We start from the raw sequence: 144179 nt of genomic DNA, 5'->3' as shown, positions 1-144179 counted from the left end.
CCAATGACTGAATTCTGGGAGTCAGCTGAGTTCTCTAGTGTTGAGAAGGACAAATACAAGAGTAATATTGGCAATTGGTTATATCAAGAAGGCCTGAAATTGAAGAGACTTTATCTACCAGACTAAATAATGCTACTAAGAGATATGGCCAAAGATAGCTGTAATGCATTGCCTCACAGATATCATTGGACAATACAGATTTGTCGGGTTAACTGGACATGTCCATAATTCTTTTCAAAAGTGATTCTTATTCCAGGAACAATATGTCATAATGAACATTATGAGAGGAATGTGTCAATTCTACTTTTAGGTGATTTATATGTGGGCAATTGTCCAAATTATAGGCTGCTGAAGAATTGGGAATTGGCAAATGTGGCATTTTGAGAATCTCATGGAGTTGTGCAGCAGCTTCCCCCTGCCCACCCAACAACTTTTGCACATTGAAATAGCTGTGTTAAGGTTACGGGTTTGCTACATAACATATTGTTAGACATTTTAACAAAACTAATCAGACATTGTAAAATGCATTCATTACTTTTTCAATTTGCAGTAGTTTCAATCACAGCCTTATTTTTGTGTGTAAGAAGAATTAGAAGTTCTCCTTCATCTGATTGTATGCCATTGTAGTTTAATAGGTCCCGATGTATAATCTTTAACATCCGGTTCCATCACCATCTTCCTCTTGAGACATTTGCACTTTTTGATAGTGAACTCTTTAAAAACTGCCAACTTTCAATATGACTATAGCTAAGTGATGATTGCATTGGCACATTTAGAATTACATTTTCATGCACTTGTTGTCACCAATGCCTCAGGAAAGATCAGCTATCAACACTGATTTATGACAATCCTTAACACCAGTGGAAACAGTCTCGCATCTGATTTAGCAACTGAAACCTTATTTGGGATTTTAAGACAGCTCTTCTTTCCCTTGTGATAGGTTTCTTCCAGGGCATTAGTTGCCACAGTAAACTAAGTATGCAATGGTGTTTTCTATTCTCAAAGCAGTGAATGCTGGAAATGCTTAGCAGGTCTGGTAATATCTGAGGAGAGAGAAACAGTTAATGTTACAAATTGAATATGAGCCTTCTTCAAAATACCAGACATATTTGGCTCAAAATGTTCAGTCTGCTTCTCTCTGCACAGACGCTGCTGGATCTGCTGACTACTTTCAGTGCTATTTTCCTTTCAGATTTCTTACATCTGCAGTATTTTGCTTTTATTTTGGATTCTGTTCTTCTTTGGAGAATGCATTAAAAAAGGCTGGTGATTAGTGCCAACAAAAGGTTACTCATGATTGATACAAGGTGAAAGGTATAACAAAGCTTACATCTTTAACTTCCATTTTAGCTCTGTCTGTCCAACCGGAATGAGACAGGTGTGTGATTGCTATTGAGGTAGGTTCCTGACGTACTCCTCCCTGACATAATTTCAACTGCCTACTTTTCGGAAATGATCAAGATGTTCTAACTATAATAATAGCACAGTCCTACAAAACAGCTGAGATTCTGATGCCATTTTTACTAAAGATTAAGGTTGGTCTTGTCAATAGTTTTAAACAGTAAACAGATCCAGTGTTTGGCAAGAGAGGCCCAGAGAATGCATCATTTTTCTTGTCTCTTTAGGGACCAAGGAAATGTTCCCAGATCCAGGATATCATCATCATCCTGTGACCGTGATGAATTCCCAGCTCTCCTCTTAAGCAGTTTGCCAACGGTTGGGGAACATGCCTTCTGGTCTGTGATTGAAGCTGTCTGCACCCTACAATCACTCGCCAAAGTCCACTTACACCAAAGTGCTAACCCATCCTTTTAAATTAGGTCCAGCCAGTTGACTCAGTCAGCTTACTCAGTGAAGTGTAATGATCAGGAAAGACCCAAGTTCAGTTGTTTTTGTCTGTGCTGCCTTAGTTCATCTTTGCTGCATTAATGATGTCTCCTGAACTGTTTCCCTTTGTGACCCCATTTCGAGGGCTTGAAAAATGTGGATTTAGTGTTGGGAGTGGGTGGGTGAGGAGGACAAACCCCAGGAGAGACCTGGTTGCGGAAGAGAAGTTCTGTGAGAGTGTGGGGGAAAGGAGTGGAACTCGTCAGCAGCTATTGCTGCATCAGGGCTTGCAAAGCTGAAACTTTAGCTTGCAACTCCATTTTGGGAGCCTGACCCCAGCCTTTGGGAAGCCCTGGCTCAAAGGGTTCTGTTCCCATCTAAGCCAGGTCCATGCACCAGTCTGAAAGCTTTTGTTTGAATTTTACTGGGAAAAGGCCTTTCAGAGGTAAATTCATACAATTTTCCTGATCAGTTTAGTTCTTGTTTATCCATTCCAATTTGATGTTGACAAGTCTGGGCATTCAAGAGTCTTAAAGTCATTTGCCAGCCCTCCCTATCCCTCTAAACCCTCCCTATTTATATACTCATCCAAATGCCTTTTGAATGTTGTAATTATACCTGCCTCCACCACTTGCTCTGTGCCTTGTTCCATACATGCACCACACTCTGCGTGAAAAAATTACTTCTCAGGTCCTCTTCAAATCTCTCCCCTCTCACCTTAAACCTATGCCCTCTAGCGTTGGACTTCCCCACACTAGGAAAAAGACCTAGCTATCTACGCTACACCAAATTTGGAGGTGTAGTGGACAGCGAAGAAGGTTACCTCAGATTACAACATGATCTCGATCAGATGGGCCAATGGGCTGAGGAGAGGCAGATGAAGTTTAATTTGGATAAATGCGAGGTGCTGCATTTTGGGGAAGCAAATCTTCACAGCACTTTTACACTTAATGGTAATGTCCTAGGGAGTGTTGCTGAACAAAGAGATCTTGGAGTAAAAGGTTCATAGTTCCTTGAAAGTAGAGTCGCAGTTCAATAGGAAAGTGAAGAAGGTATTTGGTATGCTTCCTTTATTGGTCAGAGCATTGAGTACAGGAATTGGGAAATCATGTTTTGGCTGTACACGACATTGCTTAGGCCACTTTTGGAATATTGTGTGCAGTTCTGGTCTCCCTCCTATAGGAAGAATGTTGTGAAACTTGAAAGAGTTCAGAAAAGATTTATAAAGATGTTGCCAGGGTTGGAGGGTTTGAGATTTTGGGAGGGGCTGAATAGGTTGTGGCTGTTTTCCCTGGAGCCTCGGAGGCTGAGGGGTGACCTTATAGTAGTTTATAAAATCATGAGAGGCATGATCAAGATAAACAGACAAAGTCTTTTCTCTGGGTGGGGGAGTCCAGAATAAGACGGCAAAGGTTTAGGGTGAGAGGGGAAAGATAGAAAAAGGACCTAAGGGGCAATTTTTTCACACAGAGGGTGGAGCATGTTTGGAATGAGCTGCTAGATGAAGTGGTGGTGTCTGGTACAATAACAGCACTTAAAAGTCATCTGGATGGGTAAGTGAATAGGAAGGTTTTGGAGGGATATGGACCAGGTGCTGGAAAATGGGACTAGATTAGGTTAGAATATCTGGCCAGCATGGACAAGTTGGACTGAAGGCTGTGTTTCCGTGCTGTATCTCTCTATGATTCTATGACATTAAAAGGTACCTTTGGTAGAAAGTGTTTCCTAATTTCTTGGAAAGCAAAATGTTAGATTGGCAATTCATGTTCTCTCTCTCTCTCTATATATGGCAGTTGTTCTCTGACCAATTTTCAAAATGTCTGAGTTCTTATCTCCCCAACATCAGATCGTCTCATTGGTTCGAAAACAATAAATTCAAACTCGATTCGGTTTTCGTATCATAGTTTAAATTGATTGGTTAAATTTGAATTGTTGTCAAAACAGCAAACCAAAACTCAGGTGTCCATTTCACAGCCAAATGTTACATATTTTCAAAATTTCCAGTACACCATGGGACTGCCAGCTAGTCATATACACAGGGGCTTACAAGCTTGCAATTCAAAATAGCATTCTCTGTCTCAAAGGTACAGTACACGTCTTCAACTTCATAACAATTTATTTGAGTGATAAATCTGCACTGTTATTCAAGCTTTGAATGTGGTTTATTGTGACTCTTAAATGCTGAAGCAGTGAAGTTTCAATATGGACCTTAAAGACCTAACACTGATTACCATTCAGATGTGTTTCATCTATCCAGAAATATTAGTAAAAGTTTGAAACGCACTGCCTACAAGGATGGAATAGGGTAACAGTCCTGAAGAAGGGTTACACCCAAAACATAGACTACTACACCTCCTGATGCTGCCTGGCTTGTTGTGTTCTCCCAGCCTTCTGCCTGTCTACGTAGGGTAATGGGACTGACTGCATTGATTTATAGAGAGGTAGCATTGATTTGATGGGCCAAATGGCTGTCATAATTCTTTGAGCTGAAACAGGTCTGAAGGAAAACATGAGACACTGAAAGGTAAAGGGATTTCTCGTTGAAATGTTTGCCACGTGTATTTACCTTGTAATGTTTTAATAAAAGTCAAGTATCATTTACTGATGAGTGCATAATGCTCCCTTTATTATTCTGTTGGCGATTTGCTGTCTTATGCCTTGTGCACTTTCCACAATTTTTCAGTTATTCCTTTATCACATTCAGATATCACATTTTAACCTTTTAAACTGCTGCTTGAAAGCAGGTTCAAAAGACAAAGACAAAATGTTGCAAAAGCCACCTTGCTATTTCTTTCATTTGAAGTTAATATCAAAAGGGACAGGAAAGCACTGGAGGGTATTTTAATGTAAATCATTTCAATTGTGACTTCAAACTTGTTTCACCACCCGGTGTACAACTAGCAGTGACTGGTGACAGTTCCTGTAATTTAAGCAAAAGCTATTAAATATGTAAGAAAAATCAATGGTGAGAAAAAAAACCTTTCAACATATTAAAATTCTGGCACTAAACATCCTTCAACCCACCTCCAACCAATCCTTCTCCCTTCATTTGATGGCATTAACCCAAAAGACACATGAATAGATGTTTATGAGTAATGAGCGTTCCCACTCCAATTTACACAAGAATTAAGAACAAGGTTAATTCCACAGAAGTTTATTCTTCCCTCAGTACTTTCAGATTTGACTAGGATTTGCATTTTATGGCAGTTTCCTGAGCGCTGGAAATCACCGAATCACACAATTGGTCTAGTGCAGAAGGAGGTCATTCAGCCCATCACACCTACACTAGATCTATTACTTATTGCCAATCTCCTCCTTTTTCCCCACATTCTTGCACTCTATTTCTATCCAAATAACCATCCAATACCCTCTTGATTGTGTCAATTGAACCTGCCTCCAGCATATTTGCAGGCAGTGCATTCCAGACATTAACTGACTGAAAATATTTTTCTTACATCACCTTTACTTTGTTTGCACATTGCTTTAATGCACATCACTAATATCTCAAAGTATTTTACAGGCAGTGCATTATTTATGAAGTTTAGACAATGTTCTCTTGTAGAAACTGCAGCAGCTAATTTGTACACTGCAAAACTTGCATTAACAGCAATGTGATAATGACTGGCTAATCTGTTTTTGTGATGTTGATTGAGGGATAAATATTAGCCTGATCATTGGGGATAACTGCCCCACTCTTCTTCAAAATAGTTCCATGATATTTTTGCACCTGTCTAAAAAAAATAGACATCTTGTCGTCAAGGAGATGTCCCAATGAGTGGGCAGCAGAGCCTCAGTACTGCACTGAGTGATAGAAATAGAATTGGAGAGACTGACTGCTCTCTAAATATGCTTTACATGATTGTAGAAAGCTAAGGTTCACCCCATAATTCAACTTCAATCAGTCAATAGCATGACCTTCTCTGTAGTAGGACCAATGCAAGTGTCAAAAGGCATGTGTTTTAATGGATTTGCCGTCATGCATTCTTGCAAATGCTCAAGAGACTCATACTTCAGTCTGTCACAAATATATTGATTTATATCAGATGCTGGTCTGTTCCACTGTTGTCTGCTTTAGTATTGGGAAATGTCTCCTGCTCTAGTACATTAAGAAAACTAGGTACAAAGGGAAAAGATGCTCAATTAACTTGTGAGAAAATTATAGCTTGCCTGTAATAACTTTTTCCATTTTCATGAAAAATCTTTTTTATTTGTTCATGGGATGTGGGCATCACTAGCTAGACAAGCATTTTTTGTCCATCCCTAATTACCCTAGTGGGCAATTCAGAGTGAGCTACATTGCTGTGGGTCTGGAGTCTTATGTAGACTGGACCAGGTAAGGATGGCAGATTTCCTTTCCTAAAGGACATTATTGAACCAACTGGGATTTTATAGTGAACATTAAATAATTACCTTAGGCTAGCTTTGTTTTTTAATTGAAGTCCTATCTCACTATCTGCTTTGGTCAGATTATTAAACCCATGTTGGCAGAACATTTGCATGAGGATTTCGATTATTAATCAAGTGACATTACCAATTCACCACTGCCATCCCTGGAATGGGAAATTAATTCAACTTGAGTCAGGCAACCCTGAATTAGACAGCAAAAAAAAAATCCAAATGGTCCAAGCAGATATTGAAAAATGCCAGAACAGAAATGGAAACTGATCAGTTCGTTAGATGAGGAAATGCACAATGGTGGAACACATTGTGAAAAGGAGTTTGAGAAGATTTCTTAGTACTGCTTCCCTGTTTGATCAACCTAACTGTATTTATCACTTATGCAATATCTGGCAAGGAGTTCTTCCAGAGAAGATAAACTCAAATGCGGCTTTAATATTTTTGCTTTCAAGGTTGGTGTCATAACCGTGCCTTTACAGATTAAAAAATGCAAGAACCATCTGTGAGAAGGAATTAGTCATTACATTAGAAACCCAACATCCATCCTCACCACCCCCACCCCTCACCCGTAACCTACCTCATAGATACCATCTCCAACCCAATTTGTGACATTTAGTTTTAGAGTGTTCACTCTATAGCCTGTGTCTGGTGATGTCCCTGAAAAAGTGATTTCAGGAATATTGTTTAGATGTCAATCAGACAAATCATCCATCATAGAGCTTGGATGGGTAATTTGGCAATACCCATTGTTTGGACGCTGTGTGAGCTGTGTCATATCCATGCAAGATGGCGTCCTGGCACGCACAGCTAATACCCACTAATGTATGCAGAGCAGGCAGGTTGAGAGTCAACTTTGCTTGTAACTCTGTGTCACCAGCAATGCTACTTTGAAGGTCAATGTTCCAGGAAGTGCCCTCCTCTTGCAAGGTTCATCACATGTTAAGTGGCAGGAAGCAATTCCCCACCACCGTTATATAACAATATCAGCAAAGATCCATTGGTTAATTGCTGGTCGATTTCCTCTGGTTGTCTTGTCAATTCTGTAAGTGTTGATCTCCAAATTGCAGAATAATACAGGAAGTGATGTGGCTGGTGCAGGATGTTTTTTGAGTTTCCAGGTTTTTCTGAGAGAGGATAGAAAATTAATTCATCCTGAAACTGAGGCAGAGCCTGAAAAACCCTCATAGCCTGTTAGAGGACAGATCGCTGGACAACCTGTGAGCTCCTTTGCACACTCAAATCCACAGTCATGCTGAAAGCAACGTGTGTTTGTATGAGAATAGTCTTAAATTTCACTCTAACACTCAGATATTGGGGGAATCTGCTGGAACAGCAATGGAAATTAAAATGTTCAGCATCAGATGATGCATCACAGTTGGATCAACAAAGGTGTGAATAGAGTTGGCCACCACGGTGGGTGGCACGGTGGCTCAGTGGTTAGCACTGCTGCCTCACAGCACCAGAGACCTGGGTTCAATTCCCGCCTCAGGCGACTGTGGCGTTTGCACATTCTCCCAGTGTCTGCGTGAGTTTCCTCCGGGTGCTCCGGTTTCCTCCCACAATCCAAAAATGTGCAGGTTAGGTGAATTGGCCATGCTAAATTGCCCGTAGTGTTGTGTGGAGGGGTAAACGTAGGGGAATGGGTCTGGGTGGGTTGCGCTTTGGCGGGTCGGTGTGGACTTGTTGGGCCGAAGGGCCTGTTTCCACACTGTAAGTAATCTAATTTGTACTGGCAAAGGAGGGCTGCAAACATGACTGGATCAGGTTTGTGTCAAACCCCTTCATTGCCCATGACCTAGAACACTCAAGTACTTTATTGTTACTATCAGCAGGGTTCTTTGTTGAAGAGCTCAATTGAGTGTAGTTTAATATTGCTGTGTGTGACATCATCCCCCAGCAAACTAGCATCAATGCTAACCTTGCCCCCTTGCCCAGAGCCAGGCCATCCAGGCAGGTTGACTCTGATCAGTGAGGGCATTGACTTGAGAAATGAACAAGGGCATAGCTGTCATCTATTTTCAAAGTTTATGTTTAAAGTTTAAACAAAACTGACCAGTTCATTGTCAGTCATTGTTAACTGGAGCATTCTCTGGGGAAACACTCCCACCAATCAGAGTCCACTTGAGAAACAATCAGCATCCTCTTCTTGTACAGTATAAATATTGGTTTTCTCCTTAAATTGGTATTAGTTTTAGTGTCAAAAAGATGTACAGCACAGAAACAAACCCTTCAGTCCAAATTGTCCATGCTGACCAGATATCCTAAATTAATCTAGTCCCATTTGCCAGCACTTATATTCTTGCAACTTGTCCTAATGAGTGCAAAATGTAAAGCCTTGACAAAATGTGTTTTTATTTTTCAGTTGTACTCATGCTCTGTCCTACCAAATAACCAAAATAAAAAGTATTGCATTTCTTCAGAGAATGGAACAATTCTGGCAAATTGAAAATTGAAAATTGTTTTGCCAAAATAAATTAAACATTTCATTAAGGGATTTATGTATCATCTTAACTCCTATCTTTTGTTTTTTACTGATCAGCAATGTAGAAGCCATGTAGAATAAACTGATGGAAAACACATTAAATGAAATGCTACGGAAATGTGAGGCAACAATTTATGATCCATTTAATTTAGTTGCGGTTTGACAATTCCAGGGCTGCTAATAGAAATAAACAATTGCTTTGAGCTGTCTTCCAACACTGCAATTCGACTGCTGGATGCATTGCGTATATTACATATTGTTTGTTTCAGCGAAAACCAGTTCATTGACTTAACATTGCCTTTGTCATTTAGGAATTATATTTAGTTTTGCATGCAAAGGCTGAGGCTGAAGTTAGATAAGCAATTAAAGAAAAAGGAAATAGACGTTTTCAGTGACAGATTTAGGTGGAATAGGTTTGAGTGAAATGCAAACACTAGAGTAGGTTTTTCAACCACAAGGCCTTTGCCCCTGTATGTTCAAATAATTCTATGCATTTTCCAAAAGCCAGGTGCTGTTATATGAAAAATGCACAAACCTGTCCTGTCATTTGCATACTTGCATACTACACTCCATATATAAAACGAATTCTGAATTGAATGCTTGGGATAGGGAGAGTGCTAAGGCCGAAAGCAAGGGAGTTCCTCTGTTGCAGTCACTTCCACAAAACATCAGATACTCATAAAATGTCCTTTCCATCACTTTCTGTGCCAGAGAGAAAAAAAAGAGAAAATTAGGAAAGAAAATGAATAAATGTGGAGTTAAGGATGTACTAAGATGTGAATAACCAAGAAATATAAATAAGTGTAAAGGGCAGTCTGGTCCATTCTGTGGGGAGTTTGTGGATTATGGGAATGTAACACACAAATATCCAAAAATGCCAAAAGTACCCAAACAATTCCTCCCAACTACTAGGTCCCCTAGGAGGGACAGAGAAAGAAATAAATAAAGAAAACTGAAGTCAGTTTATGGAAAATGTTGGGAAATTCTTTTCTGACTGCTTGAATTCCAAGTTGACTGTGCCAGCATTTCAAAAACTACAGAAGACAAATGCTTGTCTGTTATACCAGTACAATTGGATTCTTGTCAGTGTCTCACTTCAACCAGTGGTATCATGTTGTTTAACCTTTTAGTATCAGTTGGGCTCTGTCGTAACTGAAGAGTCTGATGAGGGATTGGTGTGGATGTAGACAGAAATGGCATTGAATGTTGTCCCTCTAGGATTGGACGTCTGCAGCCATACCAGGTCTAGCCTTCCTCTGGCAAGGTGGCAATGGTAAAATAACTGGACGAGTAAGCCAGGTTAATCCTCTGGGCACTTGGGTTTGAATCTAACCATGGCAGATGGTGAAATTTGAATTCAACAAAAATAATTTGGAATGAAAAACTAGACCAATGGTGATCATGTAACCACTGTCAATTATCCTAAAAACTACTCACGTTCATTAGTCTCCTTCAGAGAGGCCAATATGCCATCCTTATCTGATCTGGCCTACATGTGATTCTTTGCAAAGTTATGACTCTTCATTGCCCTTTGAATAAGTAGGGATGGGCAATAAATGCTGGCCTTGCCAGTGATTTCCCCCATCTCATCATTTGCACAAAAAAAGTCATGAGTTTTGTGTAAATGGTCCTCAAAACACATTGAATCAAATTTCAGTTTTGCATAGTTGGCTGCAGTTATTTTCCCAAGAGAGATGGTTTGCAATAAATACATTCGTAATGGTTTTTTTTGTGAAGTGTCCTTGATCATTTGTACAGACCATTTTGATGATGTTTTCCCCTTGACAGCTCCCCAATGAAGGTCTGCTCAGGGATTTGAAAGTCACCAATGCAGGGGATATGCCAAAATTGAATTTTCTAGGGAGTGATCTCCGTTCTATTGAGCACAGCACAATGAAGGACTTTGTTGTTTATGATTTTGTCCTGCCCTCCTCATAGAATAAATCAACTGTGGTAAACATCAGGTTAGTCTCTACCATTGATGTTTATTACAATGACTTCACATTGTCTTCTGTTTTGTCCATTGCAACAAAAGCTTTGTGTCATGCAAAAGAACTTTGAATAAGCTTGGAAATTAAATTTCCCTCAAAATGCAGAAGCTATTGACCCAAAGACATTATTATAGTCAGTCCAAATTTTATATTATTGGTAGTCACATTTTTAATATTGTAATTCTAAAATTGAATTTGACATGCGGAAGATAAATTTTAATTCAGTACATGGCAAGGACTAAGAAATTATCGTTCAGAATCTGCCATGCTTGTGGTCAGGCTGTTCCTCTGATGTAACATATTGTAGGTGGCAGATCTGATAAGCTCTTTATTACTGTATCGTTTTCAAAGATCTGGAGAGAGGTTTGGGGAGGTGAAATGGACGTGGTAGCAGTATAATAAGTGAACTCAGAAGAGATATTTCTAAAATACTCAAAGGAAGGATCAGAACACAGACTTGTTTAAACAGAAAATGAAACGATCCAAAAATAGGAATAAAAAATAGTTTGACTGGCTTGTTGCTATCTTGTACATTAATTCCACCAACATACTTCCTTACTTTTCCCTCAATTGTCCAGGAATGCCAACATCTTGAAGACTGATTATTTGAATCAGTCATTTATTCGGTAAGTTTCTTAGGCTTTTGTTCAAAATGCCCCAATGGATTTCCCTCCCGATTCATAATTTGTTAGTCCCGATTATTAATTCTCACTGACCCTAACCCACCACTCAAAACAGAAACTGGACTGGAGGACACCTGAAACCAGGACAATGGTGCAGGCTATAATCCAACACCAAGTCCATCAGCTCAGAATAGAAACCTCACCTTTTCAGCAGGTGATCAGGAAAGCAGCAGAACACTGATCTCACTGGAGTCCGACTGGAGTTTTAGCGTGATGCCTCAGCAACACCCAGTCTTCATAAAAGATGGCTTCTGGCCACTCCCAAAACCATTGACAAGGCACAAGTCAGGAGTGTGATGGAATACTCCTCACTTGCTTGGATGAGTGCAGCTCCAACAACACTCAAGAAGCTTGACACCATCCAGGACAAAGCAGCATACTTGATTGACACCACACCCACAAACATCCACTCCCTCCACCACACATGCACATCAGTAGCAGTGTGCACCATCTACAAGATGCACTGCAAAAAATCACTAAGATTCTTGAGACAGCACCTTCCCCAAATACATGACCACTTCCAACTAGAAAGACAATTTACAGATACATGAGAGCAAATTCCTGCAAGTTCTATCCAAGCACTCACTGTCCTGCCTTGGAAATATATCGCCATTTCTTCAGTGTCATTGGGTCAAAATTTTAGAACTCCCTGTCTTTTGTGGGTCAACTTACAGCACATGCGATTCAAGACAACAATTCACTAGCACCTTCTCGAGAGCAACTTGAGACAGGCAATAAATACTAGACCAGCCAGGGATGTCCTTGTCCCGTGAGTAAATTATTAAAAAATCCAACTGAATGGACAGCTGATCCAACTTACAATACATTTGCACTATCACTCAATGTCAAAATGACCCTGAATGTTATTTAATGACACTCATCAGGATTGTACTTTAACAATTTATCTGAAAATTGGTGTGCAATATTTTTCTTCATGGTCAAGCAAACTTATGGAAAAACAGGTTTTGGTAATTTAAGTAAAATGCTTTGTTCTCATTTGTATGTAAATTCATAATTTGAAATTCAGAGGAATGGTCACGTGCACAGCTTCTATCTGAGAATCTGTTCAGTGATGCACGATTATATGGAATATCAAAGCAAAAGGAAGGAAATTTCTTTGTAGCTTTTGTTAACTAGAAGTTAAATCACATTTCATGCTTTTGAACTTTTTTCCAATGTCAATTTGTTTCATCCAATGTGTATTTTGTTTGTCTGATGCATCCAGTAGAATATTTCCTTCTGTGCACTGCATCAAACAAGATAATCATTCTATTGTCAATGTTTGTAACCAGCTATAGTTTTGATTAAAATTGCTGCCATGGTCACATTTCAGGAATCTAAACCTGTTTGGAAAATGGTTGCCCACAATGGTTTAATATATTCCAGGACATTTCATCACATGATCTGCCTTCCATTGCCAAGCCTCCATGATTACTTGACCAATCTTTATATTGAGAATATCTTCCATTGTGTTGTGTGGCACTATCACCATGCCAAATGGAATAGGCTTCAAATAAATCAAGCAACTCAGCACTGGGCAAGCATGGCATGACATGCATCATCAGCAGCAGATTTGGACTCCCACACAATCTACAGCCTCATGGCTCGGTATTTCTTCCACTCAAACATTACCATCAAGCCAGGGGATCGACCCTGGTCACTGGAGAGTGCAGGAGGGCATGCCAGGAGCAGCACCAGGCATACCTAAAAGTGAGATGTCACCTGGTGAAACTACAACACAGAATGATTTGTGTCGAAAAATGTGGCGCTGGAAAAGCACAGTAGGTCAGGCAGCATCTGAGGAGAAGGTGAATCAATGTTTCATGCATAAGCCTTTCATCAGGAATGTGGGTATGGGAAGGGACTGAGCGATAAGTAGGAGGGTGTGGGTTTAGCTGGGTTGAAGGTAGCTGGGAAGGTGATAGGTGAATGCTGGTGGGGGGGGTGATGGTGATGGGTCAGAGGGGAGGGTGGAGTGGATATGTGGGAAGGAAGATAGACATGTAGGACAGTTCAAGAGGACAGTGCAAAGTTGGAAGATCGAATCTGGGATGAGGTGGGGGAAGGGGAGATGAGGAAACTGGTGATATCGATGTTGGTGCTATGTGGTCGGAGGGTGCTAAGGCGGAAGATAAGGCGTTCTTCCTCCAGGCGTCGGATGACTAGGATTTGGCGATGGAGGAGGCCCAGGACTTGTATGTCCTTAGCAGATTGTGAGGGGGAGTTTAAGTGGACAGTCACAGAGCGGTGGGGTTGTTTGGTGCTTCTGTCCCAGAGATGTTCCCTGAAACATTCTGCGAGGAGCAATTCCACTCCAGGACATCCCAGATGCCCTCCTATTTCAAAGACCGCAATTTCCCCTCCACATGCTCAACAGTGTCCTCCAGCACATCTCCTCCACTTCTCGCACCTCCTCCGTTGAACCCCAACAAGGATAGAACTTTCCCAGTCCTCATCTTCCACCCCACTAATTTCTGGATACAATGCATTATCTTCCACCATTTCTACCACTTGGAGACAGGACACCAACTCGCGGAATGTTTCAGGGAACATCTCTGAGACACATGCACCACACAACCCCACCGCTATGTGGCTGACCACTTCAACTCTGCCCCCCACTTCATCAAGGACATGCAACTCCTGGGCCTCCTCTACTGCCAAATCCAAACCATTCAACACCTGGAAGAAGAACGCCTCATCTTCCGCCTTGGGACCCTCCAACCACATGGCATCAATGTCGATTTCACCAGTTTCCTAATCTCCCCTCCCCCAAACTTACCCAGAACCAACGCTCCAACTTGGCGCTGTCCTCTTGAACTGTCCATCTTCCTCACCAAATATCCGCTCCACCCTCCCCTCCGACCTATTACCCTCACCCCACACCTCCATCGACCTATCACCTTCCCAGCTAATCCTCGGTGCTTTTCCAGTGCTACATTTTCCAACTCTGATCTGCAGCCCTCACTTTCTCCTAGAATGATTGTGTACCATATGACATCAGCAGTAAGTGATAGACAGAGCTAAGCAATTCTATAAGCAGCAGCAGGGTATAAGATGCTGAGTTCTGATACATTTGGTAGTACATGGCGATGGACAACTAAACAATTCACTGGGGTAGGAGGTTTCACAACTATCCCGATCCTTAAAGATGGGAGAGACCAGCACACCACTCCCCCGACACTGATGCTCAGTAGCAGCAGAGTGTCCAACCTACAAGATGCATTGTAGAAATTCACCAAGACTCATTTGTCAGTGCTTTCCAAATCCATGACCACTTCCATCTATAGAAGGACATGAGCAGTAAACGTATGAAATCACTAGTACCTAAATTTTCTCCTCCAAGCCACATGATATCCTGACTTGCCGTTCTTTGATCCTAGAACTCCTTCTCTGGCAGCATTTTGGATGTACCTACACCAAAAGGACCTCTGTGGCGCAAACTCACCAGCTTCTGATGGGCAATAAATGCTGGCTCATCTAGCTGCACCCACATCCCATGAATGGGATTAAAAAAAAGTCCAGCCTCACAGAGAACTGATCACCCAACTCAAATGAGAAGTCAATGTACTCTTCATGAATGATTCCTGATATCACTTCAAAACTGTTTTAAACATGCTTCAGTTTTTAAATGACTGATAAGTCTATGAGTGAAAAGTTCTTGTTTTTAAAAAGCACACAATTTTTTAATGTTGGAATGATTTTTCTCCAGCATTGTCTCAGAATAAAGGGGCACCAAAACAGACAGAAATGAGGAAGAATTTCTTCTCTTCAAGGGTTGTGAGTTTTTGGTACTTCTTGCTGCGGACAGCTGAAGGTATAGAGTCCTTCTGTACATGTCAGGCTGAGATGGATATATTCTTAATCAGTAGGAGAATCAACAGTTATGGGAAAAGAAAAGGGAAGTTGATGTAGGAATATCAGCTCAGCCATGGTCCAGAAACCATAGTGACCTGGGGATCGACCTTCAATTCCTGGGAACTTCAGGACAATTCTGGAATGTTGGAAACTGCACAGCAATTCAGGGAAGGCCAACCTTTACTATTGGCTTGAGATGATCTCCTGGCCAAACTTCATGAGTGGAGTTGTATTCATTGCTTTTTGAAGGCTGTGCAATCTATTGTGTCACCAAGAAGTTGTCAGTACATTCAGCTTCTTTACAAATGCGAAAAGGGTTGAAAGCAATGTTTTAAAAATTCACTATTTGAGATGTTTTTAAATTTATTTTTTCCTTGGTTGAGGCTACACTTTATCCAGTGCAAAACCAAACCAGGCTTGACATCATCAACTCCATGCCTCATTGTTCCGTTTGTGTTGATGTGAAACCAAAATTAACAAATATGTAGCTTCATAAGGCATACACTAATTAACATTGCAGAATCCCATTTAAGATTACAAAAAGATATCTGATTTGTAAAATCCTGACAGCGTGGAAGAAGGTCATTCAGCTCATTATCAACTCTCCAAAGGGCATCTCCCCAAAACCCACAGCCCTGCATTTCCCATGATTAATCCACCTCACCTGCATGTTATGGGCAATTTATCATGGCCGATTCACCTAACCTGCACATCTCCCGACTGTGGGAGGAAACCAAATCACCCAGAGGAAGCCCACACACTCACAGCAAGAATGTGCAATCTCCACACACAGTCACCCGAGGCTGGAATTGAACATGGGTCCCTTGCATTGTGAGGCAGTAGTGCTCACCACTGAGCCACAATGAACCAAAATATATGTTTCAAATTTAATAAATAAATAAATTATATTTAGCTGCATCTCATCGCTATTCTCAGAAAAGTGTTTTGCATTCAATGAATCCCTTTTTGTGCTTACTATCCTTCATCAGTTCTCTGTTTGGCAACATCATCCTGAATTTATACTTCCTATTATTGTGTTCAAATCCATGGCCCCCTCTCTGGAAAATCCATGTTTGAACCTTTCCAGGAAGGTTTTCTACGGAACCAAAATAGCTCGAACGAAAATCACAAATGACATGCCTTATGATCATGAACATGACCACAGTAAATAATTTCCTCACAATCTGTTTCACAGCCTTTGACACAGTCAACGATTCCAACTTTCAGTGTTCAGCTCCATGGGGCTGACCTTACTTGGTTTCACTCATGTCCAGTCAATCGCAGACTTCTTCACGTAATCACATAACTTCTTCTGCAGAACTTTCTCTGTTTGCGTTACAACTACCAAATGAACATCAATTCTATTGGACTAAATAAGAAATTATGGAAAAAAAGATTACGACTGCATTAATTCAAGCAGAATGTTATTTTCACAAGGATCATGTAGTCATAAACGTGGCTTGTTAAACATTGTTCAACTGACATCTTATATGCAAAAGCAGTTGAATATCTTTTTGAAGTGGAAGGGAGAATAAGATGCAACAAAATATTATTAGTCAAAATTTAATTTTAATATGATATTTTGTGTTGGTCACACAGACGCTATGTAACAGCAATGACTTTACAATATTAATTGGGTAATACAGAAGTAACTTGTTTCTGTTTTGAAAGATAATCTGACTGGGTAAAATGGTTTAAAAGAGGGAAGTTCGACATTCATGCAATTGGCCAAGTAGCAAACTATTGCATTTGTCTTCCAGCTCTTTGTACTACCTAAAGTTAAAAGCAGAGAAGGTTCATGAGGATTTGGAAGCATGTATCGAATATGAGTAACTGAAGTGGGATGCTGTCACGCATGAAACAGGAATATATTTTGCAGCTTCTCTGTGTACGTTAAAAACACTTTATGTGTCACCTCCTGCCAAGCAGTGTGCACATTCTTCACAGGGGAGGGTACCCTTCAGGGCCAAAGAAGGAAAATCGTTGCCGCAATTTGTCGAAAAGCACCAGCAACTTTTCATCAGTTGATAGAATTGACTTTCTCCTTTTTGTTGCCATTTCATCTCTTCAGCTAAAGCAAGTCTGCCCTTTTAAAAAGCATCTTTAGGATGTGCATTCGGCCATTCTTTCCTTTCCCTGAAGATAACAAAGTCCTAGCACTGGGCCTAATTGAGACAGGGAGTTCAACTGAGTTAATGCTGGGAAATAATATCCATTGTTTAAATGCTTTTTTCCATCTTCAGTCCAGGCCTGAATTTATTGGATATTTTCCTCTATTCATCAATAATAGTAAAAATCTTTTTATGAATATAAAACACTGTGACTTCTTTATACTCACAAAGTAAATGGAGGAAGATATACTTTAATATTCCTTCCGTTCCCACTCTTGTGGTGATACGACCTTTTTTGAACCTGTTGCTAGGCAATTCATAAGAATAGTTTTGATTGATTCTGTTGCTGATGATTTTTTTTCCCATTATCCCTCTGTGCAAAACCCATTAACAGCACTCAGCAAAATCTGATAAATCAGAATAAACAAACAGTATGTTCTACCGCACCATAGGCAAAATATATTAGTGTCAACCACGCACCTGTAAGTCTCCATTTAGATTCACATGCATGTTCATGGTTTTTTTTGTTAGTTCATTATTTTGCTTTGTGAAGTGATGCACTCTCCTTTCTTCCTTATCTCAGGTAGTATTGCATTGATTACTGTCATCTAGATTTTCGATAAATGACGCTTGTCCTGTCTGGGCTTTGGACCCAGCCCTATTTTTGATCAATTGTCTGACACATGTGGAAGTGCATCATTTGCTTAAAAGATTCCAATTTAAGCTACTGAATGACCTTATTGGAATATTTTTATTTGCTTGATGGAGTTGAACACTTAGTAGGGACACACCCAACTTAACCAAAGTGATCTTTTGCCCAGAATGCAAAGACATTGCTGTATTTAAACACAACTCTTACCAGGGAAACATCCTCCTGCTGTTCAACTCAAATAACATCTTACCTGACGTAGCCTTGCCTTGTGGGGTTACTGGCAGGGTGAAGCCCATTTTCGACTGACTACCCTTCCAGGTTCCATTAGTAAGCCAGTCAGATGGTCAATGGTTTTTGATAAGGTGCTTCAGTTACAAGAGTGGATTAGAATTGGTTCAGAAGAATCACATCAGGCTCAAATCATTAACTCTGTTTTTCTCTCCATAGATGCTGCCATAACTGCTGAGCACTTTTTGTGTATGTTAAAGATTAAGTAGAGTTTATATGCAACAAATACGAAGAAAACAATCATTAGTCAACATTGGATTTGGGCCTCTCATATTCCTCCTGAATAACAAAATATTCATTCTCCTTGGAACAAAATGTATATATTCTTCCAAATGTATATTCTAATTGCAAAGTGTTAACTAATAGCATTAAATTATCCCATTTAATGACCATGAAAAGATAAAATAGAGATGGGTAGGGAGCCGTTGCTCAGGATTCCGCACCTCCGTACTCGCGGGTTCGAGTGGCTGTCGGAGGGGAGGGCCGTGGCGGCAAGGGTGACCAGGGTCGGGGATGTGCTGGGTGCCGGGGGCCTCGGCTGGACGCTACTGCAGGACATAGCGAGCAGGGCAGCGGTAGACGTCCGGTACGTGGCCACCGCCATCCGACGCCTTAAAACGGCAGTGCTCGGACCCGACGTAGTGCACCAGTTGGAGGACGCTCAGGTGTGCGGTGGGATCCCGTCCGCGCTCACCCCAGCCCGGACGGAATTTCACATTGGTCCCAGGGTCCCGTACTTCCCGCGGGAGCCTGTGCCCCACAACCTGAGCCGCCTCCGGAATTTTAATTTTGTCTCGTTCAAGAATGTGACAAGAAGGGTCCTGTATAGACTGCTGCTGCACACCGTCCACCTCTTCTCCCTCATCCACCATCCGGACACGCCTTGGCGTGCCCATTTGCCACCGGGCAGTGGGGATCCCCAGTGGAGGGCTGTCTACGTGGGAGTCCTCCCCCTTTCTCTCGGGGATCTGGGGTGGAGGGTGTTGCACGCAGCAGTCCCCTGCAACCGCAGGTTGCGGTGGTTCACGGACTCCCAGCCCAACTGCTTGTTCTGTGGCACTGTGGAGTCCGTGGACCACGTGTATATTAGGTGTGGGCGTTTGCACTCCCTTTTTGATTTCCTGAAAAACCTCCTCCTCTGCTTTTGGTTGCACTTCAGTCCCACGCTCCTGATCTTTGGGCATCCGGTACGGAGGAAGGAGAGCGGGTCTGAAGACCTCCTCATGGGTCTGCTCCTGGGCCTGTCCAAACTGGCCATCAACAGGTCCAGGCAGCGGGCCGTGGAGGGGGTCGTTAGGGCTGACTGCCTGCCCCTCTTCCGCGGTTACATTAGAGCCCAGGTGTCCTTGGAGAAGGAGCACGCGGTGTCGACCAACACCCTGGAATTGTTCAGGAAGAGGTGGGTGCCGCAGGGAGTGGAGTGCATCATTTCTCCCTCTAACTCTATTTTGATTTAGTCCCTATCCTTCCCTTCACTGTTTTGATCACACAACACTGCCCTTTGATGTGAAGGTTGTCACTGGCCACCCGGGTGTTTTCCTATCTTCCTGGTGGTGGAATTGGAATAAAGATTCGTGTACTTTGTGTCTTTCACTGTGTCTCACACCTGCACACACACACCATGGGTGCTGGGGAAAAAATAAGCACTACCGCACTCAGGTGGTAGTGTGGGGGTTAATAAAAGAAAAAAAGGAAAAAAAAAGAAAAAAATAAACAAGAAAAAAAATAAAATAGAGATGGACTTTTCATTGTTACTGTTTTCAATGGCATCTTTCGATCCTTTTTTAAAATAATGTAGTTTGGTGTACAAACCTGAGGTATGCGCTGAAAATGTGTTGCTGGAAAAGCGCAGCAGGTCAGGCAGCATCCAGGGAACAGGAGAATCGACGTTTTGGGCATAAGCCCTTCTTCTGGGGATACCTGAGGTATCCCCAGAGTAAGACATGTGGACCATTCAGAAATATCTGATTTTAAAGAAGGTGAAAATATATTTTCAGTAATTGTACCACAACTTTTATTGACTCAAATTCTAAATAGAACGTATTTTGGGGATTTGAATTTTTTTCATTTCTCTATAAATACAATGTCTTGTTTTATTTAATCCATTCCTAAGTGGGAGATAGTGGGGATTGCAGACGCTGGAAAGTTAGATTTGACAAAATGTGGAGCTGGAAAAAGCATAGCAGATCAAACATCATCAGTCCTGATGAAAGGTCCTGCTTGGAACATCGACTCACCTGCTCCCTGATGCTGCTTGGGTGCTGTGCTTCTTCTAGCTCCACGTTTTATCACCTCTTAATTCATTCCTAATGCTTGTAGCTGGTACTATTGTCAAACATGTAAATAGCTTGGGTATAGGAGTTGGGAGGTCATCTTGCGGCTGTACAGGACATTGGTTAGGCCACTTTTGGAATATTGCAGGCAATTCTGGTCTCCATTCTATAGAAAGGATGTTGTGAAACTTGAAAGGGTTCAGAAAACATTTACAAGGATGTTGCCAGGGTTGGAGGATTTGAGCTACAGGGAGAGTCTGAATAGGCTGGGGCTGTTTTCCCTGGAGCGTCGGAGGCTGAGAGGTGACCTTATTGAGGTTTATAAAATCATGAGGGGCATGGATAGGGTAAATAGACAAAGTAGTTTCTTTGGGCTGGGGGAGTCCAGAACTAAGGGGCAAAGATTTAAGGTAAGAGGGGAAAGATTTAAAAGGGACCTAAGGGGTATCTTTTTCACGTAGAGTGTGGTGCATGTATGGAATGAGCTGCTAGAGGAAGTGGTGGAGGCTGGTACAGCTACAACATTTAAAGGCATCTGGATGGGTATATGAATAGCAAGGGTTTAGAGGGATATGGGCAAGTGCTGGCAAATGGGACTAGATTGGATTAGGATATCTGGTTGGCCTGGACAAGTTGGACGGAAGTGTCTGTTTCCATCTGTACATCTCTATGACTCTATGACTTTGACAGGTCGTGTAAGAACATTGTAATTAAGTATCTTGAATGAGATCCCCAGGAACCAGATGAACCTGCAACCCTGTCTACTCCTGCTATTATAACTCTTCACTAAAGAGCCATCACAATTTTGCCAACCAGCTGTGGTCTATAAGAAAACAACGTCAGACTAGATTATTTTCTAATCAACCTGTTAAGAGATGTTATTACACACATTTGGAACAGGTGGGACATGAACAGCTCAGAGGTAGCGACACTACTGCTACAGAACCCTTAATAATGTCAGAGCTAGCTTGCCAAACTGACATAATTCAAATCATTTGGATTAATTCTGAGCTCATCTGTTTACCCCACATTAGTCACTAAGTGAACAAATTATTGAATAACATCTGTTGAATAAGTTGGTTAACAAGATAAATAACAAGTTCCAAAGGCAGTTCAATGTATCAGTTAACTTAAGCAAATCCAAATTTCAGCTTCTTTACTTACAGTGGAAATGAGTGCTCAAGGCTACTGCAAGTATGTAAGATTTCTTTAGGAGTAACTATAGATACTTGGCAAGTTCACAAGAATGACTAAGAAAAGTACAGTATATTTGCTGATGGTTAGCAATGCCTCCAAACATCCACAATCTTGTCCCTACCAGCAATATTCCAAAGTTAAACTTCTTTCCTTGGGATGGCAGTGTTGATTTCTGGGATATTTAGGTGAACATTCAAGAAAATCCAACTCTACATAACACAAGATTAACAGTATTTACCAATGATACATGGATTAACTTACAGTCCTTAAATTCAGACCACTTGTAGAGTTAAACACTTATGCCATCTGATTCTATACTGATAAAACTGTACAATTAGACTTAATGTGTTCTTGCTATCAGTCCAGAATATACATTCTCCTTGAAGAGGTAGCCTTCTACATCATGAAAACGTTATTCAATCTGGGTGATGTGTACAAGGATTCACCTCTTATCATGTTAATCACTTCTGATAGATACATACCAGTTCAGAACACATGAAATAGGAGCAAGGGTAGGCCATTTGAACACTCTAACCTGCTTTGCCATTCAATAAACTCATGGCTGATCTGATTGTGGCTTCAGCTCCACTTTCCTGCCCTACCTCTAATAAGCTTTGACTCCATAGTTAATTAACAATTGATTGCTGCTTTAAAAATATTAAAAGAGATCCAAGATGGCGGCGACCCGGCAAGCCTGAGTCTGTAGTACTTCACCCAAAACCCGGGCAAAGTGGGCTACCCGCCTCCACCACACCTTCCAAACCATTCAAAATAACTTTTACCTAATTCATTTGGTCATTCTGCATCAAACTTGAGTAGTTTGGTGAAGTGCTAAGATGACTAAAGGAAAGAATGCCCGAAGCTCGCAGCAGACAGGAACCCCTCCCCCAACCCCTCCAGCAGCAGCAGAGACGTCCGTGGCCACCTCGGGGGACTTACCTGTGGTGGCGAGCCTGTAATTAACAAGCTGCAGGAGAACATTGATGTTTTCATAGAGGAATCTAGGTCCAGGTGGGAATCGCTTTTGGTCGCGCTGCAAAAGCACGACCGAGATATTGAAAATCTCAAACATCGTATTGGAGGGGCAAAGCTAAAGGCCGTGACCTCGGAAGCTGTTGCAGAGTCGGCCGTGGCCTGGGTCTGGACTCTCAAACAACGAGGCCGGGCCTTAGAAGAACACATCAACGACCTTGAGAATCGGGGTCGCCAAAAAAAATTCATTTGCTGGGCCTTCTCGAATGGGAAGAGGAAGGCCAACTTGCAGTCTTTTTGGAGCAGTAACTCCCTCAGATGTTGAAACTGGAGTCTGGGTCAGGCCAGGTGTGGGTAAAGTGGGCTCACCGGGTTGCAATACGCAGGCCCGAGTCGGACCAGCGCCCCCTGCCTGGTCCTGTTTCAGCTTCAGTGTTACAGAGAGAAGCAAATGCTCCTGGAAGCTTCCAGAACCCTCGGGAAGGATCCTTAAGCCATGACATATAAGGGATCTAGGATTATGCTGTTCCAGGATTTCTCCCCAGCTTTGGTCCACAAGAGGAGGGCTTTCGATGAAACGAAGAAGTGTCTTAGGGACTTAAACATTCAGTATTCCTTGCGTTACCCAGCGACGCTGCCACGAAGGATCCGTCTATACCTTTGGATCGCCGGAGAAGGCCAAAGATGTTTCGGATTCTCTTAAATAGACTGTAAGTATTAATCCATGTGGTTAATGATGCTGTTTTGCATCCCCCCCCCCCCCCCCCCACTCCCCGGTCTACCTTTTTTTTATCTTCTTATTTCCTTTATTGCTTAATATCGTCTCCGGGGTGTAGGGAGGGGGGCTTACTTGTTCTCCAAATGCGATTTCCTTTTTATTTATATAGGCCGGGCGGTCTCGTTGATTCGGGTGGGGGAGGGTGTTTGCTTTGTCCTACCTCATTTCTTTCTTACAGTGGGGTTTTCTTTTTCTGTTATTATACTTAGTTATTACGCTGAGATTGTAACTTTATAGTTTTATATGCTTATACTTGGTATTATCTTTACTAAATGTATCTAGGTGTTTGTGTGGGTGAGGGGGGGGGAACTCACTTTCAACTTTAGCTTTATAGTACACTTGAATTTCTTTATTTTACTATGTGGTGCCTGGGTTGAGGGTGGGGCGCTGGTTGGGAGAGGATACGATGGGTTTACTGACAGGAAGTGATGCCCCCTGGGAGCAAGGGGGAAAATCTCCTTTTAAGTGTGTTTTATATTTTTCTTATTTAGAAATAGTTTTTCACTACATTAGCGTGAGTGCATTAAAGAATTTCTATTTTTGTGAATTTTCTACGGTCTATGCTCGGGGTGCTTTGGGGAAGGTTCTTCCTCCCGGGGGGGGGTCTCGGACTTGCCTGGACGATCATGGTTAGTCATTCGATTAAGTGGTGCACCTGGAATGTCAAGGGGAGTAATTCACCAATCAAAAGGAAGAAAATACTATCAAACCTCAAAAAAGAAAGGGTTGACATAGCTCTCTTACAGGAGACACATTTATCAGATAAAGAGCACTTGAAATTACAGCAGGGAGGATTTGCTCAGGCCTTCTTTTCACCTTTTAGTTCAAAAAGTAGGGGAGTAGTCATTCTCATTCAGAAGAACCTTCCTTTCAAAATCTTAAGTCAGATAAAGGATGAATCTGGTCGGTATATACTGATCAAAGCCCTTATAAATGGAGAAGAGTATGGGATTTTGAATCTTTATTATCCTCTAGCACACTCTTTCAAATTTATAATGGAAGCATTCTCCAAACTGATGGCTTTCGGGGCTCGTTACACAATTATAGGAGGAGATTTTAATTGTATTATGGACCCAGAGGTAGACAGGATACCCAAGAGTACTACGATATATCTCTTAGATCCAGACAATTGGCAGGTTTGAATAAGGAGCTAGGATTTGTAGATGTGTGGAGGTGCCTTCATCTGCAAGGTAGAGATTTTTCTTTTGTTCTAATTCACGTAAGTGTCACACTAGAATTGATATGTTTTTTGCTCCCTCTACCTTTCTGAATTCCATACTATCCTGCAAAATAGGTAGTATAATAATCTTTGATCATGCTGCAGTGTATAGGGAAATCAAGACTAAGGACAATGAAATGACCCCCCCGACATTGGCGTATGGATTCTTTCTTAATGAAGGGTAGTAAATTCGTAAATATTTTTCTCAAGAATTCAAAACCTTTTTGGAAATTAATTCAGGTACGGCCAGTAACCCGTCGGTGATGTGGGAGACCATTAAGGCCTAAGCGGGGGGTCTGATCATTTCATACTCGGCGACCCAGAAAAAAACAAAAGGGAGAACAACAGCGTCTACTCGAGGCTCGCTTGAAGGCAGCTGAGATGGCTTATGTTGATAGACCCTTTGTTGCTAAATTACAAAGGATTACAGCCCTTAGGACAGTCCTGAATACTGCAGTTACCCAAATAGCAAAGAGGGAAATATTATTTGCAAAGCAAAGATTACATGAATATGGCGATAAGGGTGGTAGATACCTAACGTATCTTGCAAGGAAAAAAAAGGCCCCTCAAGCTATCATGTCCATTAGGGAAAGTGCTGATACTTTGACTCATGATCATAAAAGGATCAACACAATCTTCAGAAAGTTTTACTCTGATTTGTGTAAATCGCAGGATTGTGAAAACAGAGCTAAGAAGATGGAGTCCTTTTTTAAAAGCCTGGCCTTTCCGGAACAGGTATCGGTCCTGAATGCTCCCCTAACAACCCAGGAAGTACTTGACACAATCAGGCAGCTTCAGAGTGATAAAGCACCTGACCCAGATGGATTCCAGGCTGAATTCTACAAAGCGTTTACAGGAGTATTAGCTGGTCCACTTATAGACATGTGTAATTACTCATATGGTCAGGGCTGCCTCCCCCCTTCGTTGAGAGAGGTGAATATCTCTCCCATTCTCAAAAAAGGAAAGGCCCTAGAAGATTGTGCATCATACAGATCAATATCTTTGTTAAATGTAGATTTTAAAATTATTTCTAAAACATTAGCATTGAGGTTGGAGAAGGTGTTATCACACATCATTAAAGAGGACCAGACGGGGTTTACCAAGGGCCGTAGATCATCTAATAACATTAGAAGGGTTCTGAATGTGATTCAGGTCTGTCATCAGGAAAGAATACCAGGAATAGTAGTCTCGTTGGACACAGAGAAGGCATTTGACCGGGTTGAATGGTCACACCTGTTTTACAAGGTAAAAACAATGACTGCAGATGCTGGAAACCAGATTCTCGATTAGTGGTGCTGGAAGAGCACAGCAGTTCAGGCAGTATCCAAGGAGCTGCTCCTTGGATGCTGCCTGAACTGCTGTGCTCTTCCAGCACCACTAATCCAGATACCTGTTTTACACTCTGGAAAAGTTCGGTGTCGGAAAGATATTCGCTAAATGAGTTTCAATATTGTGTAATGACCCCAAAGTAGCCATGATTACTAAAGGTTTAGGCTTGGATAGCTTCAGTGTAGGTAGGGGTTGTCCTCTCTCACCGTTGTTATTTACACTAATAATTGAGCAACTAGTAGATACTATACGGGCTGATTCTAATATAATGGCTCTGAGGGTTGGTTCAGGTAAACATAAAATTACCCTTTATGCAGATGACGTTCTCCTTTTTCTTAGTCATCCTTTGATGTCCGTGCCCTGCCTGATCCAAGTAATTAATTTATTTAGTGCATTCTCAGCATACAAAATTAATTTCACAAAATCGGAGGCCATGCCGATGGGCGGTCTCGCTAGTATGTCCCACTTATCGGATGGATCTTGCTTTCCCTTTTGGTGGTCTCTGGAGGGTTTTTTATATTTAGGTATTTTTATCACCCCAATATTTGGCCAGGTGTATAAAGTCAATTTTGTACATCAATTGGAGAGGATAAGGCAGGACCTTCAAATTTGGGGGGAGTCTTCCAATATCTTGGTTAGGCAGAATAGCTCTAATTAAAATGAATATCTTACCCCGTCTCCTATACCCTATGAGAATGCTCCCTGTGATGCTACCAAGGCCGGCATTGTGCAAACTATATGGTTGGCTTGGTTCTTTCATCTGGAATCAAAGACGGCCCCTTATTAGGTTAAAGAAGCTGCAGCTTCCACAAGCAAGGGGAGGGCTGGATTTTCCAGACTTTAGAAAGTATCAGCTGAGTTCTCTATTAAGTTACATAGCTGATTGGGTCTCCCGCAATCAATCTGGATGGACATCGAGGCCTCTCAAGCAAAGTGTCCCCTTATTAATCTCCCATTTTTAGATAAAATGAAAGTTATTATGGACCATTGTAAAAACCTTATTGTATTAAACACAATTAAAGCCTGGAAGATAATGCGGCAAAACGAGGGCAACTCACAAAAAACCTCCCCTTACACTCCTGTCGTGGGAGCATGGGGTTTTCAACCAGGGCTCACAGATGCCACAATTAAATCCTGGAGGTCCGGGGTATTTCCTGCTTAAGGGAGCTGTACGATGGGAAGGTTATGATGTCTTTTGAACAGCTACACCAGAAATTTGGACTGCCGAATGGGGACCTCTTTCAGTACTTCCAAATTCGAGATTTCATACAGAAGAAGACTACGTTATTAGATTGCTCTTATAAATCAGATAGGGAACGAAGAGTTTTGTGGCCAATGGGTTTACCCTCGGTCAGCACTCTCTATCATTTACTACACAACAAAGTATCGGAAGACATGGAAAGAATGTTTAAAACATGGAATCAGGAATTGGGGTTGGAAATCTCTTCAGAAATGTAGGACGACATCTGGGAAAATGCCAGAAAGATCTCTATCTGTAGTAGAACCCAAGCTATTCAATTAAAGATACTCCATAGGACTCATATAGCACTGGAATGATTGGCAAAATATAAGGCAGGAGCATCTCCAATGTGTCCTAAATGTAAAATAGAGGTCGGCACTCTCACACACTGCTTATGGACATGTCACAAGATCCACAAATACTGGGTCAGAGTAGTAAATGCTCTAACAGAAATCTTGGGAGCAGAAATTAGGGTGGGTCCAGTATCCCTTCTCCTGGGCTTTTCGAGCCTACCTTCCCTGGATGTGCACGGGAGGAAATTATTCTCCATTCTCTCCTTTTGTGCAAGGAAAAATCTTAATAAACTGGGTAGCTGAGGGCCCTCCAGGACTTTCGAATTGGTATAGATTGGTCATGGAATGTATTCCCCTTGACTTCCTTACAAATATGGTGCACCAAAAAATAGAATTATTTAATAAAATATGGCAGCCCTTTCTGAACTATATAGATACAGATATTTTGGCCATTTTGTCAAGGGCTATTATCTAGTTGTGGTAACGGTTCTGGCTGGTCCGGGGGCCCCCGGGGGGAGGAATCCCATACGAATACGGGTTTTATTATGACTTGATGTTAATTCATTCTAAGCATGTACCTCATTATTTAATTACTATGTTATCTTTTTTTTCCTTTTGAGTAACGCAAGATATTTTATTATATGTTCTGGTTAGTTATAGGTTTGATTAGTAGTGTTTTTTTTAATCTTTTCTCTTTGTTTGCTATGTTTTGGCTATTATTTATTTAATATTTAATTGGATATTAATGTTAGTATTTGTGTGTATTATTTTATAAGTTTGTAAATAATATGTTATTAAAAATTTTTTTTCTTCAATAAAAATATCTATCAAAAAAAATTAAATAACCCTGCCCCCACTGCTCTCTTGAGAAGAGAGTTCCAAAGACTTTTCAGAGATGTAATGTTTCCTTAAATCTGTTCCAGAAGGGAAGCCCCATATTTTAAAACTGTGCTTCTCCAAGTCTTGGTCTCTCCCTAAAGAGGAAATATCCTCCCAGCATCCGTAGACTTCAGTAAGGCATTCGACAAGGTTCCCCATGGGAAACTGGTTAGCAAGGTTAGATCTCATGGAATAGAGGGAGAACTTGCCATTTGGATAAAGAACTGGCTCAAAGTAGAAGACAGAGGGTGGTGGTGGAGGGTAGTTTTTCAGACTGGAGACCTGTGACCCAGTGGAGTGTCACAAGGATCGGTGCTGGGTCCACTATTTTTCATCAATTATATAAATGATTTGGATGTGAGCATAAGAGGTATAGTTAGTAAGTTTGCTGATGACACCAAAATTGGAGGTGTAGTGGACAGCAAAGAAAGTTACCTCAGATTACAACGGGATCTTGATCAGATGGGCCAATGGGCTGAGAAGTGGCAGATGGAGTTTAATTTAAATAAATGTCAGGTGCTGCATTTTGGGAAAGCAAATCTTAGCAGGACTTATAGACTTAATGGTAAGGTCCTAGGGAGTGTTGCTGAACAAAGAGACCTTGGAGTGCAGGTTCATAGCTCCTTGAAAGTGGAGTTGCAGGTAGATAGGATAGTGAAGAAGGTGTTTAGTATGCTTTCCTTTATTGGTCAAAGTATTGAGTACAGGATTAAGGAGGTCATGTTGCAGCTGTACAGGACATTGGTTAGGCCACTTTTGGAATATTGCGTGCAATTCTGGTCTCCTTCCTATCAGAAAGATGTTGTGAAACTGGAAAGGGATCAGAAAAGATTTACAAGGATGTTGCCAGGGTTGGAGGATTTGAGCTATGGGGATAGATTGAACAGGGTGGGGCAGTTTTCCCCAGAGCATCGGAGGCTGAGGGGTGACCTTATAGAGGTTTACAAAATTATGAGGGGCATGGATAGGATAAATAGACAAAGTCTTTTCCCTGGGGGTGGGGAGTCCAGAACTAGAGGGCATAGGTTTAGGGTGAGAGGGAAAAGATATAAACGAGATCTAAGGGGCAACTATTTCACTCAGAGAGTGGTACGTGTATGGAATGAGCTGCCAGAGGAAGTGGTGTTGGCTAGTATAATTGCAACATTTAAAAGGCATCTGGATAGGTATATGGATAGGAAGGGTTTGGAGTGATATTGGCCAGGTGCTGGCAGGTGGGACTGGATTGGGTTGAGATATCTGGTCAGCATGGGCAAGTTGGACTGAAGGGTCTCTTTCCATGCTGTACATCTCTGTGACTCTATGAGTGACCAAGAATTATGTAAAGTAAAACCTAACTACTTTATTTCTTAAAGTATAACTGAGAATAATTAACTAACAACTATTTACAATTCCTTCCTCTAACCCATCTTTTACCTTCCCTTCTATAATACTAGTCTGATAAAACTCCCAATTAAAATTTACAGGAAAATCTTAATTTTAAAACCAGCCAGCGGTCGAATCTTCTCTTTATCTTCATCTGTAGATTGGCTCTCTAGGTCAGTGTTGAACTTTTTCTCTCTGCAAACCCCTTCTTTAGACAGGTACCTCTCAGAAAGTTCTGACTAGCAGTCTGCAGCTGTTGGTCTGCTGTCAGTTCTCCTCCCAACTATTCAACTTCCCCTGCTCTTGTACCCCAAAACATCAGATTGTGTCATTGGCTTTTAAAATTGTCAATATACTCAATTCAACCTTGATTGGAATTTGGTATTTTCCGGGGTATAATTTAAACTGATTGGCCTAATTCAAATTTGTTTTGTTGTTTCCAGGCAACCAGCTACCCCAGTAGCTGGAGCACATGTTACATTGTGTCTTATTGAGAAGACTTGGTGCTGTCACTGCTAGCTTTTACTCACTTAAAAGGTATAGTTCACCCACATCTTCATAACACCTCCCCCAATTAAGAAAAAAGTGAACCATCATCATGAAAAGATGGTTTCTTTTTTCTTCTCTATTTTTTAAACCATTACCCTAACATACAGATAACTTTAATATAAGTTCACCTTAACGTCCTCCCATATACATATATATATATATAAAACATTAAATAAAAACTCTATCAGTTACGCATCGGCAATTACATAAGACTTCAACAAAATCGTCTCATATTCTTATCTTTAAAGTGTTGTAAGAATGTAAGTGGATTGTGGTCAGTGTACACAACCGTCTCTGACACATTGTTCACAACATACACATTAAAATGTGGCAAGGCCAGTACCAAACTCAATAGTTCTTTTTTTCGATTATGGAGAATTTCCTCTGGTGGATGTTGATCTTCTTCATAAAGTAACCAATTGGCAGTTCAATCCCATCCTCATCTTCCTGTCGGAATACAGCTCCAACTCCTATGTCACTAGCATCAATGGTGACTTTAAAAGGTTTTGAAAAGTTTGGTGTAGCTAAAACTCGTTTGGTGGTTAATATGGCTTTCAAATGGTCGAATGCCTCCGGGCATGGTTCTGTCCACCGAAACTGTGTTCTTCTTCAGCAAATCGGTTAATGATGCCACTACACTTCTGAAGTTTGCAATAAACTTCTAATAAAATCCACTGATCCTAAGAATTGAAGCACCTCTTTCTTCGAGGTTGGTGGTGGAAATTCCTTGATAGCCTTCGTCTTTGCATTCTGTGGAGTCAACCTTCCATGACCAATATTATGTCCCAAGAACATTACCTTTACTTTGTATTATGTTTTATTTAAGTGTATGACCAGTTTTGCTTCTCATAGTCATTCAAAGAGCTCTACCAAAAGTACCATTTGATCTTTCCAGGACTTACTAAAGATCACTACATCGTTCAAATAGAGTGCACAGTTTGTTAACCCAGCCACAACTCTGTTCATGAATCTTTGGAATGTAGCGGGTGCGTTCTTCATTCCAAAGGGCATCACTTTAAACTGAGAGCCCATTTGGGGTTACAAACGGGGAAATTTATTTTGCCAACTCTGATAAAGGAACCTGCCAGTAACCACGCATTAAGTCCAACTTGGTGATGTAACTGGCTTATCCGACTTTCTCGATACAGTCCTCCAAGCTAGGAATTGGATAGGAGTCCGATTTTGTAACAGCGTTGACCTTCCGATAATCCACACAGAATCGTTGAGTCCCATCCGGTTTGGGAACTAAGACGATTGGCGAACTCCACTCGCTCTGGCTTGGTTCGATGATGTTCTCATCGAGCATGGCCTCCACCTCCTTTTGGACCTGTCTGGCTTCGAAAGGATTAAGCGGATAGGGGTATTGTTTTATCATAGCAGATGTCCCTACGTCTACTTAATGTACAATAGCATTAGTCCTCCCCATCTGATTCTTACACGTCTTTGTACTGCAGTAACAAATCTTTCAATTGTGTTCTATGTTCATGAGACAGATAGCTTACTAACCTATCCCACTCCTCAAAGACTTCTTCATTACTTAATCTATTTTGAGGCACATCAAAACCACATTATCTGGATTTGATTCCTCACTCTGTAGGGCAGTAACTAACATCTGTTTCTCCAGTTCTTTCTCTCTAGTATAATATGGTTTCAACATGTTCACATGACACACTCAATACCTTTTTTTTCTATCTGGTACCTTTACTAGATAATTCATTGGACTCAACTTTTTCCCAATTTGATAGGGACCACTAAACCTGGCTTTGAAGGGATCTCCTATCACTGGTAACAGTAGATTAGATTCCCTACAGTGTGGAAACAGGCCCTTCAGCCCAACAAGTCCACACTGACCCTCCGAGTAACCCACCCAGACCCAGTTCCCTCTGACTAATGCAATTAATACTATGGGCAATTTATCATGGCCAATTCACCTGAGGTGCACATCTTTAGACAATGGGTGGAAACCGGAGCACCTGGAGGAAACCCACGCAGACACAGGGAGTATATGCAAACTCCACAAAGACAGTCACCTAGGGTTGGAATCGAACACGTTATCCCTTCAGGAAAACATTCGAGTCTCAGAGCTTTTATCTGCCACCTGCTTCATTCTATACTGTGCCCTCTTTAGGTGCTGTTTAGCTTACTCACCTACTTGGTTTAATCTCTCCCTCATCCGACAAGTGTGAGATCTCCAACTTTGGTCCTGTCAACATTTCTTTAATTAATTTCAAAGGACCTCTCACTTCATGACCAAATATTAACTCAAGGGGAGTGAACTGAGTAGATTCATTTGGGGCATCTCTAATGGCAAACAATACGAATGGGATACCTTTACCCCAATCATTCGGGTAATCCTGACAGTATACTCACAACATGATCTTCAAGGTCTGATGCCATCTTTCTAAAGCTCCCTGGGATTCAGGGTGATACACATTGGATTTAAAGTGCTGTACATCTAAGCTATCCATAACCTCTTTAAACAGCCTAGCAGTAAAATTTGACCCTTGGTCCAACTGAATCCCTCTGGGTAGCCCATACTGTGTGAAGAAAGCTACTAACCCCTCTACTACCCTTTTTGCCTTGATATTCTGTAATGGAATTGCTTGTGGAAATCTGGGAGACACATCCTTTATGGTTAACAAGTACTGGTTCCCACTTTTAGTTCTCAAGAGGGGCCTACACAATCTATTATAAGGTTTGTCAAATGCAGGAATTGGCAACAAAGGTGCCGGGTTTATTACTGCCTGTGGCTTACCTACCATTTGGCATGAATGATGTATACGGCAAAAGTACATCCTTGTGCATTCCAGTCCAATAAAAATGTTTTTGTACCTTAGCCTGAGTCTTTCGTACCCCTAGGTGACCTCCTACAGGTAGTTCATGTGCTACCCATAATACCTCCTGTCTGTATGCTACCGGCAACACAATCTGTTGCACTTTGGCCCATTTCTCCTCTGCATTAACCTGTCATGGTCTCCATTTCTGCCTTATTTCTTTCATATAATAACCCTCCAGAATATTCTCTGCCTCCATTTCAGAGTACGCATCCACGTATATATCTTTTATCATCTTGTTTTGCTGTTGCAAGTCTCTTAGCCTTTCAGGACTAAACACTGTCTGCCTGTTCAGGTTTTTCCTGCACCATTACGTCAAACAGAGTGTCCGCTAACTGAACCTCAACCCCTTCATCTTTCTCTTTGCTTTTCGCTTCATGCTGCAACTTATGATAGTGGGATTTGGTTACAACACAGTCTGGGAAAATACCAGGGTATTTCTGGTTTAACTCCTCACTTTCTTGGTCTTCCTTGGGCTTCTTCACATCAAGGGGTGTTACTCCCACCTTGGATCTGACACTCTGTCAACCACTCCCACTGTAACTTCCCCAGTCTTAAGTTGGCACTCTAACCTGATCTTACATAGGGGAACACTAAATTTCTGTCCATCTATCCCACAAATTGCCACACTCTCGGGTAACAAATCAGAAATAGTGCATATTCACTCATCCCTTACTATCAGTGACTGGTTAGACCCTGTATCTCTCAAAGTTATAACTTTTTGTCCTTCTCCCCCTTTTTTTCTGAGTAAACTTTACCCACAGAGGAAAGTTCTTTGTAGAGATCAGGCACTAACTCCATACCCAGCCCCTGCCTAGGCTGTGCACTCTCCTGCAGCTCCTCAGCTCTTCTTGGGTCTCCTTTACAACCTTCACTAATGCCACTGGCTTAGCTTCCTTTACCATATCTTTTCCCACAGCACCTTTCTTTAATGACCAGCACTGTGACTTTCTGTGTCCCACTTTACCACAGTGGAAACATTTGAGATCTTTCAGCTCCTTTCCATGCTTTTGCGCTTCTTTTTTTATCCTGTGATAAAATCTCACCGTGCTCTCTATTCTTGGTTTTGCAGTGTAGGATCTCCCCTTCTCCCAACATCTATGCCTCACAGGACGAAATTCTGGCCGGAAGCTTGTCTTATGCACCAACATGTACTCATCTGCTAATTGCTGCCCTTCTCACTTCCTGAACTTTCTGTTCCTCCACGTGAATTCTTACCATCTCTGGAAGTGAGTTTTTAAACTCCTCCAGCAGAACAATCTCTCTTAGAGCCTCAAATGTCCTGTCTATTTTCAAAGCATGCACCCATCGATCAAAATTACTATGTTTAACTCTTTCGAGCTCAACATAAGTCTTACCTGGTTCCTTCTTTGTGTTTCTGAACTTCTGTCTATAAGCACTTAAAATAGCCTGTTTAACCTCTTCATTATCTCTTGACCCCTCATCTGAAAATGCAGCAGAATCCTCACGAGCTCTGCCTACCAGTTTAGTCTGAACTAGCATTACTTATAAATCCTCGGACCACTCCATCTACCTAGCCAATTTTTCAAATGAAATGAAGAAGGCTTCAAAATCTTTCCCATCAAAACATGGCTGAGTTTTGACATACTTATATATATCACTACCTTCTCTTTTAATCTCCATCCTGTTCACTTGATTTTGCTAAGTCGTAACTTCTCAATTCTCTGTCTTTTTGCTCCACAAAGAACTTTCTCTCTCTTTCTTTCTCCCTTTCTGCTCAGCCAATAACTTTCTTTCTTTTTTTCCTCTCCTTCCCTCTTTTTCTCTCTCCCTTCTCTTTCTTCTCTCTCTCTCTTTCCCTTTCTCTCTCTTTATCTTCTAATCCATTTAATAAAACCCCTAAATTGAACAGTTGGGAGGAGAACTGACAGCAGTCCAACAGCTGTAGACTGTTAGTCAGAACTCTCTGAGAGGTCAATGTCCAGAGAAGGAGTTTGCACAGAGAAAAACCTCACCACTGACCTAGAGAGCCAATCTAGGAATAAAGGGCTTTTGCCCGAAATGTCGATTTTCCTGCTCCTCGGATGCTGCCTGAACCGAGTAGGAATACTATCATAGAGACGTACAGCACAGAATCAGTCCCTTCGGTCCAACTTGTCTATGCCGACCAGATATCCCAACCTAGGTGAAAGTGAGGACTGGAGATCAGTCAAGATTAGAGTGGTGCTGGAAAAGCACACCAGGTTCCCGACTGTTAAATAATTTTCCAACCATCTCAATACACTACTTTTACTTTGATCAAGAGGGTCTGGCCTCATGCCTCAAAAGGGAGTCACAGTGGGAAAACGTTTGGGATTACAGTGACCTGGGATTTTTGCATTCACTGGAGAATGGAAGTTTAACTTCGCTTATATTTGGAGACCTCTGACAGTGCAGCACTCCTCTCCAGGCCACTGAGTAATCAGATTACATAGGACCATGGGAGGGTTTTGAACCCGAGACCCTACGTTCTCCGAGACGAACGCGTTACTCGGTGAGCCACAAACACGGAAGGTTCGGCGCTGCGTGAAGTGGCCTTTTTATCAGGGAGTTGGCGGCGGTTTTTTGCTGCAGATTCTCGGAGGGTGAGGCTCCTGTCGTCATTCAGCTGCCGCCTTCTCCATCAAAGGAGCAGCATCTCGGGCCCCGGCCTCGCCTTTAAACCACACCCCGCTTCCCCCCTCCCTCACTCCGGGGTAGGGGAGGATGTCCGAGCCGCTGCCTCCCGGGGCCGGTGGAGGGGATGAGTCGGAGGCCGAGCTGTCCCAGAGTCTGGCCCGGACCAAGACGCGCTCGTACGGCAGCACGGCGAGTGTGGCGGCCCCGCTGGCCGAGAAATACATCCAGCACCCGGTCAGCCCGAGCGACACCCTCCGAGGCCTCGCCCTGCGCTATGGAGTCACGGTGAGTCCGGGGGCCCGGGCCCGGGGCTGGGAGCGATCAGACCGAGCGCCAGGCCGACACCCCCCCCCCCAGCTCATTTCTCCCCACCACCATCATTCTCACTCTTCCCCCCCCCTCCATCATCTCACTTTTCCCCCCTCCATCATCTCACTTTTCCCCCCTCCATCATCTCACTTTTCCCCCCTCCATCATCTCACTCTTTCCCCCCTCCATCATCTCACTCCCCCCCCATCATCTCACTCCCCCCCCATCATCTCACTCCCCCCCCATCATCTCACTCCCCCCCCATCATCTCACTCCCCCCCCATCATCTCACTCCCCCCCCCATCATCTCACTCCCCCCCCATCATCTCACTCCCCCCCCATCATCTCACTCCCCCCTCCATCATCTCACTCCCCCCCATCATCTCACTCCCCCCCCCATCATCTCACTCCCCCCCCATCATCTCACTCCCCCCCCATCATCTCACTCCCCCCCCATCATCTCACTCCCCCCCATCATCTCACTCCCCCCCATCATCTCACTCCCCCCCCATCATCTCACTCCCCCCCCATCATCTCACTCCCCCCCCCATCATCTCACTCTTCCCCCGATCATCATCTCACTCTTCCCCCGATCATCATCTCACTCTTCCCCCGATCATCATCTCACTCTTCCCCCGATCATCATCTCACTCTTCCCCCGATCATCATCTCACTCTTCCCCCGATCATCATCTCACTCTTCCCCCGATCATCATCTCACTCTTCCCCCGATCATCATCTCACTCTTCCCCCGATCATCATCTCACTCTTCCCCCGATCATCATCTCACTCTTCCCCCGATCATCATCTCACTCTTCCCCCGATCATCATCTCACTCTTCCCCCGATCATCATCTCACTCTTCCCCCGATCATCATCTCACTCTTCCCCCGATCATCATCTCACTCTTCCCCCGATCATCATCTCACTCTTTCCCCGATCATCATCTCACTCTTCCCCCCATCCTCTCACTCTTTCCCCCATCCTCTCACTCTTTCCCCCATCCTCTCACTCTTTCCCCCATCCTCTCACTCTTTCCCCCATCCTCTCACTCTTTCCCCCATCCTCTCACTCTTTCCCCCATCCTCTCACTCTTTCCCCCATCCTCTCACTCTTTCCCCCATCCTCTCACTCTTTCCCCCATCCTCTCACTCTTTCCCCCATCCTCTCACTCTTTCCCCCATCCTCTCACTCTTTCCCCCATCCTCTCACTCTTTCCCCCATCCTCTCACTCTTTCCCCCATCCTCTCACTCTTTCCCCCATCCTCTCACTCTTTCCCCCATCCTCTCACTCTTTCCCCCATCCTCTCACTCTTTCCCCCATCCTCTCACTCTTTCCCCCATCCTCTCACTCTTTCCCCCATCCTCTCACTCTTTCCCCCATCCTCTCACTCTTTCCCCCATCCTCTCACTCTTTCCCCCATCCTCTCACTCTTTCCCCCATCCTCTCACTCTTTCCCCCATCCTCTCACTCTTTCCCCCATCCTCTCACTCTTTCCCCCATCCTCTCACTCTTTCCCCCATCCTCTCACTCTTTCCCCCATCCTCTCACTCTTTCCCCCATCCTCTCACTCTTTCCCCCATCCTCTCACTCTTTCCCCCATCCTCTCACTCTTTCCCCCATCCTCTCACTCTTTCCCCCATCCTCTCACTCTTTCCCCCATCCTCTCACTCTTTCCCCCATCCTCTCACTCTTTCCCCCATCCTCTCACTCTTTCCCCCATCCTCTCACTCTTTCCCCCATCCTCTCACTCTTTCCCCCATCCTCTCACTCTTTCCCCCATCCTCTCACTCTTTCCCCCATCCTCTCACTCTTTCCCCCATCCTCTCACTCTTTCCCCCATCCTCTCACTCTTTCCCCCATCCTCTCACTCTTTCCCCCATCCTCTCACTCTTTCCCCCATCCTCTCACTCTTTCCCCCATCCTCTCACTCTTTCCCCCATCCTCTCACTCTTTCCCCCATCCTCTCACTCTTTCCCCCATCCTCTCACTCTTTCCCCCATCCTCTCACTCTTTCCCCCATCCTCTCACTCTTTCCCCCATCCTCTCACTCTTTCCCCCATCCTCTCACTCTTTCCCCCATCCTCTCACTCTTTCCCCCATCCTCTCACTCTTTCCCCCATCCTCTCACTCTTTCCCCCATCCTCTCACTCTTTCCCCCATCCTCTCACTCTTTCCCCCATCCTCTCACTCTTTCCCCCATCCTCTCACTCTTTCCCCCATCCTCTCACTCTTTCCCCCATCCTCTCACTCTTTCCCCCATCCTCTCACTCTTTCCCCCATCCTCTCACTCTTTCCCCCATCCTCTCACTCTTTCCCCCATCCTCTCACTCTTTCCCCCATCCTCTCACTCTTTCCCCCATCCTCTCACTCTTTCCCCCATCCTCTCACTCTTTCCCCCATCCTCTCACTCTTTCCCCCGCCACCGTCTCACTCTCTTCCCCCGCCACCGTCTCACTCTCTTCCCCCGCCACCGTCTCACTCTCTTCCCCCGCCACCGTCTCACTCCCCCCCCATCATCTCACCCCGCATATCTTACCCCCCCCCCCCAACCTTGCCCTTTCGCACCCCACCTTGCCATCTCACACTCCACCCACCCCAACTTGCTCTGTCTTTCCTACAGCAACATTAGTTCCCTTTTCATCTCCCCACACTGACTTGGACACTTCTGTGATGTAAAGGAAGAGGTGTAAGCTTGGTAGATGACTGGGCTCCACCATTGTACAGGGCAGGAGGAGGCACACCATTGATGTTGAAGGGGCTGATGGAGTAGCAAATTAACAATACACTGTTGTCAAAGCAGTGGTTGAGGATAAGGCTGGCTATGGGACTGAGAATTGGAACAGAAATCAGACATCATGAATTCAGAGGGAAGTCCTAGCTATCTTCCCATTTGCTATCATAGAAAATAAGAGCAGGATTAGGCTGTTTGGCACTTGGAACTTGCTCCACCATTAATTCTAATCATGGCTAGTGATTGGATTCAGTCTCTCATTCCCACTTACTTCTCCATATCAGTTGACGTCTTTAACCCTAAAAACTGCATCTAATTCCTCCTCAAAAACATTCTATGTTTTGGTCTCAACCACTTTCTGTGGTTTTCCAGAGGCTCACCACTCTCAGGATGAAGACATTTCTCCTCATCTCAGTCTTAAATAGCCTACCTGATATTTGTTGACTGTGACCCCTGTTTCTGGCCTCCCCTGTAATTGGGAGCATCCTTCCTGACTTTATCCTGTCTAGTCCTGTTAGAATTTTATAGACTTCTATGAGATCCTCCTCATTCTTCTGAAATCCTAACCAATCTTCGTATGTCAGTCCTGCCATCCCAGGAATTAGTCTGGTAAACCTTTGTTGCACTCCCTCCATAGCCAGAGCATCTTCAGATAAGATGGCTAAAATTGCACCCAATACTATCTATCCTGTACTGACCAAATGCTTACAGAGACGAGTTGCAGGACCATCTCTCCAACCTTAAATAAACAGATTTAGACTTGAAATTGGTCCTGAACACTTAAAAGAATTATTAGTTAGGGTAGATCCAAGCCAAGTTGGTTTCTGCGTTCTGTTATACTGAGGCTAAATGTTTCTGTTCACCATTCAGCAGTTATTAACATGTGCCAGTGGTACTTGAATAAATGGCATCGCGTGAGAGATAAAGTAAACTACCCCTGGTTTCTCCTGACCATTGATTATTGATGATTCATTAATTTGCGACATTTGTGAGGATGATACTTGCTATGGAATGTACCCTATGGCAAGAACGTGCACATGGAGCCTTTAAATCTGTAGAGACTCGTGTGCTGCAGCTGCCACATGGTTCTGGCCAAACCAGGAAGCTTCTTTGCTCTTTTCACCTGTCATAGGTGTGCTGGAAGGGTTTGACCATGTCTGAAACCACCTTCCAAGGCCAGTGGGACTTCAACCCTGAGCATCTAGCTAAAAGATACACCAGCAGTCCTTCACCCAGTTATTGGCGATATTAGACATGGATTTCTTTTAATTGTTGAACAGTGATCTTGTGTTGAACTCAGGGCCTGCTTCCTCTATTACTTCACAGGAAGAACTGTAACTTAAATTTGTCAAATCAGATTATGCGTTTATGGCATGAAAAATGTGTTTTTAATTACTCATTTGAGGTTTTTGATGTGGGTTGGCGAGAAGTGGGATGTAGCAGTCAGGTTGTTTTTGTGATAAACAGGTTATAAGTGTAAAGTAGGACACGCGTGAATTCTGGTTGTGTGGTTATCCAGCATTTACTGGAAACTCCGTTTGGTCTTTGCCCTTGATAGCACTGATTTTCAAAACTAGATCAGAAGTATTAGCTGTCTCTAAAGTCTGAATCATGAATAGTCAGAGAAACAACTGATACATAATGTTAATTATTGACACCCTGAGATTCAAAATATTAGCAGTTTTGTAAAGCAAAGCAAGTAGTGAGGCATAGCAGACATTTTGACTCTTCAGGTTGGCCCCTTATGGCAGGTTAACTATTAGTTAATGCCCATGTATTGTTTGTGCATGCACTTAGGACTTTGTCGAGAACAAATTGGGAAATATGTCTCCCAACATGTCAAAAGCTTGGATAGAACATAGCAAACAGATTAAAACATATTTATTCCCTTAAATGCCTCTCTTGTTATTTGCCTTAACTGCTTCTTGTGGTATTATATCCCACACTCTGGATAGAGACATTTCTGGATTAGTGGTGCTGGAAGAGCACAGCAGTTCAGGCAGCATCCGAGGAGCAGTAAAATCGACGTTTCAGGCAAAAGCCCTTCATCAGGAATAAAGGCAGAGAGCCTGAAGTGTGGAGAGCTAAGCTAGAGGAGGGTGGGGGTGGGGAGAAAGTAGCATAGAGTACAATAGGTGAGTAGGGGAGGGGATGAAGGTGATAGGTCAGGGGCGGGGGGGAGGGTGGAGTGGATAGGTGGAAAAAAAGGTAGACAGGTAGGACAGGTCATGGGGACAGTGCTGAGCTGGAAGTTTGGGACTGGGGTGAGGTGGGGGAAGGGGAAATGATGAAACTGTTGAAGTCCACATTGATGCCCTGGGGTTGAACTGTTCCGAGGCGGAAGATGAGGCGTTCTTCCTCCAGTGTCTGGTGGTGAGGGAGCGGCGGTGAAGGAGGCCCAGGACCTCCATGTCCTTGGCAGAGTGGGAGGGGGAGTTGAAATGTTGGGCCACAGGGCGGTGTGGTTGATTGGTGTGGGTTTCCCGGAGATGTTCCCTAAAGCGCTCTGCTAGGAGGTGTCTAGTCTCCCCAATGTAGAGGAGACCGCATCAGGAGCAACGGTTGCAATAAATGATATTAGTGGATGTGCAGATAAAACTTTGGATGTGGAAGGCACCTTTAGGGCCTTGGATGGAAGTGAGGGAGGAGGTGTGAGCGCAGGTTTTGCAGTTCCTGCGGTGGCAGGGGAAGGTGCCAGGATGGGAGGGTGGGTTGTAGGGAGGCGTGGACCTGACCAGGTAGTCACGGAGGGAACGGTTTTTGCGGAAGGCGGAAAGGGGTGGGGAGGGAAGTATATCCCTGGTGGTGAAGTCTTTTTGGAGGTGGTGGAAATGTCGGTGGATGATTTGGTTTATGCGAAGGTTGGTAGGGTGGAAGGTGAGCACCAGGGGCGTTCTGTCCTTGTTACGTTTGGAGAGGTGGGGTCTGAGGGCGGAGCTGCGGGATGTGGACGAGATGCGTCGGAGGGCATCTTTAACCACGTGGGCATGGAAATTGTGGTCTCTAAAGAAGGAGGCCATCTGGTGTGTTCTGTGGTGGAACTGGTCCTCCTGGGAGCAGATACGACGGAGGCGGAGGAATTGGGAATACGAGATGGCATTTTTGCAAGAGGTAGGGTGGGAAGAGGTGTAATCCAGGTAGCTGTGGGAGTCGGTGGGTTTGTAAAAAAATGTCAGTGTCAAGTCGGTCGTCATTAATGGAGATGGAGAGGTCCAGGAAGGGGAGGGAGGTGTCAGAGATGGTCCAGGTAAATTTAAGGTCAAGGTGGAATGTGTTGGTGAAGTTGATGAATTGCTCAACCTCCTCGCGGGAGCACGAGGTGGTACCAATGCAGTCATCAATGTAGCGGAGAAAGAGGTGGGGAGTGGTGCCGGGGTAATTACGGAAGATCGACTGTTCTACGTAGCCAACAAAGAGACAGGCATAGCTGGGGCCCATACGTGTGCCCCTGGCTACCCCTTTGTTCTGGAGGAAGTGGGAGGATTTGATGGAGAAATTGTTAAGGGTGAGGACCAGTTCGGTCAAACGAATGAGTGTGTCGGTAGAAGGGTACTTTTGGGGACGTCGGGAGAGGAAAAAATGGAGGGCTTGGAGGCCCTGGTCATGTAGCCCTGGATGGAGATGTAGAGGGGTTGGATATCCATGGTGAAGATGAGACGTTGGGGGCCGGGGAAACGGAAGTCTTGGAGGAGGTGGAGGGCGTGGGTGGTGTCTTGAACTTATGTGGGGACTTCCTGGACTAGGGGGAATAGGACGGTGTCGAGGTAGGTAGAGATGAGTTCAGTGGGGCAGGAGCATGCTGAGACAATGGGTCGGCCAGGGTGGTCAGACTTGGGAAGGAGGTAGAACCGGGCAGTGCGGGGTTCCTGGACTATGAGGCTGGAAACTGTGGGTGGGAGATCTCCTGAGGTGATGAGGTTCTGTATGGTCTGGGAGATGATGGTTTGGTGATGGAGGGGTGGGGTCATGGTCGAGGGGACGGTAGGAAGAGGTGTCCTCGAGTTGGTGTTTGGCTTCAGCGATGTAGAGGTCAGTGCGCCAGACTACCACTGCGCCCCCTTTATCTGCTGACTTGATGGTGAGGTTGGGATTGGAGCAGAGGGATTGGAGGGCTGCGCGTTGTGAGGGTGAGAGGTTGGAGTGGGGGAGGGGGGTAGACAGGTTGAGGCGGTTAATGTCCCAGCGGCAGTTGGAAATGAAGAGGTCGAGGGCAGGTAATAGGCCTGCGCGGGGTGTCCAGGTGAATGCAGTGTGTTGGAGGTGGACAAAGGGGTCCTCGGAGAGAAATTTCTCCCCAGTCTGTTAGATTGATCAAGTCAGTTTATATTTCAGACCACTAGGTTTGGATTTCTGCAAGAACATAAATGGTTACAACACAGAAAAAGACTATTCAGCCTGTCCTGTCCATGATAGCTGTCTGTAAGAACTGATCAGCTCATCCTACTCATCTGCCTTTCCCCCAAAGCCCTGCAACTATTTTCTCTTCAGGTAATTAGCCAATTCTCTAATTAAAGCCGCAATTGATGCTGGCTCCACCGCAATCCCAGGTAATGCATTCCAAATTCTATCCATGTGCTGTGAAAAATATGTTGTCTCTGGCTGTCCTGTATGTCTCTGCATAGAATTAAAGATTTTAATCATGTTGTTCATCAACCTTTTACTTCAAAAAGTCTGAATTTTTTTAAGAAGATGGCCCTTTCCATTTTTAGAGATTATTTTATGTATCGATGTTAAAGGGAGAGTTTCAATTGCTGTATTACCCAGTTGAGTTTTGTAAGTCGGTGTTCCAACTTGCTGGATGTTCAAGCTACCATAAATATTTTAGATGATGAAGGCAATTCTGGATAACCATTAAAAATGCTATCATTTGAATTTCCTCCACTTTTCACATGTATGCTTATTGAATGGGGTAACAGTCTTGTGGTTGACAAACTATATGTTGTTCAAGCTCCTTTTACAAAACCACAGAATATATTGAATTCCATTGGTTCCCTTTGAGCCACAGCCTCCAGCTCTGATTTCACTTCTTTTTGTCTGGAGTAATGGTGAGGTTAGCAGGCAATTCCTTAATGTGGTAATGTGTTGGTCCCTTAGCAAGTGCAGCACTTTTACCAAGTTGTGTCCATGCTGTGTGGCCAGGTCCTTGGTGGAGCAAGTGAAAAGACTTTTAACAGGTGATTCCACTGCTTGGACCAGTCTAGGGGTGCCCTCCAGTGAAGTCTGGATAGAGTGTGCGACATCATCCTTGTGCCCTGCACAACTGGAGCAGGCAATGAAGGGATGAATTAGTTCCTGAGGAATTGGGAGAATGTGAGCAGCCTTTTGAGGAGGAGAAATCATTGTAAGTGACAGAGCTCAGCTGTGTCGTGTGTGACAAACCTGACAGGACACGATTGACAACTGGTTCAAGTTGATGACAACTGGGTACAGCAGACCATAAAAAAGCAGCATGGTGGCTCAGTGGTTGATACTGATGCCTCATAGCACCAGGGATCTGGATTCGGTTCCAGCCTTGGACTGTCTGTGTGGAGTTTGCACATTCTCCCTGCGTCTGCGTGGGTTTCCTCCCCAGTCCAAAGATGTGCAGATTAGGTGGATTGGCCATGCTCAATTGCCCCATAGTGTCCAGGGATGTGTAGGCTAGGTGGATTAGCCATGAGAAATGCAGGGTTATGAGGATAAAGCAGGAGGGTGAGTCTGGGTGGGATGCTGTTTGAAGGGTCTGTGTGGACTCAGTGGGCCAAATGGCCTGCTTCCACACTGTAGGGTTTCTATTTAATTTTATGATTCCCTCCTTCGTCATACATCCCAGCACTTATTATCTAACCAGTCCAAGAGGTGTTTTATTTTCTAAGTATTCAAATTTGCATTAAATTAGAAAGTAAACCCAACCTTTGCTGGCTGCATTTAATAATGAAACATAGATTATTTTAATGCCTATTTTGTGATTCTAATGATTTAATCTTATGCCCATAAACCCCATCCTATCAGTTCAAATGTCTCATAACTATCATAGACTAAATTACAACCTAGGTCAGCACTTTGTCAGAAATAAATTGAAAGGTTTAAACTTTAAGTGGAGCTTTATCTTTTTGGTTAGACTGTTGTTTGTGCTAGCTTTATGCGTAGGCTACCTATACTTGATTCATGGCAACATCTCATATGAGAGGTTTATATGTTAATGTCTTGTTGCAGACCTATTTAGCGATTGACTGCAATTGATTATTAGAAGCCAGTGAGTTAAGGATAAAGGGAATTAGGAGGAGGGATTTGAGATTTGCATCTCTGGGTTCAGATAATTATTGTAAATGTAACTACTGCTATACATTAATATTTAGTCTATGTACAATATCAATGTTAACCAAACTCTTTCTGTGTGTTTTGGGGGTTATACCTTTCCTTGATTGTCATTTACCAATGAGCTTAAGCATTTACTGTACAATGGCAGACATGCAGAGGCTCCTTGAGATAATGTCATCGCAGCAGCTTTAAATGATAAAGCATTGCATAACTGTATATGAAAACAACTTAGTCTGTATGATTATAAAGTAGCCAGAAGCCACTTTAGTACTCAGTGTTACTAAGTACTAAATTCCAATGTGATTGGATAAATCAACATTTTAGCACATATGGTGGCTTTGAATTATCAGGAGTGAACTATATAACAGGATCTTTGTAATCATTAGGGAATCAACTTGTCATGAAAGGCATATTAGAAAGATAGTATTTTAAGTGAATTCCTAATTTATAATGGCATACTTAATAATCTTATATCAGGTGCTGGTCATTTTAGTGTTTTGTAGATTTATACTGTCAGATGGGAATATTGCTAACTTGCAGTTAGATGATTTTGTTTTGAATGTGTTATTTAAATGTCAATTTTGGTGGGGCCTGCTTTCCTTCCAGCGATTCTTTGTCCCTTAATTAAATAACCAAAAGTTGAGATTTATTACCCCATAAAAGGCACTTTGCAACTGGTGTTACAGTAGGACTCACGATATTTCAGAATCTGCTGGGGGCTGTTTCACTTACTTTCAGGAAAATGTAATAGTCATACAGCACAGAAACAGACCCTTCAGTCCAACTTGTCCATGCCAACCAGAAATCTTAAATAAATCTCATCCCATTTGCCAGTGTTTGGCCCATATCCATCTCAACCCTTCCTATTTGTATACCCATCCAGATGTTGTAATTGTACCAGCCTTCACCACTTCCCCTGGCAGCTCATTCCATACATGTACCACCCTTTGTGTGAAAAAGTTGCCACTTATGCCCCTTTTAAATCTTTCCACTCTCACCTTAAACCTATGTCCTCTAGTTTTGGACTCCCCACCCTGGGGAAAAGACCTTGTGTATTTACCCTATTCGTGCACATGATTTTATAAACTTCTATAAGATCACACCTCGGCCTCCAATGCTCCAGGGAAAACAGCCCCAGCCTATTCAGCCTCTCCCAATAGCTCAAACCCTCCAACTCTGACAACATTCTTGAAAATTTTTTCTGAACCCTTTTAAGTTTAACGACATCTTTCCATTAGTGGCCGAACCAATGTCTTTTATAGCTGCAACATGACCTCCTATACTCAGCACACTGATCAATAAAGGAAAGCATACCAAACGCCTTTTCCACTATCCTTTCTAACTGCAACACAATTTTCAAGGAGCTATGAACCTGCTCTCCGAGGTCTCTTTGTTCAGCAACACTCCCCAGGACCTTACCATTAAGTGTATAAGTTCTGCTCTGATTTTCTTTTAGGAACATGATTGTTGATCTTTCTTAGTCTTTGTGTTTTACAAAATTAACATGATTTATGTCTGGTTGTAATCACAAATTAATACAATTAGTAAGTTAATTGACCACCCAATTTAGGATGAATCTTTATTTTAATGGTTATAGGCACTCAATTGTTTGCTTATAAAGCCGGTGTGCAGTTGAAAAATATGCCAATCATCCCGAAAGTTGTGGATGTTGTAATTTTACAGTTAAATCAACATAGTCAGGGGCATAACAAAATAGAAAATATGGGAAACTCTCAGCACAGTCAAGCAGCATCAGTAACGAGACAATGAATCATAGAGTCATACAGCACGGAAACAGATCCTTCCATCCAAACGGGTCCATGCTGACCAAGTTTCCCAAACTAAACTAATCCCGCTTGCCTGCATTTGGCCCAAATTCCTCTAAACCTGTCCTGTTCATACACCTGTCCAAATGTCTTTTAAATGTTGTAATTCTACCTGCATTCACACTTCCTCTTATCAAGTTCCCTTCTTGAGATTCTTCCATGCTTGATGCAACTGCAATACGCCAATTTCTGTGAACAGTCACAATTTATTTCAGCAAGTACAAGCTTCTGGAGGATCACTTAACACTCTTCGCGATGCCTGCAGAGCGTGTCAATTGAGGCTCCCTGATCAAGAGAACCATCCTCCCTTTATACAGGGTTTTGCATCACAATCAGTCATGCATGCAAAATACAACCCCCTGCCCCTCCTCCGTAGTCACATGCCACCCAAAAGCATTATAAAATGATTAGGTTAGTCCTTTAAATTGTAGTGTTTACCGAGTATGATTAGATTGTCACATCCTGCCTGCCAGACAGAAAAACACTCCGCCCCCCCGAACATCCAATTTCTTACATGTCAGCAGAACAAATTAACCCTTTAACATCTCACTCTGGCACTTCATTCCACAAAGAAACTACCCTCTGTGTGAGTTCCGAAGGGTCACATTGTACTTTATGTTAATTGCATTTCTCTATACACAGATGCTGCCAAACCTGCTGAGGTTCTCCAGCACTTTTGCTTTTTATTTTTCAGAAGTTTGCCACTCGTGTTGATGTGTCATAGGGCTTTCTGATGGTGCACGAGTTGTTTTTCCCTTTGAACAATTGGCTTGCAATTGCTATGCATGTTCTTGTTTCTTGCATAGTTTTATTACAGCACGGAGGCTATAAATAGCGGTTGAGGGACCATAAATGTAAGACAGTCATAATTAAATTCAACAGGGAATTCAGGACCAACTACTTATCCAATGAGTGGTTTGAATAAAAAAAAACTCATTGTCACATGGAGAGGTTGAATAAGATACTGTAGATGCATTTCGGTGGAAGCTAGAGGTAATACAAACCGACTAGGAATAGAAGGATATGTTGATGGGATTAGATGAAGTCCAGTAGAAGGAGGTTGATGGGATGTATAAAAACCAGAATGGAGCTGGCGCTGAATGGCCAATGTGTTATGAACATTCACAAAGTTTTTGAAACAACTGTGTCTGAAGCTTTATACAAACCTATGAAGAAAAGACAGGCCAGCTGTTCCTGTATGTCTTTCCCATAGTGTCATAGTGTAACTCCTCACCCTCCTCCAACTTGACAGTCTCCCATGAGAGACAAAAAACAACTTGCCAGAGAACCTTAGACTAACCGAGAAATTAGTCGGTTAGTCTAAGGTGATCAATCACAAAAATAGAGAGTTTTTTTTTAAACATGGTGAGTTATGATGTGCACAGCCTAAAAGGGTGTGGAAGCAAATTCAGCAGAACCTTTCAAAGGGAAATTCATTTCTGCTTGAAAGGAAAAAAGTGGAAAGCTGGTGTGGGGGGAATAGAAGAATGAGACTAATTGATCTTTCAAAGTGTTGGCATTGCTATAATGAGTGAGTGGTGCTATGCTCAAGTTTCTGAATCCTGCATTAGCAATCTGTCTCATTCCAGAGTGACCCCTCTAAGTTTTATACACAGTTATGTTAGCCAATCTCAAGGACACATCCAGCTCTATTTAAATTGTGAGTACACTGTGAACTGGTATTTTGTTTTGGGTTGAAGATAAATATCGCTTTTTGTGCAATCAGAAAATACTTCAACATTGCTGTAGTAAATTGCAGTTATGATTGATTATCATTACAAAATTTAGTATCCTCTTCCATAATATTCTTACCTTTTATTGTAGTTCCCTCTTCTCTCTTTACTCATTCACCAATTGTTATTTTAAAATGGTGCCCCTGATTCTGGAGCTATCACTCTTATGTTTTCTAGTAGCATAGATGCCAGTTGTGCAGTTATACTGCTGGCTGTGCTTTACCTTCCTAGCAAGTGAACTATTCATTGATGTTAAAATATCTGTTAAAGTTTCAACTTTAGCAAAATGTTCATGTGACAGGCAGGTTGGGAACATTTTTTGACCCCTTGCTTTACATGAACTGCATTATACTCTGCAAAGACTGCTTTCATTCATGTTACATCATATTGTTTGCTTTAATACAAAGCTAAAACTGATTATTGCAAAACTATGTAGTGTTAAGATTATAAGTCATTAATTTTGCATTAAGAATTGCCCATACCTGTCATTCCCAGTGAATGTCATCACATTCTCTTGCAGAAAATTAATAGCATCTCAATGTGCTACAGAGCAGGACAGATGGCAGTGCTATGATGTCATGGTATCTTGTGCTACTTGCAAACGTACATCTCCAGTCTAGTGGTTTTCACTGCTGTGGTGCTAACATTGTACGAATATAACTCAGTGACTGCGTAACAATGCAGCATTTAAGTAGTAAATATTCGGATTTACTTCCAAATGGTGATGTAGTCTCATCAACAACTGCAAAGTGGTTACACACATTTTGTAAACTGGACGCTGTATATTTTTTTGTAGATAATATGCACTGTTCTTGAACCATTGTGTTTTCATATTTAGTGATTCCTCTTTTATGTGGCACTGGTGTTTTCGACTTAAAATAAATTAGATGGTGCTTTGTATTGTTAAAGTTTACTCTGTGGGAAGCAAGGGAAGTGATTGTTGGGCCCCTTGCTGAGATATTTGTATCATCGATAGTCACAGGTGAGGTGACAGAAGACTGGAGGTTGGCTTACGTGATAACACTATTTAAGAAGGTTAGTAAGGACAAGCCAGGGAACAATAAACTGGTGAGCCTGACGTTCGTGGTGGGCAAGTTGTTGAAGGGAATCCTGAGGGACAGGATTTACATGTATTTGGAAAGACAAGGACTGACTCGGGATAGTCAGCATGGCTTTGTACGTGGGAAATCATTTCTCACGAACTTGATTGAGTATTTTGAAGAAGTAACAAAGAGGATTGATGAGGGCAGAGTGGTGGACGTGATCTATATGGACTTCAGTAAGGCATTGGTCAAAGTTCTTAAAGGGAGACTGGTTAGCAAGGTTAGATCACATGGAATACAGAAAGAACTAGCCATTTGGATACAGAGCAAGCTCGAAGGTAGAAGACACAAGGTGGTGATGGAGGGTTGCTTTTCAGACTGGAGGCCTGTGACCAGTGGAGTGCCACAAGGATCAGTGTTGGTCCACTACTTTTCATCATTTATATAATTGATTTGGACGTGAACTTGGAAGGTACAGTTAGTAAGTTTGCTGATGACACCAAAATTGGAGGTGTAGTGGACAACAAAGAAGGTTACCTCCGAGTACAACGGGATCTTGATCAGATGGGCCAATGAGTTGAGGAATGGCAGATGGAGCTTAATTTAGATAAATGCTAGGTGCTACATTTTGGAAAAACAAATCAGAGCATTACGCTTAATGGCAAGGTCTTTGGGAGTGTTGCTGATCAAAGAGACCTTGGAGTGCTGGTTCATAGCTCCTTAAAAGTAGAGTAGCAGATATTTAGGATAGTGAAGAAGGCACTTAGTATGCTTTCCTTTGTTGATCAGAGCTTTGAGTACAGGAGTTGGGAGGTCATGTTGCAACTGTACAGGACATTTGGTTAGGCCACTGTTGGAATATTGCGTGCAATTCTGGTCTCCTTCCTATCGGAAAGATGTTGTGAAACTTGAAAGGGTTCAGAAAAGATTTACAAGGATGTTGCCAGGGTTGGAGGATTTGAGCTATAGGGGGAGGCTGAACAGGCTGGGGCTATTTTCCCTGGAGTTTCGGAGGCTGAAGGGTGGCCCTCATAGAGGTGTATAAAATCATGAGGGGCATGGGTAGGGTAAATAGACAAGGTCTTTTCCCTGGGTTGTGGTAGTCTAGAACTAGAGGGCATAGGTTTAGGGTGGGAGTGGAAAGATATAAAAGGGACCTAAAGGGTAGCTTTTTGACAACGAGGGTGGTGCATGTTTGGGATAAGGTGGTGGAGGCTGGTACAATTGCAGCATTTAAAAGGCATCTGGATGGGTATATGAATAGGAAGGGTTTAGAGGGATATGGGCCCGGTACTAGCAGGTGGGACTAGATTGGGTTGGGATATCTGGTCGGCATGGACAAGTTGGACTGAAGGGTCTGTTTCCTTGCTGTAGATCTCTATGACTCTGGAGTAAAACATTTGACATTTAGTTTCATATATAATTGGCACATGTTTTCAGGTGTTAGTTAGTAAAGCTAGAATATTTGAAACTGAGAGCATAAATTGTCAATTGAATGTTGTTTTAAAATTGGTTGTAAGCTTCTAAAGCTTAATTGGAAGAACTTCTGAAATGTGTCACTGAAGTCACTCATCTTCCTTACATCGACGCAACTTCATTTAATCCAGTGGCTTTCTTGGAAATGACAGTCCAAAGATTTTACTTTCAGGTTGGCTACACAATCAGATTGCAACACGCTGACATTATTTTGTTTTTAATGGTGGTGCAGTTCATCAATGAAAATTGATTTAAATAGCTCACCATGAAGCTAAATAATAATCAACAAGTAACATGTTGTAAAATTGAGTTGATGAACTTTTTTTTAATATCAGTTGCTGCTATTTACCTTGGTGTGAATAGTTCAGGAAACCAGATCTTAATTTTCAGACAAGGAGGCAGTCGATAAAGTATTGTAAGGCCAATTTATTAAGCTACAGAAGTTACACTTCATAAATGAAGGCAATTTGCATCTTTGCTCTTGGTTCAGATGGTTCCTGCTTTCCCACTAATGCGAGTGATAAGGTGGCTCACAATTCCATTTTCCTCTCCCCGTGTCATCTTTAAATTTATCCAAGTCAGTTCCTTTTGTCCAATGAAACCAGTGGTTCATCCCATATTCTAATATACCTGTGCAATTATTAGTTAATAAATATCTACTTCCACTTCCGATTGGTCCTGATATTTCATCTAAGGATTAATTCATTAGTCATGATTACTTGACCTTGAGTATACACCAGACAACATGTTCTTGAGCAGCCTTTTTTTGTGTGTATTCACAGAAGGGGATGTCACTGGCTGGGCCAGTATTGATAGCCCACCCCTAATTGCAAACAGAATGCATTGGTGAGCTACATTGTTGAAAAACTGCAGTCCATGGAGTATGTGTGCACCCATTATGATGTTTAAGACAAAGTTCCAGGATTTAGACCCAGTGATAATAAAGGAACAGCCATGTAATTCAAAGTTAGGCTTAGAAGGGAGCTTGCAGGTTCCCATACATCTTTGACTGGCATGCCCTTCTCGATATTGGAGGTCACTGGTTTTAGAAAATGCTATCTAAGGAGTTTTGGTAAATTTCTACAGCGCATTTTGTAGTTGGTACATAAACTGATGAACGTTGTCAGCACTTGATGGAGTGAATGTTGAGGGTGTTCATCTTTCCGAATGCTGACTTAACATGCTGTAGGCATTTATTGCTAACTTGGTTGGATGTGGTATGTCACGTTTCTGGAGCAGGTGAGATTTGAATCCAGACTTTCCCGTCCAGAAGTAAGGACACTGCCACTGTGGGGTGCCAGTCAAGCAGGCTACTTTGTCCTGGATTGTGTTGAGCTTCCTGAATGTTGTTGGAGCTGCACACTTCCAGGTAAATGGAAAGTATTTCATCACACTCCTGACCTAAATGTGATGGATGGTGGACAGGTTTTGAGGAGGTGAGTTATTCCGTGAGAATTCCCAGATTTGCTCTTGTAGCCACAGTATTTACATGGTTAGTCCAGGTCAGTTTCTGGTCCGTGGTAATCCCCTAAATGTTGATAGTGGGAACTCAGTGATGGTGATACAATTGTATGTAAAGGGGTTATGGTTGGATTTCCTCTTTTTGGAAATGTTCGGTGTTGGGTACCTGTGTGGCGTAAGAATCATGCAGCGCAGAAACAGACCCTTTGGTTCAACAAGCTTATGCTGACCATAATCCTAAACGAAACTAGTTCCACCTGCCTGCTCCTGGCCAATATCCCTCCAAATATTTCCTATTCATGTATTTATCCAATTGTCTTTTAAACGTTGTAACTGTACCCACATCCACCACTTCCTCAGGAAGTTCATTCCACACACAAACTACACTCTGTGTAAGCAAAAAAGATGCTTATGTCCTCTTTAAATCTTTCTCTTCTCGACTGAAAAATATGCTCCTAGTCTTGAAAAGACAATTGCCATTAACTCTATCTATCTATATAAAATTCTGAGGTCGCCCCTCAACCTCCTATGCTCCAGACTATTCAGCGTTTCTTCCATACCCAGCAACATGAATGTTGTTCAGGCCTTATTGTATATGGACATGGCTTACTTCAGTGTCTGAGGAGTTGTGCATTTGTTGCTATTGTTACTTTCTTCCTAGATAGACATCTGGGCTGACTGACGCCTTTCCCCCATTAGGGAAGTTATAGTTCCAAAATTCTACAAAACGCATTCTGTTTTTCTGTTACATTTTGACCAAAGTTTGTGATGGAGATCAGACACTTATTCTATTACTTATTCCTATTCACGTTATACATTCTTGTGACAATGTAGCTTTGGCTGACTTAATTCCTGCTTGCAAGTTAGAGGACTTTTCCAGAAAGTGCACATCTGAGGTTAGCTCTGTATCTCTCATGAGCTCATTCAGGATGCTTTTAGAAGTATACATTGAATATCATTGCAGAAGTATTACCATGGTTGTAACATTCCATTTCCTTTCTATGTCACGAGTGGATGTGCCCTGGTGTTTCTCTATATTTTAGTCCAGATACTTTTTCACTCAGTGGAGTGAATACTAGTTAATAAGTAGGAAGAGCGGGAGCGACGACCAGGGCACTGCCAGTAATATATCTGGGCAGTGGCTGAACCCGAGACACTACATGTGTTATATCTCCCCCCCCCCCCATCTCCTCTAGCTAAAAATAGGACTCTGGTTTGTTAAGGTAAGGATTTTCTATTTCTTTATCAGTGAATGGTTAAAAATGTACTTTTTATGGTTTATCTATTAATTGGTTTTTAGAAAAAGACTATAGCAGAGAGTATCAGAAAGTATTTTAACTCAAACCTATACAAAGTAATAAAGTAATTAACTAAGCAGAGGCTGGGCAGGTGATGTGCTGTAGCTGTATGATGTGGGAGCTGGCTGATCCCATTGTGAACGGCAGTGACCCCATCTGCAGCAAGTGTTGGTTGCTGGAAGAACTCCGGCTCAGAGTTGATGATCTGGAATCTGAGCTTCAAACACTGCTGCACATCCAGGAGGGGGAGAATTACCTGGACGCTTTGTTTCAGGAGGCAGTCACACCTGGGGGATTAAGTAATTCACATTCAGTTAGTGATCAGGGACATCAGAGTGTGACTGTAAGTGAGGCAGGCAGGGGGATCTTGAGTTCAGGAGTGCAGGAGCCTCAGCCCTTGACCTTGTCCAACAGGTATGAGATTCTTGCTCCCTATACGGATGAGGAAAAGAGCTCTGGACAAGATAAGCCAGCTGATCACGGCACCATGGTGCAGAAGGCCATTCAAGAAGGGGGAGCAAAAAGACAAGTAGTTGTTATAGGGGATTCTATAATTAGGGGGACAGATGGTATCCTATGCAAGCCGGATTGGGAGTCTCGCATGGTGTGTTGCCTGCCCGGTGTCAGGGTGCAGGACATCTCTGACTGGCTTGAAAGGATATTGGAGTAGGAGGGGGAGGATCCAGTTGTTGTCCACGTTGGGACTAACAACATAGGCAAAGCTAGGGTGGAGGACCTGTTTGGGGATTATCAAGCACTAGGAAGGAAATTGAAGTACAGGTCCTCAAGGGTCATAATCTCCGCATTACTGCCCGAGCCACGTGCCGATTGGCATAGGGATAAGAAAATTAGGGAAGTAAACACGTGGCTATGGGATTGGTGTGGGAAAGAGCCATTCCATTTCATAGAGCATTGGCATCAGTTTTGGAACCGGGGGGATCTGTACCATTGGGACGGTCTCCACCTGAACCGATCTGGTACCAATGTTCTAGCGAAGAGGATAAATAGGGTGGTCAGTAGGACTTTAAACTTCTGAGTTGGGGGGAAAGGGAAAGTGAAAGCGACAGGGAGTATGGAGTTAAATGGAAAGATAAGCAGGAGGATAGCATGTGTGCAGGTGGATTTAACCTTGAGGCCGATTAGGAATGTAACAAAAAGGAAGGATAACTTAGGACATCTTATTACTTCCAATATCTCTAATGATAAGAATGTTAGCATTAAGGCACTTTACCTGAATGCTCATAGCATTCGTAACAAAGTAGATGAACTAACGGCACAGTTCATCGTGAATGATTATGATGTGGTAGGCATCACAGAGAGATGGTTGCAGGGGGTTCAGGACTGGCAGTTAAACATCCAAGGATTTACAACTTATCAAAAAGATAGGGAGGTGGGCAGAGGGGGCGGGGTGGCCTTGTTAGTTAAGAACAAAATTAAATCTATGGCACTGAATGACAGGGTTGGATGATGTGGAGTCTGTGTGGGTGGAATTGAGGAACCACAAAGGCAAAAAAACCATAATGGGAGTTATGTACAGACTTCCTAACAGTGGTCAGGACCAGGGGTGCAACATGTACTGGGAAATAGAGAAGGCATGTCAGAAAGGCAAGGTCACGGTGATCATGGGGGACTTCACTATGCAGGTGGACTGGGTAAATAATGTTGCCAGTGGATCCAAAGAAAGGGAATTCTTGGAATGCTTACAGGATGGCTTTTTGGAACAGCTTGTCATGGAGCCCACAAGGGAGCAGGCTATTTTGGACCTAGTGCTATGTAATGAATCGGACTTTATAAAAGATGTTAAAGTAAGGGAACACTTAGGAAGCAGCGATCATAATATGGTCGAGTTCAGTCTGCAGTTTGAAAGAGAGAAGGCAAAATCAGATGTAATGGTGTTACAGTTAAACAAAGGTAATTATGAGAGGAATGAGAGAGGAACTGACTTGAAGTAGAGCCTAGCAGGGAAGACAGTAGAGCAAAAATAGGAGTTTGTGGGTATAATTGAGGACACAGTACAGAGGTTCATCCCCAAGAAAAGAAAGATTATCCGGGGAGGGATTAGACAGCCACGGCTGATAAAGGAAGTCAGGAAATGTATCAAAGAAAAAGAGAGATCCTATAAAGTGGCCAAGAGCACTGAGAAATCAGAAGATTGGGAAGGCTACAAAACAAACAGAGGATAACAAAGAGAGAAATAAGGAAGGAGAGGATCAAATATGAAGGTAGGCTAGCCAGTAATATTAGAAATGATAGTAAAAGTTTCTTTCAATATATAAGAAACAAATGACAGGCAAAAGTAGACATTGGGCCTCTTCAAACTGATGCTGGAAGGCTAGTGATGGGAGATAAGGAAATAGCTGGAGAACTTAATAAGTACTTTGCGTCAGTCTTGACAGTGGAAGACATGAGTAATATCCCAGCAATTAAAGGGAGTAAGGGGGCTGAGTTGAGTATGGTTGCCATTACAAAAGAGATAGTGCTAGAAAAGCTAAAAGGTCTTAAAATTGACAAATCTCCTGGCCCCGATGGGCTACATCCTAGAGTTCTGAGGGAGGTGGCTAAGGAAATAGCGGAGGTGTTGGTTGAGATCTTTCACAAGTCACTGGAGTCAGGGAAAGTCCCGGATGATTGGAAGACCGCTGTTGTAACCCCATTGTTCAAGAAAGGATCAAGACAAAAGATGGAAAATTATAGGCCAATTAGCCTAACCTCAGTTGTTGGTAAAATTCTAGAATCCATCGTTAAGGATGAGGTTTCTAAATTCTTGGAAGAGCAGGGTCGGATTAGAACAAGTCAACATGGATTTAGTAAGGGGAGGTCGTGCCTGACAAACCTGTTAGAATTCTTTGAAGAGGAGACAAGTAGGTTAGACCAGGGAAACCCAGTGGATGTGGTCTACCTAGACTTCCAAAAGGCCTTTGATAAGATGCCACACGGGATGCTGCTGAGTAAGGTGAGGGCCCATGGTGTTCGAGGTGAGCTACTGGCATGGATTGAGGATTGGCTGTCTGACAGAATGCAGAGAGTTGAGATAAGAGGTTCTTTTCCGGAATGGCAGCCGGTGACCAGTGGTGTCCCACAGGGTTCAGTGTTGGGGCCGCAGCTGTTCATGTTATATATTAATGATCTGGATGAAGGGACTGGGGGCATTCTAGCGAAGTTTGCCGATGATACGAAGATAGGTGGACAGGCAGGTAGTACTGAGGAAGTGGGGAGGCTGCAGGTTGAATCCGTGATTAAGAAAGAGAATGCAATGTTGTCATTTATCTCAAGAGGGTTGGAATATAAAAGCAGCAATGTGCTACTGAGACTTTATAAAGCTCTGGTTAGGCCCCATTTGGAGTACTGTGTCCAGTTTTGGGCCCCACACCTCAGGAGGGACATACTGGCACTGGAGCGTGTCCAGCGGATATTCACATGGATGGTCCCTGGAATGGTAGGTCGAACATACGAGGAACAGCTGAGGATCCTGGGATTGTACTCATTGGAGTTTAGAAGGTTAAGGGGAGATCTAATAGAAACTTGCAAGATAATACATGGCTTGGAAAGGGTGGACCTAAGAAATTGTTTCCGTTAGGCGGGAAGACTAGGACCCGTGGGCACAGCCTTAAAATTAGAGGGGGTCAATTCAGAACAGAAATGCGGAGACATTTCTTCAGCCAGAGAGTGGTGGGCCTGTGGAATTCATTGCCGCGGAGTGCGGTGGAGGCCGGGACGCTAAATGTCTTCAAGGCAAAGATTGATAAATTCTTGATGTCACAAGGAATTAAGGACTATGGGGAGAATGTGGGTAAGTGGAGTTGAAATGCCCATCAGCCATGATTAAATGGCGGAGTGGACTCGATGGGCCGAATGGCCTTACTTCCACTCCTATGTCTTATGGTCTAATCAGAAAACCAGTTGAATACCACGTCAGCGCAGGAGGATCTAAAAGGGGCAATTTGGTCAAAGAAATGAGTCTTGAAGGAGGAGATGTGGGAAGATTCAGGAAGAGAATTCCAGAGCATTGGTGTCTAGACTACTTAAGGCACAGTCAGCAATGATCAAAACTGGTCATCAAGGTGATTTGGGCATGTCTTACTACAAGACATGATGAAAGGTCATAATTCTGAAATTCACTATTCACTTTGTAGGAGGACTGTCACTGCTGGGATTGCTAAATAAAAAGTGAAAACAATGAACATTTTCTGCACAGCTAGGGATAGGCAATTAATGTCTCGTCATTGTGTTTGTATTGAGAAAATAAATTTTGAAAAATATCTCAATTCTAATCGACTCGATTTAAAAAAAAAACAGGCTAGTTCATTGCACTTTGTGTCTAGGATTTGAAGAGACAACCATTCCTGCCTTTACTCGAACCTTATAAACAATCCTTGAAATTTGAAGCATCACTCCTGAAACTTGTCTTGGCTGACTACATGCGAGATGTAACATTTCTGGAACTTGCCTAAAACTAGCAGCTAGTTTGATGTTTTTGAGTATGTGAATGTACTTGACCAGGAAGTGCAAGCCTTTGTTTGTTTAACTGACCCTATTGTGTGATCAAAGATCAGACAGTTGATACAATTGTGAAAGTAGAACATTTCCATGTTTGCTTGGGCATGTTGAATGGCAGTAGAACAACTATTCCACAGTATTACAAATGTTGTGATTCAGCATAAGAGATATGTAAGCTCTTATTACTGATCCTGTTACAACAAGTTATTTCAGTATTCCTTAAAGAGTCTAGAAATTCTGAACTAGAATTTATGACAGTCAGAATCAAAGAGTTAGACATTTGTTTAATTTAGTCCCTTTTGCTTAATGGTTGAGTGAGTCAGTGCATTATGGCATGAAACGCTGACCTGTGCCGATCAGGAGTAATTTAGTTTTGATCCCTGCTGGGCCCAACCTTGTGAAGTTTCAGTCTGGACAGCTTTGGGAGTGCTTCAGTTGGATGTGTCTGTGTCAACTGGTGGAAAATCCATTCAGCCTGATATTTTTCTAGGATTGAGTAGGTACATCATATCTAATTAATATCTGTACTGGTGCAGCATCTCCTAACTAAACCAATATTACATGGAACAGGGAGTTCTCAACCATTTTGCCCATGAGGATGCCGACTTTGTCATGAATGTTCCACTCATCTAATTTAGCACAACATAACTTTTTTTCTGAGTGACTAGTACCATTAAAAAAACTGCAGCAAATTCATGCACAATAAGATCTCAACTGAAAATCCAATATGATACTGAAATGAGGTCCAGGCTCACTTCCTGAAAAAGTCTGCTTTCATGACTATTTGCATCTGACCTTATCTTAGGGCACCAGCAGTTATGGCAGGAAGCAATTTGATTAGCTGCCTGTGTTTGTGCTTGTCTCAGTAAACAGCTGTATACATGGTTGAGGGATCATCAGCTATATAGAGAGCAAAAGATGAAATTGACTGAACAGTTATTGACTCTCTTGTTCATTGCAACCCATAATGCCACAAAAGGACATCAAATTCCACGGACCTGTTGATGCACTGAGCTGTTTAAACATGACATGCAAGAGAGTGCATCAAAAAGGAATCTACTCTCAACTCTTTGCAGCAGAAATGGTCGTGGAGGCACTGCATCAGCTCACTTCTCTGTGGCATACTGAATTTGTCTTTTTGGAAATTATTGCAAAGCACTTTATTTTATGGTTTCATTCTTAGTAATAAGCAGGGGCACTGTTGACATTATTACCAATCAGTCTTGCTCTTGGTTCAGGCCCATCTTACCAGTACAGCTGCTGCTGATGCTGCAGGGTCTCGTGTTGGGCCCAAACTCACCTCCACCGCTGCCTGCATGAATTTGCTCTGGAAGCAGATGCCGTTGGGAACTCAAACTCACAGCCACAAGTCCACGTTGGGCTCACTTGAGTCTAAATCGTTGGGTCCACTTATAGAGTCATAGAGATGTACAGCATGGAAACGGACCCTTCGGTCCAACCTGTCCATGCCGACCAGATATCCCAACCCAAACACCCAGCCCATATCCCTCCAAATCCTTCCTATTCATATGCCCATCCAAATGCCTCTTAAATGTTGCAATTGTACCAGCCTCCACCACACCCTCTGGCAGCTCATTCCATACACGTGCCACCCTCTGCGTTTAAAAAGTTGCCTCTTAGGTCTCTTTTATATCTTTCCCCTCTCACCCTAAACCTATGCTGTCTAGTTCAGGACTCCCCGACTCCCCGACCCCAGGGAAAAGACTTTATCTATTTATCCTATCCATGCCCCTCATAATTTTGTAAACCTCTATAAGGTCAATCCTCAGCCTCCGACGCTCCAGGGAAAACAATCCCAGCCTGTTCAGCCTCTCTCTGTAGCTCAGATCCTCCAACTCTGGCAACATCCTTGTAAATCTTTTCTGAACCCTTTCAAGTTCCACAACACCTTTCCGATAGGAAGGAGACCAGAATTGCAGGCTATATTCCAACAGTGGCCTAACCAATATCCTGTACAGCCGCAACATGACCTTCCAACTCCTGTACTCAATACTCTAACCAATAAAGGAAAGCATACCAAACGCCTTCTTCACTATCCTATCTACCTGCGGCTCCACTTTCAAGGAGCTATGAACCTGCACTCCAAGGTCTCTTTGTTCAGCGACACTCCCTAGGACCTTACCATTAAGTGTATGAGTCCTGCTAAGATTTGCTTTCCCAAAATGCAGCACCTCGCATTTAACTGAATTAAACTCCATCTGCCACTTCTCAGCCCATTGGCCCATCTGATCCAGATCCTGTTGTAATCTGAGGTACCCCTCTTCGCTGTCCACTATACCTCCAATTTTGGTGTAATCTGCAAACTTACTAACTGTACCTCTTCTGCTCGCATTCAAATCATTTATGTAAATGACAAAAAATAGAGGACCCAGCACCGATCCTTGTGGCACTCCACTGGTCACAGGCCTCCAGTCAGAAAAACAACCCTCCACCATCACCCTCTGTCTCCTACATTTGAACCAGTTCTGTATGCAAATGGCTAGTTCTCCCTGTATTCTGTGAGATCTAACCTTGCTAATCAGTCTCCCATGGGGAACCTATTCGAACGCCTTACTGAAGTCCATATAGATCACATCTGCTCTGCCCTCATCAATTTTCTTTGTTACTTCTTCAAAAAACTCAATCCAGTTTGTGAGACATGATTTCCCACGCACAAAGCCATGTTGACTATCCCGAATCAGTCCTTGCCTTTCCAAATACATGTACATCCTGTCCCTCAGGATTCCCTCCAACAGCTTGCCCACCACCGAGGTCAGGCTCACCGGTCTATAGTTCCCTGGCTTGTCTCTACCGCCCTTCTTAAACAGTGGCACCACTTTTGCCAACCTCCAGTCTTCCGGCACCTCACCTGTGACTATCGATGATACAAATATCTCAGCAAGAGGCCCAGCAATCACTTCTCTAGCTTCCCACAGAGTTCTTGGGTACACCTGATCAGGTCCTGGGGATTTATCCACCTTTAACCGTTTCAAGACATCCAATGCTTCCTCCTCTGTAATCTGGACATTTTGCAAGATGTCACCATCTATTTCCCTACAGTCTGTATCTTCCATATCCTTTTCCACAGTAAATACTGATGCAAAATACTCATTTAGTATCTCCCCCATTTTCTGTGCCTCCACACAAAGGCCGCCTTGCTGATCTTTGATCTTTGAGGGGCCCTATTCTCTCCCTACTTACCCTTTTGTCCTTAATATATTTGTAAAAACCCTTGGATTCTCCTTAATTCTATTTGCCAAAGCTATCTCATGTCCCCGTTTTGCCTTCCTGGTTTCCCTCTTAAGTATACTCCTACTTTCTTTATCCTCATCTAAGGATTCACTCGATCTATCCTGTCTATACCTGACATATGCTTTCTTCTTTTTCTTAACCAAACTCTCAATTTCTTTAGTCATCCAGCATTCCCTATAGCTACCAGCCTTCCTTTTCACCCTGACAGGAATATACTTTCTCTGGATTCTTGTTATCTCATTTCTGAAGACTTCCCATTTTCCAGCCGTCTCTTTACCTGCGAACATTTGCCCCCAATCAGCTTTTGAAAGTTCTTGCCTAATACCATCAAAATTGGCCTTTCTCCAATTTAGAACTTCAACTTTTAGATCTGGTCTATCCTTTTCCATCACGATTTTAAAACAAATAGAATTATGGTCGCTGGCCCCAAAGTGCTCCCCCACTGACACCTCAGTCACCTGCCCTGCCTTATTTCTCAAGTTTTGCACCTTCTCTCGCAGGTACATCCACATAATGAATCAGAAAATTGTCTTGTACACACTTAAGAAATTCCTCTCCATCTAAACCTTTAACACTATGGCAGTCCCAGTTGATGTTTGGAAAGTTAAAATCCCCTACCATAACTACCCTATTATTCTTACAGATAGCTGAGATCTTCTTGCAAGTTTGTTTCTCAATTTCCCTCTGACTATTAGGGGGTCTGTAATACAATCCCAGTAAGGTGATCATCCCTTTCTTATTTCTCAGTTCCACCCAAATAACTTCCCTGGATGTATTCCTGGGAATATCCTCCCTCAGCACAGCTGTAATGCTATCCCTTATCAAAAATGCCACTCCCCCTCCTCTCTTGCCTCCCTTTCTATCCCTCCTGTAACATTTGTATCTTGGAACATTAAGCTGCCAGTCCTGCCCAACCCTGAGCCATGTTTCTGTAATTGCTATGATATCCCAGTCCCATGTTCCGAACCATGCCCTGAGTTCACCTGCCTTCCCTGTTAGGCTCCTTGCATTGAAATAAATGCAGTTTAATTTATTATTCTATCTTGTCCCTGCCTGCCCTGACTGTTTGACTCATTTCTGTTCTCAGCTGTACCCGTCTCAAATCTATCTCTTTCCTCACTATCTCCCTGGGTCCCACCCACCCCCACCTTACTAGTTTAAATCCTCCCAAGCAGTTCTAGCAAATTTCCCTGCCAGTATATTAGTCCGCTTTCAATTTAGGTGCAATCCATCCTTCTTGTACAGATCACTTCTACCCCAAAAGAGATTCCAATGATCCAAAAATGTGAATCCTTCTCCCATACACCAGCTCCTCAGCCATGCATTCATCTGCTCTACCTTCCTATTCCTGCTCTCACTAGCTCGTAACACTGGGAGTAATCCAGATATTACTACTCTTGAGGACCTCCTTTTTAAATTTCTACCTAACTCTCTGTAATCTCCCTTCAGAGTCTCAACCTTTTCCCTTCCTATGCCGTTCGTTCCAATGTGGACAGTGACCTCCTGCTGGCCCCTCCCCCGTGAGAACATTTTGTACCCTCTCTGAGACATCCTTGATCCTGGCACCAGGGAAACAACACACCATTCTGCTTTTCTCTGCTGGCCACAGAAACGTCTGTCTGTACCTCTGACTACAGAATCCCCTAACACAATTGATCTCTTGGAAGCCGACGTACCCCTCGTTGCATTAGAGCCAGTCTCAATACCAGAAACTTGGCTGTTTGTGCTTCGTACTCCTGAGAATCCATCACCCCCTACATTTTCCAAAACAGCATACCTGTTTGAAATAGGTATATCCGCAAAAGACTCCTGCACTAGCTGTTTATTTCTCTTGCGCTTCCTGGACTTAACCCATCTATGTGACTGTAACTGAGACTTTCCCCCCTTTCTATAACTGCCATCCATCACACACTGTTGCTGTTGCAAATTCCTCATCGCTTCTATCTGTCTCTCCAACCGATCCACTCGATCTGATAAGATTTGCAACCAACAGCATTTATGGCAGATATAATCCGCAGTAACCCTTAAACTCTCTTTGAACTCTGACAAGAAGTACATATCACTGCAAAGGCCAGTTTTGCTCCTTCACAATCTACAGACCCAGAAAATAACACCATCTTATTCCTCTGCAAACGCTGACCCAGGTTAAATTAATAGCTATGGCTTATATTTTAAGTTTAATCAGAGACTTATCTCCAGAAACATATAATCAAGAAAGAATCCACTGTACTTGTTACCAATGCCGTCACTGCGTCCGATTTCTTCAACAAGAGGTAAATAAAAAAAAACAGGAGAAGAGAGGAAAGAAAAGAAACAAGAAGAAAAGTAGACGGAGTGGATGAGCCCCGGGCTCAGAAGCCATGCTGCACCGCCATCTTACCGGAAGATTTAGTGAATCCTATGACAGCTCCTTGCTGACGTCTGGTTAGCAACCTCTGGTGGAGAGGTTCCTGTAGCAAGTAGTTTTTTTTGATTGATCTTAATTCCACTTACTCTCACCTTCGGTCCAGAAATGTATCTAATGACTTTTTGATCCATCTTATTTATTCAGTGACCTTTCATTTTACAAGCCCATTATGCTTTTTTGTGCTTGATATTTGTTATAATTTTCTTTGTTTTGGGCAATTTGTTTGGATGATATGACACATTCTTTTTGTAATAGAGTCATAGACGTGTACAGCACAGAAACAGACCCTTCGGTCCAACTCGTCTATGCCGACCAGATATCCTAACCCAATCTAGTCCCACCTGCCAGCACCTGGCCCACATCCCTCTAAACCCTTCCTATTCATATACCCATTCAGATGCCTTTTAAATATTGCAATTGCACTAGCCTCCACAACTTCCTCTGGCAGCTCATTCCATACACACACCACCCTCTGCATGAAAAAGTTGCCCATTAGATCTCGTTTATATCTTTCCCCTCTCACCCTAAATCTATGCCCTCTATTTCTGGACTGCCCCATGCCAATGAAAAGACTTTGCCTATTTACCCTATTCCTGCCCCCCATGATTTTATCAACCTCTATAAAGTCACCCCTCAGCCTTCGACGCTCCAGGGAAAACAGCCCTAGTCTATTCAACCGCTCTCTCTATAGCCCAAATCCTCCAACCCTGGCAATATCCTTGTAAATCTTTTCTGAGCCCTTTCAAGTTTCACAACAATTTTACGATAGGAAGGAGACCAGAATTGCACGCAATATTCCAACAGTGGCCTAACCAATGTCCCATACAGCCACAACATGACCTCCCAATTCCTATACTCAATACTGTGACTGATTAAAGGAAAGCATAACAAACGCCTTCTTCACTATCCTATCTACCTGCGACTCCCGTTTCAAGGAGCTATGAACCTGCACTCCAAGGTCTTTTTGTTCAGCAACACTCCCTAGGACCTTACCATTAAGTGTATGAGTCCTGCCAAGATTTGCTTTCCCAAAATGCAGCACCTCACATTTATCTAAATTATACTCCATCTGCCACTTCTCAGCCCATTGGCCCAACTGATCAACATCCTGTTGTAATGTGAGGTAATCCTCTTTGCTGTCCAATACATCTCCAATTTTGGTGTCATCTGCAAACTTACTAATTATACCTCTTATGATCCCATCCAAATCATTTATATAAATGATGAAAAGTAGCCAATGTTCTCCATTTTCCAAAAATTAGTAATACTAATGCTTGGGATCTTTCCTCATAACCTTGTGAATTGGATGCTTGTCTGTGTGCCTTGTCAAGAGTACCAGTATCCTACCTGTTATCAGGTATCAAGAACAGATGGTGTTTGGAGCAACACTTTATGAAGTGACAGTATCACCTGTTTTAATTTGTGTTGTAGTTGCTTATCAGAATCATTGAATCCCTACAGTGCGGGAAGAAGCCATTTGGCCCATCAGTCCTCCAAAGAACATGCCACCCAGACGCTTATCCTGTCCCTGTAGCTCTGCATTTAGCATGGCCAATCCACCTAACCTGCAGTTTTGGTCCAAACAATCCATGCTGATTCTTATCCCAAACTACACTATACCCCACCTGCCTGCTCCTGGCCCATATCCTTCCCAACATTTCTTATTGATGTACTTATCCAAATGTCTTTTAAATGTTGTAACTGTACCTGCATCCACCACTTTCTCTGGAAGTTCATTCCCACACACATCACTTGTTTTTTAAAGAAAAAAAAAGTGCCTCGTGTCATTTTAAAATCTTTCTCCTCTCACCTTAAAAATATGCCCCCTAATCTTGGAATCCCCCACCCTTGTAAAAAAGACACTTGCCATTCACCTTATCTATACCCCTCATGATTTTGTAAACGTTTTCTCCTATCTCTTAAATAATTTTTAGATTCTACCTGAAAACACTTCAATAGTTTCAATGAGCAACATTTGTGTTTACGTTGAATGGGCAGTACTTGGACTTGCCAAAGCTTTAAGGAGATAGAGTTCATTTTTATGAGTATTCTAAGAATTGTTGCTATGCTAGTTAAGCTTCCCACCCATATATTATGTGGCTTTAGAAATACACTACTGCCTTAATTATAATGGTATCAAATGATTTTTTTCTAAACCTTAAGAGCAGGTTGACGTTGCTACTATTTCATTTAGTGACCATTTCAGTCATGATGCCTATAATTACTAAAGTTTTCCTGCTGATATTCGAGGGTCAAACTATAAATAGAGACAGCAGTTTGTAAACATAACTTAGCCCCTTGAAAGGCCACCTGAACCTGCGGCCATCATGTCATCAAATTTAAAACAAAAACACAAGTTAAGAATTTATAACTTTTGGTTTTGTTTTAAAAGATACAAAGCTTAACGAAGGAGGACAACTTTTTTTTTCTGAGAAAGTTATTGCTTCTTTGGAATATTTCCCCCTTTAAAAGCTGAGTGCTGATTTCTCTATCCTCCTGCCGGCTGGTGAATTTCCTAGGTGAAGAGAGTATGTAACAAGTCAAACTGGGAAGAACACATACCTGTGAGTGAACTTGTCTGATTTTCTATCTGTTTAACATAATGGATGGAAAATCAAAGCCTTCTCTTTCTCTCCAAAGTTAGTGGATGTATTGTTGTCTCTCAAATACATTTTTATTGCAACTCCATGCTTAATTCTCACTGTTGAGGTTTTTAGCCCTGCTGCAGCCTCTCAACAACCCTAAACAGTCACCTTCTGGGTCTGTAACACTTATCCTCCTTGCCTGTCTGTGGGCAGCATGGTGGCTCAGTGGTTAGCACTGCTGCCTCACAGCGCCAAGCACCCAGGTTCGATTCCAGCCTTGGGTATTTGTCTGTGTGGAGTTTGTACATTCTCCCTGTTTCTGCACTGGTTTCCTTTGGGTGGTCTGGTTTCTTCCTACATTCCAAAGATGTGCAGGTCGGGTGAATTGGCCATGCTAAATTGCTCATAGTGTTAGGTGCATTAGTCAGAGGGAAATGGGTCTGGGTGGGTTACTCTTCGGAGGGTCAGTGTGGACATCTTGAGCAGAAGGGCCTGTTTCCACACTGTAGAGAATCTAATCTAATCTAATTTAACATGGTGTACGCAGCAGCCTCCTCATCTAGTGCCTCTCCTGCATTCACTACCTCAGTGTGTGTCCAAATGAGCCATTCCACTCTTACTTATTTATGCACCAAAGCATCTCCAGTAAAAGCTGCTTTACAGAGCATGACTTCCTTCCTGTCTGATTTGCCTAGATGTTTTGCACATAGGCAATCCAACAGCTGAATTCTCAGCAACAGGAAAATCTGCTTCTTGTTGAGTGGTTTAAGAAAATACGCTGAATCTAAGACGTAGTTTTGTATCGCTTTTGATTTGAGTGCTTGACTCTAACTCTTTTGTAAATAACATTGAAGCACCCATTAAGCAGTTAGGTTAGGGTATAGATTATGAATGAATATTATAGCATTATGTTCACAAATAGTTTAATAGTTTATGATTCGGATGGAATAATCACAATAGATGTGTTCTGTGTGATGATGCTACTCCTTTTAATGAGGTTATGTTGTCCTTGTGTTTTTAGGACCTCCTTATAAAAAACAGGTTCTGAAAAATCTGAGCTTGGATGGGTTTTAGGGCCAATTTGATTATAGCTAACAGATACTGCCTCAGGAAAAAGGCTTTCAAGTTTAAAAACAAACACTTGTACAACAAAAGGAGGGTGGCCAGTTCTCCCAGCTCAGCTTTTCTCTGGTTTGACCTGGTTTTTGGCAGTCTGGTCATTCACTGAAAGCAGTTGAAAAAATTACTGGACCCAAAGAAGCAGTTCCATGCTGATCCTCCTCTCTCTCTCTGACATCTCTCCTGTAAGACCCTGTGTTTGATTTTAACTTTTGTGTCAAGGGGTGTTTTGGGGGATTGTTGCACGTATTTGGAACAGCATCATTAAGTTTGGAAGATCTGTTGGGCTTTCAGATAGGTTAAGTTATTCAGTATTCTATCCTCATTTGTTTGTGTTTCATTTGGTAATCTTATAAATGAATTCTGTTTTGTTTAAAACTACATGACTTTGCCAACTGCATCCCTTCTGCAATATTCACATTACACCTGCTTAAAACAGCAAGCAAAATTAGGGTCTGGGCTACTTTCTTGAAATGTTCTGAGAGGGTCTGGCCTGGTCTATAACATCTATTATGTGACAGGTGTTCAAAATCTACAAGATTTTGTGAGCAATGCATTGCTTTCTTACTGATGTGATGTAAAATAAATCAAAGGATGCAGCATTGGTCACTACTACTTGATGTGTAGTGGCTCTGCTGTTGACCTTCTCTTTGTATCCTGCCCCTTTCCATGAATCGTCAATCCATCACTCCCTTGGTTGTTGACCCACATAGGCTTCCCGTCTGTCATTGCCTCAAATTCAACTTTTTATCTTTACACTTCAATCCAGTCATGAGTTCACCTTCTTTAACTGTGTATTTCTTCCTCCCTTTGTCTCACCATTGGTTGCTCTTCCTTCAATACAGGCTGTATGCTGAGGATCTTTGACTGTCAACTCTGTGACACTCCATCTTTCCTCCTATGATTTTGCATTTCTTTGTGGTTTAGACTCCTAAAACATTTTGTACTTCAGGTTTCTCAATGTCAGTTTATTTTATCAACTGTGTCTGCTGTGACTTGGTGTCTTTAGGAAAATAAAGGTGTGGAAAGAATGGGGGAAGAAGAAAAAAAGTCACACAGAACATTGTTTAAGTTTTACATGTACTTGAGGATGTGCTGTTCAATCTCTGAATACTAAATGGTTAAATTTAGAACTGCCGATACTACGGTCTTCCCACTCGTATGGCATTTCCACGCATAGATTTGTCTTGCTCTCTAGTTTAGATGTTCTTGTTTTTAAAATATCATTATGTAAATTACAGAGACTTGAAGTTTAAGAAATAAGAAAAATAGAGCTGTAAGTGTATGAACAGTATTGTTGTCCTTGTTAGTCCTTTGTCAGTGCAAAAAAGCTAGAATTATTTTTACCATATATAATTAATGATTTTCGTTTCATGAACATTACCTCACTCCCATTCAAAAACATCACATCACATACTTCTCCAAAATACCACCTTTTGATTCATGAGTCCTTTCCAAGTACATCTCAACTCCAATCTCGCTTCCCTTGTTGAGCTGTGTTCCCTTGCCTTGCTAATCTCTTTCAGAACAGTCTTCTGAGTGTCTCTGAGATAGCTTTCATCTTGTGACATATTATCTCTTAGCCTGTCTGTAGCTTTTAATGTGATTAATTAATAATACCAGCCTATTCATGCTTTCTCTTCCGTATAGTTCTTTAGGATTGCCTTTCCATACCTACCTATCCCAATGGAGCCAGTGCATCTCTGACACGGGCTTTTGTATTTCTACTTGCACAGTCACCTTGAGAGAAGATACTTCTAGCATTATGTACTTGTCACCTTTTAGAATATCAGGCATGTGATGTTAAGGAGCTAATTTGTTTAAGAAGTAGTATTGATAAAATTCTTTTTTTAACATGTCCAAGTGTGGAGCAGGATAATGAAATGCATATGAACAGCTCCTAACAATTGCAAAATTATTTGGACCACAAATAAATTTTTTTCTCTTAGATCCACAAGGACTGTTAACTAAATGCAGAGAGCTTCAGAAAATTCAAGATTCAGTTTGGGTATTATGTTAATGTCAAAGTCTTGGTTGAACTTGATTCTTTCTGAATAATTAGTTAACTGGAAAATAAGTGTTCAGTACCAAAGAAAAGCTGTGTATCTCATAGATAGTGATGGGAGAGATGTAGGAATTCCATTTGAAGTTGGAGAGCACAATGTGGTCAAGAATATCAGAGAGGAACATGACTGAAGGATGGAGCCCTTAAAGAGCTAAGAGATTGGTGAGATGTGGGCAAGACCTGGAAATAAAACATGTCTTAAAGAATTGAAATTCTCAAAGCGTCACTGAAGTGTATCTAGAAGCTGAAGATGCAGTGATTAATATGCTGCACTGCAAAAGACTTGGCATTGAGGGCTTAGAGTTATCAGTCAAAGAGAACTACAGTTGGATAATTAATGGAGGAGCTCTTTAATATAGCAGAGAATACCAGAAAGCAAGAGAGTCTAGGCAATGATAAATTTATACCTGAACTCATATGATTATATATTGTTTCAAAGTGCAAGGTGCTAGCACTTGCAGTTATGTATTATATATTAATATAACAAAACATTCAAAGATGTTGTATGTGGATTTGTATAGCTACTTATATGACAGAAGTGATAGTAGAGCTTTTGAACATGGGAAAAGAGGTTGCTAGGCAATGTGATTTAGGTGGGATTTTCTCCCCTTGTCCACTGCCTTACCACTTTCATCCACGATTCTTCTGACGCTTTACGTCAGTATCAGAATTTCTAGTTTGCGGGCTCCTGTTCACCGTGGGCATGCAATCCTTTTTACATCTCCATCCCCCATCAGTTTGGTCTTGGGGCCTCTCCGCTTCTTTCTGGAGGAAAGACCTGAACTGTCCCTATTCATCATCATCCTCCTCTGCCTGGTCGAGCTCGTCCTCACTTTGAACAATTTCTCCTTTAACTCCTCCCACGTTCTTCAGGTCAAATGAGTGGCCATGGGTACCCACGTGACCCCTAGCTATGCCTGTCTCCTTATGGGATAAATTGAATACTCCTTATTCCAGTCCTACTTGGAAGCCCCACCCACAACTGTCTCTTGTACATCAATGACATCGAGTTTTGAGAAGATTTGTAGCTCGGGTTGAGATTCTGGATGTAGGTTTACTCGCTGAGCTGGAAGGTTCGTTTTCAGACGTTTCATCACCATACTAGGTAACATCATCAGTGAGCCTCAAATGAAGCGCTGATGGCATGGCCTGCTTTCTATTTATATTTCTCAATGTATGTTTATCAACTGTGTCTGCTGTGACTTGGTGTCTTTGTAGAAAGAATGGGGGAAGAAGAAATAAAAGTCACACAGAACATTGTTTAATTTTAACACATAATTGAGGATGTGCTGTTCAATCTCTGGTTACTAATTGTTAAATTTAGCACAGCCATCACTGTCTTTCCACTTATATTAGGTTTCCTTGGTTGGTAATTTCATTTTCTGTTATTTTTCTCAGGGGGTGGTATATGGGATCCAAGTCAATGTGTTTGTTGATAGGGTTCTGGTTGAAATGCCATGCTTTAGTCTCAGACCATCAATAATGCCCTTACTGGCATAAAATTCATTAAAGAGGAGGAAAGGATATGTGCCAGGTGCTGGCAGTTGGGACTATATTGGGTTGGGATATCTGGCCGTCATGGACGGGTTGGACCGAAGGATCTGTTTCCATGTTGTACATCTCTATGACTCTATGAAAGCAACAACAAACTGTCATTCCTAGATATTGCAGTAGAACAGCAAATGGGGAACCTCAAACCAGCGTCTACAGGAAAACAATACATATAGACCAAATACTGAACTACAGAAGCAATCATCCCAATACTCACAAACAAAGCTGCATTAGAACATTATTTCAATGAGTCGCAACACACTGCAGCACAGAGGAACTACGCAGAGCAGAGAAAAATCAACTATACAATGTATTCAAAAAGAATGGGTACCCAATGAACCCAGTCTGCCAATTTCTCAGCAACAAACCCCAACAAGCAGACAAAACCCTAGCCACTCTCCCCTACATCAAAGACATCTTGGAAATGACTGTCAGACTACTCAGACCTCTTGGCATCATGGTAGCCCACAAACCCACCAACACACTAAATCAGCAGCTCATGAACTTGAAAGACCCTATACACACAAGCAAAACTAATGTCATTTTAAAAATACCTTTCAAGAACTGTAACAAACACTACATTGGACAAGCATGCAGAAAAGTAGCCACCAGGGTACATGAACATCAACTAGCCACAAAAAGACATGACCCACTCTCACTATTATCCTTACATACAGATGAGGAAGGACACCATGTCAACTGGGCCAACACATCCATCCCAGGACAAGCCAAACAGAGACATACACGAGAATTCCTAGAAGCATGGCATTCCAACCAGAACTCTATCAACAAACACATTGACTTGGATCCCATTTACCACCCCCTCAGCGCGCAAACCTACATCCCTCAATGACATCATCGGTGCTACGTCCTGCTGTCATCCAGAATTGGAAAAGTTTTATCTATTAAACTTCCAATGTCCATCCTGTTCTTGCCTTCACCTGGTTCATCTCTGACTCCATCCTTCCCTTCCTTGATATCCCTGTTTCCATTTCTGGGGCTCGGTTGGCCACTAATATCCAAAACAAACCCACCAACCTCCACAGTTACCTTGACTGCACATCCTAACACATTACTTCCTAACACACTACTTCCTGTAAAGACTTTATTCCATTCTCCCAGTTTGTGCATATCTATTCTGATAATGTCAACTTCAACAAGGTGGGGTGGGGGGGGGGGGCGGTTGCTGAAATGTCCATTTCTTCCTCGACTGAGGATTCCCCACCACCATGGTTAACAGGGATCTCATCCATGTCTGACCCATCGCGTGCACCTCAGCCCTCACTTCCTATTTCCCTCTCACAATAGTGAAAGGGTCCACCTGGTCCTCACCCACGATCCCACTAGCATCCAAATCCAAAGCATCATCAGCTGCCATTTATGCCACCTCCAGTAGGAAGCTACCACCAGACACACATTCCCCTCCCCTCTCTTGTCAGCCTTCCACAGGTAACGTTCCGTTTGGGACACCTTGGTCCACTTCTCCTTCAATCCCAATATCCCCTCCAAAACCCCATTGCACTTTCACCTTCTGCAGTGGTATGAGAAACACCTGCCCATTTATTTTCTCCCTCCTTGCTATCCCAGCTCCCAGATACACCTTGCAATTGAAGCAGCAATTTACCTGCTCCACTCAATCTAGTCTACTGTATTTGCTGCTCAGAATGTGGTCTTCTCCATAGTGGGGAGAAGCAGCACAGACTGGACAACTCCTATGTAGAATGCCTATGTTCTGTCTGCAGAAATGACCTGATTCTGGTTACCTGCCATTTCAACACCCCATGTTCCCTGGCCAACATCTCTGTCTCAGGTTTGCTCCTGTTGTCCAGCAAAGTTCATTGCAAGCTGGAAGAGCAATATCTCATTTTCCATTTGGGAGGTCTGAAGCCTTCTGGACTCAACATCAAGATTAATTTTAATGCTTGAGCACCTTCTCCCATTTCCTTACCCCATCCCCCCATACACCAGGCCTTGTCATTCACGTGAATTGCTATCACAAACAACCCATTGTCAGCTTCTAATGGTCCCCATGAGCAGCTAAACTATTCATTCTCCCAGGGTGGCCTTTACTCATTCCTTTGCCTGCCCAACTGAATTTCTCTCTTCGAGCTCCACCTCCACCTGAACATGGATACACCACACACCACACACACACACACACACACACACACACACACACACACACACACACACCGATGCACACAGACGCAGACATACACACACACAGACAGACACGCGCGCACACACCACACAGACAGACACACACCGATGCACAAAGACACGCACACAGACACACAAGCAGACATACACACACCGAGACAGACACACCCGCACACACCAATGCACAAAGACACACGCACACAGGCACTCACACATGTACACAGACGCAGGCACACACACACAGACAGACATGCGCACACACCACACAGACACAAACAGATAGACAGACACACACACAGATGCACAAAGACACACGCGCACAGACACACACACTCACAGAGACAGACACTCACACACGCACGCAGACACAGACGCACACAGACGCAGAGACACGCAGACACGCACGCCTGCAGACACAGAGACACGCAGACGCACACACACACACACACGCACACACTACAAACTGGACCCAAAGCGTAAATTCTGCTTTATCCAGACAGATGTTGCCAGACCTGATTTTGTTTCTGACTTCCAGCATCTGCAGTTCTTTGGTTTTATTTGAATATTGTAGACAAAAGACTTGGATGAAAATGTGAATGAGATTGCAGAAATGCAGAGGGAAGAATTCTTGGAGTGATTTGTAAATTTGAACAAGAGTGAGGTCCCATACTAATCTGACCAGTAATTACTCCTGACAAGTTAGAGCTTAATGGGTAGGGGTCAGGTTGTGTTCCATGTTGGATAGAACTCCGAAACAGTTAAAACTGTTCTTAGGTAACAAAGGTAGGGATAAATGACTCAGCTGTGGTAAGATTGTGATTCCAAGAAATTTAAAACCTGTGCCACGACCCCAATGAAACAGAGGAACCCAGAATCCAGTTTCTGTGGTAAAATGTAAGCTTGGTAATTGAAGGCAACAGAAAGAATATGCATGTGATTATTTGATTCAAGGTAATTCAGGGTAGCAGAGGAATTGGCACTGGTACAGCACTGATCTGTGGAACCATTGTGGACAATAAATATTCCGTACTGCAGTAACTATGATTTCATTTAATTTGCCATTTTTTTTTGTTTGATTTTGCTTGGTAAACAGTTGAAACATTTTGGAGACTATTTAGGATTAAAGTAATGAATTAAATGAGGTTATGCAGAGCTGGATGAGTCACAGGACTTATGGCTTTGAGCAGTCAGATACTAATTCCTGTGGGCATAATTGCTCCACTTATAATGGGCAGTACCCAAAAACTAGAAGAGTAATATGGCACTGATAGCTGCCTGCCACATGCTTAATAGTTTAAATTGTCTCCTTGCTTGGATCAACCCCATTGCACAATGGCATTTGGTATAAGAACAGTCTTGATTAGATAAGACATATGTCATGGCATCATTACTAATGACTGCTCCCACACAAAACGGTAAAGATGCAGTTGTTCTCAGTACAGCTCAGAGACTTGGAACAATATAGGTTCTAACATGCAGCATGCTGTTCTCTAGATCTTCCAGGAATTTACATCGATTCCTCCCAAATTCAGAATCTGATTCAGTCCTGGAAAAAATCCACTGCAGCATTGATTTCTGTAGCCTTGGGTTCTGATTTAAAATTTTGAAGGCTGTCTGTAATCGTGACTGTCCAGTTAAGGTCACCAGTTTTAAATTTCAATTTTGAGAAGCTGAAAATGCATGAGAAAAGCTGTCACGCATAAATGGTTTGACAGCTGGCACTGTTCCATTTCGATTATTGCACATTTGCTGAATACTGGAGATCAATATAATTGTGCCTGAAAATTGTTTCTGAATTTAGCATTTTAATAGTATAGCACCTTTCCCATTTCAATTCAGTGATTTAGAAGGGCCTTATACATTGCTTTTGAAAATGATTGCAATGGAGCAGTACTTTCAATTTGTATCATTGGAATATAGCAAATATGAAAATAAATTACCTTTTGATTTACCCTTACCCTTGTCATAAACCAAGTGTGAAATCATTTTCAAATTCCACTGCTGTTTCCATAACAAATTTAGTTGTCAATTTTATTGACTTATTCCATTGTTTTGCTCAGTCTAATCATTTTTTTTTTGCCAAATTATTGACATCCATTGGACCCATGGCTTTATTGAGTAGAGATCATGGTGCAGATTAAATGATGAAATTTATAAACGTGTCAAAACTACTTTATCCAACCACCCAATGGCAAATGTGGCGTTAATGTTATCTTCTGCAATTGAATATAATTATACCCGTTTAGGAAATAGTGTGTACTTTTCTTAATAATTTAAAATCACCCAGTGATGTGAGTGAAGAAGGAGCACATTCGTCAGCAGTGCCTTTTCTGGTGTGCCACACCTGCTCACCAAATGCACTAGCGATGTAATGATTTAAAGAACATTCCTGTTGATTGATTGCATAGAGTGGCGAGAATTCAGAGTTAACGTTTTAGGTCCAGCCACCCTTTTTCAGAACTGTTCTGAAGAGTCACTGGATCAGAAATGTTACATCTCATTTCTCTCCACTGAGTATTTCCAGCAATTCTTGTTTTTGTTTCTGATTTTATTTTATTTTTTGCATAATGTATTAGCCTGCCAATTAGCAAAGCAACGGAGATTAGTTTAAAATTAGTTTAAAATTGATCTGGTAGTAAGTTCCTGCGAATGGAAAAGAATCTCAGTGACATCTGTTCTGTGGACCATGAACTGTATTTGTTCATCCAGTGTTCTAAGTATTGTAGACTTCAGGTATTGCATTCTTATTGCAGTGGAAATGTCTCTGCATTTAGAATAGTTTTGGTATTAAATATTCAGATTGTTTTATTTATCAACCAGAAAGGCATGCAAGGTACATGACTCGAATTTGACCCTTATAATTGATGGAATTGCAACAAGGGAGACCATCCTCCTACCAGCTATATCAAATCTAATTTTGAATATTTAAGAGATCTCCAATTTTCCTTTTGTATATTTCATAGTCCTGCCAGAACTGGCAGCTCTTCCAGTCCCTGTTATTCTATGCATGAGTGTGTGGACAGTAAATTCCAGATTTTCTGATTGTTATGTGAGCAGTAACCTATTTAATTTAATTGGGTTACCACTGCATTGATAAGATATTTAGTTTTATAGGATATGAACTGGATAGGCATGCAAATGAAAGCCCGCTACAGTCTCAGTTAATTTTGCATTCCCAGCCTTCTGGCTCCTGCTCAGAAAGGCAAACAGGGGAACTCTTTCTCCTTGAATACAGAAGACTAAGGGGTGACCTGCCAGAGATATTTAATGTTACAAAGAGATTTTATTCTGGTGGATATAGAAAAAGATTTTATACTAGTGGAGTTATTATCTGCTGCAACTGAATTTAATCACCCAATGTTAGGAAATAATGTGGGTCTTTGTCACGATGAATTGGTGGTGGATGAGTTGTTTGGTTGTGTGTGACAGCACTTCCACATATATTTTTTTAAAAAGCAGACCCAGCACGACGACGCATCAATGCTCTATATGTCTTTGGGGGGGGGGGGGGAGGGGATACCACGGGGGATGCATTGCTTTACTTTCCTCTCCAATTCCATTTTGATTTAGCCCCTTTCCGCTCTCCCTACCTGCCCCTCACTTTGGTTTGTATTGCATGTAATGGCCTTTGCGTGTCAACTTCTAATTGGCTACACCAATGATTTATTTGTGGTGGTTGATAGTTTAAAAACAAAACAAAATGTCATGGTGATTTGGTGGTGCAAACACCATTCAGTTGTATGTGGTAGCACTTATGGATATATAAAAAAAAGCTTTCTTGTGGTATTTTGGTCATGTCCCTACCTCTAGATGAGGAGGCCTGGGTTGAAGCCCTACTCCCTCCAGATACATGTAGTAGCATCCCTCAGCAAGTTCATTCAATGCTGTAAAAAGGCTGTTGTGTCGTAGTGGTAGTGCCCAATGTCTGAGTCAGGAGGTCTGGGTTTAAGTCCCACCGACTCCAGCATTGTGTAACAGCCACTCTGCACAAGTTGATTACAAAATATCCATAAAGCAGACCCAGCCAAAAAAAAAATGCAGACCCGGTCACCTGTAACAGGTCTTGCACATAGGGCACTTATGGTGCTGTAATAGTATCCCTACCTCGAGACTAGGAGGCCTGTGCTTGTGTCTCACTTGCTGCAGAGTGAACTTCCCTGAACACTTTAGTTAGAAAATAAAGCAGACCCAAGTGACCTTGGAGAGTGAGAACACAGTATCGGCCAATACTCTTGATGCCTTTAGAAAAAACTGGGCACCGTGGGGGATACAGTCTTCTATTTCCCTCTTTAATTCTATTTTGATTTGACCTCTTCTGCTATCCCTCCCTTTCCGTCACATTTGGTGGTTTGCATTGCTTTTAATGTGCTTTGCATTTAAAAATCCAGTTGGCTGCATTGATGTTTTACTGGTGGGGGTTAATAGTGAAAAACAAAGTCACGGTGATTTAGTGGCAAACACTGTTCAGTTGCATCTAAATATCCAAAAAGAAAAAAAAAATACAGAACAAAGAATACAGAAGACAGTGGACACTTGTAGTGTAGTGGTACTATCCCGACCTCTAGGTCAGAAGGCTTACACTCAAGTCTCACTACCTCAAGTGTGATTAAAAACGATTACATCATGCAATATGGTGAAGAGGTAGTGCCCCAGCCTCTGAGTCAAGAGACTTGGGTTTAAGTCCCAGTTGCTCCAGGAGTGTGTAATATCTCTGAACAGATTTGGCGAGCAAATATCGACATTGTAGTGTGGGGATGGTGCTGTGTGCAAATTGACTGCTCCATTCCTAAGTCACCATGGTGACTCCATTCGGGCTGTTGTGATGCAGTGACAGCATACCTACCTTTGACCTTGGAGGCCCAGGTTCAAGTCCCACCTCCTCTAGAGGTGCCTAATGACATGGCTGAACAGGTTGATGAAACAATATGATAAAATGAATCCAGGGGTGGGTTTGCAGAACTGACTGTTCCAAGCTGGGCCTAGCTTATGTAAGTCATGAGGAGTGGCTCTTATTTGGTATTCGACAATAAACAATGTTCCTTTCCATTCAGGTTTCCTGAGTTATTACATTGATCTTGAAAATACATAACCCAGCAGTCACCGTGCAATAAGAGTAAATAGTTCTGCATATTCAATATTCTCTGAGACAAGATATTCCTCCTCATCTTTATCTCAAATGTACGACTGCTTTTTCTGAGATTATGCCTTCTGGCTCTCGACTCTTTCACAGAGGAAACAACCTTTCCACGTTTCAACCTTCCAGTTGTTTTTCTCTCTCCACAGTGCCAGACCTGCAGAATCTACTGGGTTCCTGATCATTTTTTTGTTTTTAATTGAGCAACTGGGCAGGGCCAGTTAGAGACTGGAATACATTTTGGCCTTGTAATCATGAATGAATTAAAGAAAGAATGAGTTGAGTAGGAAATTAAGCAAAAAAAATGTGTCCAAAGGGTGGTAACATTGTGTTACTATTGCTGAACGTTTGAAATGAATAGCAGAATCACAGAATAAGTACAGTACAGAAGGAGGCCATTCAGACATTTTTAATTCACCTAATGCCACTTCTTCATCTTCTCCTTGTGGGCCTGCACGCTGCTCCTTTTCAGATAATCCAACTCCCTCTTAAAATCCTTGATTAAATCCGCCTCCAAAAGGAGCAGATACCTATTCAATGGGAAGCTTATTTAGCCCAAAAGGGACAAACTAATGAAAGTAAATGCTAATAGGCTTAGAAGAAGAGGAGTGGAAGGAAACTATTGTGGAACATAAGCATTAGCATCAAGTAGTTTGGCTGAATGGTCTCTTTTTGTGCCATTATTTGGATTTATCAGAATAATCAGGATGTACGATTCTTGCAATCTTTTTGAAACCCTTTCCCTGTGCACCCTGGGGACTTGGACCAGTTATAATGTGTTTCTACTGTTTTGGCTGACGTATAAAGAACCAGAACAGAAAATAGTGTCTTCCTCCTTTATGTTGTTTGGACTTCAGTAAGGCATTTGACAAGGTTCCCCATGGGAGATTGGTTAGCAAGGTTAGATCTAATGGAATATAAGGATAACTAGCCATTTGGATACAGAACTGGCTCAAAGATAGAAGACAGAGGGTGGTGATGGAGAGTTTGTTTTCAGACTCGAGGCCTGTGACCAGTGGAGTGCCACAAGGATCAGTGCTGGGTCTGCTACTTTTCATCGTTTATATAGATGATTTGGATGTGAGGATAAGACATATATTTAGTAAGTTTGCTGATGACACCAAAATTAGAGGTGTAGTGGACAGCAAAGAAGGTTACCTCCATGTACAATGGGATCTTGATCAGATGGGCCAATGGGCTGAGAAGTGGCAGATGGAGTTTAATTTAGATAAATGTGAGATGCTGCATTTTGGAAAGGCAAATTAGAGCAAGACTTATACACTTAATAGTAATGTCCTAGGGAGTATTGCTGAACAAAGAGACCTTTGAGTGCAGGTTCATAACTCCTTGAAAGTGGAGTCGCAAGTAGATAGGATAGTGAAGAAGGCATTTGGTATGCTTTCCTTTATTGGTCAGAGTACTGAGTACAGGAGTTGGGAGGTCATGTTTTGGCTGTACAGGCCATTTGTTAGGCCACATTTAGAATATTGTGTGCAACTCTGACCTCCTTCCTTTCAGAAAGATGTTGTGAAACTTGAAAGGGTTCAGAAAAGATTTACAAGGATGTTGTCGGGTTGGAGGATTTGAGCTATGGGGAGAGGTTGAATAGGATGGGGCTCTTTTCCCTGGAGTATCGGAGGCTGAGGGGTGGCCTTGTAAATGTTTATAAAATCATGAGGGGCATGGATAGGATAAATAGACAAAGTCACTTCCCTAGGGTGGGGGAGTCCACAACTAGAGGGCATAGGTTTAGGGTGAAAGGAGAAAGATATAAAAGAGACTTAAGGGACAACTTTTTCACACAGAGGGTGGTACGTGTATGGAATGAACTGCCAGAGGAAGTGGTGGAGGCTTGTACAATTACAACATTTAAAAGGCATCTGGATGTTTATATGAATAGAAGGGTTTTGGAGGGATATGGGCCAGGTGCTGGCAGGTGGGACTAGATTGGGTTGGAATATCTGGTCGGCATGGACAAGTTGGACCAAAGAGTCTGTTTCTGTGCTGTACATCTCTACGACTCTATGATTCTATGATTAAACCATGACCACTGATGAAGCCATCGATGTATGTTTTCTTGAAATGTTTGGCTGTAACATACCTTTGCAAAACAACAAAAAGTTTTTGGTTCCTAAGGAGCAAGAGGCATTCTCATTTGTCAATAAGTTATCTCTGTTTTCCTACATCGCTGCATTTCTAACACATCAGTATTTCCTCTTTCCAAAAAAAAAGCTATTAACTGTCTCTTTAACCTATGTGAATTTCCTCCCCTTCTGTCATGAATGGCACAGACTCATGCTTTGGGGATGGTGCCCCTGACAGAAGCCATTGTCCAGTAGCTTGCCCAGGTGATCAGTTCTCATTGGTGATACTTAGAAATGAATCTCAGCAGTTTCTGGGAGCATCGTGGCTGAGATATACTGACCCTGTGCTTGCAAGCACAGTTTCCCTTCAGAAATCACTTGATACGTGTCCAGGAGCAGATGTTGAGAGCAATGCACCGAGCAGAGATTGTAGATCTGAATGGCTTCTTGATCCCATTTGCCCAATGAAGCACCGAGACAGCTTGCTGTTAGTTTCTTGAAGGAAATTAAATGTCAAAAGTGCTGTTATGCAAAGTAAAATATGTAAAAAATGCAAAATATGAACAAATATGTTAGATAAGTGCAAACTCAATAAAAGGGAAATAAATAATTTGCATTTATATGGCACCTTCCATGGCGTTGGGGCATTCCAAAGTATGTTAAATTAGTTTTGAAGTGTAGTCACTGTTGCAATGTGGAATATACAACAACACAAATACTCAGTAAAGCTATTTGTGTCATTCCAAGTACAGTTGAGCGTGTCTGTTGGAGAACTACGGATGTGCCTTAATGGACTGAATAACTTCCTTTAATGATCATGACTTGTTGCTTTCCAGTGAATGGTGAATTTATGCGATTTGAATTTGAGACCATAGACTATAATGCTTAAGACTATCTGAAGGCAGCATAATAGTATATCATGTCAATTGATTTTACTTCAAAGAGCTTCACTGCAGTGAAATTATGTCTTTTTAAGCACTTGTGTAACTGATGAAAGCTTTATGTTTAGAAGGCATTTTTGATAAAAAGAGGAAATTGGCTGATATTTCTAAATTGAAACCATGGGTGGATACAGAGTAAACATCCTTTAATTGTGGGAATGTCCAGGCATAGAGTTCTGACTGGTGTGATTTCTCCTTCTGTAGTGGGATGAGAAGAAAGCCAACTTTTAAGGTTTAAGGCAGCTCTTTGTGAAGGAGAAAAGACATCTTAAAACAGATTACATTGATTTTGCAGCACAGGCCTTCATGCTCCTCATTCATTCAATTTATTTCATCTGACCCGATCAACATATTCCCATTGACAGCCAGAGGATGCTAATGAATATGGAAAATAACTAAAAATAATATGAGGATTAATGTTTTTTGCACAGCCAGTTGTTAGGGTCTGGAGTGCAGAGTGGTCGAGGAAGATTTAAGAAAGTTCTCAAATGGTCATTAAATCATTATTTGTGGTGAAAAGAACTGCGTGGCTGTGATGAAAAGACCAGGGGTATGGATTATTGAGTCGTTCTCACTGAGAACAGACACAATGGAGTGAATGGCCTCCTCTGCTGTAATCATTTTGTGATTCTGTTATGTCCTTCTATTTGTTTTCTCCTTATAATGCTTTTTATCAAAACGTCTGACCAACCCGCATGTGATTGCAGATTTTCCTGCAGGAATTACTGGGCAGTTGTTAAGTAGAAGTTGTAGTGTGACACTACACTTAATATCACTGGACTTAGCATAGACTGGGAAATTTAATCTTGACCTAATAGATCTGGGTGGCTTCTTAATGTTAATTGCTGACTGAGCCATTGGGACAGCTTACTCAGTTTCCTGAAGGAAACTAAATGTTAAAAATGTGTGAACTATTTTACACAGTAAAATGTTTGGTAGATTAGAGAAATGCAAACTGTGCAAATGATGAAGAAGTCATGTTTTGTCATGACCTGAAGACATTCCAAAGTGTGTTAGTGTGCTGCATTAGTTTTGAAGTGTAGTTACTGTTGCAATGTGGGAAACATGACAGCCAATTTGTCCAACAAACTCCCACGTACAGCAATGTCACTTATCAGATTATCTGTCCATAATATTGTGTGAAAAGGAGATAATTAAGGCTAGACCATCATTTAAGATATTTGAAGTATTTTGATAATATTTTGAGTTATACTTCTCTATATAAAATGACGTTGAGAAGAACTTCATCCAGTGATAAATAAACACAACTCTTTCATTTTTTTTTCCACTTCCCCTGAAGTATCTAAAGAAATACTCAGATTTTGTTTCCAATATTCTTATATATTGTTTATTCCCTATAGAACTTCAATTCAGCAGAAGCAACAATCTGTAATTAATGACATATTATGAATAATTAAGGCTGGATTAACTATGTAAAATATACAGCATGTTTGGGTACGGATTGGCCAGGCAACATTTCTTAAAAAATGTCTATTTATTTGATGGCATCCCAATCTGACCTTGTCCAATTTGCCAGCATTTGGCCAATATCCCTCTAAAATTTTAACTATTCATATGTTCATCTAGATGCCTTTTAAATGTTGTAATTGTGACAGTTTAACAATGTAATTGTGCCCCTTTAACAAGGCTATTTTGTCTTTTTTTTTCAAGAGGGGTTGTAAAGGCAGAGGTGCCAAAATGGATAACAGAAACTGCCTAAAAAAACCAATTGTGCAATGAAAGAGGAGAGGCCAGTTCTGCCAGTTTAGGTTTTTCTAGTTTGGTTTTAGTTTTAGCAGGCAGTCAGAAACTGCTGGTAGCGGAGAAGCTGTTACTGTGAAGAAAGATTCCATGCTTTGACAGATGTTTCATGCCTGACTCTTCTCTCTGTAATTTCTCCTGAGATTTTAAGAACCTGAGTTTGAATTTACCATTTGCCAAGGGGTGTGTTTTTGGGATGTTGCGTGTATTGGAACAGCTCCTTCATTAAGTTGTGATTTCGAATCGGTTGGGTTTCCAGATGGTGAAGTTATTCTCAATTCTGTTTTCTTTTGTTCATGTTTCAACAGTAAATTGTGTTTTGCTTAAAGCTGAGTGGTTTGACCAGCTTCATCATTCCTGAAATATCGACTTTACATCTGCCTTTAAAATAAGAAAAGTTTGAGTCTGGGCTACCTTCTTATAGAGTTTTAGGGTAGTCTGAGCTGATCCATAATCAATTGTACCTGCCTCCACCACATCTTCATTCCATAGTCTGACTACCCTCCGCATGAAAAAGATACCCCTTGGGTCATTTTAAAATCTTTCCCCTCTCACTTTCCGTCTATTCACTTATCCATGCCCCTTATGATTTCACAAACATCTGCTTGTTTACTTTTTAAAAAAAAAAGTGTTGTTTCTCAGTTACCAAGTATCAGCAGGATTTTCATTGTTGAGAATGCTGTGGACTTTTGAGAAAAAAAACTCAACCTTGAGAAATAGTCTGAATTGACTATGTGGTTCTGAAAAGCCGTCAATATCACAGCCTCTCTAGGAAACAGATTGTACATATGGTAGATTAGATTAGAACAAGAATGAAAACTCTGGATGTCTATCAAGCTCCTTTAAGAATATGTATATTTACCCCATCATTGATATGTTCCTTTTCTCTCTCAGCTAACATCTGATCCTTCCTTGATATAAAGAATCTCTCCATGGAAAAGGAAAAATCAAGTAGTTTTATATATAATTTTCAAAATTCCTTTCTGAAATCAGTCAATCTAATACCTTTTTAGTTGTGTTACTTTATATCGGATCAACTGCATTCTCTTGAAATTCATTCCAAAAAAGAATACCAGAAAATATCACATTTTTGGGTTTGGATGATCAGTTGCTGAGATGATGGCTGAGTGCAGTATTTCAGATGCAGTTTGCAGCCCAGGTGTCTTGAGTATTTGCTGACCTTGTTTAACGTTGAACAGGAATAGGCCATTCAACCCTTCAAGCTTATCCTGTCAGTGAATTGGGTATCACTGATCTGTGCTTTTCAGATTTGTGATGCAGTCCTGCCTAGTCATAATTTTAAAGTTGTTTTTTTATAGAATCCCTACAGTGTAGAAAGAGACCATTGAGTCCACAAGAACCCTCTGAAGAGCATACTACCCAGACCCCGACCCAGCCTCTACCCTATCCCCATTTTAGTATAAAACTTTCAGCCCTTTGAGTTGTTAATGTGTAATGACCTCTGTATCCATGGATAAGCAATTATTAATATAAACTCGGTGTAAATTGAATAATAATCAACATTGAAAGTAATTGTGTAAACTGTTATGGACCAGACCAAACCTTCTCAAAATATATTGGGAATATATCTTATACCCTAATGTTTCCTTAGTTTAAAGACAAGTGCTAGGTGTTGCATTTCAGATGCAATTTGATTGGTCAAACTAACAGTCTTGTAGCAAAACATGCTTTATTCGTCCACTATAGATAAATTGAAACAAAAGAAAGAAGAAATTGGAATAAATTAACTTTATTGAAAAACTTAACTGCTTAATAGATTATTTAGCTACTAAACAACAATTGTTCCAATCTAGTGACATCTCATAAACACTCCCTTGGCAAAAGCAAATTTAGTAAAATAGATTGTCTCACATGCAATTTTCCACTCCAGGAGGAAAAGCATTAAAAGAAAACTATCTGTACGTATCTTTGTGTGTGTGTATGATGTACTGCAGCTTCCAAATCTAGCTTCAACACCGCAGCAACTGCTACTGAGAAACTACAACTAAAACTATTTTAAAAAAAAAACTGGTTCTGTGGGAACTTGACCCAAGCCATCCAGGCTGCTTGTATTGTTCCAATGTTTTTAAAAAATAGAGTCCAAGACCTCATACTTTATTGCCTCTGAGTAGACCGATCACCACCTCTGTCTCAACCTCTGACTAAATATACCTCTTAAATCCATAGTATCATAAGGCTTACCATTGTTTTCATAGCAGTTCTTCAGTAATTAAAATTTTAAAAACTAATTGCAATTTGGATTCAGAATTGTATTGGAACTGCTGCTGCCTAGTATAGGAGGGCTATTGACAAGTCATCAACATCCATTTACATTACTGTGATATCTTCAACATACTAACATGAACACTACAAAAGTTTATGGCTAGTTACTTATAGTACCAAATTTATTTTAGAGTTATTGTGACATGGACTTGACTATGGAGCAAACCTAGTAACATTCTTCTTTCTGCCCCACCCCGTTTCCAAATTCTCCTGATTTTAACTGCACCCTCAACATTGACGAGCAATCATCCCATTGACCGTGGGTTTTGATTGTAAGTGAAAGTGTTTAGTCTTGCTGAAAGGAAGTTTGAAGGAGTTAATGGTGCAAAAGGATTACCACTGCAGAAACAAATCTATTGGAATTGTTGTGATACTTCGTACTCTCAAATGATTGAAACTGCCTGGGAATGTTTCTCTAAAGCAGTGTGCTTTTTAACATGGTCGTGGTGCCCCATTATAGTTCCATCAACTCAAACTTTCAGACCAGTATCTCTGAGGTTGTGCTTTGATGTCTGCAGTTTCTGTCTGTGCTCTGTGGCATCATAAACATGCTGTATCTGTTGTGCTGAAGAGCTTGAATACATTTGCTTCAAGACCCCATATAACTGTAATGTACAGGTTGATCATCAAGCGACCAACAAAGCAAAGGACGTTGCTACTGGAGATTTGAAGATTTTGGTTTGAGGTTTACTGTTTTCCTGGGAGAGTAACTAGTACAGTCAGATACTGAACAGTGTTCTTTTAGCTCTCTTCCAATAAAATACCTCAGTGCCAGCAGTGTGACCTAGAATTATCCTCAGAAATTCATCCTCTGTTGCAATGCTATAGTATTTTCCCATCCTCCACACCAATTTTATTGCACTGTAGGCATCCCCTACTTGGAGCTGGGTTGTGCTGCTCAAACTCAGCTCAGCAAGAAGCATTACAGCCAACTGATTAAAAATGCTTCAGCCTGTCAGCCTGGAACAAAGGTCCCATAGGAGAGTGGCAAGTGTCTTGCACACTGTCACTTCATTTTTATATGGAATGTTTGCTAGATTCAATCCGCTGTGTACTTTAGTTTAACATATGTTTTGAAAAGGTCTGGTACAATATTGTAAAACAGGCCTTCTGTTAAAATGTTAATAACATTTGTCATAATTCTATTCTAGATGGAGCAAATAAAAAGAGCAAATAAACTCTTCACAAGTGATTGCATATTCCTAAGAAAAACCCTTCTTATTCCAGTCATATCTGACAAAGGATTACTATTTAATGGACTGAACTCATTGGAATCTCCTGAGAATGAATCATACACTTTGTGTGAAGAAAGGCCGCTGAATATAGAAGAAGAAAGCTCAACATCTCCGAGTCCAGAGGATATTGAAAATAGACCCATTCACCCTGAGGAACTGTCTGCCAAAGACTTCTTGCAGAGACTGGACTTGCAGATTAAACTGTCAACGCAAGCAGCTACTAAGACAATACAGGAGGATGATAATGGGTAATTATATTCTATATAACAGCAGAGTTTATATGAGCAAATAGATTTGCAGATAATATTTTTTATTGTCATTTTTATGATTATGGTGCATCACATAAACCTGTTGGTGTGGGATGATATGTGAGCTCTGCCTGAAGCTAGTCCCTTGGCTCATTGTCTGTTGATGTTTCATCCTGTGCTGCTTTCTTGGCAGCTTTTACCATTGGTAGTTTCCCATGGTCTTCCACGCTCAGGCAGAATGTAGAGGCTGCTCTCAAGTCCACCTCAGCTGGAACAGGAATCAAACCCACACTTTGGTGTTATTCTATCCAACTGAGCAAAGCAGACCACAGTCAATGTAGTGATATTAGAAATAAGCAATAATACTTACAATAATATTATTTAGCAAATATCCAATGCCCCTGACTGAAAGAGGAATATACTTATGTCAGAGGCAACTCAGAAGAAGTTCACTAGATTGATACCGGAGCTGAGGCGTTTGTCGTAAGAAGACAGATTGAATAGTTTAGGCCAATAATCTCTGGCATTTAGAAGAATGAGAGGAGATCTAATTGAGATATCTAAGATAATAAAATAGATGTAGAAAGGATATTTCCTTGTGCCGCAATCTAGAAAGAGAGGTCATAGTTTAAGGATATGGGGTAGCATTTCTTGAATATCTACTGTATAATTATTAATTGTATTTAAGTAATGTGTTGACTAATCTTTAGACAGATTTTGGACTGTGGAGGTGAGCATATTATTGCTGGGGATCTAAATCAGATAGATGGTAGGTAAAGCACCTCTTGCTGTGCCTTATAATTTGCTTCTACTTTTCTGTCTGAGACCTTGTTACCCATCACAGCATTGTGGACATTTTCATCTTCCTTACACAAACCCTCCATATAGCACGAGTGGGAGTCCCTTGTATTAAATTACTATTAATTTTTTGTGCAGTGTCCCTTCTGATTTGCTGAAACTAAAGCTTCTTTATATGGAACATCTAAAGTAGGCTCAATAACCATGCTCATCTATATTTATCGGCGGCACGGTGGCTCAGTGGTTAGCATTGCTGCCTCACAGCAGCAGGGTCCTAGGTTCAATTCCAACCTCGGGCGACTGTCTGTGTGGAGTTTACACATTCTCCCTGTGTCTTTATGGGTTTCTTCCGAGTGCTCCGGTTTCCTCCCACAGTCCAAAGATGTGCAAGTCAGGTGAATTGGCCATGCTAAATTGCCATAGTGTTAGGTGCGTTATTCAGAGGGAAATGGAACTGGGGGGATTACTCTTCGGAGGGTCAGTGTGGACTTGTTGGACCGAAGGGCCAGCTTCCACACTGTAGGGAATCCAATGTAATCTATGTTTAGCTGTCGACCTGAGTTAAAACTGGTTAATTTTTTGTAGGATTCTTGAAGCTTAACAGCACAAAGAGAGTTTCATCCATCAGCCTGACAGTTCTCCAAACTCAAAGGAATGTGTAATAAGTTGATATGCCAGCCAGATTTGGGACAGTAATTCATATTATACTTTCCCCCCCATTTTACAAAGATGATGAAAAAAGACTGCCTTGAGTCTCCTTTTTAACTGTAAGTTAATTCTGCATCACCTTGCATTTATTGCTCTGAAGACAAGACTTTGCTTTGTAGGTTTTTGCACAATTCTAATTTTTCCTAGCACAGAAATGTCAGCTGAAAGTTATATCATTCAGGCTCAAGTTGAGGCTCCCCATTTCCTAGGAGGAAGGGAGACTGCTGCTCGTTTAATTTTCCTCTTTGCTGTACACAGCTGAGGTCATAATTCAATTTGAGAGAAGATTGTAAGTGGGCATGTGTGACAAATGGTGGATTGGAGCCGAAGCTGCTCAAGACCTTTCAAAGTCAGCAAGTTAACTCTTTGGCTCCTTTAGCAAAGGCAAGTAAAATGTCATTCTTTCTTGTCCAGTTTAAAACACTATCTGTATCCCAAGTCTTCAGAGAGAGCAACGATAATGCTCCTAAGTTTCCTCCATCATGACCAAACATCTTTTCAAACTTCTGTCTATTCCCATCTGCAGCATGTGGAAAGCATATGGACTTCTTTCTCACCAAGATTGAAACCATTTATGCATTGGTTTTTGCCAGGAGATCTGGTTTCCTCCGTGTCCAAAGATGTGCAGGTTAGGTAGATTGGCCATACTCCATTGCCCCGTGGTGTTTAAGGTTGTGCAGGTGAGGTGGATTAATCATGGGAAATGAGAGGTATGGGGATAGGGTGGGGGTGGTGCAGTTTGGATAGGATGCTCTTCCGAGGTCTGGTGCAGACTTGATGGGCTGAAAGACCTCTGACTGCACTGTAGGCATTCTATGATTCTACTCCCCCCTGATCCAACCAAACTAAATGTCTCTCTGCTTGAACTCTTCGTTACAAAATCAAAATACATTGGTTGCAGGAAATCTGAAATCAGAGCAAGATATTGGTTTTGTACTCAGCAGATTAAACAGTATCTGTGAAAAGAAAAATGGAGTTAATGTTTCAGACAGAGCATGACATTGGTGCTCGGTAAGTTGTTTTAACATTTGGAAAGGCAAGGCCTGATTAGGGATAGTTAGCATGGCTTTGTGTGTGAGAAATTGTCTCTCTGTCTCTGTAACTTGACTGAGTTTTTTTTGAAGAGATGACAAGATTGATTAAGGGAGACCAGTAGACGTTGTCTATATAGACTTCAACAAAACATTCGACAAGGTTCCATATGGTAGGCTTGTTAAGTAAGGATGGTCACGTGGGATCGAAGGGGAGTTAGCCAATTGGCTTAAAGGTAAGAGATAGAGGGTCATGGTAGAGGATTGCTTTTTGGACTGGAGGCCTGTGACCAACGGTGTACCGTAAAGATTGGTGCTAAATCTAATGCTTTTCATCAATTATATAAATGATTTGAATGTTAATGTAGAAGGCATGATTAATAAGTTTTGCAGACGGCACCACAATAAGTGCTGTAGTGAATAATGAAGATAATTATCATAGAATACAATAGGACCTTGATCAGATGGGCCAATGGGCTGTAGTTTTGGCAGATGGAGTTTAATTTAGATAAATCTGAGGCATTGCATTTTGGTAAAGCAAACCAAGAAGGACTTGGAGTTAAAGGTGGGGCCCTGGGGCGTGTTGCTGAACAAAAAGACCGAGGCGTGCAGGTGCATCGTTCCTTGAAAATAGAGTCGCACATAACCAGGATGGTGAAAACAGTGTTTGGCACACTTGACTTCATTGATCAGAGCATTGAATACAGGAGTTGGGACATCATGTTGCTACTGTACAGGACATTGGTGAGGCCACTTACAGAATACTGTGTACAGTTCTGGTCGCCCTTCTATACAACGGATGTTGTTAAACCTGAGAGGGTGCAGAAAAGATTTACAAGGATGTTGCCAAGACTGGAGGTTTGAGCTATAGGGAGAGGCTGAATAGGCGGAGGCTTTTTCCTTTGAGCATCGGAGGTTGAGGGGTGACTTTATAGAGCTTTATAAGATGATGAGGGGCATGGTTAGGATGAATAGCCAATGTGTTTTTCACAGAATGGGAGAATCCAAAACTAGAGGGCATAGGTTTAAGGTGAGAGGGGAAAGATTTAAAAAGGATGTGAAGGGTTACTTTTTCATGGCAGAGAGTGGTGTATGTCTGGAATGAGCTGTCAGTGGAAGTGGGTACGATTGTAATATTTAAAAGTCATCTGTATGGGTATATGAATAGGAACCATTTAGACGGATTTGGGCCAAATGCTGGGGCAAATGGATTAGGTCAAATTGGAATGTCTGGTTAACACGAATGAGTGGACTAAAAGATCAGTATGACTCTATGATAAGCCTTGAAATTTCTGCTGCCTGATTTTTGACTGAGTGCAATGTAAAGATTCATTCAGAAAATTCCATGTGGATTCATAGAATCCACTCGGCCCAACAAGTCCATACTGACCCTCAGAAGAATATCCCACTCAGATCCATTCCCCTACTCTGTTACTCTACATCTCCCATGACTAATGCACCTAACCTACATGTCTCTGAACACTACGGGCAATTTAGCCTGGCCAATTCCCTAACCTGCACATCTTTGGACTGTGTGAGGAAACCAGAGCACTACGAGGAAACCCACGCAGACACTGGGAGAATATGCAAACTTCACATAGACAGTCACCCAGGACAGGAATGTACACATTTGCATTTTATTTGCCCACTAATTACAGAGATCATTTGTTTTTTCTTACTAAGTAGAAGAGTTTCAGGCCTGGGTTTCTTTGTTTCTGAGAGAGCTGCCAGTGAGTGTAATGGATAAGTGCCAAAGAATAGAGACAGTGAGCCAGATCTTTCCACCATGTGATTTGCATAGTGTTAAGGACCAGACCAGACCACCGAGAGTATATTATGAAGATGGCCTCAGCCTCAACTTCCTTATTATTTAAAAAGGCAAGTGTAACACGCTCTGTTCAAGATATGATTCGAGTGGTCCACTGTGAATCTTCAATTGAAACACATCTTATTGTTACAATACATTTAAAATATAATAAGAATTGGCATAACTTTTTACTCTTGGAATACTTGAGATAATGTATTATTAAGCCACTACTCATCAACTGCTCCAATATAGGTAGATTCCCATAAACACATTCTTGTTCTCATGTGCTGATTCTGTCCATTCCAGGAAGAAACACCCAAAGGGACAATCTGCCTGTTTTGATTTTTAAGAGAAAGCCTGGCTGTCTAAGAATTCGCTCCAGCAGCAGAGAACTCAAGCTTTTAGCCCCAGCAGCCAGCACAAACCAGCAACTTACTGAAAGCAAAACTGAAGTCCTTTTGGGTCTATGAGCCTGACACCGCCCATTCATGATTCTTTTGTCTGTCTTGAAATAAAACATCCAGGGAGAACTCAAAGCTGTTGATCAGCAGCCTGTCTGATGGAGACACTGTGACGATATTCCTCCAAGAGAAACAGGACACATCTCTTAAAGGCACAGTATGGTCACAATACACTCAGTTTGTTGGTAGTCAATCCTTAGTAAGTTCACACGTTAAATGTGTGAACTGTTTAACAGCATGCAGTCGGGCACTGAGTTTCATTTGCAACCTGATTTGAAATTGTCTCCCAGTAATTCAGTCTATCCTGTTCTCGAGCAGAAGGAAAGCTCAGTGGTTAGATCTATCCTGCTGTCCTGCCTACTGTAATGTAGTGGGATCAATATCATATTGCTGTGGAGAAGTCGCACTGAGATGTGATTCAGATCAGCTGTAGTCTTTGGAGATTGGAAAGCAACAAAAATAGAAACATTACAGGAAGCATTATTAAAGACATTAGACATGAGCTTTTTATTACATTCCACATATTGCATCACAATAATAAATGGGAATGTGTATGGGTCGTCTTTATTCTTTTGTCCTTGGTTCATTTAATATTCTTTTGTTCTGACATATGTTCATTTCATAGTCTACCTACTCCATTTTCTAGCTTTCATCAATTTTCACCTTGCATATCATGCACGGGGTTTTATCACCACTTTTCTCATCCTTGCTGTGCAATGTGCTTCATATTGACTTTGAAGTCCCACTCCATATTTGCAAAATAATACCATTATGTCACTAATGTTCATATGCACCATCTCTAAGATGGGAATCTATTGCTTTGATGTGCAGCCAAGAAGCTAGTGTTTTTCATCAGTTTCAAACCCTGTTGAGCTGAAATGTTGCACCTCTCCCTGAATGAGTCATGTTTATTTTTCCTGAATTATCATCTTACTTGGTTACAGGACTACTATTTACATTTCAACCTATTGAAGCATCAATTTTAACCTTCAGTGTGCTGCCTCTGTGGCATATTTAGTTAGTAAAAACAAAACTAGTTTGTGGACCCATTCAGTATTCAGAATCAGCAGGGTGATATTTTGTTCACTTGTGAGATTGTAAATTTTGCAGCAAAGTTTTCTGTTGTGATAATTCAGGTTGCGAATGTGAAAGTTACCAATGTCGAGAGGAGCTTAGATTTTAGATCAGAGCAAGTGTAACATGTAAACATGAAATATTCTGTTCCTTTACACCTTTCTGAAGTTACGTTGCAAGGAATGGACACAGAAACATTATTAATGAATGGCTTTAATGCCAGTTCTAGCCTCTTTGAATTTTGCATTCATATCTACTTTGCTGCTTTGATTTATATGGAACTCCCGTGATAATATGTAGTCACCACTTTCTACATAACTGAGAGCTGCATCAGGCATTCCAAAATCACTTTCTTAAGCAGTATGGATTTAATGTTAGATGGTACAGCTGTCTTAGTCATTACGACACTAATACTGTGCCTCCCACTGGAGTACAAATGGCTCAGAGCACACTTTACAAAGTAAAGCTTACAGATGCCCTGCTCCTACACAATGAATGTTGTGAATTATAGCAAAGTTTTTCTTTTTGAACAATGACTTGCATTTTTTTGGTATCTTTTAAGTAAAGAGCAAAGTCTGAAGGCACTTCATAGGCCTAATTTAGAAAAAAAAAGGCCAAAGCACAGAAAGACCTAGTTAGAGATGTGATAATCTAAGATTTTGAGGGTCTTGAATGCAGGTGGAAATGAGAATGGCTGAAGTTTAGGAGGCTGAAATCATGGCTGTTGGTTTCAGATTGAAGAGCGATGGTGAAACACCACAGGCCAGACCACTGGAACAGAGAACTTGTCTTGAGTGAGTGGAGGAAATTCCAAGTATTCTGGGCCGAGGCCATGAAATATTGCAAGCACAAGAGAGAATTTTTAATTTATTTGTTGGGAAAGTTATGGATACAACCGGTTGGGCAAAGGTTACATCTTACTCTATTGGTCAATTTAGCAAGGCATTGGAGAATATTCTTGTCAACTGTGCCAGAGAGGTTCGGGGAATTGGAGGCCATTATGACAGCATCCAAGTGAGTCATTTTGAATTTTGGTTAAGGCTGTCTTCTCATTGTGTAGATGTGAAAGGCTTATTGTAGGGATTTGAGCATGGAGTTGAAGAAGAGATTAAACTTTTAAAAACTTCATTCAGATGGAAAGCCGAGTTCTTGTTCATTCCTTTAATATTTTATTGATGACGTATTGCTATTTTAAAAGAAAAGAAAACCAGACGTGAATTTCCTGGTAGAAAAAATGGAGGTTTTGTTTAAAACTGTTGTCAAAGTCGGAAGCCTTTGCTCTCACCTTTAAAGCTTCTAGTTTTTTAAAATAAAATTGCATCGATATTCTTACATGATTAATATTCAGCTGCTCAATTAAAACCTTTTCACAAACTTGTTCAGATTAATTTTTTTCTACTCTTTTGGAAAATGTGTAATACTGATCTCATGGATTTTTTTAAATACATGAAGAACATTAATTTCAGAAACAAACCTTTCCATGAAAAACAAAGACCGTCTTTGTGCTTCAATGTAGTTGAGTAGTTACAGATTTTGTGGAGGTTTGCTTTTGCAGGAACACAAAAACAAAATGTAAGTGGCACCATTTTCTCAGAGATCTGTAAACCAAGCTTTATGTGCTCCCAATTAGTTTCTTCATCATCTAATTGGGATCCAAAAAGCTGATTATCTGATCTTCGCTATGTCAGGGAGTCCCTATTGGGAGGATAGCCTTTCAAAATGTATTTTTATTTTGTAGTGTCTGAACATAACTGTTGGATGTAAAGAGGAGCATAGTCCATCTGGTTCACCATCTACTAGCCTGTTGCATTCTCAAAGAAAGCCAGTGAAATAAAGACTTCTCCTTCATTAACTCATCCAGCAGTCTTTTATGATTTTATTTCTATTCAAGTGCTCCATGGCATTTTTCATAACTTTACCCAGTACAAACATTCTCTGGAGTGTGGTTTCCTGTGTTTCCACCATTTTTGCAACAGTAAGATAAACGTTTGCCTTTCTTCAGTCACCTGTATGACCATATTTGGAGGAGTTATGCTGCAGTGCTGTCAGTTTTCTCTCTCGCTCCTGGACTGTCTTGGGTTATCCTGCTTTTTGTACAGCCCATGAGGTCTGATTACATTAATTTGCAAAACTGCTGAGCAACCTTACCAGTAGGAATGTAAATACTGTCATAGCTTCCTTCTGCAGTATCCTGTAATTCACTTTCCTATCAACCAGGTTGACTTTTTCTTTGAGTTGGAAAGAGGCAAAAAAAATGTATTAAAGTCATAGAGTCATACAGCACAGAAACACACCCTTTGGCCCAACTCAGTCATGCCGACTAGGTTTCCTACACACGTCATTCAGTTCTGGCCAGGACTATTTAGTAGTTAACTTAATCAGGGCCCTAACAGCAAAATTTGTGCTTATGTGAAGAGTGTTAACTTTTCCAAAACGTGACATTGGCCTGAGGAGTGTTGAACAGAGACACCAGAGGATGTGGGTGCATAGTTCCTTGAAAGTGATTTTACAGGTAGACAGGATGGTGAAGGTGGCATTTGGTATGCTTGCCTTCATCGATCAGAGCGTAGAGTACAGGAGTTGGGACGTCATGTTACAGCTATTCAAGATACTGGTGAGCCAACATTTGGAGTACTGTGTACAATTCTGGTTGCCCAGCTATAGAAAGGACGACCTATAGTCCTTTTTATCTCCATTTATCCAGTATCCCTTTAAACCTTTCCCATCCATGTACCTATCCAAATGTCTTTTAAATGTTGTAATTGTACCCACCTCTACCACTTCCTCTGGCAGCTCATTCCTAATATGCACCACACATTGTGTGAAAACGTTGCCCCTCGGGTCCTTTTTAAATCTTTCTCCTCTCATACCTCTGCCTTCTGGTTTTGGACTCTCCTACCCTCGGGAAACAACCTTAGCTCTTCAACTTCTCTATGCCCCTCATGATTTTATAAACTTCGATAAATTCACCCCCCCACCCCACCCCTAGTGAGTCCCTCCTTATACTCTTGGTAACATCCTTGTAAATCTTTTTTGCACCCTTCCAGTTTAATAGCATCCTTCCTATAGCTGAGCGACCAGAATTGTACACAGTACTCCAAACGTAGCCTCACCAGTGTCTTGAATAGCTGTAACATGACGTCCCAACTCCTGTACTCTACGCTCTGATCGATGAAGGCAAGCATACCAAATGCCACCTTCACCATCCTGTCTACCTGTAAAACCACTTTCAAGGAACTATGCCCCTGCACCCTCTGGTGTCTCTGTTCAACACTCCTCACGGCCATGTCATGTTTTGGAAAAGTTAAAACTCTTCATTTAAGCACAAATTTTGCTGTTAGGGCCCTGATTGAGTTAACTACTAAATAGTCCTGGCCAGAACTGAATTACGTGTGGGAGTCTCACTAATTTCAGGAACGGAAGGGAATTTCCATTTGATTGTATGTTTGATATAAGAGTTTAAATCTATTAATATGGAAAAATCATGCACCATCTATGGCAGAAAGGAGCTTGATGGACTGTGCATTGTAAACTTTATCGCAGATTTTCTTTTAGTCTTTCAAGATGACAGAGTTAAACTTTGAGCATCAGCATATATTAAAATTAATACTTGCGTTCAATTTGTTTCTATTTATTTAACTGATGGGTAGTGTAAACTAGAGAGCATGTACATTAGAGAGCATGGGATATGAGTCATTGTTTATGCCACTTGTTGCATTGTTTCATAAGGCATCCTACTGCTGTTGAGACACCTGGTCAACCAACTTGGTACAACATATCAATGTTTCCTTTCATTACTATGGCACCAGAAATGGAGATTAGATTAGATTAGATTCCCTACAGTGTGGAAACAGGCCCTTTGGCCCAACAAGTCCACACTGACCCTCCAAAGAGTAACCCACCCAGATTTGTACACTTTTCACTGTACTCCTGTATCACTGTGCTCATGTATCCCTGTACTTGAGTACATGTGACAATAAAACCTACATTTAATTCTAATTTTGTACATTGTCTGTTCCTAGTGTCAAATGGTTCTGGTGATTTTTCCTTGCAACTGACTAATGGTTTGTGTGGAGCCAGAAGTGGAAGAGAGTCCCACTTGCCACCTTGATGAATCAAAAATTAACTCCACTGTTTAAAACCACCATGCTGGGAATGCATAGTTGCTTGAACAAAGGGAATTGTGAACCTTTTGTCAGATTGATTTTCAGTTTGCCATGTTCTTTTTATTCCTAGCAAGAATGAGCATGCTGCTAAATTAAATGAGAGCTGTGGGTATAAAAGGCTTGGAAGCTAAACTGGCTATTAACATGCATGTCTTTTAGAGAGCTTTATCTGGTGCGACTTTTAAAACATTTTTCTTGGAAATTGAAATGCTTCAGGGAGAAAGTGATTTAATGTTTTTTCCAGTAGATACTTCATTATGGGATTTACCAACTACTATGTATATATGAACGGCAATGGTGGCTCAATGGCTAGCAGTGCTGCCTCACAGCGCCATAGACCCGTGTTCAATGCCAGCATCAGGCGGAGTTTGCACATTCTCCCAGTGTTTGCATGGGTTTCCTCCCACAGTCCAAAGATGTACAGGTTAGGTGAATTGGCCATGCCAAATTGTCCATAGTGTTCAGGGATGTGTAGGTTAGTGCATTGGCCAGGGGTAAATATAGGATAATTGGATCGGGGAATAGGTCTAGGTGGGTTACTCTTTGGAGGGTTGGTGTGAATTTGTTGGGCCGAAGGGCCTGTTTCCACACTGTAGGGATTCTATGATTCTCTGAACCTAATTTTCATTATTTTTATCGCATCTCCTTTTCCTAATAACATAAGATCTTCTTAGGTCTGTTCAGTTTACTTGGAGTTGGAGGAATGCCATCTGCATGTTTTGAGTCTCTTTTTCCCATATGTATAACTTTGTTCCGCCATACAACTCTGAGAACTGTGTTCCTCCAACAAGGTTAAATATCACATAACACCAGGTTAAACCTGTTGGACGATAACCTGGTTTGAGTGATTTTTAATTCCATCCACTCCAGTCCAACACCGGCTCATCTACATCATTCCTCCAACTATTTAGGTCTAAACTCTGGAATTCCTTCCTCTTTAAGACGTTTCCTAAATCCACCTCCTTTGGTCATCTGTCCCAATATCTCCTCCTTTGGCCCCCTATCACATTTTGGTGGATTAGGCCCCCGTGAAGCACTTTAAAATGGTTTATTGCATTAAGGAAGTGAGTAACAGACCGACTTGGTAAAACGTTTTCAAGGAAGTGAAAATCATCCCCTCCCTAGAGGAGGTGAGAAGACAAACAGTTTCTCTCTAGGGCTTTCCCAATCTTGGTTCCTCACCAACTATGTGCTGGATGAAAAAGTTAATTGGGTTTTTTAATCAACCTGTTCAGAAATGCTGCAAAACACCTCTGGCCCTTTTGCCATGGGCACTTCTTTGATTCTCCAGCAATTCATGCATTTACGTGATCATTTAGGGGCCTCTGCTGACAACCATCCCAGAGACCTGTCTTGGTAGGAGACAAACTGTGGATCTGTGGTTGATGGGTGAGAATGAGTAGGGTGAGCTCCTACATGTTGAAAGGTAGTAGCAATTATTGCCCAGAATGAGACTGGATTTTTCCTTCATTCTGTATAAATCGCAATAATCCTAATGTTTGTGGACCTAAAGATATTCATTTGCTCACAAAGTAAGAGACTGCACTGCCATTGTATGTTTGCTTGTGTTGTTACATGTCAGAACGAAGGGCTATTTATCACTTTATAGTCTTTCACCATACTTGGGAAGTACTGCCCTTCAAGTGACTGCGTAATCATTGGCTTTTTTTAATGGTGAGAGGTGCCTTTGGTCCTTTGTGAGCAATGACTAATTACCATTACCAAGGATATTTTTCACACAAACAGCCCTTGCAAATTCAAATTCACCCATGCTTTATCAAGACAGTGGGTAGCATCACTACATTTCTACTCATGGTCATTCTCAAAATTTCTACAGCTTCGACAAATGCTGTTTCCAAGAGTCTGCAAAAGACATTTATTACAAATGCATTTTCCCCCTCTCTAGCTTAATCCAATTTAATCTGTTGTTTTCTTCCTACTCATTGTCCATCCTATCTTCAATGTCAAAATCATTGTAGTAATCCAAATCCTTAATTGTACTGGCATTGTCCTTTCAATCTAGACTCTGTGCAGTGTTTCCCATGATTCAATGTCTAAAGAAGTGGTCCTTTTTACATTTGAATATTGTATGATTACTATCTCGTTTTCATGGCCTGATGAGTAGAATTTTCTATGCTTTACTCATACCAAGTTAGCAGTAAAAGTGTTGATTGTAGAAATTTCGGCCTCCTTTCAGTCTAGACTCTGTGCAGTGTTTCCCATGATTCATGACTTAAATTGGGGACTGAAGGGAGCAGGCAGAGAGAACCACATTTTCTCTGGACAGTGTCCTCGCTAGTTACACAAAGAATAAAAATTACCACAATTTTCATCTGTAATCTGTAGCTATCTGTCACTTGGTATGAATCTTTAAATCTGTAACTTATAAAGAATTTTTACTGAGTGTCATTGTGGTTCATGTTGCCAATTAGCTTGCTTGGTAATGCCCTCACGTTTGTGTCAGGAATGTGTACCTGCAAGCTCACTTGGTAGACTTGAGTGCTTAAGCTCAGCTGAGGAAGTGCTGCATTGTTGGACATATCCTTTCCGATCAGACATCTAATTCCATGGCACTATTTGAAGAATGGGATGTTCTCCCATTAATTGAATGCCAGTTCTTTCTCAAACAATAAATGAAGAACAAATTATATGGTCATTGTATTCATGTACTGTTAAAATGTGTTTTAGTTGAATGTTGCATTTGTATTAGCAGCTGTATCTGAAATGTACAGAACCAAAGAGTCATTTTGAACTCAAAATGTTGCCCCTGTTTCTGTCTCCATGGATACGATCAAACTTATTTTTAATTTTACTCATAGAATGTGGCTGGGCCAGCATTTGTTGCTAATTGCTGGTCTCCCTCGAAGGCGGTGGTGAGCTGCCTTCCTGAATGCTGAAGTCCACATGCTGTAGGTAGGTCCACGATGTCATTAAGGAGGGAATTCCAGGATCTGATCCAACGACAGTGAAGGAGTGGCATTATATTTCCAAGTCAGGATGATGACTTGTATGGTGGGAAATGTGCAAGTGATAGTGTCCCATGTATCTGCTGCCCTTGTCCTCGATGGTCATGGTTGTGGGTTTGGAAAGTGCTGTTTAAGGAGCTTTGGTGAATTTCTGCAGTGTATCTTGTAGATGGGAAGTGCTGTTGCTACTAAGCGTTGAGGCACGGAGGGAGTGAATGTTTGCCAATGTGGTACAGTTGAAGTGAGCTGCTTTGGCCTGGATGGTGTCAAGTTTCTTGAGTGTTATTGGAGCTGCACACACCCAGGCAAGTGGAGAGTATTGCATCACACTTCTGACTTGTGCCTTGTAGATGGTGAACAGGCTCTGGGGAGTCAAGAGGTGAGTTATTCACTGCAGGACTGCTAACCTCTGACTTGCGTTTGTAGCTATTGCTTTTATGTGATGAGTACAGTTCAGTTTCTGGTCGGTGGTAACCTTCAGGATGTTAACTGTGGGGGATTCAATGATGATTACACCACTGAATGTCAGGGAATAATGGTCGGATTCCCTTTGTTTTAGCCACTGCCTAGGATTCATATAGCACAATGTCACTTCCCACTTGCCAGGTCAAGCCTGGATATTGTGCAGACCATTAACTGCTTCAGTTGCTGAGACCAGAAAGTAATTCTGAACAGTAAAATAAAGACAGCTTTTCTGAGAAAATTTGCAACTTAAGGTAAATTAACTTGGCCAGCTTACTGGGGGAGTTAATTGCTGAATGTTTACAGATTTTATGATACAAAAGCAGATGATGATAGATCATTAGTACGTTGAGTTGAGTTGCGGAAAGGAGAAGACATTTCAGCAGAAGTGCATTTTCTTGGTTTGTGGAAGTCTCCAGGCTAAAAGTGTTGGAACGAAGGATCTAGGCCATCAGAGATAAGTCTTAACGTGATTCTCAGCAATCCAAAGAACTGCTTAGAAAAGAGCAATTTGAGTAAGAATTTAAGGAGTTCAGTTAGGAGTGACTGTAAAGGATTTTAATATTTAGTCATGGGATGTGAGCATTGTAGGCTAGGCTAGTATTTATTGCCCAGAAGGCAGGTAAGAGTAAACCACGTTGGCGTGAGTCTGTGGTCACATAGACTAGGTGAGAATGACAGGTTTCAATCTCCTCAAGGACTTCAGTGAACCAGCTGGTTTTTAATGATAATTAATAGTGGTCACATGTTTGCCACGAGCCTGGCTTTTTTTTTTAGATTATAGATTATATTACAGTGTGGATACAGGCCCTTCGGCCCAACAAGTCCACACTGACCCGCCGAAGCGCAACCCACCCATACTGTACATTTACCCCTTACCTAACACTACGGGCAATTTAGCATGGCCAATTCACCTGACCTGCACATCTTTGGACTGTGGGAGGAAACCGGAGCACCCGGAGGAAACCCACGCAGACACGGGGAGAACGTGCAAACTCCACACAGTCAGTCGCCTGAGGCGGGAATTGAACCCAGGTCTCAGGCGCTGTGAGGCAGCAGTGCTAACCACTGTACCACTGTACCACCGTGCCGCCCACAGATTTTTACTAAATTCAAATTTTGTCATCTCTATGGTCTGATTCAAGCCCCTGTCTCCAAAATTTTAATATTCTGAATAACTAATGACGTTAACACTATGCAACCACATCCTCTAAAATTGGTTGGAAAAATATTGAATTTGTGTCATATAATCTAGATTTTTCTTTCTTTTGCATTATATGCTTGTGTTAAAAGAACATTGGCTGTCCCATGTGAATATGTTCAGTGACTGACCACCCAGTAGTCAAATTGCAAAAATAAGACTTATTAGCTTTTTATAAAGCTTTTATCAAGCCATTTTCGCTCTGGGATCCAGCCTGACTACTATTTTGGGGTCATGACAATCAGATATTTGAAGAGAAATACAAAAATAAAAGATTATTTTTAAGATTTTAAAGAGAACAACTTATGAATCTCTGTAAGGTAATAATTAAATCTTTTACTTTCAACAGAACCGGTGATGCAGCATACAAAGATTATTCCTATGCAGAATCCTCCTACCAGAGTCGTCATTGAATACAGACCAGAATCCAGACTGACTGGACGGCCAGTGATAACAATGTTGTTCCATGTAGTTGTCAGAGTTGGAGACTTTGGCTTCTGAGGCACATACTGTGTGATCTGTAGGTTTCTGGGGGAGGGGGAAATTCGCTTTACCTTTTGCTTCAATCTATGCGGCGGATTGTATACCTTAGCAGGGCACTGGAATATGGTAAAAGGGAAAAGCAGCGTTTTAACTTGAACATTTTCAGTGTGCAGTGTGAGCTGCTGTTAATTTTGTGTTACCTTGTGCTTTCTCTCCCCCTTTTTCTATACTACAACAGCAAAATTTCTGTTGGTTTGCAGTGTGTGCTTATTTGCTGCAGTCCTGATCCAGCAGACCTACTGTGATACGGGATTGAAATTAGGTGTAAAGCAATTGCAACTCTGTAGTCCCTTCTACATCTTGCATGAGTTAACTGTTGTGCTTTCCTACTGTTCGGCACTCGAGTGGGTTTGGGCAGGGGTGAGTATAATTGCTTGGAGACTCGGCTCTGCAGAAGTTAATTAAATTCAAACTAAATGTGACCTTGGTTTATGATTTTGTGCAAAATGAGACTGGAGAGTAATCACACATTTATCGAATTGCCCAGAAGTCCTAGTCACGTATGATTAATGCAGTAGTTTTATACATAATAACTGGGATGAAGAGGTCACTTGTTCATAATCTCCAAATTAAAGCCAAAGGCAATTTAGAGTACCTTTCATTCTAAGCAACAGTCTCAATTTAGGGTGAAGATAGTGGGGTGATTGCAGGATTTCATCCTTTTAAAAAGTTTATGAAGCAGAACCTAATATGCAGGGACAGGAATGTTAAGCATTTGCTTTCAAGGTGATCAGTCTAAACGCAACTAGAAGTGTTTCATCAATACAGCTAACTTATTGCACTGTTAAGGTATTGCATGGGCAAAATCATACAGTCATAGCTGAACTACCGTCTATTAGAGGGGAGTTGTGGCTATTTTGAATATGGAACTGGCTGATTGAGTAAAGGAAATTTATGTTAACAGTAGGGAGTTGTTAGGGGTAAATAATTAGTCTTACCACTGCAGTGGTGAGAGTGATATGTTTTCACGTTGTTGTTTTGTACCACCATTTCAGTATTTTGTGAGCAATGCAGCTATTTGCTTGAATTCTACGAAGTGGCTGCTATTTTTGATCACTCTAATCCACAAGACTGAATGTTAAACTGGTGTAGACTGATTCTAATGTCTCCCCAGAAAATCAGGTTTCCCCCAATCTTCAGGCTCTGATTGACAAGTACAGTGTGCTGTGCCCCATTCTTCCTTCTGTTTTTATGCTCATGCGTTTGTTTTTAATTGCTGAAAATAAGTTTGTTGCACTGATTCAGGAACTATTCTTCTTTTGAGGTGAGGAGGAAGGAAAACACATGTTTTTCTTTGTTCTTGTGTGGTGGCCTTGCTTTAGACTGTTTCACCAAAGCTGTGACCACAGCTTGGCGCCAGGTGAATATAGTATGTTGGAACAGAAAGAAACTGAACAGCACATCTTACATTTCAATTAACCAGCTCCTTCAGCGCCTGAGCACTAAATCCTAATGCAGATACATTATTTTTAAAATAAAACCAGTTGGATTCTGCAGCCATTAAAATGGTGATGCTGACTAGTTTTATATATTATGATGTCTGAACTGGAGAGGCGTATTAAACAGTGTAAGCCACACTTTCTCAAACTTAGTAATATCTGTTCAGAATCTGATTGTACCAAAGAGATTGAGTGCAGTTCTTTCCCTGCAGGGGATTGTGGCAATGTGCCTAACCCTGTACGTTCTTCAATTAAGACTAGCCAGGTATTTATGATCAATTACTCAGTGATTCCTTAATTTAGAGTTACACCTTATAAATTGATTTAAAACCACAATACCCTTTTTAAAGCTCTTCTACTTAAGTTTTTATTATTTCTTTTTTCCTGATTCTTCTAATTTCTAGTTGCCTTTTTTAAAACTAGTGCAACTAGTTGGTGCTTGTTTTATAATATAACGTACTTCTGACAGTCAACAACAAAAAGTCAGATTTTGCATGCTCTTCCCATTATCCACGTAATTGTTGAGATGCTGTGATAGAGCTCACACCACCAAAAAAGATTGTCATGATATCACCTCCTAATCCAGGTTTACTTCTCTTAGCCACAGTCTGCATTTGACTTTATTTTCCTTGTTTTATTTTGACAGCAGTCTGTCTTTTATAAAAAAGAACATAGTTACTGCAATAAGTGCTAAGAAAATGGAGAAATATTCAGGTCTTGGATTTCAAACAAAGCAGTAGCTGCACAATAGGAACCAGTTTTAAGTATAGTCAATCTGCAGAGCTGGTGGTTGTCATCAAGCTGTGGATATTTGCTAAGGTCCCTTCACACCCAATTTGTTCACTCTGATTGATTGAACATTTTGAGTGGTGGAGCTGTTTGCTGTGCTCTTCACTACGTGAGATTTTCAGTCACTGCTGAATGCAGAGTGGGAGACATTACTCAGCAGTGACAAGGATCTGCCTTGAATGCATTCAGACAGATCCTTGCAGTGGTAATTTCAGTTCTGAATATTTGTTTTGTATCGCTTATACCTAAATATTAGAACATATTTTGATGACGGTTCGAACGTTAAAATGGAAAAACAGTACATATATTGTGAGAGGAATATCCAGAGTTCTTCACTTTGCTTTGCCTTTTATATATCAAACAATTAACCTAGCGATATCTATTTCACTGCTGTGAGCCATAAAAGGGAGGCAATTGATCTTTCAGACAATTTTAAGTATAGTTAATGAGGATTGTCTAAAATGCTTAATCGAAAATAGAAGCAAAAAGAAAACCCATAGATGCTGGAAGTCAAATTAAATCAAAACATTTTAGAAATATACAAGTGGATGATCATCTGAGGGAGTGATGTTAACATTTCATTGGGGCTATTAATCAGCAACAGGAGGTATATTGAGTACTTATTGATTTGTGTTATTGTTTTTTCATGTAGTAGCATTGCACATCAAAACTATTGTTTGCCACAAGTATTTTTTTTCCTTTTATTTTCAGGTATTTAAATGTATAACATTTTTGCTGTGTGCTTTCAGTTATGATCAATCCTATTTTACTTCTCCAAATAATCTTTTTTATTTATAAAGATGCTGTTAAGGAAATATTATAGGTATCCAATTGCTGGACAAATCTTCAAGATTTTTAAAATTCAGTATTAAAATGTCATTTTAACCAATAATTTTATCTGAAAATGATCTTTGTCCAAACATTTCCATTATTTTTAACAACATAATGCCACCTTATTGTAGATTACTGATGGTTATTTTAAACTTTGTCTCAAGAGCACATCTTTCTTACAATCATGTTATAAAATTGAAGAATTCACAACATACTTCCTCCCTGGATTCTTAAATATTAATTTCTTCAAGTCTCAGCCTCTCCTCTTTTTAATCAGGCATCCACAAAAGAAATGTTTGATTTTCACCATAATACATTTTCAACTCCAGAGTTAACATCGATGCAGATTGTGAAAAAAAATTGTTTGATCATCTGAAAATCTGCACTGTTGCAAACCAAACTGGTTTAGAACTGTAATGATCTTCACATTTGCTTATGTTCAATTTTGAGCAAGGATATATGGATAAGAAATCCAAAATGCCTTTTATTTTTGTGAAAATGCGCTATTAAAACCGTATTAATTAATTTTTATTTTTATTGCCTTCTCTTTCTGTTCATAAATTGACTGAAGGTTGTCTTGCTTCCAAAACTATATTGAACAAAAATGATTTGGAAGAATACAGTTACAGATGATTATTCTAAACATGTGGAGCTCTGTGACTTCATTCTGAAGAGTCAAGTGGAAAAACTGATGCAGTGAACTTTTAGCGCATGAATTGTTTGTGTTTCAATGGTGTGGCCTTAGTTTTTTTAAATGTACTGGCATTGAACAGTTGTTCTCTGGTTAATACTTCATTTGACAATCTGCAATAAATGGATTTTGTTAAACTTCAGTCTGATGTGGTGTGTTCCTTATATTTTTAGTCACATACTAAAACGTGTCTTTAATTTTTAAGACAAATGTGAACATGTTGAATTTTTGTTAGCTTTTGAGGAAGTACATCGACCATTTCTAAAAACGTTGAATGGCTGTGCCCTTTTGTGTGAAAGGACTATGAATGCATATTTTAAAGAAAATCTATTTGACTAACTTTAATTTATTAGTATATTTAAAGGCTAAAATTGAGTTCCAAGCTCCCTTATTTTAAAAATACAGTGCAAGTCACATGAGAATTCTGAATGTAAAATTGTTTTTGAAACCTTTGGATAGGGGCCACAGTGTTACGTATTTGAAGATTGTCTTCCCACGTTTTAAAGCTATATATTCAGATGAAGCCTCCAATTGAATATTGTTTTCAGAAAAGAAAAACTTTTTTAGGTTAATTGCAAGAAATGGGATTTATCTCACTTGTGGATTTTTAAAAATTCACTTATGGGATGTGAGTGTCGTTGGCTGGGATTTATTGCCTATCCCTAGTTGTTCCTGAGATTGTGGTGCTGAGTTGCCTTCTTCAACCACTGCAATACATATACTCTAGTTGACCCACTATGCTGTAAGGGAGGGAGTTTGGGAGTTCCGGGATTTTGATCCGGTGACCTTGGGCAAATTCTGAAGCCAGGATTGTGATGCCCTAATTCAGCCATGAGCAGTGATTGTGAACCTGATGTGGTTCTAGCTTTCATTATACTAATTCCCCATGCAGTGTTTAGATAAATAAGACACTCTGTAAGCAGTTCTGCTGGTGTTATCAAAATGAATGCCTTGAAGGAAAGATAAACTGAAGGATTTCAAGAATAAGGATAATTTTTTAAAAGTACTCACAGTGGCATTTGTGTGAAGAAAGTAAGGTTTGTTCTCATAATTCAGTTATGTTTAGTTTAGCGATGGAAAGGGATAGGTACACACCACAGGTCAAGAGTTACCAATGAGGCAAGGGCAATTATAATGCGATTAGGTAAGAATTAGGATGCATAGAATGGAGTAGCAAAATGCGGCGGATGCAGACAATGGAAATGTGGAGCTGGCTTAAGGAACAGATATTGTGTGTCCTTGATAGGTATGACCCTGTCAGGCAGGGAGGAAGCGATAAGGTAAGGGAATCGTGGTTTACTACAGAAATTGCATTTCTTGTTAAGCAGAAGGAGGCTTATGTGTTGATGAGGCAAGATGGTTCAGATGGTGCGATGGAGAGTTACAGATCAGCTACGAAGGATTTAAAGAGAGAGTTAAGAAGAGCATAGAGAGGACACGAGCGGTCTTTAGCAAATAGTATAAAGGAGCACCCTAAAACTTTCTATAGGTATGTAAAGAATAAGAAGATGACTAGGGTAGGAATAGGGCCAATCAAAGACAGAAGTGGCAAGTTGAAGGTGGACCTTATGGAGATCGGAGAGGTGCTAAATGAACATTTGTCATCGGTTTTCACCCAGGAAAAGGAGAATATTGTAGAGGAGAAGAATGAGGTATGAGATATTAGACTAGAAAGGATCGAGGTTAGTTATGAACAGGTGTTATCAATTCTAGAAGGAGTGAAAGTAGACAAGTCCCCTTGCCAGATGGGATCTATCCGAGGATTCTCTGGGAAGCTAGGGAGGAGATAGCGCCTTTGGCTTTGATATTTGAGTCATAATTGTCTACAGGTTTAGTACCAGAGGACTGGAGGATTGCAAATGTTGTGCCCTTGTTCAAGAAGGGCAGTAGAGATGACCCAGGTAATTATAGACCAGTGAGCCTTACTTCTGTTATAGGAAAGGATTATAAGAGATGAGATTTATAATCATCGAGCAGGCAACAATTTGATTTCAGATAGTCAACATGGTTTCATCAAGGGCAGATCGTGTCTCACAAACCTCATTGAGTTTTTTGAGAAGGTGACCAAGCATGTAGATGAGGGTAGGGCAGTTGACGTGGTATACATGGACTTCAGTAAAGCCTTTGATAAGGTTCCACATGGTAGGCTGTTGGAGAAAATGCAGAAGCATGGGATTGAGGGTAATTTAGCAGTTTGGATTAGAAACTGGCTTTCTGAAAGAAAGCAGCGAGTGGTGGTTGATGGAAAATATTCAGCCTGGAGTCTAGTTACCAGTGGTGTGGCGCAAGGATCTGTTTTGGGACTACGACTGTTTGTCATTTTTATAAATGACTTAGACGCAGGCATAGGTGGATGACTTAGTAAATTTGCAGATGACACTAAAGTCAGTGGAATAGTGGACAGTTTGGAAGAATGTTACAGATCGCAGGGGCCTTGGATAAACTGCAGAATTGGGCTAAGAGGTGGAAAATGGAGTTCAATGCAGCTAAATGTGAGGTGAAGCAATTTGGGAAAAATAACAGGAAGGCAGAGTACTTGGTCAATGGAAAGATTCTTTGGTAGTGTGGATGTGCAGAGCGATCTTGGAGTCAACGTACACTGATCCCTGAAAGTTGCCACCCAGGTTGATAGTGCTGTTAAGAAAGCATACAGTGTGTTAGGTTTCATTTGTAGAGGGTTTGAGTTCCGGAGCCACAATATCATGCTGCAACTACACAAAACGCTAGTGCAGCCACACTTGGGATGTTGTGTACAGTTCTGGTCGCCCCATTAGAGGAAGGATGTGGAAGCATTGGAAAAGGTGCAGAGGAGATTTATGAGGATGTTGCCTGGTCTGGAGGGGTGGTCTTATGAGGAAAGGCTGAGAGACTTGTGTCTGTTCTCATTGGCAAGAAGAAGGCCAAGAGGAGATTTGATAGAGATATACAACATGGTCAGACAATTAGATAGGGTAGACAGTGAAAGTCTTTTTCCTAGGATGATGACATCAGCTTGTACGAGGAGGCATAACTACAAATTGAGGGGTGATAGATTTAAGACAAATGTCAGACGCAGATTCTTTACTCGGAGAGTGGTAAGGGTGTGGAATGCCCTACCTGCCGATGTATTTAACTCAGCCACATTAGGGAGATTTAAATAATCCTTAGATAAGCACATGGATGGTGATGGGATAGTGTAGGGGGATGAGCTGAGAAGAGTTCACAGATCGGCGCAACATTGAGAGCCGAAGGGCCTGTTCTGCGCTGTATTGTTCTATGTTCAATTTTAGAGATAAAACTATATCTGTCTTTCCTGCAATTTCATATTTGTGTCCTCCTAATCATGTTCGTTCTTGCCAGACTATTGAAACAGCCTTTTTCAAAGTCATAAATGGCACCCTCCTGAAACTCCAATTTGTATCTTTGTTCCTTCTGGACTTGAATATTCCAATACAGTTGTTGCTGGCCTCCAGTCATCCACCCTACATGTATGACCAAATGTCTGCCTGTATTCTTACTCTAATCAAGTCCAGTAAATCCCCAAATATTCATGTTCTCATTGAATTTCTTTGGTGGTTTTGCATTGCCTCAATTTTTGAAATTCCCCTTACCCTGTTTCAAATTCCTCCATGGCTTCTTTCTGCCCATTTTCTAATTTACCCTACCACCCACCAATTCTGTCAACCAGTACATCCCTGATTAGAATTGTTCTACGATTGGCAGTCTTGTCTTCAGCTGCATAGGTCCTAACATCTGGAATTTCTATTGTCAATGTATCCATCTCTCCTTCCTCCTTTTAAAAATTTCCCCTTAAAACTTACTACTTTGACAGAACATGCCAAAACTTATGACAGGGATACATTGCTTTCTTTGTGTCTTAGTGTCCAATTCTGTTTGTCCCTATGAAGTGCATTTAGATAAATGTAAAGCATGATAAATGCAAGTTCTCGTTTTATTTCCATCTAATATTCCTGATTTGTATGTAGGCTCAACACCAATTTTTTTTATTGGGGTTTGTATCTCAGCCGATTTCATTGTTGCAAAGGCTGTCTTAATAGTACAAAAAGCTGTTTGGTTCGTGGGTGTTTTTCTAACAGGATCATTTCCTCACTTTCTTTTCACAATAAAGCCTTGTTCACTCCATTGGAAGCTGCTCATTTGATTGAGGGGAGATGATGCTCCAAGTTCTGGAGTGAACATTCTTTTTTAAATTAAAGGTAACTTTTATGATGCGGCTTCAGATAATTGTAATAAAACTGTTACAGTCCCTCCATTAGCCTCTATCACATCTACGACTCATGTAAGTAATATCCAAGGACAATATTGCTCTGTTTTTGGTTAACCTGTTACACTTCAAAGAAATCTAACTGTGAATGTAGTTCCTTTCAAACATTTCTCTAAAATAGTTCATGTGGAGTTGGGCACTTTCAGCTTGCTGTCAAGTTCTAATTGAAAATTTCATTTAGTCAGAAGAATACTACTTGTGTTCAGAGAGATAATCATGATGTGGGAATAGAAACTTATTTTGAATATCCAATGAATCATACACTCCCTGGTTCATTCTAATACATACAAAGAAATTTGCCTTCATTCGTTGATTGTAATGATAATGTGCTTTGGTGTTAACTTTACAAGAACATTTGTAATGCACCCCATAGCACATTATTAATTTCCAACTAGGTTAATTTTTAAACTGCGATGAGTACATCTATCATTGAGGATACAGTTGAGGATAACTTTGTGCTTATTGACTTGTGCCCACTTTAGAACTAGATTGAGGCAGATCACACTTAGTTCATTGTAAACTTTTACAAACTGCAAAAACAGAAGGCTGGATAAACATGTCTCCATTTGGGATTTACCAAAGATTTGCTTCAGTTCACTTTTATTACTGTTGTGTTATATAATCATGTTATATATTGGTTGACAATTATGAAAATAAATCTAGACCATGAGCGTTTTAGGGATTCCTTCAGGTCCTTTTTCGGATTTGTTTGAACAGAGAATCTGTTTCAGTTGGACAAGGAGAATTACAAATGCAAGAACGTGAGAAGGGCAATGATAAGCTACTTGGCCATGGAAGCCTATGCTGCCATTTGATAAGGTCGTGATTGATTGTGGCCTTCACTCCAGTTTTCTGTCTACCCTCCATGATCCATAACTCCCTTAAAAGAGACCGGCGGAGCAACTTTTTCACACAGAGGGTGGTACATGTATGGAATGAGCTGCCAGAGAAAGTGGTAGAAGGCTGGTACAATTGCAACGTTTAAGAGGCATTTGGATGGGTATATGAATAGGAAGGGTTTGGAGGGATATGGGCCGGGCAGGTGGGACTAGATTGGGTTGGGATATCTGGTCGGCATGAACCGAAGGGTCTGTTTCCGTGCTGTACATCTCTATGACTCTATGAACTCAATCTTGAATATATTCAATAGTCCAGCCTCCACTATTTTCTGCCAAAGAGTCAGACTAATGACCCCTCGCACCCAAATAAATTTCTTATCAGTCTGAAATGGGAATCCGCTAATTTTTAAATTGTGCTCCAGGCCCTACACTCCCCAACAAGGGGACATATTCTCCCAGCATTTGTGTTGTCAAGCTGCGAGGAGAAAGTGAGGTCTGCAGATGCTGGAGATCAAAGTTGAAACTTTATTGCTGGAACAGCACAGCAGGTCAGGCAGCATCCAGGGAACAGGAGATTCGACGTTTCGGGCACATTCCTGAAGAAGGGCCTGTGCCCGAAACGTCGAATCTCCTGTTCCCTGGATGCTGCCTGACCTGCTGTGCTGTTCCAGCAATAAAGATTCAACTGTTGTCAAGCTGCCTCAATCTTCCACGTTTCAATAAGAGCACCTCTCATTCTTCTAAATTCCAATGGGTATTTAGTCCAACCTGTTCAAATTTGCTCATACTTAAGCCCCCTCATCTCGTGAATGAGTGGAGTGAACCGTTTCTAATAGCGTTATATCCTTCTTTGAATAAAGAGACCAAAATTGTACAGAGTATGCCAGATGCAGTCCAGACGAAGCCCGATAACAGCTGCAGAAGCACTTCCCTTCGTTTATACTCATTCATGTTGTATGAAATGCCAACATTCCATTTGCCTTCTAAATCACTTGGATACCCACTTGGGTTATTCATATAGAGTCATAGAGATGTACAGCATGGAAACAGACCCTTCGGTCCAACCCGTCCATGCCGACCAGATATCCTAACACAATCTAGTCCCACTTTCCAGCACCCGGCCCATATCTCTCCAAACCCTTCCTATTCATATACCCATCCAAATGCCTCTTAAATGTTGCAATTGTACCAGCCTCCACCACATCCTCTGGCAGCTCATTCCGTACACGTACCACTCTCTGCATGAAAAAGTTGCCCCTTAAGTCTCTTGTATATCTTTCCCCTCTGAACCTAAATCTATGCCCTCTAGTTCTGGACTCCCCCACCCCAGGGAAAAGACTTTGTCTATTTACCCTATCCATGCCCCTCATAATTTTGTAAACCTCAAAGGTCACCCCTCAGCCTCTGATGCTCCAGGGAAAACAGCCCCAGCCTTTTCAGCCTCTCTCTGTAGCTCAGAACCTCTAACCCTGGCAACATCCTTGTAAATCTTTTCTGAACCCTTTCAAGTTTTACAACATTTTTCCGATAGGAAGGAGACCAGAATTGCACCGATCATGCAGCCTCCGCGATTGCCGCCTAGACAACCACCTCCACGATCACCAGGAAGTCCATCACCGACAGATTCGCAGCCTCCGAGGAGTCCACAGCCACCGGGAACACCGTTTCTGCCGTCGCCGCACCTACTTCTGCCCCCAGTGACGTCACTCACCTGCACAACGACCACGCCGCATGTGTCTCCGCCTCCACGCCGATCTCCACTTCCACGCCGATCTCCGCCTCCACGCCGATCTCCGCCTCCACGCCGATCTCCGCCTCCACGCCGATCTCCGCCTCCACGCCGATCTCCGTCTCCAAGCTGAGCTCCACCCCCGCGCTGATCTCCGCCCCCACGCCTAACCCCGCCCCCATGCCTAACCCCACCCTCACACCTAACCCTGCCCCCACACTGATCTCTGCCCCCACGCCCAACCCCGCCCCCACGCCCAACTCTGCCCCCACACCTAACTCCGCCCCCACGCCTAACCCCGCCCCACTCCCAGCTCCTAACCCTGCCATATTTTCACCATCCCTCCAGACCTCTCCCTCTCTGAAGATGAAAGATCAGTCCTCAGAAGAGGCCTCACCTTCATCCCCTGATACTCACAGATTAACGAGTTCAACACGCGGCAAGACATCGAACAATTCTTCCACCGCCTTTGCCTCCATGCCTACTTCTTCAACCAGGATTCTCGCGCTCCCCCGACGACCCCTTCTCCCGCCTCCAACACACCCCATCCACCTGGACACCCCGTGCTCGCCTCTTACCTGCCCTCGATCTCTTCATAGCCAACTGCCGCCGCGTCATTAACTGCCTCAACCTGTCCACCCCTCTTACCCACTCCAACCTCTCACCCTCGCAACGTGCAGCCCTCCACTCCCTCTGCTCCAACCCCAACCCCACTATCACACCGGCAGACAAGGGAGGCGCGGTGCTAGTTTGGCGCACCGATCTTTACACCACTGAGGCTAAACGCCAGCTCGCGGACACCTCCTCCTACTGCCCCCTTGACCATGACCCCACCTCCCACCACCAAACCATCATCTCCCAGACCTCATCACCTCAGGGGATCTCCCATCCACCGCCTCCAACCTCATAGTCCCACAGCCCTGCACCGCCCGTTTCTACCTCCTGCCCAAAATCCACAAACCTGACTGCCCCGGACGACCCATTGTCTCAGCCTACTCCTGCCCCACCGAACTCATCTCTGTATACCTCGACACGGTCCTGTCTCCCTTAGTCCAAGAACTCCCCACCTACATTCGGGACACCACCCACGCCCTCCACCTCTTCCATGATTTTCACTTCCCTGGCCCCCAACGCCTTATCTTCACCATGGACATCCAGTCCCTATACACCTCCATCCCCCATCACGAAAGCCTCAAAGCCCTCCGCTTCTTCCTTTCCCGCCGTACCAACCAGTATCCTTCCACTGACACCCTCCTTTGACTGACTGAATTGGTCCTCACTCTGAACAACTTCTCTTTCCAATCCTCCCACTTCCTCCAAACCAAAGGAGTAGCCATTGGCACCTGCATGAACCCCAGCTATGCCTGCCTCTTCGTCGGATATGTGGAACAGTCCATCTTCCGCAGCTACACTGGCACCACCCACCTTTTCCTCTGCTACATCGATACCTGTATCGGCGCTACCTCGTGCTCCCACAAGGAGGTTGAACAGTTCATCCACTTTACCAACACCTTCCACCCGGACCTCAAATTTACCTGAACCGTCTCAGACTCCTCCCTCCCCTTCCTAGACCTCTCCATTTCTATCTCAGGCGACTGACTCAACACGGACATTTACTATAAACCGACTGACTCCCACAGCGACCTAGATTACACCTCCTCCCACCCTGCCCCATGTAAAAATGCCATCCCATATTCCTAATTCCTTCGCCTCCGCCGCATCTGCTCCAAGGAGGACCAATTCCAATACCGAACAACCCAGATGGCCTCCTTCTTCAAAGACCACAATTTCTCCTCAGACGTGGTTGACGATGTTCTCCACCGTATCTTCTCCACTTCCCGCTCCTCCGCCCTTGAACCCTGCCCCTCCAATCGCCACCAGGACAGAACCCCACTGGTCCTCACCTATCACCCCACCAACCTCCAGATACATCATATCATTCTTCGTCATTTCTGCCACCTCCAAACAGACCCAACTACCAGGGATATATTTCCCTCCCCTCCCCTATCAGCGTTCTGGAAAGGCCACTCCCTCCGCGACTCCCTCGTCAGGTCCACATCCTCTACTAACCCAACCTCCACTCCCAGCACCTTCCCCTGCAACCGCAAGAAATGCAAAACTTGCACCCACACCTCCCCCCTCACTTCCCTCCAAGGCCCCAAGGGATTCTTCCATATCTGTCACAAATTCACCTGCACCTCCACACACATCATTTACTGCATCCGCTGCACCCGATGTGGCCTCCTCTACATTGGGGAGACAGGCCGCCTACTTGCGGAACGTTTCAGAGAACACCTCTGGGACACCCGGATCAACCAACCCAATCGCCCCTTGGCTGAACACTTTAACTCCCCCTCCACTCCACCAAGAACATGCAGGTCCTTGGCCTCCTCCATCGCCAGACCATAGCAACATGACGGCTGGAGGAAGAGCGCCTCATCTCCCGCCTAGGAACCCTCCAACCACAAGGGATGAATGCAGATTTCTCCAGCTTCCTCATTTTCCCCTCCCCCCACCTTATCTCAGTCCCAACCTTCGGACTCAGCACCACCTTCTTGACCTGCAATCTTCTTCCCGACCTCTCCGCCCTGCCCCCTCTCTGGCCTATCTCCTTCACCTTAACCTCCTTCCACCTATCGCATTCCCAACGCCTCTCCCCCAAGTCCCTCCTCCCTACCTTTTATCTTAGCCTGCTTGGCACACCGTCCTTATTCTTGAAGAAGGGCTTGTGCCCGAAACGTCGATTCTCCTGCTCCTTGGATGCTGCCTGACCTGCTGCACTTTTCCAGCAACACATTTTTCAGCTCTGATCTCCAGCATCTGCAGTCCTCACTTTCTCCTCCTTGCACGCAATATTCCAACAGTGGTCTAACCAATGTCCTGTACAGCCACAACATGACCTCCCAACTCCTGTACTCAATATTCTGACCAATAAAGGAAAGCATACCAAATGCCTTCTTCACTATATGCTAGCACTCAGAGCTTTCTCTGAACCACAGAGTTCTGCAGACCTTTTCCATTCAAATAAAATGCTGCCTTTCTATTCTTGGTGCCAAAGTGGACAAGTTCATATTTTAAAAAATTCTGCCCATTCACTTAAACTTTCTAAATCCTTCTGTAGTTTCCTTGTCCTTTTGATAACTTGCTTTCCTACCTTGCTTGGTGTTATCAGCAAGTTTGGCTACCAAACATTTCATCCTTTCATCCAAATCATTGGTCCAGATTATAAACAGTTGAGATGCCAGCACTGATCGGTATTGTTCCAAGATACTTTAAGTTTGTAAAGAAAACTCAAAACAATTTAATTTTTTTTACACGAGGTGTAACAAATATTTACACTTGAACAAAGTACTTTTCTGCGCTTTACTGACAACATGTGAATGGGTCCCATTTACATGTACAAAGGACACAAGATTTTGCACGCAATTCATTCAGGTAATCAACTGCAACATTCTTCATTCAAGTGATACTGGACTTTATGCACTTCTCCACCAAACCCCCCCTACTCCCCATGATTCTCTACACATTATTTTAGAGGACCATTTATTGTGATTAAACAAATGGAGATACAAGAACATGAGAACTAGTTTGTAGAAATACTGTTCAGAGCAATGTTTCCACTCATGCGTCCCTCAAAATCTGTTTTAGTAACCATTCTGTTGGGCAGAAAAAAAAGCCAGCATAAATTTCTAAACTAATATATACTAACCAAGCTATTCTGTACAAACCATTCCAACAGAGAGAACAAAACAAATTGGGAGCCTTTTAAGAATTAAAAACACTTCCAGCAAACTTTTGTATATTCATAAATCTACTGCCATTAGCTAAAGTTGAATAAAATTAAAACTAACTTTAAAGGGGCTTTCTTGAGGGCGTGAGTTAAAGTTCAACCATATAAATTGTCACTGCAAGTGATTGTTTTCAGGGATTTTAAGTTCAAAATAAATTAGATAGAAAGGAAACCCAGAATGTATAAATTGACTTTACTGTAAATCAACCAAGGCTTGCATTTATGTGATAATCAGTCACTGACAAATCTGGACATGCATCAGAGGCTGTGGACGTTGCTTTAAAGATTGTCAGTAAACTTTACACTTAATTTGTTGTAGTTGAGCTCTAATTGCTGCTACAGTCCCTCATGTTGAAGATGGATGTTTAAAAGATTTGAAAGCTTCACCGCGTGCAATGGCCATATTGCACATTCAGCAGTCTCTATTCCGAAATGGGGAAAGAGAAGTCGGCTCAGGTGATCTGAAGGATCTGTGCTTCCAGCAGGGAGCAGCATTGAGGGAACAGCCAATGCAGCATTCTTTCTAGCTTCCCTGCCTGACAACATAGTTTCTCCACTGACACCCATAAAATCATCCCCTTTTATCTTCGATTTGTATTGACTTTGTTCCCCTATTTTGGTAAGAATCTGTTTGATGTTGCAGAATAGCCAAGGAAAAGAAATCTATTATACACAGCCTAATGTGAACTAGAATTCAGAAAAGTGGCATTGCTGGCCATTTTTGAAGGATTTGACAATCAGGACGCTTCCCTCTTGCATTAGAGAATGTCACAGGCTTTTGTAAATACGTTTGATTACATCTCCTTCTGCCTTCTCCAGGATTCCTTTCTGGATATAGGTGTCGACTTGTTGATCAATGATGTCACGCAGCTTCTGAAGGTCATATTCTATAATAAATTATATAAAGCCCATTTTAGCTGTACGTTCACATAATGGTCGAGACCAGGGATCTGCAATCTATGACTTCAAAGTTGCATGTTGCTTAAGCAGTCCCTGACTTTGAACCAGTTTTAATGATAATTAAATGGCTTGTTTTGAATTATTTTTTAAGTTGTTCATGATGGAATGTAGGCATCACTAGCTATTTATTGTCCATTCCCTAACTGCCCTTTAGATAGTAGTAGTGACCAACCTTCTTGAAATGTTGCAATGCATGCAGTGTCGATAGAGCAAAAGTGCTGTTTGGGAATGACTTCCAGGAGTTTGACCCTGTGGCAGTGAAGGACAAGCAATTTAATTCTAAGACAAAACATTGTATGACATTGAAGGTGGAGGTGCTCCCAAGCCATTCTGAGTCCTTAACCTCCTAAATAATCAAGCTAGCAGGTTTGGAAAATACTGTGGTAGGAGCGGTGAGTTGTCACAGTGCATCCTATGGATGGTATGCAGTGCTACTACTGCTTAGCGGTGGAGGGTGAATGTTGTAAGTGATGGGTGGGCTGCCAGTCAGGCAAGCTGCTTTGTCCTAGATTTCTATCAAGCTTCTTGAATGCTGTTCGACTTGCGTTCAAATGCTAGCAAATCCTGAGAGGCTTTGGGATGTCAGGAGGTGAGTTAATCGACACATCATTCCGAGCTAGGACTGCAGATGTTGGAGGTTTGAGTCAAAAGGTGAGGTACTGGAAAAGCACAGCCAGTCAGGCAGCATCCGAGGAGCAGGAGAGCCAATGTTTCAAGTAGGAGAGCTTCCTGATGAAGAGCTTATGCTCGAAACGTCAACTCTCCTGCTCCTCAGATGCTGCCTGACTGGCTGTGCTTTTCCAGACCACACTTTTTGACATAGTTCCTAGCCTCTGATCTTCTTTGTAGCCAAAGTATTTAAATGGTTTGTTCAGTTATATTTCTGGTCAATGATAACATCCAAAGAATCATGAGTACAATGTTGATAAAACTCCTATTCAATTAACTTCTTGTTTTAAAAAAAAGTGTTTTTGGAATGTGTCGGTCTTTTTCATTATTATTAACAATTGTGTAACAGCATTATGGTTCAAGATAATTCTTTTTGACTTTAACAAAAGGAGCTTTTTTTTAAAATTAAGGTTGCTGACCCCTGGTCTAGATGGAGAATACACAGGACTTGTGAAGATGTTAAGTAATACACACCCTCATGAAGAAATGTTTATACCCAACTCTCATCTGGGGAGACAATGGCATAGTGGCGATGTCTCTAGAACAGTTATCCAGAGACCCAGGGTAAAGTTCTGGGGATATGATTCAAAACTGGTGAAATTCAAATTCAATAAAACTGGATTTAAAAGCTAGTCCGATAATGAGTAACTATTGTTATAAAAGTCCATCTGCCCTGTCCTTTAATGAAAGAAATCTGCCTTCCTTTCCTGATCTAGCCTATGTCCAACTGCAGGCCCACAGCAATGTGGCTGACTCTTAACTGCCCTCTGCGCAATTAGGGATGGGCAATAAATATTGGCTTAGCCAGCAACGCCCATGAAAGAATAAGGCAAGCACTTGCATTCTTTATAGTTGGGTCTAAATAATTGCAACCAGCTGTGGCTTACCTTACACAGCTGCCTTATTGATATGTTGGCTGACATGTGACCTTTAAATATGAAATGTGATTAACCATTAAAGTTATTTAAAAATACCTGAAGCTGGCCCTCAATTAGAACACATTGAGGGGTCATGCAGATTACAGTTAGAAGCTTGTTAGATAGAGTGAAATTCTTTCACATTTTCTATTTGCAAGGTTTATTTTATCTGTGGAGTGTGGTTAAACTGAAATAATTAATTCCACTGTAATCAAAGGTGAGTATGATGCTCTTTTAATTCATTCACAGGATGTGGCATCACTGTATTTATTGCCCATCCCTAATTGCCCAGAGGGCAGTTAAGAACCAACCACATCGCTGTGGGTCCAAAGTCATATGTAGGCCAGACCAGGTAAGGATGGCAGATTTTCTTCCCTAAAAAGGATGGTGGTCGACCAGATGGGTTTTTTTTAAAACAACAATCAACAATGGTTTCATGCCCATAATTAAATGGGTTAATTCTAGTATTTTTTTGATTGAATTCAAATTCCATTATCTGCCATGGCAAGTTTTGAACAATGGTTTCCAGAAAATTTCCTGGATCTTTAGATGAATAGACTAATGGTAATACCACCAGGGCATTGCCTTTCCTTCTGATAGGAACTAATCAAAAATGCAATTTTATTATATGCCCAGTACATCATATCCAATACAAAATCAGTTGTGAATCTATTTTTCCATATTTGGAATTAAACATAATAAAATGGAGTCCTTTCTATCAAAGAGTTTTTTTTAAAAAAAATGTAAATTACTGTCAGTCTTAAAAAGGAAAGAGATTGTGTTATTTACGTACAGATAAATTAGACAGTGTGATTTTTAAAAATATTTAACTACTGAAAATGTGTTTGTTTTCCGAGACTATCAAACATACCTTCTCCATTTCCTTGCTTATTGTGTTTCTTCAACCATTCAATATTCTTTCTGATTGCTGATAAATAAGATTCAGTTTTGTCAAAATCTGTTGGCCGAGGAGGGAAAAAAAAAGCCGTTGTTGCTGAGTAACAAGAATTATGTGCTGTGACTCGTGTTTAAAAGTGAAAGGTTTGTGCATTTGTAAAATCTCATGATGCAGTTCATATAAAACAATACATGGCGAGTACCACATGTTGTGCAAACAGTATAAGTGAGACTGCTCCTTCAGCTGTTCTTTTACCTATTAACCAACATGGCATTTCTTGTGCTCTGTAGTGGCAGAACATAATACTGGGTTTGAACTAATGGGGAAATGGAATTGGGTGCAACGAGTTTCATTCCAACCAGTATTTCAGTATTCTTTGTCGAAATACTCATAAATAGTTATGGAGCAAAGTGTAATAACATCTGAATGAGTTGATTAGCAAATACCTATATAATGCCACTAACACTTTACATATGAAAAGGAAAGAAAACATTGGATTGATAAGTCTTATCTGCAGTTTCAATCTATATACCTGTATGTCCAATTTTTTTTTAAAAAAACATCATTTTCAGGCTGAAGGCTGAGATGATCTTACTTTGTAATAAAAACAGAAATGGCTGGAAAAACTCAGCAGGTCTGGCAGCATCTGTGGAGAGAAATTGGAGTTAATGTTTCGAGTCCAGTGGCCCTTCTTCAGAACATCAAAGTGTCATAGTTCGGAAGAAGGGTAATTGTACTCGAAAGGCTAACTCTATTCTCTCTCCATAGATGCTGCCAGACCAGCTGAGCTTTTCCAGCCATTTCTATTTTTGTTTCTGATTCCCAGCATCCGCAGTTCTCGTGGTTTTTACTTTGTAACACACTGGACAGCAATGAAAAACGAGGTACCCATCCCTGGCATCATTCCACAGTGAAGTGGGTCATGAATGGACGCATTAATGTACAGAACAACATTTTCTATTTTGATTTTAGAAGAGACTAAATTAAGTATGTAATGTAAAGCAGCAATGTCCTAATGGATTGCTGGTGTAAGACTAACAAATTATCTTTAACATTGTGATTCCAGCTACTTTTAAGTTATCCTGCCTGTTTTTCATTGATCAACGCTGAAATGTTCTGTTCCACATTTTCCAATGTATAAAGTGGTTCCGATGGACAGTATGCTGGGAATGCCATTTTGTCCTCAAACATTTCCTAAACAACTGCAGTGACCTTTCTGTGACTGCAATAGAACTGATCTTGTTCATTGAGCAGCTGGTAAACTCCTCAGGGATTAAATGGAGTTCAGCCAACAGGACTGGGACTTGGATCAGCCATAAGCAGAATTCCAAATCAGGTTTAAAATGAGCATTTTTGCTTATTGGCTACTTACAGTAGTCATACAAAAACAGCAGCCTCAAATAAATATGCAGGGAGGGTTACTTCACGTCCAAAAAGTAGTGATAATAAAAAATTATCATTTGAAACATAATCAGTTTCCCCACAATCTGTTAGAGAATGCTTAATATTCATCTTATGATTAGACAAACATTGACAAGAAATGGTGATGCTTAAATAATGATTTTTTGTGCATGCGTTTTTTAAAATCATAGAATCTCTACAGCGTGGAAATGGACCATTTGGTTCAACAAGTGCGCTGAAGAGCAACCCATCCAGACCCTCTTCTTCATTTCCCCTAAATAAGACACCTAACCTACACATCCCTGAACACTATGGACAATTTAGCGTGGCCAATTCACCTAACCTGCACAACTTTGGATTGTGGGAGGAAACTGGAGCACCCGGAGGAAACCCACGCAGACAAGGGGAAAATGTGAAAACTCCATACAAATAGTCACCTAAGGGTGGAATCGAACCCGGGTCCCTGGTGCTGTGGGGCAGCAGTGCTAACCACTGAGCCACCCCAACATTATTTTGAAACATTCTTTGTTTTCTGTAAAAGAAATATTGTCATGCGTGCCCTTAGGTAATCACTCCATAATGGCTGTGATAAATTGGCACAAAATCAGAAGTTTTAAAAAATGCTAGAAAGCACCTCACATTATAAATTAGCTGATGTTTTAAATAGAGATCATCTGCCCTAGTACTGATGCTGACTGATCTTTTGTATTTTCAGGGTTTTTATTTCGGCCCTTTAATTTCCAGGGAAAAAGAAGTTTATTTATATATATATATATCATAATTGTAAACTCTATTCATCTTGTTCTCAGCAAATTTCTATGACAACGAGCTGCTTGCAAGCTCCTGTGAATTGTTTCTCTGTAGAGGATTTTAATGGGCATAAGGACAGTTGTTCTCACTTATTCAGTCGCTGCGAAGAGAATGTCACCTCTAGTTCAAAGGAAAATTTGCACCTTTAGAATTTTCGTTTTTTTCTACTTCTTTTGTGGAGTCCTCAGAACTTGCAGACTCTTTCTGCAGCTTTCCAAATTCACTCTTGGTGCTGTCTATGTCTTCACTCCAATCTGCAAAAAATAAATCAATCCTTAATTAAGTAAGACGTGCTATTTGTACAGAAGTTACACTCCTGTGAGCCAATATACTCATTTCAATTCTTTAAAATATGTGCATTTAGATCTGAATGTTACCTGCTGATTCCTTACTCATAGGATAAGCCTTGGCTTTACTAAGCTTTGTCTTTGTTTGCACAGCTATCATTGCATCGAGATTTTCTGCAGAAAAACAGTTAATTTTGACAAAAATACAAAGTGAATCAGAATGTTTTCAAACATTCTATAAACATACAGTAGTAGAGAATCCGGTCGCAGCTTGGGATGGGTGAAGATTATTTTGTATCTAGTCAAAAAGCAGCCTTTTTCAAATCTTCTTTTCCCTTCTGTCCCTCAAACACACAAAGTCCTTGTATCCCTCAAGTAATATGTAAAATAAAACATTATATACCACAGGTAAATTCAGTCAACTGAATAGTTGTGTTCCCTTATCATTCGATATAGATGTCACCTTGCTCAAGCCTTCAGAAATTAATAGCTTAGCCTTCCCCTGACAACTCATTTTTCATCAACCTGCTCAAACATGTTATGGCACATTTTTGGGGCATGCAAGACTTAAACCTGGGCTCGAGGTAGGGAACATTACCACAGTGCCACAAGACCCTTCTCCCCTCCCCCATTACTAAGGTGATTCAGATGGACATTCCGATCTCGAGATTAATATCCAAATGGTTCAAAGTGAGGACTTATTCTCTAGCCTCGAATGCACTAATTAAGTAGCAGACAAGCTTCTCCAAATAACAGATTACATTGATGTCCTTTCCCCAACAGATGTTCAAGTCTCCAGGCAGATAGAGAATTCCAATGTCACAGACCTCAAATATCAGTGTCAATTTCAACACTCTTTGCCTCACCTCCTTCTCCCCAGCCCAAAGGTATACATCCTAGCTCTAAAGAAAGGTGATGTATTTATTTGTATGATGAGCAACAATTTTCTAGTGTTTAGTCTATGTTAAAAGAATTCACATTTAACTTACTATAAGTAACACAATCTAATTCAAATGTGAATACAAATAATTATAATAACTAGTTCACAGCTGTCGACTAGCAAATAGGATGGTTACACAGCTATTCAGCTTCATCTTAACACCTCACTATTCACCTTGGGGTTAATGACAGGAATAAATCAGTTTAATTTAGAAACTGCCAGCATAAATGACATTTGCTCCAAATTGAAATTAAAGCTACTCTTTCAAAATAATCCACTTAGGGACCTGATAACAACTGAATCACATAAGTTGCTCAGCACTATTGAATTCTAAATAGACATACAGTCTGGACATAAATAGAGACTCAGTATCCAAGCAACTGAGGTATTTATCTGCTGATTCTTGTAGAATCATACAAAGCTGTGACTTTAGTTCCCATAGCAACTAGTGTCCCTTGGAGAAATATGAGCATTTAGTCTTTGTAGTTCTCCTCATTGGCCTAGCTCAACGTATGAAAAATCTGAGTACATGTTTTTGGAATACTTGATGATAACTAATTTTGTTCCCTCACTACAATGTTGGTTTCAAAAGATTTCTAGTGTTTGTGTTCCATTTTTTTCAATCAAAATCCTTTGCATTGGTACTATTTGCTGAACTGTCTATTCATTTCAGTGGAGACATTGACACTTTGTGATTTGTGCTGAAGCTTTACTTGAATATTTTTTAAAACTCTCTTTTGGAAAATGTATGATATTTAATTTAGCTCAATACTAGGTTGCTATTTAAAATGTGATTCAGTAAATCTGTATACTGGCTTAATATGTTATAACATTATAAAGGTTTATGATTTTGTTCATAGTCAGAAAATAAAATAGAATTGTTCTTTGAAGAATTATGTACCTTGCAACAAACAACTTAATTTTTTCCAATTCAATGGCCTGTTGTATCATGTTACAGGAGTCTATTAACTATGGGCAGAGATGCACAAAGACAGAGGAGGTGTTAAAAACTGCCATTCTTTCACCTCTGATCAAATCCATTTCAGATTCATGTTAACCATCTAGCTGTAAGTGTTCTAAAGGTTATTATTTAGCTTGGAATGCTAAATGTTTGAAATAAATTACAAAGCAAAAATTATGGTTATTTTAAAAATCTAGATTCCATGATGAGAGCTAGTGTGCAAGAGAGAAAGGTTTGAAGGACCAAATGACCTTATCCTGAATTTTCTTGTATTCTTATGAAGCATGTTTCAGCCACATTAATCAAGTTTCTAACACAAGTGGGACCACAATACAAAACTATCACAAATATGCACCAATTGGCACTAAATTGGCTACTTCACTCGGAATGGTAAGACAGTAGTTGGTGTGACAGATGGCAAAATGCTATCATGTGTATTTGTGTTCAGGCAAGAGACACTTCTTTACAAATGTGTAAATCAAAATGATCTATTGATATAAACTGTCCTCTGTCAAGATCGGTTGTGTTTAATCTGGTACTTGTTGCACAAAATAGAAAGTATTCCATTCTCCCAACAATAACATCGGACACTTTGGGGCAACAAAAACTAACCTGAGAAACTTGAAAAATAAATAAAGTCCCATCACTGAGCACAAATGTTATGCAAGTGCATGATGAACAATTAAGGAGAGACTTGCATTTATATAATGCCTTATCATATTATGCAGAACTGTCTCAAAAGACATCATTTGTATAGAAATAAATTAACATTGCAGTACAGAAATTGCCTCTTTGTCCAAATAGTTTGCATTTGGACTTATCTTTCATTTGAGCATTTCTGCTGTGTTTCATTCTCATCTTTTCTATTCTATTCATAAGTGTTAACATAGAGCCTGGCTCAGTCATTAATATCAATTGTGTACTTGACAACTCAACAACCCCTTGTGAAAAGGCAAAGTTTCTTCTGCTCCATACTAACTAGTTTCATGCCTAGTGAGTCCTCATTTCAGATTCCTTACTCACTGGAAACAGGCTGGATCAATCTGCTCTGAGACTCATAATTCGATGAAGTTAGCCATTTAAGACCAACATGAGGAACTATGTCTTTACTCAATGCGAGTAGAAGGGGTCTTCAGCAGAAAATACTAATGAGCATTTTTAACCATTTCTGATCACTGTGTGAAATTGTCCTTTTATTTTTTCATGTTTTCTAACCAATTTTTAACTCAATTTGTTGCCTTTTCTAGAATTACGCAATCCTTAATCTCTTCCCTGTGTGGCACCTAATTGATGATATCCTGAAACTACATCCACATTTTTAAAAGGCTCATTCAGTAACTTTGAAGAGCAGTGAAATGTGTTATAGAATAAATGTAGCAATTAGTTTGTACACTGCAATATTCCTGAACATCACTGAGTTGGAGTAACCTACAATTAATTTGTGTCTTGTAGCGTAAGGTCTACAATATAAGGTGCGAAATGAAAGTTAACCAGACGAGCAATGCCATAGGATACTTAATGTTCAACAGAACAGACACATGGTGCGTAGGACTTCAATTGAATGTCTTTCTGAAGAATATCATCATAGCTGGTGCTGCATTAGTGTGTCAGTACAATTATGAGCTCAAGCCTTTGGGATGAACCTCAAAACAATAATACTCCAGCTCAGTAATGGTACCATTGTAATCTGACTGAAATCAACATTTATACTGCATCTATGCTCAGGACTAACTTCATTATAATCTCCTTATTAACTATAGGTTAAATTAACTAATACTAAAATTGGAAACAGTCACTGGACTGATTGTTAAAGACATTTTTGAATATGTGCATTTCTACTTTTAATGTCTTTCAGTAAATAAGTCTATAAATCATGGACAGCATTGCAAATGAAAACATACAGTTAAAACACTACTCTTTGTAAGTAATGATAAAGACAGGTCTATTAAAGTGCTCTATTTTAAAAGTTCAACTGCAAAGCTTTCCCATCAACAAAATTAATATTTGATGTGCACTTGATATGTTTTCCAGTAAAGTAAGTGCGCTCTATATTTAGCAGTGGCACCATTGTGCTCCTGTATGCTCTTGTGATGTGTAGATGAATTTCAAAGTGATATGCTGTTAATTTATTGAATTTAATGGTGAAGAAATCGCAGCTTCTATGAATTCTTTATATATAACATAGCGACCCTCTTTGTAGGATTCAATGCACTAAGTTCCTGGTATTCCCTTTGTGAGCATTGTCACACTATTATTTTGCAAATAAAATATTGGAGCCGTGCTAGACTTATGAATTATATCATATACCGATTGTTGGCTCTCTCTATCACCTTCAAGTGCTACACACACTTTAATATTACAGTTGATTTCTAGCTGTGCAGCATTTTATTACTATAATCATACTTACCAGAGATTTGCCTTGATACTTTCAAATGACTGAATTACATTGAGAAAACATTTCAAGGGAGTGATTGCTTATCCTAAGCATGCAGTTTCAAGATGATGACTGACAGGAAATGAAACGGTGGGTAGCATAAATGGCAACTGAGGAATTCAATCTGTCAATCTTTCAACGGCTGACATGACTATTTTATCAAGCATAATTTTCTTCTTTTCTAAGAACTGTCATTTCTAATATGTTAGAATAGTTAGAAAATAGCTCTAACTTAAAGCACGTAGATTGAGCTGAGAGAAGAAACAGTAATCAATAGCTCTTGCTGTAATATTTCAAAGTGCCTTTGGTCATATTATATACTGGATCCTTAACAGAGTGGTATAGTGCTGGACCTCGAATCTAATATTATAGATGATATAAATTGATTCCTTAAGGTGTCGAATACCCACAATCTATTTTTCGATATCATAATAATGATATCCTTTCTGTATAAGAGCAGAAGAAAGGCAAAAACTAGAAATGATCATTCAGTTCTCCAAACTTTCCTTGTCCAGAGTTGGTGCAAAATTACCCTATCATGGATTAGTTCCAACATCCACACATATTGGTTTCCTGTTTTAAAAGACCAAAGTTCCTTTTCCTACATCACAATGAGAAACGGCAAGCAGTTCTATTGGTATCATAGCCATCAATTTATCAACATATATCAATACAATTCATTTTTTAGAAGTTGTTCATAAATAAACATTCTTCTGTAAAGAATCCCTATAGTATGGAAGCAGGCCATTCAGTCCACACCAACCGTCTGAAGAACATCCCACCCAAATCCACGCCATTCTCATAACCCCACATTTCCCATGGCCAATCCACCTAACCTCGTCCTTTTGGCAATGAGAAAAGCAGAGTCATTCTTTCATCATGCCTTGTGTTGATGAAAGTCGATCAATCTGCAACATTGACTGTGTCTCTCAGCACCAATTCTGCCTGATCTGATGAATATTTCCAGCATCTTCTGTCTTTATTTGTCTCTGACAAGATGTCTCACATATGGCATGGAATGCATTGCCTGGAAATGTGGGGGAGGTGGGTTCAGTTAAGGCATTCAAGACACAATGGGTTGAATGGACTTCCTCTACATCTTAACACTTCTGTGATTTTGTGAAATAAAATCATTGCCCACATGGACAAGAATAAACTTAGTCGCACTAAACCAGTGCTTCTCAAACTTTCCAAATGTGGTAGCTTTGTTTACTTGCCCCATGTCATGTGAACCCAGTGTTAAAATTTGGGCAATATGACAGTCATTGAGCTTGATTGTTTGGGATGGTGCAGACATCTGTCTATTGAGTGGTAGGTTGAACCTATAGGAAGTGTTAAAAATGCAGAGTTTATATAAAAAGCTACACCAATCTTTTCACACTATTTTTGCAGCAGCAGCAATAAAGCCACAAACATCTGTCCATTAGACCATACCCACCATTAGAAAATACATCAATTTAAATCAGCTTTCCAGCTCTTAGTGTGCTGTCTAAGCTCCACAATATTCATTGCTGCTGCAGAGTTCCTCATCCCACACTCTTGTCTCATAACAACACTGGGGTTCCAGTAGTCACTATCCAGTTTGGGAAGCCTTGCACTAGAATAAGTAATACTCAATATAGGAAACTAAAATGTTACCAAATATAGCATAGTTCTTCAATCTAATATTCAGTTCATGTACTAGTGTTAATACTTTCCCAAGATTATAGAAACAGACATTAATTCTGACATTCTTGGTTTTATCTGTGACTTTTTATTGGCAGAGACCTTACAGCATCACTGTTATTGATATTAGATACTTCTGAAACTATGGTGAAGCATTTACATTTTTGTACATTTTTAGACTTGGACAGCACCTGACACCAGACGTTACTGACTGAAAACTGCATTTATTGCTATCTAATTTCATCTTAAATTACTCGATTTGTGCTGCATTTGATGGCTGATTCTCTGACCTTTTTTAAATTCCCTGTTCTCGCTCACATTTTGTTTCAGTTTCATGTCAATGACCTTGGCAACTAATCATCCAACTCAATCCTCTTAACAAATCATTTTAGTCTATATTCATCACTGAAACATGCCTCCAGTCCTAAATCACTATAATTTGAGCTTTTTGTTATAAAAACATTTTAAAAAACTTGTACTTCTTCCAATTTTTCAGACATGCTTTATTTATATTTCTTACAAATCTATTCAAAGGCTACTGACTTCCCTTTCTATTGTTGCTACACTTAGTATTTCTTTTCTGTCAAGAATTCACAGCTCTACTCTTGTCTGACCTCAACTGCATTTTCTTCCATTTCTAGACATCTGACATGTTTTAATACAAACGGTTTCTTTTATTCTGGACCACTCTTAACTCTACTGCACCTGAAGCTGAGGTCTAGTCAAGACTGGAATACCAATCTTGTAACTGGGAATGTTTTTCTAACACTTCTCTCACACAACTAAGACACAAAAAAAATCATCACCTGATAGGCAATTCCTCTCTCACCTTTTGCCCTGATCTATTTCTCTTCCTCATAGTGCTTTCATTTCTCTATTTTAACAGTTTTGTTATGATTGAGTGTTTCTAAGAACTTGGCCCTATTCTAAAAAGCTTCTCATACAAGCTTCTGATGCAAATGTACAGAGTCAAACACTTTTATTTACTGTGACATTTAGTTGAATACTGACTGCTTTGTTTGTTATAGTAACTTTATTTTTACCAGGATTCCTAAATTTTCACTGTATCTCCCTTAATAGTTAATTCCTTCTGCAATCTCTAAGCAGTTAAAACTTAAATTTGAACAGCTATACCATACTTGATGATTTGTGCTTTTAAACTTTAACTTTGCATCTCCTCTTGCGCAGTTTGTTATACCAACTTAAAAGCACCACATAAAAGAATACTATTCTGATTTTAACTCATTTGCTTATGAGCTTATAGGGTGAGTTAAATTGAGTAAAAATGTGGGAAGCCATTCTGTCACTCCTAACCTGGTTATCCTTAAAAATCTCCTTGACTTCCTCATCATGTCATCTAACTGCATCTTGAGTGAATCTAAGGTTTTGCCTTCTACCATCCTACTTTTGTCAATTATTACAAATGTTCATCACTCTTTATCTGCAGATGATCTTCTGAAACTCTTGTCTAAACATGCATAATATAATTTAGAAAGATAATCTAACTCTCTACCTGCATGATTTAGAACATATTTCTGGAATTCTGATATAACAAGAAGTATATCCATATATCAGTTAGACACAAAATCAGACATTGCTGGAAAAATTCAACAGATCTGTGGAGACAAATCAGAATTAACATTAACAATTAACTTCTTCAGAACTGAATTTTTTTCAGTTTTTCCAGCAATTTCTGCTTTTGTTTCTGATTTCCAACATTCACAGATCTTTTGTTTTTTTTAAAAATGATTTAGAGATAGTATTGGCTCTCTATATTTAACTTCATAACCTCACTAATGCAATGGAGCTAGTGCACTGTTCATTAAAACACCAGCTGGATATAAACCGTAGAGATCATGAACATAAATACGTGATTTGAAGGTGCTGGTGTTGGACTGGGGTGGACAAAGTTAAAAATCACACAACACCAGGTGTAGTCCTACAGGTTTATTTAGAAGCACGAGCTTTCGAAACACTGCTGCTTCATCAGGTGGTTGAACCACCTAATAAAGAAGCAGCACTTTGAAAGCTAGTGCTTCCAAATAAACCTGTTGGACTATAACCTGGTGTTCTGTGATTTATAAATACATGAAAATGAGAAAGGACCACTCAGCTGATTGAGTCCACTTTTTTGAACCAATTCTACACTATTAAAAATGTAAGTCTATTTAATGCCTAAAAGTCTTTAAGAAGAAACTGTCTGAAATTAATACCTGAACTTCAAAAACAATTAAACACAAACCAATAGGTGAAATGCTGTATACGTATTTGTTTATCCATGCAACGTTTACAGGAACCACATTGCTGTCACAGTGAAAGGTATGGTTCATATTTGATCAGTAAATGTATCCTCACCCAAGTATGTAACACCTTCTTCAGGCGTGATTGTTCCATATTTCACCATCATCTTCACAAAATCAATTAACGTCTTCATTATGGTTATTAGTGTTTCTTTCTCCTTTGCGTCTTGTTCTGTTAACAAAAGATAATCTAAAACTTGTATACAGCATCAGTTTTCCACAAATCCAGAGACATAATGATGAATTAACAGGCACATCTCAATATTTAAGACAGCAAAGGGATGGTCTGATTGAAGCAACAAGTTTGCTTTTGTCACTTATTTTCCTGTAGGTTAACAAGTTCCCAGATCCTGATTGATTTCATCCTAGAATCTTAAAAGAAGTGAGATAGTTGATGCATTGGTTTTAATTTCTCAACCTCCCTTGGATTTGTAGGAAGTTTCATTAGGATACAAATTAGAGAACATAATTCATTTATTCAAAAAAGAGAGAACAGAAAGCTGGGAACTATAGGCTAGTCAGCTTAAATCAGTCATAATGAAAATGTTAAAAGCTGTTAGTAAAGATGTTATGGCAAGACACTCAGAAATGTTTCAGATAATCCGTCAGGGTTTTGCAAGAGGGAACTCATGTTAAACCAATTCTTTTGGAGTTCTTTTTAAAAAAAGCATGCGCTCTGGATAAAGGGGAAATCAGTGGATGTAATGTACTTAGATTTTCAGAAAGCCTTTGATAATGGGCAACATCAAAGGTTATTGCAGAAAATTGTTACGTAGGGGGTAACATAATGGATCGGGGAAATCAAATGTAAACTTGGGGAATGATTCACCGAACATCTCACCCACTCCCTTTCCGACATGACCATCCTTGGCCTCCTCCATTGCCACAATGAAGCACACCACAAATCGCAGGGACAACACCTCATCTTCTGCCTAGGCAGCCTACAGCCCAGCGGACCCAACATCGAGTTCTCATATTTCAAATAACCTCCCTTCCCTTTCCCCAACTTCCTTCTCAGCCCCTCCCCCTCCCTTGCACTCCTCCCAGCCACCTAACAGATTCATTCCTCCCATTGACCAACCAAGTCAGTACCCTCTACCCGTCTTAACCTATCCCAACTTCACCACCCTGTCCCCATCACCCCCTTTATTTGCAGTTCCCCTTACACCCACCCCCAATCCTGAAGAAGGGTTACACCCAAGATGTCAACATCTCCACCGCTGATGCTGCCTGACTTGCTGTGTTCTTCCAGCCTCCTGCTCACCTACCATGCCTGGCAAATGAATAGGACAATGAGAATCAGCATAAATGAGTCATTTTCTGATTGGGAAAATATAACAATCGGTGTGCCACACTGATCAGTGCTGGGAAACAAACTGGTTAGAATTTATAAAAATGACTAGAATGATGGGACGAAGGTATGGTTACTAGAGTTGCTGATGACACAAAGGTAGGTAGGTTAGGAAGTTGTGAAGAGGACATAAGAAAGCTACAAAAGGATATGGATAGATCAATTGAATGGTAAAAGTCCTGCCAAATGGAGTATAGAATGGGAAAATGTGAAATTAACTATTTTGGAAGGAAAAATAAAAAAGGAAGCAGTATCTAAATGGTAAGATATTGCAGACTCAGATATATACACTGTATATAGGAACCTAGGTGTCCTTGTGCATGAATCACAAAGTGGACTCAGAACTAAAGGAATCAAAGGATATGGGTGAAAAGCAGGAACAGACTAATGAGCTGGTTGAACAGCATGATCATAATGAATGGTAGAGCAGGCTTAAATTTAAAAAAAGCTACTCCTGCTCCTATTTTCTAAGATTCTAAAAACTTACAATGTAGGTACAGCAGTTAATTAAGAGGGCTGATAGAATATTAGTGTTTATTGTAAGGAAAATAAAATACAAATGGTGATGATTCAGTTATAATGGGCATTGGTAAGACCACAACTGGAGTATTGGTCTCCTTATTTAAGGAAGGAAGCATTAGGAGCAATTCAAAGAAGGTTTATTAGATCAATATGTGGAATGTGTGTGTTAACTTGTAATGAAAGGTTAGACAGTTTAGGCTTGTATCTGTTTAAGTTTAGAAGCCTAACAGGCATTTTTAAAAGATTCACTCAGAATCTGAGTTTCTCTGGCTAGACCAGCATCTAATTGCCCAGAGGAAAGTTAAGAATCAACCACGTTGCTGTGAGTCTGTGGTCACATGGAGGCCAGGTAAGGATGGTAGACATTAATGAACCAGATGGGTTTTCCTAACGTTTGGCAATGATTTCATGGTTAACTTTAGACCTTAATTCAAATTCTAGCATCAGCCATGTCAGGATTGAATATGGGTCCTGAGAACATAAGCTGAGTTTCTGGATGAATAGACTTGTGATAATATTAATGAGTCATTGCCTCCCAATTTGATTGGAACATAAAAGATGAAAGGGGTTTTGACAAGGTTGATGTGGAAAGGCTGTTTCCACTTGTGGGAGCATCATGAACTAAGAGAACACAGTTTAAAAGTGAGGAGTAACCCATTTCAGACAGAGAGTAGGAGAATTTTTTCTCAGAGGGTCATACATCTTTGAAGACTCCATGAAAAAATGGTGGAAGAGAAGTCTTTGATTTTTTTTAAGGCAGACATTGATAGATTCTTGATATGCAAAGTGGTGGGTTCATGTGTGTGCATCAAAGTTTGATGGGAATGTGGAGTAATTACATTAGCCATGATTGTATTGAAGATAGAGGAGGTTTGACATAAGTGCTCATTCCTACTCCTAATTCATGTGTTCACATCTTACTTTTTATTTTGAATAACATGGCTAATGCACCTAGGATGATGTGGAACAGAAAACTGTTGGTTCATATATATCAATTGCAATTTTTTGCTACAAAAATTCATTCATAGCATGTAGCTAAACAGGTTTAACATTTTCACATGACTATATTGATGCAAGGCTTCATTGCTGTAAAGGGATGGATTGTTAAATTCCTTCATCAAATGTGCCATTTCTACTATTTTCCATATTTAGGATGGTTTTCATTGCCAATTAGCTTTGGTGAGTAGCTACACAACAATCTGACAATAATATCCGACCATATTAATTATTGAAGTAATAATTTATTTTCTGAGACTATATAATGGGCCAGATTCTGTGGTTAGCAGTGAATGAATGGCGCCAGCCCTTTTTCCCTCTTGGCATTTGCCCATAGATTTTCTACAGATGTTATTATTGCCAGTTCCTGTCAGACAAAAGCATGGCACCTCTGCAGGTTATGTATGAAGAGCCAGCCACTGTGCATTTGATTAACCAAATCAGATTAAAGTACTGTTAAAGTGCAGCACAGAATCTGAACTAGAGAGTATCAGATGGAATATTTAATTCAACATTAAGTCAGGTATAGAAAGCTAAAGAAAGATTAAAGAGATATAAATGAGAAAAAGAAAAAAAGCAAAGTAATTTTTAATGTCTCCAAAAATAGTTAAAATATGAAAGAATGAAACTTCACCCTTGTAAAGGTTAATTTTCTTTAGCAGGGTTTTGGTAGTACTTAAGGGGAAGTATGCCATTAAATTTCAAAATTACAAATACACTTCTCTGTTAAATGTTTCAACTGATCACAAATGAACATTATTCTCTGAAAGTCTAATGTCACATAACTGGCATGAAATTAAGACTAAAAAATTAGCATTACTGTGAAATGAGCAAGCTTTCAGGTGAAATTAATGTGTATATAACAGCAAAGTGCAACAACTTAATATCATTCCAAATATTTCAATAGCAAGGTTTTTGGTAAGACATCATTCTCATGCAGTTTTTGGAGAAGTAATGGTGCCCTGGACAGTAACACCCTGCTTCACCCATTTAATTGTGAAGAAGCAGTCACTGGAAGTTACATGTTATTCTAAATAGCAACCACTGCTATTTGCACAACTAGATATATCCCAAAATCTGAATTACCTGTGTTCAAACTCTTCAGCAGGTTGTAGAAGTTTGGGAAATACTGAAGATCACTCAGGTCATCAGCAGCAAGTGCACTGCTTCGTTGATTCATGTTATTGGTTGAGACCCGGTTGTTGCCTGGAGTACCATCACCTCCTTTCACAAGGTCCTCTTCATTCTTCTTAAGATTTTTGATCTTCTATGAAATGCAAGAAATTAAGTAAAAGTAGTAATAAACATATGCTCATTAAAGCTAGAAATTAAGAACCACATAAAAAGTGGTAGAAATTTGTAACACCATCCTCCAGGAGGCTGTGGAGATGGGGTCATTTGGAGTTAACAACACCAAGGGAAACAAATGGCCAATGGAGAGGGTCTGCGGTGTGTTCGGAAATTACATTCACAAATTTCACTTCAAAAGTAGAAATAATTGCTTGTGCTACCCAATCGCTTGCCTGATAGGCAAGCATTTGGGTAAGGAGTACAGTACAGTCAAATAGTATTTTAAAAAAAGTTGCTTCCCCACGTTGAAACCTATGCCGATATTTCATTGAGCTATTTATGGAGATCTCAGAATAGTTGATTACACAGTGTTGTTTCATTCTTGTAGTGAAATCCATGCAAGGAAATATGTTACACACTACTAATCTTGAAATGGTAGTAAGTGTGTTGGTATCAACATTTCCCATTGAAGAGCCTTCACCTAATCAAATCAATCTAATTAATTAATCTAATCGAAACAGGTCAACAGTAAGGCTGACTCTCTGTTTGGACAGGAAAAGAATAGAAGGTAGAAATGCAGAAGAGAGGAATCAAGTCATTTCTACTTAGGTAACTTTTAGCGAATGGTTTAAAAAGTGAATTGGTAACATCGCAAGACAAACAAACTGCCTCAATCACTGTAATAAATTGAAAAATGGCTTAGGAAGTTTAAAAATGTGAAATACCTCTAAAGTTTCAGGTTATTTTCTTTCAAATATGATAGTATAACTCTTATAATTATCAAAAAGTAATTATATATCTGCAATAGTGATGGTGCAACATGATGTTGAGCATATAAATATAGGTCATATTTCAATTAATATTGCTTTCGAAACATAGGGCATCGCACAAGTAGCTTTCAGTTGTTGGATATATTTTGCCTTGCATTGAGCAAGGCAGCAAGTTTTGAAATCCCTTCCATCTGAAGGTATATCAAGGAACTCGTGGACATGTGTGGCTATTTCCTGCATTTCGATGAGGGAGCACTTGGTCTCTCCTTACCAACTTGCTGCAGTGTTTTGGCTGAAAGAACAAGTTCTACTGATGGACATATTCTGAACCCATATCTTAATTGTTGAAGTGTGCCACAATGTAGTTGAACTGCACTTTAGACTGCACTAATTAAGAAGACAAAATAACTTGTTTTCAGGATTGTGTCACAGTCAATTATTCTTAACAGTAAACATTTTGCCCCTGAATAGTGGTCACTGATGAAGAGAAACATGGAAGACAATTTTCACACATTAAGGTCTCACAAACAGCCTACATTACTGGATAACCTCCTTGAATGGTGTTGGTAAAGAACCACCAAGGAAGCTTCACTGCTCTTCTTAAAAAGTATGGTAGAATCTGGTACATACATCTGAAAGGGCAGATTGGATCTCAATTTAATATTTCATTTGAAAAACAGCACCAATAGTGCACTGCTGCCTTGGGCAATCTAGAATGTATGCCCAAGTTACTTGAGTAGGGCTTGATTGCAACACTCTCTGACTTAGAGGTGAGAGTGTTGCCTGCTGAGCTATGGCTGATACCTTACGTTTTATGCAACTTTAATGAACAAAAGAAAACTTCCACATAAACATAAGAGTGATGTGGGCATTTTGAAATTCTAAATTATTATTTATGTTCCATAAATAATAAAAATAATTAAGCAGACAGTAAGGATGATATGATTACCACAGTGTAGTTGCTAAGGAGCCATGAATGAGAAACTCTGTGCTTTATTGCCCAATTCAAGAGGGATGATGCCATTTGTCTTGTGACTAATAATATATTCCACACTTGTAGGAGAATTTTTTTCCTTAAAAAATACTTGATAAACATTAAATCACCAGTGCTTTCTGATTCCACATTCTTATTGTCATTCTATCACATTGGAAGTGAACATCACATGTACAATGATATTTCTGTATATGTTGCCAACAACCCAGCAGTATTTTTTATGACAATCTCTTTTGCCCACTGCTACAAGTTCATGAATTGCTTCAGTTTGCTTTCTCCTACTTATCTTCTCAACATATTAACTCTTTAAAAGGGTATGATTCTGTGGGCACTAACTGTATTCTCTAGTAGCTCAATGTGGCCCTTGTGTGCTGCGTCACTTTGTTATTCAATTACATGCAGATTACAGATGAGCATGCCCTTTTCTACATCAAACATGAGTCAGCATCTGGCAATCAGGACTGAAAATACTGGGGAATGGTTCGCCTTCCTGACAGAGTGTCAAGGTCAACTATAGTAACTTTAGCTTGATGCTGTTTAAGAATATGTAACCCAGCATGGACCTGGGATTTCAGTTTTACGATCAATAGGGAAATACTTAGTGATAAACTCAGATTATTGGAAAAGCTATTTCCATTCTTTAACTATGGTTTTAAAATGATTTTAGCCATGAGTAGTCAAATATATTTCAAATAGAGCAGTGTTTCATCTGCAGATCAAGGAGTTGTCTTGTGAGCAATAATGTGGAGGTCTGGTGTTGGACTGGGGTGGACAAGATCAGAAGTCACAAGATACCAGGTTATAATCCAACAGGTTTATTTGAAATCAAAGGTTTTTGGAGCACTGTTCCTTCATCAGGTGAAGTCTGACAAAGGAACAGTGCTCTGAAAGCTTGTGATTTCAAATAAACTGTTCGACTATAACCTGGTGGACATGTGATTTCTGATCTTATGAGCAATAGTGATTGGTGTTTAGCAAAATGAGTAATCTCTTTGAAACCAATGAATGATGGGGGATTTGATAGGATAGATGCCTAAATAATATTACACTTCTGAGGAAATGTATAATTGGGGACATAGTTTCAGAATAAGGAATCATCTGTTTAACTGGGAGATAGGGAGGATGTCTTCTCCCAGAGGCTTTGGAATCTTTGGAATTTTCCAGGATTCTCTCAAAGTAAACCTGCAGATTGAGTCAGTAGTGAGGAAGGCAAATGCAATGATGGCAATTGTTTTGGGAGGACTTGAATATAAAAGCAAGGGTATACTTCTGAGGCTCTATAAGGCTCTGGTCAGACCACATTTAGGATATTGTGTACAGTTTTGGGCCCAATATCTCAGGAAGAATGTATTGACCCTGGAGCAGGTTCAGAGGATGTTCACGAGAATGGTCCCAGGAATGAACAGCTTAACAAATGACAAATGTTTGAAGACTCTGTGACTGGACCCAATGGAGTTTAGAAGGACACGAGGGATCTAATTGAAACTTACTGAATGGCCAGGACAGAGTGGATTTGAGGAGAAGCTTCCATTGATGGGAGAGACTAGGACCCAAGGGCGTAGCCTTAGTGTAATGGGAATACCTTTGAGAACAGAGATAAGGAGGAACTTCTTCAGGCTGAGAGTGGGGAATCTATGGTATTCACTGCCATAGAAGGTTTTGGAGGTCAGATCATGGAGTGTATTTGAGATGGTGATAGATAGGTTCTTGATTGTCAAGAGGATCAAGGGTTATGGGGATAATGGGGTTGAGAAACTCATCAGGCATGATTGAATGGTGGAGCAGATTCGATGTGCTGAATGGCCTAATTTCTGCTCCTATGTCTTATGGTCTTTACCCGAGAGAGCTATGGAGGCTTTATCATTGAATATATATATAAGGCTCAGTGAAATAGATTTTTGAACTTTAGAGAATTAATGATTATGGGGAATAGACAGCAAAGTCTTAAGGTCAAAATCAAAACAACATGATATAATTGAATGGAGAGAAGGCTTGAGTAACCATGTAGTATACTCCTACTCCTATTTATTATGTACTTAAGTTTGTCCTGTCTGACTGCATATTGCTTGAGCATGCTCAGTTTGGGGATATAATACAATGGTCCCCTTGATGGAAATTACACTCAAACAAATTGTATTTACTGTATAAATAATTACTGAGATTGAAGCTGTTTACTGTTAAGGAAAGCAAATTCTTAATTTGCTGTCATGAACTTGCCATTTTCTCCTCTTCTCTTTCATTCAAATCATCATCTACCTTCATACTTGGATAATCAATATTTCCAGCCTCCACTTCATTCTTATGAGCTTCATTGGTAATAAGTTGTTGTAGAGCTGCTGCTACTTCATCTTCCAGATTGTAAGCCTGATTTTCTGTTATCTGCAACAGGAATGATTGAACAGCGGATTAGGTTTAAACAGTAGCTGCATTATTGATGTTTCATTTTCTCTTTTGTCTGATCAAACTCCTGCCAAAAAAGTACTGGCTCTTGCCATAGAGTTTCACAGCCACTGGACATCTTCTAGTGCTACAGCCAAATGGGCCATCTTCATTTATAGGGTCAATGAGATTTAAGCAGTACTTGGGCCATTGAGAGTCTGATTCTACTCTCACTCAGCAGGCACATTTTCTTGGATGGCAATCAGACACCCTGACTAATCTTAAAAATAAAATGTTGGAAATAAAAAGAAACAAAGTGCTGCAGAAACTTAGCAGGTCTTTCAACCTCTGTGGAGACAGAAACAGTTCACATTTCCTGGAGTTCCAAAAAGAGTTATATTCGACCTGAAATGTTAATTCTGTTTCTCTCTCTGTTAGGGAGGGAGTTGTTCCACAGTATCTATTTTATTGTTTAAATTGTATAACCACGAAGCTTGCATTCAGACTATGTTTCATGTCTTCTCAAGTTGTTATACTAAATATAATTGCATTTGTTCGTTCTCCACTCCAGGGGCGCCTATGTGTTCCAATTAGCTGCCAGGGAACCTACAATGATCCGGAAGAAAAGCTTTGAATCATTCAGTCGAATCAATGCAGTATTAATCCACCATTCAAATCATGTCACTACCTGTATGATGTCTAGACAATACATTTGTTTTCTTGTTTGATTATAGGAAATCCGTTTTGGATTTTATGGGTTCAGGAACCTACCAGTCCCAGGTTTAAGAGTTTGGAAACGATTCTATCAAAAACCCCTCTATCGTTTTCTTCATAAATCCTGTTGGCAATTTTTTGGACAATGTCCTCCGCTGTTAAAGGTGTCCCGTCCAATTGATGAAGACCATCGGGGTCATCTATAAGGATAAAGGTCACTGGATTACAATAATGTCTAAAGGCTTAACATTTATTTTAGGACGTATGTACAATAATGGTGGATCCAAAATATGCAAACACCGTGAACATAGAGATGGACCAATGCCCCGAGGAAAGAAAGTGTCCCTCATTAGGTATAATGAACCATTTCAACTAAACTAACAAGACCTTCATTTTCGTAATCCATTGCATTTTTGGTGGAATCGCCGTAGTCCTCCGCTAGCCTTCTGTTTTTGGTTGAGTCTGTATTGGCAGAGGGAGGTGATGAACCACTCAAAAGGGGTTTTGTTGCATGGTTTCTCTTCTGACTTCTTTCTTTCTCGGCCAGGGACTTGAGCAGGAGGAAGTCATCCGCTGCCGAGTCATTCTGTTGCAGGGACTGGTTCTCTAGAAGGACATTAAATCGACATGAGGTGAAAGGTCACCGCGGGATCCCAGGCGTTTGATATCCAAAGAATGTAAGGTACAAGCATAGCAATGAATTCAGATAGCGCCTTTAGTGTCTCACATTTTCACAAAGAGAGACGAGGGAGATTAAATCGAAGGACGAAGAGTGGGGTTAGGAGGGGAGACTCAACATTTGGTTGGACAGAGAGACTTGTGAAAAGCAAACTAAAAGATAGCGTGCCGGTGAATTGCGCTCATAAGGGATCAGAGACAATGCTGCCTATGCTAGGGTGAAAAGAAAGGCCAGTATTAAAGGATCAAGTAGGGCAGTCTTGGTGTAGCTGAAAATGTGTTGCTGGAACAGCGCAGCAGGTCAGGCAGCATCCAGGGAACAGGAGAATCGACGTTTCGGGCATAAGCCCTTCCTCAGTCTTGGTGTAGGACTGGAATGCGTAAGAGATGGGGGAGGGTGGGCATGTTATTTTTGCAAAAAAATGAGGGGTCCTAATTGAGAACTTCTGCTGTATCATTCGGTTTGAGTGTGTGACAAACATCAGCATTTGGACCGAGTGGCCTGTTTCTCTTTGTACAGCCTATGCAAATAAAAATACCAATTATACCTGTAGTTGTCAACTGACTGGTGCGTCCAGCTTCAGCAATCTGGAGAAAAAATAACATTTCTAAAGTGAATTTTAATATTGGTTTCTTGGTAGTTTTGCCCCAAATCCACTTGAAAACAACCAATAACTGAAGACTAAGGTGAGAGAATACATACTGACACCAGATGTTGTTTGTCCTTTATCGTCTCGAAAGGACGACGATTAAATAAGGCATTGCAGTGCAGTCATTTTTCAATCAGATTTTAATAGGGAACACTACAGCTGGGGAACAGGTTATGAACACGTTCAATGAACTAATAAAAAGTAATTCAGCGAAAATAGGAAACAACTTATCAGGTTTCATCTCTGAGACAAAGCGTTACTATTTGGAAATCATTTACCTGTTCCTCTACTGGTCTTTCCGCTGATAATTCCCGATTGTATTCAGTTTTGTCTGGAATGAATAAAACATGCATGATTGTATCTGTGAAATGTTAAAAACATGTTCCAATGCACAGAATGTTCCATACACCTTACAAAGACTTAGTTACCGACCGATCAGCATTATGTTTACACCGAATCTCGTCTTAATTTGAAACGATGAGATCGTTGACGCTTAAGAACCTGATTTAAGCAAATTCCTACCAATTGTAGGACAATTTGTGACCATCTTGAGTGTGAAATCCTCCCACGACCTATTACGGCGTTATTAGCAAGTGTGGCGGTTAGTTTTATTACACATTATAGGATTGAACAGTGTCAGTATTATTGATGAAGGCATACACATTTGTCAGCAGGGCTTGACAGGGGACAGTTTAGCCATTTTCAACTATTTTCTGAGATCAAGATTTCAAAGCCCTTATTCCGAAATGCACCTATTGGCCCCTGTTCGCCTTGACGAACTAAAGCACATTCCTATTTTTAAATTACAGCCTTTCATTTAGACCCTCAACTTGTGAGAGTGAAATTTATCTAAAGTAACCAGATTCACGATTTACCTCTCTCCCAGAGCTCGGGAAACCTCTCCCCCCCCCCCCCAATGATATTTAATAAGTTTGTGTGAAATATTTATGAGCCGGTAACAGACGCTAATAAATTCAAGATATTTTAGTGTAATCGCAGCACACAAGTCAACAGCGGGTGGAGCAGTCTGACGACATATATCGCGAAAAATTTGATAATTCGGAAATAATTACAGCAACTCCCTCGCACAACAGCCGTACTGCAACAGAATCAGAGCTGCCTGGTTACCAGAACTGAAAAACGCAAACACACTGATCTGAAGCAATACTTGACCGAATAACCAAACAAAAAATAAGCTCAACTCCTCTCGTCTTAACATATGACATAATAAATATAGGCCAATCTATTGTTGAGGGAGAATGTGATTTTAATTTTATGCGTCTGAAATTGGACTTACCTTTCAGTCCTCCAGGTGTGGGGAATGCATGAATCTGGTATGACACCAGTGCAAACGCCTGGAGAAAAACTGCAAGTACTGCACATTTAAAAGTCATCATTGGGCGAGGAGAAAGTCCTTTCCCGATCGAGGAGCGCACTCGGCGTCTGTTTCAGCACCTTGGAGAGCGCAGCCCGTGCGGCGCTGGCTTCTGGACCGAGCGGCGCTGTTCTGCAGATGGTGGAGGCTGGAGACTGGAGCTCGTCTCTCTGGCAGCTTTCAGGAGGTGGACTCCATGCAAATCCACTCCTGTGCGTCAGCTCGCTGCCAACCTGCGTCACCCGACATAGAAAAAAACCCAACAACCCCAAAGCAAACGATTAGATGTTTCCATTTCATCCCAGTGGTTTAACAGGAAGCAGCCTGCACTTAAGCATCTTTCATTGTTTACTCCCACATTAAAAAGACACCGAATGCCGAATAATTCCATGACGAAAAGTGAAATGCATAAATCAATAACTGAAAGGATATTTTATTGAGAGCCATTGTTCGGTCGACACTTTGACCAACAGAACAATGATTAATGTTTATGTACCCAACTTTTCAGAAGAGAATCTTGACATTCTCTGAATGAAAAGGCTGAGCATGAATTAATGAAAGAGGCCTGGTGAGATTCTCCAGAAAGTCCTCTCTTTCATACGCGTCTCACAGTTCACTATAATATTCCACACCATAAATTCCTTTAATACATAAGCAAGCCGACTTGCGTTCTAGTGCCGTATAATACTGTACACAGCCCGATTTTGTAACCCCTTTGTAATTCCAAAGAAGGCTGATGGAAATTCGAAGTAAAGACAAAAACGAAAGATTGGAAGCTCTGAGCAGGTCAGGCAAGGTCCGTGGAGACAGCACATCTTTCATCGGATGTTAAACATAAGCAAAGATGACTGGCGTGGGGGCGGGGCGCTGGTGGGACAAAAGCTAAGGCCTGCCAGGGGCTGGAGATATGGAGCGAGTAACAAAAGCGACGATGATGCAAGGTGATAATGGGAGATAATACTTGATAGCATTGTAGAGGTTTTTAATGGTTATGTTTGTTTTGACCAAAGAAAATAAATTTGTATAGATGTCCAATGAAGGGATAAAAATGTCCACGTAAATTTTGAGGAATGGCTTTTACCAAAGAGACCCCCCTCCCCAACGTGAAACAAGAATTTAGAACTGAAGTGCATTCAACGATGGATTTAACATAAAGCATTTTCAAATCACGGAAAAGCTTGTGAGCACGCATATAATTAGTAAAGCGAATGTTGTTAATATTTTGCAAAGAAAAACGAATACAATTTCTGTAACCTAAAACGTGATTGCATAACTAAAGCTTTGCCATTGGTCA

The 144179-nt window shown here is 41.1% G+C and overlaps 2 protein-coding genes across 3 annotated transcripts; one reads left to right on the top strand and one right to left on the bottom strand.

Moving 5' to 3' along the window:
* Positions 1 to 35685: 35685 nt before the first annotated feature.
* lysmd2 (LysM, putative peptidoglycan-binding, domain containing 2) lies at positions 35686 to 106439 on the top strand. Its single transcript, XM_043677370.2, has 3 exons — positions 35686 to 36119; positions 87004 to 87335; positions 102359 to 106439. Exons 1-3 carry the CDS (start codon positions 35922 to 35924, stop codon positions 102420 to 102422), a joined length of 594 nt encoding a protein of 197 aa, XP_043533305.1. The 5' UTR covers positions 35686 to 35921; the 3' UTR covers positions 102423 to 106439.
* Positions 106440 to 116389: 9950 nt separating this feature from the next.
* On the bottom strand, positions 116390 to 143057 carry scg3 (secretogranin III). Of its 2 annotated transcripts, none has more exons than XM_043677372.2 (12): positions 142808 to 143057; positions 141789 to 141841; positions 141409 to 141448; positions 140570 to 140788; positions 140240 to 140382; positions 139307 to 139468; positions 135122 to 135302; positions 131222 to 131338; positions 122957 to 123040; positions 122723 to 122833; positions 120342 to 120428; positions 116390 to 117811 (listed from the first exon to the last, which is right to left on the bottom strand). In XM_043677372.2, the coding sequence occupies exons 1-12, from the start codon at positions 142905 to 142907 to the stop codon at positions 117693 to 117695; spliced, it is 1416 nt and encodes a 471-aa protein (XP_043533307.2). In that variant the 5' UTR covers positions 142908 to 143057; the 3' UTR covers positions 116390 to 117692. The 2 variants fall into 2 exon arrangements, with proteins under 2 accessions (XP_043533307.2, XP_043533309.2); XM_043677374.2 differs by having other exon boundaries at positions 139346 to 139468; positions 142808 to 143055.
* Between the last annotated feature and the right edge of the window lie 1122 nt (positions 143058 to 144179).

The sequence above is a fragment of the Chiloscyllium plagiosum genome, unplaced genomic scaffold (assembly GCF_037043375.1).
Source record: "Chiloscyllium plagiosum isolate Xiang-an unplaced genomic scaffold, Cpla_swu_hap1 HiC_scaffold_39, whole genome shotgun sequence".
Taxonomy (NCBI): Eukaryota; Metazoa; Chordata; class Chondrichthyes; order Orectolobiformes; family Hemiscylliidae; genus Chiloscyllium; species Chiloscyllium plagiosum.
The sequence above is the reverse complement of the archived record's forward strand: the minus strand, read 5'-3'. Positions and strand labels throughout refer to the sequence as shown.

Coding starts and splice junctions, on each gene's coding strand:
- scg3 (XM_043677372.2), bottom strand. CDS start 142,907: ATGATGACTTTTAAATGTGCAGTACTTGCAGTTTTTCTCCAGGCGTTT. Junction 140,383..140,569: donor AATGGATTACGAAAATGAAG/GTCTTGTTAGTT, acceptor TTATCCTTATAG/ATGACCCCGATGGTCTTCAT. Junction 135,303..139,306: donor AAAGAGAAGAGGAGAAAATG/GCAAGTTCATGA, acceptor TGCATTTCATAG/AAGATCAAAAATCTTAAGAA.
- lysmd2 (XM_043677370.2), top strand. CDS start 35,922: ATGTCCGAGCCGCTGCCTCCCGGGGCCGGTGGAGGGGATGAGTCGGAG. Junction 36,120..87,003: donor CCCTGCGCTATGGAGTCACG/GTGAGTCCGGGG, acceptor ATTCTATTCTAG/ATGGAGCAAATAAAAAGAGC. Junction 87,336..102,358: donor ATACAGGAGGATGATAATGG/GTAATTATATTC, acceptor TACTTTCAACAG/AACCGGTGATGCAGCATACA.